This window comes from Xiphophorus maculatus, chromosome 19, assembly GCF_002775205.1.
Source record: "Xiphophorus maculatus strain JP 163 A chromosome 19, X_maculatus-5.0-male, whole genome shotgun sequence".
Taxonomy (NCBI): Eukaryota; Metazoa; Chordata; class Actinopteri; order Cyprinodontiformes; family Poeciliidae; genus Xiphophorus; species Xiphophorus maculatus.
In genome coordinates, this window is record NC_036461.1 from 22,413,192 (window position 1) to 22,554,785 (window position 141,594).

General features: G+C 40.1%; 9 protein-coding genes across 25 annotated transcripts in view; 4 read left to right on the forward strand and 5 right to left on the reverse strand.

The window, feature by feature from the left end:
• Positions 1-1,512: 1,512 nt before the first annotated feature.
• LOC102228755 (protein Jade-1-like) lies at positions 1,513-18,272 on the reverse strand. Of its 3 annotated transcripts, none has more exons than XM_023352983.1 (11): positions 18,151-18,272; positions 15,095-15,177; positions 13,328-13,395; positions 10,386-10,543; positions 9,199-9,383; positions 7,695-7,906; positions 6,863-7,030; positions 6,592-6,708; positions 5,176-5,655; positions 3,580-3,697; positions 1,513-3,413 (listed from the first exon to the last, which is right to left on the reverse strand). In XM_023352983.1, the coding sequence occupies exons 1-11, from the start codon at positions 18,237-18,239 to the stop codon at positions 2,362-2,364; spliced, it is 2,730 nt and encodes a 909-aa protein (XP_023208751.1). In that variant the 5' UTR covers positions 18,240-18,272; the 3' UTR covers positions 1,513-2,361. The 3 variants fall into 3 exon arrangements, with proteins under 3 accessions (XP_023208751.1, XP_023208752.1, XP_023208753.1); XM_023352984.1 differs by lacking the exon at positions 18,151-18,272 and adding an exon at positions 16,110-16,128; XM_023352985.1 differs by lacking the exon at positions 18,151-18,272 and adding an exon at positions 15,634-15,815.
• Positions 18,273-19,386: 1,114 nt separating this feature from the next.
• Positions 19,387-26,597, reverse strand: LOC102236297 (acetylserotonin O-methyltransferase-like). 2 transcript variants are annotated; one of them, XM_023352190.1, is made up of 9 exons: positions 26,311-26,597; positions 26,096-26,183; positions 23,935-24,109; positions 22,954-23,083; positions 21,947-22,015; positions 21,750-21,868; positions 21,522-21,659; positions 20,475-20,597; positions 19,387-20,118 (listed from the first exon to the last, which is right to left on the reverse strand). In XM_023352190.1, the coding sequence occupies exons 2-9, from the start codon at positions 26,174-26,176 to the stop codon at positions 19,907-19,909; spliced, it is 1,047 nt and encodes a 348-aa protein (XP_023207958.1). In that variant the 5' UTR covers positions 26,177-26,183; positions 26,311-26,597; the 3' UTR covers positions 19,387-19,906. The 2 variants fall into 2 exon arrangements, with proteins under 2 accessions (XP_023207958.1, XP_023207957.1); XM_023352189.1 differs by having other exon boundaries at positions 21,522-21,868.
• Positions 26,598-28,443: 1,846 nt separating this feature from the next.
• On the reverse strand, positions 28,444-35,585 carry pgrmc2 (progesterone receptor membrane component 2). Its single transcript, XM_023353145.1, has 3 exons — positions 35,218-35,585; positions 30,961-31,116; positions 28,444-30,215 (listed from the first exon to the last, which is right to left on the reverse strand). The coding sequence occupies exons 1-3, from the start codon at positions 35,558-35,560 to the stop codon at positions 30,118-30,120; spliced, it is 597 nt and encodes a 198-aa protein (XP_023208913.1). The 5' UTR covers positions 35,561-35,585; the 3' UTR covers positions 28,444-30,117.
• A 4,526-nt stretch (positions 35,586-40,111) lies between these two features.
• LOC102229540 (la-related protein 1B-like) lies at positions 40,112-74,434 on the reverse strand. 7 transcript variants are annotated; one of them, XM_023352946.1, is made up of 19 exons: positions 73,624-74,434; positions 67,810-67,871; positions 65,331-65,387; positions 64,089-64,317; positions 61,391-61,564; positions 58,601-58,726; positions 57,709-57,877; positions 55,189-55,333; positions 54,905-55,082; positions 52,733-52,914; positions 50,756-51,118; positions 47,782-47,893; positions 47,454-47,623; positions 46,383-46,489; positions 45,337-45,497; positions 45,079-45,223; positions 43,357-43,466; positions 40,903-41,030; positions 40,112-40,806 (listed from the first exon to the last, which is right to left on the reverse strand). In XM_023352946.1, the coding sequence occupies exons 1-19, from the start codon at positions 73,997-73,999 to the stop codon at positions 40,531-40,533; spliced, it is 3,270 nt and encodes a 1,089-aa protein (XP_023208714.1). In that variant the 5' UTR covers positions 74,000-74,434; the 3' UTR covers positions 40,112-40,530. The 7 variants fall into 7 exon arrangements, with proteins under 7 accessions (XP_023208714.1, XP_023208715.1, XP_023208713.1 ...); XM_023352947.1 differs by having other exon boundaries at positions 45,337-45,494; positions 47,782-47,896; XM_023352945.1 differs by having other exon boundaries at positions 47,782-47,896; positions 64,089-64,314; positions 73,624-74,433.
• Positions 74,435-77,627: 3,193 nt separating this feature from the next.
• On the forward strand, positions 77,628-84,379 carry LOC102227724 (dr1-associated corepressor-like). 3 transcript variants are annotated; one of them, XM_023353340.1, is made up of 7 exons: positions 77,628-77,643; positions 78,585-78,704; positions 79,161-79,233; positions 79,950-80,043; positions 80,514-80,633; positions 81,559-81,658; positions 83,029-84,379. In XM_023353340.1, the coding sequence occupies exons 2-7, from the start codon at positions 78,663-78,665 to the stop codon at positions 83,053-83,055; spliced, it is 456 nt and encodes a 151-aa protein (XP_023209108.1). In that variant the 5' UTR covers positions 77,628-77,643; positions 78,585-78,662; the 3' UTR covers positions 83,056-84,379. The 3 variants fall into 3 exon arrangements, with proteins under 3 accessions (XP_023209108.1, XP_023209110.1, XP_023209107.1); XM_023353342.1 differs by lacking the exon at positions 77,628-77,643 and having other exon boundaries at positions 78,492-78,689; XM_023353339.1 differs by lacking the exon at positions 77,628-77,643 and having other exon boundaries at positions 78,495-78,704.
• LOC102227985 (activator of 90 kDa heat shock protein ATPase homolog 1-like) lies at positions 83,836-90,299 on the reverse strand. Its single transcript, XM_005812417.3, has 9 exons — positions 90,069-90,299; positions 88,782-88,972; positions 87,362-87,444; positions 87,149-87,266; positions 86,900-86,991; positions 86,651-86,779; positions 85,201-85,302; positions 85,024-85,075; positions 83,836-84,622 (listed from the first exon to the last, which is right to left on the reverse strand). The coding sequence occupies exons 1-9, from the start codon at positions 90,146-90,148 to the stop codon at positions 84,450-84,452; spliced, it is 1,020 nt and encodes a 339-aa protein (XP_005812474.1). The 5' UTR covers positions 90,149-90,299; the 3' UTR covers positions 83,836-84,449.
• Positions 90,300-92,757: 2,458 nt separating this feature from the next.
• On the forward strand, positions 92,758-103,309 carry cdca4 (cell division cycle associated 4). Of its 4 annotated transcripts, none has more exons than XM_023352971.1 (3): positions 92,758-92,928; positions 97,866-98,003; positions 100,555-103,309. In XM_023352971.1, exon 3 carries the CDS (start codon positions 100,567-100,569, stop codon positions 101,518-101,520), a length of 954 nt encoding a protein of 317 aa, XP_023208739.1. In that variant the 5' UTR covers positions 92,758-92,928; positions 97,866-98,003; positions 100,555-100,566; the 3' UTR covers positions 101,521-103,309. The 4 variants fall into 4 exon arrangements, with proteins under 4 accessions (XP_023208739.1, XP_023208741.1, XP_023208740.1 ...); XM_023352973.1 differs by having other exon boundaries at positions 100,558-103,309; XM_023352972.1 differs by lacking the exon at positions 97,866-98,003 and having other exon boundaries at positions 100,558-103,309.
• Positions 103,310-107,871: 4,562 nt separating this feature from the next.
• On the forward strand, positions 107,872-114,523 carry LOC102230061 (cell division cycle-associated protein 4-like). Of its 2 annotated transcripts, none has more exons than XM_023353197.1 (2): positions 107,872-108,117; positions 111,292-114,523. In XM_023353197.1, the coding sequence occupies exons 1-2, from the start codon at positions 108,002-108,004 to the stop codon at positions 112,052-112,054; spliced, it is 879 nt and encodes a 292-aa protein (XP_023208965.1). In that variant the 5' UTR covers positions 107,872-108,001; the 3' UTR covers positions 112,055-114,523. The 2 variants fall into 2 exon arrangements, with proteins under 2 accessions (XP_023208965.1, XP_023208966.1); XM_023353198.1 differs by having other exon boundaries at positions 108,029-108,122.
• A 14,228-nt stretch (positions 114,524-128,751) lies between these two features.
• The window catches only part of LOC102230325 (protein AHNAK2-like), a 27,479-nt gene continuing 14,636 nt past the window's right edge, over positions 128,752-141,594 (forward strand). For both annotated transcript variants that reach the window (XM_023352953.1, XM_023352954.1), the window contains exons 1-3: positions 128,752-129,667; positions 140,874-140,920; positions 141,071-141,175. In XM_023352953.1, the coding sequence (XP_023208721.1) occupies positions 129,610-129,667; positions 140,874-140,920; positions 141,071-141,175 (210 nt within the window). In that variant the 5' untranslated portion in view covers positions 128,752-129,609. The remainder of the gene's footprint in view (positions 129,668-140,873; positions 140,921-141,070; positions 141,176-141,594) is intronic.

Here is a 141,594-nt window from a genome sequence, read left to right on the forward strand (position 1 = left end):
GCTGCACCTATTTTGTCTTTAATTTATTTTTCACCCAATGAGGCGAACGGGGATTCATCCACTGGGGCAGCGCGTCCGTTTCTTCTCGGTTCCATCATGCATCCTAACCTTGTGTTGACTGAATGTAGTCCAGCCAGTTGTTTTTCTAATTTTTTCCCCCCTCTATTATTATTATTTTAATATTTTTTTTTGTAAGCACTGTAATTCCCTGTAGAGCTGAAGTGTCATGTGTGTAGACGTTTCATACTATAACTACTGTCATAGCAAACCAGAGACTAATATGTACATAATGTATAAGTGGTAATAGTGATTCATCTATTGTAAATATCATGCAATTTCTTGACCCTTTTTTTTTAATGCAGTGCTGAAACACTTGTGCAGGATCTGTTAGTGAGTCATGCAATAAAGTGATGGAACTATTCATCTTCTGCCTGGTTTATTTGATGCCTTTGGTTTTAGTCAAACAGCTCAGATGTTTAAATTAAGATGTAATTATATTATATGTACTTGAGCAGTTTGGTAAAAATTGAATAGTCATGGTGGCTTAAATACACTTTTACTGTGAAAATCTTATTTGACAAAAACATTTTCAAGCCTAAAAATGCTAAATTATTCAATAGAATAATAGCAAAGATATTGCTTTTAATCTGTTGTTGAGGTTATTGATTCTGCTCCGACATGTTAAGCACTGAAATGCTGTTTTAGCCTTGAATAGCTTTGGTGATAGGCTAACTGCTTTTAGCACAACGGATACAATCAGATGGTTTTTGGAGCTAAAACAAACACTGTTAAAAATTTTAATTTACATGAATATATTTACATATTACAATTAAACAAATACATATTTGTGTGTGTCCCAGGGAGCCACCAGAAGCAGCTTGGTCCATCGCTGCTGTTTGCAGATGTTGCTTGTGCGTCAGATTTACTGGTTCCAGCTTGTGACTTTTGTAACAACAAAAAAATTGAATGGCGTTAAAATCGTATGTAATTATTTAATCTTAACACACTGAAGTCCCAGCCCTCAAATAAATAGTTATGGGTGCACCGATTGCACATTACTGATCTTTTAAAAAGCCTAACCTTCCGATTCCCATTTTGGCCAATACCCATTTAATTTTTTTTTTTTTTTGGTAGGATAAAGTAATTTTATTTATATAGCACATTTTCAGCAACAAGGCATTTCAAAGGTCCTTACATGAATTAGAATTTTTTTTAAAGTCCTCCACAATTATAAACTAATAGGAGTTTCTCCAGATTTTCAGAGCTGTATAAAAATAAATGACCTGGTGGGTCAGTCTGTCAGTCCAACTCTCGCCAGAGAGCAAACGAGGACAGGGGTTGATTTTCAGACCTTAGATAAGATTGGTTAAACTCAGCTTCGCATGTAAAAATAAACCGATCATCGAACTCCCAAAATTAAGGAAGTCTGCACCAAAAAATCAGTGCACCACCACATGAGGTTGTCTCAAAGTTCTGATTACCATCTCAATCTTTAGTCATCACACACATGTGTTTTTTAAGAGTATTTTTTATTTTCTCTTCAAAACAAGCCCCCTCACAAGAACTCCTTTTGCATAACAGTAGTACAGCAGCGGCCGAGGGTACAAAATGCTTCTGTCATTATTTTTCAGTGTAAAAATATCTCTTCTCGTGCCTCCCCCCTCCCCCCCCCCCACCTGTGCCATCCTCTCGTAGTGCAAACGCTTCAAAATAAAAGTTAGGCACATGATGGATACGATCGCAGTTCAATTACACTTAAGTGCTGATGACGTGTAAAACATCATTCTTTGATTTCCTCTGTAGGTTCCCAGTTCATGCGGCGTGACGCCTGCAGTCTGGCGAGACTAAGTATTAAGAAAAAGGGGCGACTGGACTTCCTGGTTTTGGCTGTGAAGATTTGATGATTCCTGGTTAAAAGAAGGAAAAAAACTGAAGACCTACAGAGTTCTACTGGCTGACAGGATCAGGATTATATGTTGGAGCTGGACCGACAAGCGACTCAGTGGACTTCAATAATACTATGTTAAACACAAATGACATTGCAAGCTTATGGTCCCAAGCAACAATCACAACATCTTCCTAGTCGATGCGTTTGCTTGTATATATCTGAGCAAGCGATTTAAGTGGCAACTTGACAAGGTTCTACCTAAAAAAACAAAATAAAAATAAAAAATAAACTAACTAGCTCAAAATAAAGTCAAATATTTCCCAGTTTTACATTATGGTACAAATAAAAAATAAATATCAGCTCTGTCTATTTTTTTTCTTTTCCTCCCTCCATCTAGCCATTTTATGATTTCTAGACAAAATAAAGATACAAAAAGTGACTGTCATTCGTTTCTGATTAGCTCATGCGCTCCATCAGGATGCCAGCACGCCGCGGCGGATAATGTCAGAGCCGTAGCGACGCCCCAGCGACGAGTCGCCCCTCAGCTCGTGGGAGTGGCACCGCTTGAGGCAGGGCTCCAGCTCGCTGTCGGCCGCCTTGGAGTCGGAGCTGTAGCCGTCGGCCTCTGGGCCCGACCGGAGCCGTGTTCTGGGGTACGGTGACTCCGGCGCGTTGGCGAGCGGTCTGAGCAGCGGGTTGCTCGGCTCCAGCTCTTCCCGCTCCCTCAGCGTGGCGCTCGGAGGCTTGTCGGCCCGCTTCGGGATCCGGAACTTCCCCCAGCCTTTCAGGTGTCCGGATGCGGAGCCGTTAGGGGCGTGGGAGCTGCCGTTGGCGGGTTTTCTGAGCCAGCTGTTGGCTTTGGAGGCGTCTGAAACCGAGCTGGGTTTGAACTTAGTGTTGGGGGCCGCGTCCGGCGAAGCGCCGCTCCTTCTGGTCGTGGCGTCGTCAAATAAATACTCGTCGGAGTCAGAGTTCCTGATGTCGACCAGCCGGATGGAGACGGTTTTATCCAGATGCTTGGAGCTGAACTTGTTCTTCAGCTGGCAGGGGACGCTCTCGGAAACGTCGCTCCTCCTCTTCCTCCCTCGTTCCTCCGGCTCTGGATCTTGCTTGTGGCTCCCCGGTACTTCATACTCTGGTCCCGGGGTTTCTCTTCTGGGGCCCTTCCTGCTCTCGGGCTTGTGCAACTTGACTGAGACGTCTTCCTGAAGTACTTTCTGGAGCTTTAGGAAAGGCTTCTCCTTGCTCACTTCAAGCTGGTGAACTTTGGCATCGCCTTTGGACTCTGTGGCCGCAGCCCCTTGGATTTGGGAGTTTTTGCCATCTTTAATGTCCAGCAGGCTGCACGCATTGTCCTTCCTGTGAACGCTTGGCGAGTCCGACAGGCTTTTCCTCCTTTCCTGCTTTAGTGAACTTCGCTTGCTCTTCAGACCAGAGTTACTCCAGGAGGAGCCGGACTGGCTGCCGTCAGAGGAGAAGGAACCCAGAGAGAAGAGCCTCTCCAGGTCCTTAGCAGAGGGCTCACCTGGAATACAGAACCATGCCCAGCTTCAGTGTGACTGCCAGCTTTTATTAGTTAAATATTGTTTGTTTTAGCTCAGTGGGAAGCACACAAACTGAATTCCACACATGTCCAGCTGACCAGCAGTCCTCTGTGCAGACTCTTGTGGATTGGGTTGGAGAGGACTCACCGTTGAGCAGCTCGTGGTCCAGCAGGCGGACCTGCTGCTGGAATATCTGCTCCTGGACTTTACACAGCGAGCGCTTCATCTTCTCCCTCCGGGTCACCATGTAGGTCAGGTTACGCACCTGCAGGGGGAGCAGCAACAGTCAGCGTTTCCACAGCACACACTTCCTCTTCTGAACGGACAGTACGGTCAGGTTAACACACTGTTAAAGCTGCAGGACTTGGCTTTTATTAAAAAAAAAAAAAATTGCTTAAAAAAATGTCTAGCCAGTCCCAGTGCTACTATTGCCATCTGTAGAAATGAATGGCCCTGGACAAAAAAAAAAAAAAACAACCAATCAGAGCAAGGAGGAAGGTCTTAGCGCTGTCAATCAAGATTATGTACAAGCTTTTCACACAAAAATGCTAAGGTGAATTAGCATGGCCACAGATGGTAGCAGATAAACAGTTTTCCTGGAACGGTTAGTTGCTTTTCTCACATCAGAACATTTAGCAAAGCGTACACAGGCATGATTGACAGCGTTAAGACCTGCCTTTAATCATCCTTTGAGATCCCTGACTCGTTTTCTTTCAGAAATTATGTCCTTGGTTGAATCAAAATAATGTTAAACCCAACATGAGCGTTTAGAGTTTATAGACCCTGGTCCGTGTGGACCAAGATGGATTTGGCAATTTCCAAGTTAATAAAGATACTAATGCTAACCAAACTGATATAAGATGTTAGAGACTCCAACTCACACTGCGTAACGTCGCCCCTGTTCCCACTATAAATTACACTGGTCAACAGCCAAAACATTGTCAGCGATTTTTCATCTGTTTTAGGGTCGTGTTGATGAGCGGAATCCAAAAATCTCATTGGTTTTGCTCAATCAGGTCAACTTTCTGAACTATGGAGCAACATGAGCATCAAAATGCAAGACTTGTTCTGACATCTGGATCAATGGGTGATGAGCAGGAGGAGAGATTCCATCAGGACAGAAAAGAGACGGAGAATTTTACACAACGGTGACATAATGTTCAATTTACAGGTACTTACCCTTAGTGTTTATTATTCAATTTATAGAAATCCAAGTTTGTAGCATTTAATTAATGCACTCTGTTAGAAAACAATTTATTTTTTTTGTCCTAAAACCGTTTTTTGGATGAGAAATATTAACGGAAACGAACTGATAATGTCACAAACATTTTATTTAGTCAGAAGATCGGATTGCTCTAAATGCATTTAGAATAAAAACCTGACCTGATTGAGAAAAATGGATGTCATTTTTGGATCCTGCAGTGCAAAAAAAAGTAATTCAGTTGAAAAAACAGACAAATTCCAAAAGAAACATTGTGAATGCTGAAATCTGACTGCTTCCTGTCTGGTGTAAATATTCTGCCAAGCAGAAAAGCAAAGCAGTTTTTCTTCTCTCTCTTCCCGCTCTGGTGCTGCTGTCCCTCTTCAATCTAGTTTAGAACTCACAAGGAACACGTTGTGCTGAAAAGCTTGATTTATTCTGATTTATTTTCAGATGTTTCTGTGATACTTCCTCCTGTTCATAACCCCGCCCCTGCTCCCGGCCGCCCTGTGAGTCTTCGTCAGGGGCAAGCGGAGACCTACCCTCTCCAGGTCCTGCCTGAGGTGTGTGAAGAGCTGCAGGCGCCGCAGCAGCACCTCCTGCTCCCGCCGGGCCAGGCTCTCCTCCTCGTCCTTCTTGGGGGTGAGCAGCTGCTGGTTGAAGTTGGCTTTGCGTTTCAGCTTCCAGTACTGGTAGACAAAGTCCACCACCTCCGGCGCCACCTTCAGGCTGTTGGCCACCTCCTCCACGTCCACGAACTGGTAGAACTCCTCCTCCATCTCCTGCAGCTTCAGCTTGCGGAGGTTGACCCTCTTCTCCTGGTCGCTGTTCGCCCGGCCCTTGCGGTCCCGCGCGCCCTCCCTCCCCTCGTCCTCCGCCGGGTCGCCCTGGAAACCGGAGTGCTTGGGGCAGTACGACTTGAACTTCACCTCGTCGTCCTCCGTGAGGATGGTGTTCATTTCCAGGTTGGCGTGGAGGCCGCAGGTCACGTGGAAGGCGGTCCTGCAGTTTTTTGCCGAGCACTGGAGAGCAAATGACAACGAAACGGATTGATGCCGGAAAACTGCATTCATTCTGCATTAAAACATTTGCTCACTAGATAGACTGAATATCAAACAGATTCAAAACAGTAAAGCATTTCAAGGTAGGGCTGAAACGATTAATCGGATGAATCGTGATTAATCGTTATTGAAATAATTGTCAACTAATTTAGGAATTGATAGTTAACTGGAGCACACAGACTCAAAAGAAAGGCTGAAAGAACAACACAGTCAGAGCAGTAACTAATCTAAAACTCTACAATAAATAAATAAATGTACATATATATATATATATATATATATATATATATATATACACACTTTGCACTTAAAATAAAAACATTTGTCTGTATATATTTTCTACACAGAACTCCTTTTAGCTTCATCTGGTTCAAATTCTGTAAAATACAAAATCTCGCACTAAGACTCTTTTGCTATTCAGTTATTAATCGGTTAATCCAAAAAAAATAATTCATAGATCAGCTACACACTGGACTGATTTTATGTCAAGCAGAAAGGGCAGAGGTGTTTTATGTAGCTGCAGATGATCAAGAGTTTGCTAAAAAAAAAAAAAAAAAAAGAAGCAATTTTAGACAACAGAATGTGTTTATTTTCTTACTTAAAAACCTAATTTGTTTATTCCGATCCTTAAAGTATTTCTAATATTGTATAAAAAAATGCTTAACTGAAAAATCTGCAGAACGGCGCAATGTTTTTGTTCGATTAATCGTCAGAATAATCGACAAAGTAGTCGATTACTAAAATAATCGTCCCTTTAGTTCTTGTCATTTTGATGATTACTGTTCACACATAACGAGTACGCAATATTCAGTTTATGAGAAAATAAGAATATTGCATAGTATGAATAAAAACGGCGGTCAGGCTGGCTGGGTCCGTGTTGGGGGAGGAGAGGCCTACCTGGATGCAGGCTCCGGTCTTCTCCTTACACAGGCAGCAGATCAGAGCCCATCTGTTGCTGGGAATGTGGGACACATTGGTGATTGGCTCCATCTTCTCTGGATTCCCAATGCTCACCTGGAACACACAGATACACACAACCACACGCGAGCGCAAGTGTATGTGAATTAAACAAAAAAAGGTACTAATTACAAAAAAAAAAAAAAAAAAAAAAAAAAAAAAAGACGGCCCAAAAGATGAACAGAATGAGTTGAACTGGCGGAGCTTTCACCTCTGGGATCCACAAAGCACAGCTGACATGAACCCACTTGGTTCCGCTGCGGGTCGGCTTCATGGCTCCGCCCTTCTTAGGACACACCTGGCACTTTGGGAGGATGCCGAGCGCACAGATCCGACACAGCCAGCTGCCTTTTGGGACTTTCTGGATGCCGTAGCACGCCTGGTCAGAAACACCAACCGGAAAACAGGGAGGAACTCAGAACATGAACATGATTAAATCAAAATAAGAGGCAGAAGATTTTACTTTATTGTAATGTTCACCAAAACTGAAATAAAAGCTCCTCTGTGTGATTAAATAACTTCTCTAATGCTGCTAAAAATGTGAAGCTTTGACCACGAATTCCTTTAGTACTGAGGTCGTATTTCAGATTCTGCTTTCTTTTCTAAACATATCAAACATGTCCAGATTTCTTGGGAACATAAAAAGCCTGTTAACAAATAAATGTACCAACATTTAAATACATCCAAAATAAAGCCAAACTTTATTTGACGTTTCCTGTTTCATCCACGCCGTTGTTTTTTATTTTTAACCAGTTATGAGGAATGATGGTAGGTTGTTGCTAGGTAACCACAGAGTGAGGTAGCTGGCCTAGAGATCGAGAGGCTAACGCCTTTCCTCTGCCTACGTGTCCCAGAATGCTGTGCGATACTGGATCCAGAGTTCAGTGACTATTCTATATATTGATTATTCTATCAGTTGTATTATCTATTGATATTGATCATGTGTCTATTACAATATATATTATTAATAATCTATTGTCCAGCCCCAATATAAACCTTGAGGTTGGACTCTGCTTTCAGTGGTTCCAGTGTTGACCTCTGACCTGGTGAACGCAGATGTTACACTTGTCGCAGAACACCATCTCGTTGTTGTCCTCTCCGTCCGGCGACTGACAAACGTCACACACCACGTCCTCGTCGTACTCGATGCCCAGCCCCTCCTCCGTCTCCATGGCGTGGGTCATGTTCTCGTGGCAGCAGTGCTCAAACTCCTCCATGACTCTCTCCATGGTGTTCTCGTCCAGCGGCGGCATGGCTGCAAACAGCGCCACACGCTGGTGATAATCGGCTACTCCTCGTCGTGTGTGCATCTTGGTTTGTATTGGATGTCACGAGAGAAACGGAAACCCATCTAACAGATGGTGAGTTTCCAGCTGACGGACGGGAACAAGGTTCACCATCCATTATTGGAAAGCCTGGACTATAAACAAACCATTATCAGCCGTTCTGCGATAACCTAAGATATGTATATTCACAAATCCCCATAAAAGTGCTGCGTGTGCATACGTTCACGTTTGTTTCTCGGTCATTTATCGACTTTGCCAAAAGGTCTGTAGCCGAAGAAAACTACATTTAAATCGCAGCATAAAATGGATCCTTTCTGTGGAAACGTTCAGATGTTCTTACAGCAGAAAAACAAAATGCAAATATAACAAGTTATTTTAGAATGCAAAAAAAAAAAGAAAAGTGAGCAGCTGGAGAGCAGGATCCACACGATACTGAAATTTGCTACCAATACCGAAACTAATAACACCCAACGCCGTTTCTGATGCGGTGGAGACATTTTGTTGAAGGAACAGGATTCTTTATATTTTGAGCAAAAATATGATTAATTATGTAATATGACAACATTTTCAGTTGGTTATTTAGAGCAAAACCAATAAGTAGGGATCAAGTCAACCCTTGTTTGGAAAAATATGTTTTAAAGATATGTTGAAAAACGGTCAACAAGACAACACTTAATAAAAATATTAATATCATTTATGGAAGTGTGTGTTTTTGATCCATGCCTGCAGTGATTTTTATTATAACTACTTATCTCCAGCATGTTTTTCCATTAGTTAATTTACTATTTTTACTTGTAATTTTACTCATAAGGGACAAATAAAAACTCAATGCAGGCTAAAATGAATTGTTTTCAATCAGACACGGATGTAGCGCAGTGAAAACCAGGGTTATTTTTGCAGCTGCATCAGCCTTCAGTATCTTTACAAACAGACGGAGACGTAATGGAGGTTTATTTTGCTGTTGATTGACATTTTCCTGTGATAATCAGCAGAGCGCAGCGCTGCGTGGTTCAGGACTTCACCGAGGAGAAGCGCATCTCGACAGGGGAGCTCAGACTGTCTCTGAAGCTAATGTTTAACTAGATGGCGATTACTGACGTCATGTGGGAGGTTTTGCTCTGCTACAGCTACTTTACTGTTTGCTCAAATGTGAATCGGTCAGCTGGATCGGTTTTGGGCATCTTTGAGTAACTTTTTTTTTGGTTTTTCATATTATCGATCATACAGATTTCTGGACTGTTCTGTGGCGTCCGCAGCTCACCCATCTGTGCAAACTCCTCGTTGGTGATTTGCAGCCAGGCCACGTCTTCTTCGTTCAGGTCGTAGCGGCACATCCCCTCCGCCAGCGTCCGGATGTCCACGTAGCCCAGCGCCTCCGTGCCCGACGTTCGGATCAGCTTCTTGGGCCTGATGAACATCACCTCCTTCCCCTTCTCCGCCAGAACTCTGAGCAACAAACAACAAGTTATCTACCAAAACGGAAAAGTGTGGAAAAACTACGTGCACGCATGACATAGTAAATGTTAAACAACAACAAAAAAAAACAGTTGAACTAGTTTTCTAATTCAAATTTGCTGAAAACACAATGGGATGAAAGTAGAGTGAGCTTAAAACTAAAATCTGTTATTTTTTTATGCCAACTGATGTTTTTGTTTTTTTTTGCTTGTTTTCTTGTCTAAAAACAAGAAATCATAAATGACAGTAAATATTATCCAATAATTGCTTCCATTTCAGTTATCCCTTCAGTGAGTTGTGTGGCGGAGTATTAGCGCCAAGCTACGAGAAACTTTGCTCAATTTCAAGAATATAGTGATTTAAAAAAAAAAACTTTTCAAAATTTCAAGAGAAAGTTTTTTTAATGAGAAGCGCTTGGACAGTTATCAGGATCTGATGCTGCCAACTCAGTTTGTGCTTCTTTGAAATAAACTCAGTTGTTGGCAAAATTGTTTTTAAAGTTCTGCTACTCATAATAATTGAATGCTGATGTGTTAAAAGATGAAGTATTTCTGTTGATTATTATCTGTAAAACTTATACAAAAGTATAAGATGCTCAACATTCCTCATTTTAGTTGTTTGTTACTTTTCTCGTTGTAGTTCTCAGAAAATTACTGCTCCGTTCTCCTAATGTTATGACTTTATTCTCGTAATTAAAAAAATAAAACTCTTCACCTGGCCCAACACTGCGTTACAGAGCTGGCCTGAACTCAAAGTCCAAATAACCAGAAGCTGTAAAACACGCTTGTCAAACAAGATGGCCGCCCTGGCTGTGCTGACATCACTTTTAAATATAGAAACCCAAGGAGAGCATAAGAGGGAAAAAAATCTAGATTTTCCTAAAATGAAATCTTCAAAAAAGAAAACTTTGGTAAACTGCTAAAATCGATTGATCGCCCAGCCATAGATGGAAGATGACAGATAGACAGAGACTCCCATCAGCAGTTTGCCTACCTGGTCACAGGCTGGGGAATGGACTGGGGGCTCACCGGGACCTGGACACCCTTCTCCCACTCCTGCCTCCACGGATCAGCCAAGACATAGTAATCCTCTGGATTCAGCTGGTACGAGTCGTGTAATTTCATGGCTGTGATGAAGTCTGTCCTAAAAACCTGCCAGACAGAAGGAGAGTTATCTCCTTGCATTTTAAAAAACAGTTTCATCCAGCCCTGGTTTCCTCCTATAGACACATTACAACATGACTTCACGCCTGCCAGATCTCAAAAAGCAGATCGCCGTCAATGATTACCGTTGGTTATGTTGTCAACATTACGCGGTGAATCTTAAATGTATGCGTGATGGATAAAAAAAAAAAGTTCTCTGGAGGCATCACAGTTCATCGGTCCGGAAAAAGTTTTAATAAAATTAAAAGTAGGTCAGTTATGCTAGCTTGACTTTGACAATCTTAACATGAAGATGAGCTGCAGAATTCAGTGTGTTTTGGTACAGTTAAAGAGGGGGAAAAAAAGACATACTCTCTGACAGATCATCGATAGAGCAGATGTTTAAATTAGCTAATTAACCGCCACTGTATTCAGACAATTACTTATTAATATTTGCAAAATAAACATCAAGCCTGAAAACATGAAACCGAAACACACTGAGTGTTATTTATGTGGGAAATGCTTGCATGATTTTTTTGTGTTGAATCCTGATGGAACTTAATCTCTGATCTGTCAGCCAACTGAGCTGTTGGCAGTCAGTTTCTATGGAAATGCATCTGTGTGTAGAATACAAGTTGTTCAGTTGTTCTTCTCTGGTTTTTCGGAGTTATTTTCTATTTGTGGTGGCGCACTGCACTAAATGAATAACACCTAAATGTCCAGGTTTCATTTTGTTAATAGAATTGTTCTACCGCAGCCGGAAAATAAATGAATAGTCTTTTTGCCCTCCAGCATTGTGCGCATGCATAAAATTTCCAGATGGAAACAATAACATGCAACGTGTCTATAGTCCTCTGAGGTGTGACTAGGTGAGCTGATTATAGTATTTAAAACTTGTTTATGTCTCCCAGTGCCACTCTGAGCAAACCTAAAGCCTCAAAACGGTTCAAAACTAAAGCCAAAGTGTTTGAATCCTGCGCTTTGTGGATTAACCAACCAGAACGCTGCAATGGGAGGAGCTATTGCTGTGCTTTAATCCAATTGGCTGTGGCTTGCAGGGAACTAACACTACAGACTGTAGAGCAGATAACAGGAGAAATGTTTCCATGAGTGGGACTCTTCATCTGCAGTGAGTCCTGGTGGATGGCCAATAAAACCAGTGGAGCACAACAGTGTCTCATTTTACTGATGTTTCAATAAATGGCATTATCAAACGCTCCCATTTTGTTGAGTTACAACCACATATGTGTGGATTATTTTGGACTTTATGATAGAATTACAGTAATAAGTTATTCAAGTGGGGTTTTTTTTACTAGTATAGGTCAGCAGATCAGCCAGGTTATAAAATGTATATTGGTGCCTTTCACTGCATTGGGTCTGTCTACAGCAGCTCTGTCTGGTGGCTATTTGTTCATTCTGCTTGCTAAATACTTTGAAGCTCAGTCACATTGGCTTTAGAGAATCTAGAGTGAATTTTTTAAAACGTTAACAATGACTCAATAGGATACAAGTCATATGATTATGTGTCATTCTAACAGTGTATTGCAGGGGTTCCCAAACTTTTTCATGCTATCCATGCTAACAGCATTAGCTTTTGGGTGGAGCATTTATTGTATTGTTTATCAATTATTGTGATAGATTTCTCATGTTAAGAATTTTCATTTATTGTTGTCTTGATAAATTCCAATTAATGATTAAAAAAAACGAGTGTAACCAGAAGTGCTACTTTTCGCTATTTTCTCTGTTTGTTCTATGAAACCTTTAAAAAAAACTTTATTCAATTTAATAACATGATTTTTTTAAAAGTTTACTGTGATACAAATGACACTGTTTTTAAGTAAAAGGCGTCCTAAAGAAGCCTGATTTAAATGGGAAAGTTTTCCAAGAGCAGTATTTATGTTTGCAAAGCTATGCAGTCACAGGCATACAGTTACCTAAAAAAAAAGAAGTAAGAAATAGTTTATCATTAATTTTATTGTTATCATTATCATTTATCACAAAAGGCACTGTGATAAGTCCATGTCGCCCACCTCTTTGAAAACAGACAATGCTAGACAATATGTAAAGAAACATCAACTTTTTAGAATGGTTTTTCCTCACTTTTATTCAGCATTCAGTAATTATTAATGAATAGTGTATGTTCTGATTTTAGCTGGCTATGAGTTTGTAGGTATTTTTGCAGCAGAGTCCTCCGCAGCAGTCTGTTTGTCAGAAACTTGTTCATTTTGTGGTTGAAAAGCGAAGCAGCTTGATGAATCTGACTGATCAGAAAGATGAGCATGTCAAATAACATTTATAATCAGGATTTAAAAATAGATTATATTTTATCATAACAAATGACCTTTTAAAAAATATATTATTATTTCTGACATTTCTTTCTCATCTTTCCTCCAGCTTTCTGAATCCTCCCTGCTGGAACTTTGAAAAGCCCTGCTCTATTTTAAACCACGCTCCAGATGCATCTTCTCATCGACTCCTAGCAGCTTCCTGTGTAGCATGATGCTGTCACTACCATTTGTCACTCTGTGGGTGGTGCGTTCAGGGGGGATAAGCAGTCCAAGTGTTGGTGCATTTAATTTCTATTTTGCTTTCGTCTGAGGAAAACAACTTCTTCCACGTTTGTTGTGCAAACACGACTTCAACAATGGTTTCTTTGGAAAGATTTTTCCACTTTCTCTGTAGATTTCAAGCGCTTATGCATTACTTTTGTTGGTTTATTCCATAAAATACAATGAAATGTATTTGTGTGAAAAGGCCCTATTGGTTTGCTGTAATATGACCAAGCCGTCTTACCTCTGAGGGTTTCTGCCCGGTTCCCCTCCGGTGCTGCGATGAGTGCTGAGACCAGCAGGTAGAATTACCTGAAACATAACAAGGGTTTATGGGTTGGAGGTTTTTCTGCTTGGAAAGCATCTGGATTTCCTTCAGGACAGATCGAAGATGAGCCTTAGCGTCTGTTTGAGCAGCCAAAACACTTCAACTGATATCTCTGTTGTCAATTTGATCTTAACACTGTCTGAACTTAAAAGACGCGAGAGCAAAGAAAGCACTCTGATCGGTGGCAAACTGTTTCAAATTATTCTGTATTCTCTGATAACAGAGGCAAATTGGATGCCCTAACACAGCTAACAATAGAATACTAATAGAAAAAAGAAATCACAAGTTGTTGTTGAACTAATTCACTGAGGTCCTACTGGAGCCTGCCTGCCTGCCTGACCTGCAAGGATGTCTTTAAAGGTCCAAACACGTGTCCTGTTCCTAGTCTGTCTCCTGCGTCTCACGCGGACGTTGTCCCTTCGCTTTGTTTTTACCCGTGTCCGTTTCTTGCCCCTCTTTCTCTTTCTTTTCCTACATCCTGAATACGGAGTACAGACTTACTCTGACAGAAACATGCAAACCAGTAAAGTGGGTCCAAGAGCAACATTGTAAAGGATACTTACGCCATTTCTGAAAGCTTAAGGAGAGGAAAACATGCACCAGCTGACAAATTCTGAATTACTGCAGTTCGTATGTGACTGTGGGTTCAGTAGAAATGTGTGTGTTCATGTGATGAGGCATGAGAGCAATACGGCATAATGGATTTTTTTTTGTGTGTGTAAATGCCAGTTTCACATCGTTTACACAGAACACCCACAGGTGCTAAAATTATATAATCAATTATTTTATGGTTGTAACATTACATAGAAACGCATATGGAAGATGAGAGAACATGCATTAATCAATTCATTTCATGATGAATTAAAATGAGCTACATAATTTCCATCCTGATGATGAATATTTTTCGTAGGGCGATTATCTTTAATAGCCTATTTTATTTAAGGTTTCGGTTGTGTGTGGTTTTTAGTTCCTTTTTATTATTGTGCTTTATTTTTGTATGTTTAAAATGTCTTCTAGTTCTTTAATAAATTAAAGTTTATCAATCTTTGAGAGAGCAAACGTACATCATTATATCACTATGTTACTCAAAACAACAATATTATTGCTAGTCGGAATAATTTCTGGAACAATTTATCGTCCAGCTAAATTTTTTTTATTGTCACCAGCCTGGATAATAGTCACAGTTTCGTGGATTAATATTTCAGCTAAAGAAAACTGAAAACCAAAGATGAAGCTGCACTTTAAATAGTGAGGCAAATTTAAACAAATTTAAACTCTAAACAAATAAGTTAGAGAACGTAAGATCATTTTCATTGTGATAGCAGAAATGTATTTCATGCAAAAGAAAAGCTAATTAAACCAGGAATAAATTAGCAAACATTCTGATTGAGCACATAATTAAATGTAACGCAACGCCTAATATTCTAATGCCTTAAACTGAGATTGATAAGAGGTAAAGTTTTAAAGATTTTTAAGACTCCAATTCTTGCTATGTAAGTGCTTTACTGTTGTAAACATGCTATTTTCACTTACAGGAGAAGGAATAACTGCAAAGTACTAAATAAAATATATATATATTTGCACAAAGGTACTTTTGAGTGAACAGCTGACACTGATGTGCAAGAGACAGCAGAAGTGTTAGCAGCTCTGTTCAGGTGATTCAGAGGAGGCAGGTTTGCTTACTTCCATTATCCGAGTCATCGCTGCTGCTGGGGTGTCTGCTTCTCTTCATGGTCTTCTGTCTGTGGAGCTCCGGCATCAGGACTCTGCACACAAAACCCACCACGTCAAGCTACAACCACACAGAGGACACCAAACAACACTTTCAAAATCTGAAAAGACAAAAACCTGAAAAATAAAATATTTACAAACGCAACAAATATTTAAATTAAACACTCAAGGAACAAATATTAGCAATGCAAAAGGGACCTGCGGACTGTTAGTACGCAATCGGTCAACTAGGCTCCACGTCTACGTTGGTTTTCAATGGATAGTAAGTGAGATTACGCAACATTGCAAGGCATCAAAATGTCAACAACAGGATGCTTCCAGAAGCCTGGCAGATGAGTCCCAGCAGCGCTAACGCCACCCCTCGGTACACAATCACACTTCTACTTACTGAAGGTAGACATGTTAACATAGGAACGTAAAGTGGGGCGACACTGAAAACAAGCATCACATGTTTCCTTGGAGATTACACGGCGTCACGAATGTTTACACACCAAGGTAACTTTCCACACGTTTCCCCGCGCGACATAAACAGCGCAGCGCCGCACTGGCTTATGAACCCAACGTAACGTCACATAGTCGGTAAAAAATAATAATAATAAAAAAATCAGCATTGACTCATATGCCCCGAAAGGTGGAAAAATACCAGGGGGGGTTGCCCAGCGAGGAAAGGTGCTAACCCTAAATTAGCATGCTAGGCTAGGACACCGAAGCTAGCTCCGGTTTGTGTTACGCCCCTTCGTCCTGCACGCAGGCAGCACAACCGACGCTGAAGTTGGCCTCCGATTCGGAGACTCTGGTCTTCCCTGACGGGTCTAAACCGCTTCATTTAAAACCTCTAGATTAAAATCTGATTCGATACAGTTCAGAGTCTAAAACACCTAGGATGATCAAACGTGGACCATCATTACATGATCTAAAAATACAATTTGTGAAATCTGAAAACAGAGAGTCCATCTCAGATACGAACCGCCTGAGGAGATTCTCCCTGCCCACAGCCATCACCATCTGTATCTCTTTGAAGAACCTTGAATTAATTTGAGTTACAACAACAATTAGTTTTGGGATCAATGAAATATTTTTGAATTCGCAGTGAAAAACTACACTACTTACAAACACCAAACCGGAGCAGAATTATTCTAAATTCTGCCACTCTCCATAAAATACAGCTTGTCATCTTTCAAACCTTCATTTAATGTGCAAAATTTAAAAAAGGCTCTTGTCGTTTGTTTGTTTGCTTGCCTGAGAACACATCGAGACGGCTTCATCTGAATTACACTGTTTACATTATAGACATGCTAACATATAATCTGCAACAAACTCGGATTAGAAATAAATAATCCACAAAATGTACAGATTCAATGAAATGTTTTGGGAAATTTATGAAGTCACATTTTAATTTGTCAAAATGTAAAACATTTTAATAGGCGTTTTTCTGTGGTTTCGCAGGCTCATCAGTAACACTATGCTATTAATTACTCTATAAAAATTAAGGAAAAGATCACATCCAATTTTTGAGCAACCTTTACTTACAAAATGGAACCCTAACAAAGGTTTTTAAATATTTTAACCACCTTAAATTGGGTCCTGCTTAAAATTCAATTAATAATAATTAATTCTATAAAGTAGTGGCTGTGATTTGTGTTTTTATTATTCAGTTTGGGTAAACAGAAAAGGTGTGATTTTAAGACATCTCAGCTCAGCCATTGACGAACATTGAAACCAAAAATGTTTTATAGCATCTGTCATTACCAACATTGGGATAGAATAACTATCCAATACATTTTTAATCTTTGCAAGGACTGCTCTTAAGTTGCTTTTATATTAACAGCATTTCATATTTTTACAATTTATAGCATTTTATATTTTATTTTATCTACAACTGCTACTCAGTGCTAGTTGTTATCGTGTCTTGTCTCTATGCTGTAACTGCGAAGTAATTTCCCTGCTGGGATGAATAAAGTACTTCTATTCTATTCTAAGAGAAAATAGAAACAAACAGCACTCCAACATGACTAATTCCTTGTTTTCACAAATTGAATAAAGGTTATACGAGTTTGAACATTAACTATTCTGAGTATTCCAGGATAAACCCATCAGAATAATCCTTTAGTAAAGTGCGGCGTATGAAGATGCCAGTCGGAAGCTAGCTTCAGCACTGTGATGGTGCCAACGTAACTGGCAGCTACATGTAGTAAACATCTGCGTCCTACTCGGTATAACTTCATCTGGCTTGAACATTTGTGAACATTAATACTATTATTGGGGTTACTTTTACGCCATCCACATTTGTTAGTTCTAAACGGAAAATAAATACTGTCGAATACCAGCTTGGTTGCTTTTTCCTACACCGTTATGCAACCTAAGGGCCCACCCACACCCGGTGCATCAAGTGGAAATATCTTTAGGCTTACTGTGTTGTTCTAATTAAGTGCATACACAGCGAGTTAAACCGTGTCACTATCTACATACGACATACAACAAACCACTTCTAATTACGAACGTTTTCGAGAGTGAAAACAAAATTCATTTGGTGCTGCGTGTTAGCAACCGAAGCTAGCTAGCTAGCTAGCTAGCTAGCAGGAGGCTAACAAACGTCAGTTCCAACGCTGTTAGCAGCAAGCCACTGCCACTAGCATAGCTTCCACGGTGCCCCTCATTAAAAAACAGAAACAGCCTCCTATCCGTCAAAGGTTAGGGGTCAAACTTGCACTCAAACATGTTTCTCTGAAGTTAAAATGTGCATATGAATTATGGGTATTCGTTAAAGTAAAGCCAGGGTTTCGTTATTTGTGTGGTTATAAAAGCGGGTTACAGTAAGGTGTGTTTATCGAAGATGAACTGGCTGAGGTTAATCTTTGGCGCCATTTTAAATGACGACGTCGCGTTTTCCTAGCGGACTGCTCATGCGACCATAACAGAAATACAAACTCTGCTAAATGCCCCGATATAAACATGTTTAACAAATGCACGCAGGTTGATATAGTTTACCAAAATAGCACGGTACGTACAGAACACGTCCGAGGGATGCAAGCCGGCGTTTGAGTTTGATGTGAAGCGCAGTTTTTGCCTTGAGTTCCGCTTGACCCGCATTCCACATACACAAACACAGAGAAGCGGCGCCCGGGGAGGAGGTTACCCGGCACGGGCTGCAGGAGCGCATGTTCACCGCAAGATGGCAGCAGAATCCCTTGAACCACTCAGTTATCCATCAGATTTGAGGATTAACTCTGGTACTCAACTCCTTCAATTTTAACCCCCGATTCGCTACGTGCCACAATTAAGTGTGGTTACACTTAATTTGAGCATTATTCTTTTATATGTGTGTATGACACTTATTTTTGCTGTCCTTATATGGCTAGGATCTCAATTAAAGGGAGAGACCACAAATCAAAAACACAACCACCTCTCACACCGCCCTATGTACAGCCAGAATAACAGAACAGATGTTATTTTTAGTTCACACGATTGAAGATTTTCAGCACATTTCCAGAACTAGAAGTAATTCATGTTCATTTCAAATGCTTTCATGGTGAACTATGAACATGGACTGGTTCATTTCAAGCTGGTTGAACTGAACTAATAAGTTATGGTTAAAGATGAACTGGCAAAACAGGGAAGAATTTACTAATTTCACTACAGAAACGTCATAGGACAGCTATAAGCTGTGAGATGACATCCATTACTGATTCAAATAATTAGACAAAATTATAAGCACATAAATTACTAAACTAAGAAGAAATTGAAAATAAAACAATGTTTTTGAGTACCATAATATGGAAAACTAAGAGAATACATAGAGTCGGTCACCACAAAAAAAGTGTTAATGCTTTTGTTTTTTTTAATTAAACCAAAATTATAAAGGGAAATTTACAATGTTTATCACAGCTTTCTTTCATTTCTAGAGGAGCATCTGGAGGACACAGAAACAGTCTTGGAGTACAATATGCTGATGTAGGAAGGACGATATTTGTGACCCATCTGTTGATTTTTCTAATACAGACTCGAACCATTGATGCACAAACAGAATTCACCTCCACTCCTGAAATGTTTTATAACCTTCTTTTCAACATGAACTATTTTGAAGCCGAGACGCTGTAAACCACATGTGTCAAACTCCAGTCCTCAAGGGCCGCTGTCCTGCAACTTTTAGATGTGCCTCTGCTGCACCACCTGAATAGAATAACTAGGTCATTAGCAAGGCTGTGGAGAACTGATCTACACAAGGAGGAGGTAATTAAGCCATTTCCTTCCAGCATTTCGTACCTGTGGCACATCTAAAAACTGCAGGACAGTGGCCCTCGAGGACTGGAGTTTGATACCCCTGCTGTAAACAGTCTTTAAATGTAGGTAAGTTTGTTCGGTTATATAAGGATTTGCACCAAGTTTTACAAAGTAGCACCAGGATGAAGGGACCAAACAGCTGAGCAGAACCATAAAAGCACCTCCAAGAGGCTGGTAAACAGTGTCACAGTGATGAATAATCGGAAATTATTTTCTGAACAAACAATCGACTATATGAGGAACTTGATTAATGTGCAAGTTAAGAAGGAGCCAGGCAGCATCACAGTGAACAGGAAGTGGATCACAGAATGTGAGAAGGTTGAACTATGACCCAAATCCAAGAGCTGGGTAAACAAGATTTCTTTTGACAAAGGTTCAAGTTTTACGTTTATGTCTCCTAATCCCCAACACAACAACTCATTATTTTAAATCAAGATTTTAAATCAGTGCTCTCATCATTTCCCTGTCAGAGTGTTTCCGTGCTCATCTGACGGCCAAGATGGCATCATAGGACTTCCCGGTCCGGCAGACCTGGACGTTGCGGAAGCCCGACTTGTTGAGCATGTGAGTGTATTCGGACGGGGTGCGCTCCCTGCCCTGCGTCTGCACCAGCATGTTGAGGGAGAAGATCTGCGCCATGATGGGTCCTCGTCTGTTTTCAAACAGCAGCGCCTCCACCAGCAGGACGCCCCCACCTGGCGGGAGGACGACAAAACGCACTGAGCTGACCACAGCTCCATTCAGTTCCATTGAATTGACAACAGATTCATATAACTCGTGTTACTGTTATGGTGAACCGATTGCAGTTTTCTGGCCGATCATCGATCTTTAAAAGCCCTGATCTGCCGACTCCGATTCAAGCAGATATCAATCTTTTTTTATCTGAAAAGTTGCTAAATATAGCACTAAAGTTTCTAAATTGGCAACATTGTTACCCACACATGTGCAACAGTGTCAAATATCAACCGATCTCCTAAAATTAAAAAAAAATCAGAGACGACTTATCGGCCAGCCAAAGTATCGGGATGCCCTTGGTTACGGAGAAACTCACCCGGCTTACAAGTCTCGTAGATCTTCTTCAGCAGCGCCAGGCACTTCTCTTCAGGCCAGTCATGAATGACTCTGGCCAACACATACAAGTCTGCACTGGGAATTTCACCGCTGAAGAAATCTCCTGCATGCAGAGGAGGGAACAGATCAAAGCAGAAGGAATTTATTAGTTCTTATTTTCTCTTCTCTTTCTTCTTTACTATTTCTTGTACAGTTACACAAAATGTATTCTGTCACCAAATTACTTCATATTTCTGACTGAACATACTATAAAAAAAAAAACATCCAAAATAATGTGAATATTGTAACACATTGAATGTGTTGCACATTTTTCCACAGATTTTCTGCCGGTTTGTGTTGCTCAGGTGTTTTTCCAGCCTTAACAAAAGAGAAAAAGACGACAAAGATGGAGGCCGCATCTTCTAGAATATCCTCAGCTTCACCGGGTAACAGTAATAAGTTCAGTTGCTGTAATACAATTATTAAAGTTTATTTAGTCTTGAGTTAAAAACTGTGACTGTTTTCTTGTGCTGTGACACAGCAGTGCAGTGAAGCATATCTTTGCCATTAAAGTAAGCAGAAGTTAGCTAGCTAGTGAAGCTGTGTTTAGCTTAGGATAGAAAATCCATCCTAGCTAGCTAGCTAACGTTTAACTAGCTAGCTAGGATGGATCTAGAATTTTCCAAACTGGTGTTTGGATTGGTGTGGCGTTTACTTTAGCTGTCTTTCTCAATTTCAATCTATTTTATAAAGTGCTATTTTAAATATTATTTAGCTTCCAAGATGTTTTTGTCTACCACAAATTCCTATTCATGTCTTGGCAAACTTTTATTTAAATTTATTGCTTATGTTGAGATATTATATGTTTTGTTAAAAAAAAAAAAAATATATATATATATATATATATATATATATATATATATATATATATATATATATATATATATATATATATATAGTAAATAAAAAAGAAAAAGAAAACTGAACACTTCAAACCAGAGAGTGTTAAAGTAGGAGGAGTTCAATAATGATCAATATTCTGGTTTACCTGATTGAAATGTAACGCCACTGTCCTCCTGTTTGAAATGTTTCTGAGCCGCTTCCACCACCTCCGGCAGGTCAAACACGGTGACGGACGAGGCGGGGTACGCTCTCGCCATTTCATTGGCCAGAGCACCAGTGCAACCTGGGAGTTTTTGAACACACAGCACAGATTTTTTACAGCCACCGACAACGCAGCAGCGGGCGGCGAGAGTGGACGGGCGCGAGTCCTCACCTCCCAGATCGACGACCTTCTGGAAGCGGGAGAGGTCGAACGCCGTCACAACGTCGTGTCCGTCCAGAACCCAGTGACAGCTCATGATCCCCATGAATTTCAGCATCTCCTCCTCGGACCTGGGGAGGGGGTCATTCTACCGTTACCAACAAACTGGAGATGAACCAGTGAGGCACGTTAATCAGATGAGCACCAACCTGTAAATAGCTTGGAAAAAGTGGGCAGATGGAAGACCGAAGGTCTTTTCGTACTGGTTCCTCCCCTCCCTGCAGGACATGAAGCTTGACTGAGTTTCGTTCTCCCTGACTTGCAAAAGTATTCACACCCCATGAACTTTTTCACATTTTGTCACACCACAAGCACATGCTTCAATTTAAACCCAATGCTTCCCAAAATAAAGGTTGGGAACCCAGTGGGGGTCAAAACTCAACAAGTGTGGGCTCTTCTTCGATTTGCTTTTTGCAACTAAATAAAATATATCGTCAAGTAGATCTAGCATTAAACATTGGATACAAATATATAAAATAATAGATTACACATGAGTTTTTTTGATCTTGTTTTATCCTGTTATCTGTGAAATCAGTTGCCCTAGATTTTTGTTTTATTAAATAACCAATTTGTCATGATAACAAATTTTACTGGACAATATATTTTCCTTTCAATTATTGCGATAGGCAATAATATTATTTTGACACCACTTTCAAGTAATATTTCGACAATGCCATATTATTGTAAGTTTGCCCTTTGAAAGAGCAATACATTTAATTTTTTTATTTTTAAATTAAAAAAACAGCATTTGAGCTGGAACATATTTTAAACATCCAAAAATAATGAACAGCAAAAAAAAAAAGAAAAACAATAAATAAAACAGAAATATAAAACATACATACACAAATGAAACTATAAATACAATGGATTATGATGTCCCTGTAAACAAAATTGCTCTTAAAAAAAAAATCATCAGAATGGAAATGATCAAGGTCATTTTAATGTATCGTGTGCAACACTTTTCAGATTTTTATTTGTGGGTTTCCTTCCATTTCATTCATCTAACATCCATTTAAACCAGAATAAAGTTTGTGGCTGAGCCGAGACAAAATGCATGAAACTGCATGCGACAGGAATGCTTCTGCAAGGACCTGCCTGGTTTTCCCTTCTCCTGCTCTCACAGATAGTTGATGTGACGTAGCAGCGGCCCACTGACCTGATGGCGTCCGCCAGGTTGTTCCACAGCGGGTAGACGGTTTGGGAGCGGTAGATGATCATGTCGTGAAGAGATTTGGCGCTGCCTTTGGCCAGGTAAAGGTTAGCCACGTCTGTGCTGCTGTACAGAGCTGGGTTAACACACAAAGTCACACGGAAAGGTCCGGGCCTGCTGCCGAACAGAACCGAACTCAGACGGAGAATGAAGCTAAAGCTCGCCATTTAGCTTCAGGCTAAATTTAAATCAGGCTAAATTTTCGTTTTTCACTTGGAGAATGAAACCATAATATTAGGAGAAATAAGAATCATTGTATAAACTAGAATAAAGTTATAATAAGATGAAAATGAGGACATAATATTACCAGAATAAAGTTATAATATTACTTATTAGGAGCATGAAGTAATAATTTTATGAGAATTTCTCCAGAAAAACAAATTAAATGAGGAATGTTGAGCATCTTGTGAAGTTTTACTTTGGTTTGGGTTTTACAAATAAGGAAATATGTCATCTTTTAACATATCGGCATCAAATTATCATCAGTGGCAGGACTTTGAAACGATTACGCAAACGACTGTCTATTTTAGAGGAAGAATTATCCAAGCCTTCCTTCATTAAAGCAACTCTTTTTTTCTCTCAATTGCGCGACTTTCTTCCCGTAATATTGCATCTTTATTCTGCTAATGTTGTGATTTATTGTCAGAATATTTTAAGTTTATTCTCATCATTTCAAAGAAAAGCAAAAACATCTCTTAGTCTGACCCTAAAACTCCGACGTAGATCAGGCATCCATTAGGACCTGATATCTGCCTGCTTTTAAGTCTCATCTTACGCACTTTTGTTGACTAAGGCAACAGAGTTATGATCATCTTCAAAACAGATGAAGAAACTGTTCAGTAAGAAACAGCAACAACAGCTCTAACAATAACAACAGGGACATTAAAGTAAAAGCTATCGGTTATCAGAGGTCTTCCCGTTCCTCACCCGTCCCGTCGGCCCTCTCCACCTCCAGGATCTCGATGCCCACCAGGGCATCCAGCAGCCGCTCCATCCCGTCCACGCTGGTGCCCAGTTCCTGCGCCACGTGTTGAGCACTCAGGGCGTCCTGGGACTTCAGCAGGAGGTCGAAGACGCCGAGCTCGCAGGCCGAGAATATCATCTGAGGACACGGACGTAGAGTTCACATCACCTTTTCGTTTCTTCATCGTACAGAGCTGCTTTGTGTTCAGGAACACAGCCAAGTATTTACCTTTCCTCTCAGCCAGCTACGCTTACCGAAAACACTCGATCCCGAAAAAGTAATGAGGGATTTAATCTTAGAGTTCTATTTATGGCGTCCTTCAGGTTCAGTCTTTGCTCGTTCGTAGAAGTGTTTGTTTTTTTTTAACAGTAGTTTTCAGACCTGGTGGAACTGAGTCACACAGCAAAGTGGATCAAAAACATCAGATAAAAAAAAAAAAAAAAAAAGTCATCTAATAGAAGTAAAACTCCTAAGCAGTGCCACAGATGGGACATTATGGCTTAAAGACATCAGCAATATCACTGCTAAAATGGGTAGAGGTTTAGCAACGTTGTGGGGGAAAATAACTGATGACTTTCCATTAAAGATGGATTAAAAATATTCACTACTTGTGTTTTTCTGAAATATTGTTTATAAAAGAACACCTGCGATATTATTTCTAAATATAAATCAGGGATTCTGTTTGTGTGTTATAAGCCTGGAGGGAAACCAGGCTTTACTTGCCCCCACCAGGCTAAGTGTCGTTTGTTTATTTTAAATAGAGTTTTTTTTATACACCAATAGCAGTGACAGTAAGGACGAATTAAGCTAGGTTTGTAGCTGAAGCAGTGAACTGGGTGCTAAGGGCAGGGGGTGAACCAATAGCACCGTTCCTGGGCCTGCCCGTTAGCCTCACATGCTGTCATTTCAACATAATATTTCCTCCAAATTTTTGTCACTTTTTCCATTTTTTTTTTTAACACAAAAACATGGTGGGCTGCTGCGTAGCAAGTTTTGGGGGAAAACTTGCTACGTCTGGAGGTGGGGGGGCGGGGGGGGGGTGTTGGGCAGTCAGCCAGCAGCCCACCATGTTTTTGTGTAAAAAAAAAAAACAAAAAGTTATTTGACAACTACTCGCTACAGAGCAAATTCAGGTAATCCTTCCTCATTGGCAATGAATGCAAATGATTCGGTCCAAGAATCGTAGAATCTCTCCTCGGCTATTTTTCTCTTTTGCTATCCATGGCCCACCAAACACCCGTCGGTTCGTTTACAGCAGCCACCTGCCTCGCGCCCCGCCCAGCTGAAAGAAACGTGTCACAGGCTTTGACTCAAATCTTCGTTGACAGAAATGTTGAAATTTAATATTTATTCTACACATTTTTATAGCACTGGAAAACGTTAAGAATGATTGTGTCATGTTTGTCCTCCTACAGAAACCATATTAAAATAAAACATATATTTCCCACCGCTACCTTTTTCCAGTTTTAAACATTTTTGAAAAACCTCCAGAGAGCCACTAGGGCAGCGCTGAAGAGCCACGGGTTGCTGACCCCCGGGTTAGGGTCATTGACCAGTCAGTAGACCCGCTTGCGCACAAACTTTAACATCCTGGCCAGAGGAAGTTACAGCATCCCTACAATCAGGATGCATCCCCCCGCCCCCCCCAAAGATGCTGCCCTGGGCAGTTGCCCATGTCACCCATATCAGAAACTGCCACTGATCCTGGCTAACGTTTCCCTTTTTTTTTCTCTCCAAATGTAGCAATGAGATCACCCCACAGCACATGACTCCAAAATTAACATGTTTGCCCCTAAAAGGAGTTTGGAAACTGCAATGTGACTTTTTTTTTTTCTTTAAAAAAAAAAACAAAACAAACTTTTTATGGCTTCTTCCTCACTGAGTGGCTGTTTAGTCCAATCATGCAGAGCGTTTCTCTGAAGATACTGGAACCTTTACCAGCGTCAGGCGCCATATGCCTGGTCTTTATTAATGTAACTTTCAGGTTCTTTATGTTAATAGTTCCCCAGTGGAATAAAAACGTCAAACATCATGCACTGTAAATAGAGTGTCTGAAAATGTCTGAGTGCTCCGATTGCAGCACATCGAACGGTAATAAGTTTACCCATCACGCTGTGATTTCACCTTTGACACTCTGAAGCCGTTGAAATACTCCAGAAGTTTAAATGGGTAGTCCAGTTCACTCTGGGAGAGATGTTCTGCCATTGCTGCCCTGATGAAGGAGACACACAAAGACTGTCTGTCTACCCGGAGGAAAACAGGAGAGACAAAAACAAAACACACACACACACATATACACACAAAACAAACCACCCCAATCATTATTGTTCAGAACTTACCAAGAAAATGTCCCAGGCTGTCGTTATTTCGAGGGGGGAAAATTGTAGCCGCTGTTATCCTAGAATAATATCAAGTCGCGTAGTTTGGCTGAAAGCGGGCAAGATGCCGGAGCTGGTGCAGCAGCCGGGAGGAAACAGGTGGCGAGTAAATGATTAGAGGTGGAGGAGAGTCACTCCTGCTCCGGAGCCTCCTGAAAGTTACCCAGAAAGCCCCGTTGGCTTCATATGGCGGTGATGGTCGACGTGCTTTGGTCCGAAGTCGAACACAGACTCCCATAGTCAGTGCAGTGCCGTGTTTAACCGCAGCAGAGGGGAGGGCGCTGTGGAGCTGTGGTTGGTGATTAAGCTACGACCTCTCAGGACGACTTCTTTTCGTCAAGTACTGAGAAAGTGTATGGAATTCCCAACGAGCCAAATAAATAAGTAACTAAATTAATAATATTTACATACAAAATAAAGGTTAAATTTAAACTGCAAACAGATTAAATATATATATATATATATATATAAAAAAATTAAAAAAAATTCCCTTCTCACCCACCGCGGGTGGTTCTTATCCTCTGAGCTCGGGTCCTCTACCAGAGGCCTGGGAGCTTGAGGGTTCTGCGCAGTATCTTGGCTGTGCCAAGGACTGCACATTTCTGGACTGAGATGTCTGATGTTGTTCCTGGGATCTGTTGTAGCCATTGGTCCAGTTTGGGGGTGACTGCCCCGAGGGCCCCGATGACCACAGGCACCACTGTGGTCTTCACCTTCCAGGTCCTCTCCAGTTCCTCCCTGAGGCCCTGGTATTTCTCTAGTTTCTCGTGCTCCTTTTTCCTGATGTTGCAGTCGCTTGGTATTGCTACATCTATCACAACGGCTTTCCTCTGTTGTTTATCCACTACGACAATGTCTGGTTGGTTCGCCATTACCATTTTGTCTGTCTGGATCTGGAAGTCCCACAGGATCTTAGCTCTGGCGTTCTCCGCCACCTTTGGGGGTGTTTCCCACTTTGATCCCGGGGTTTCCAGTCCATATTCTGCACAGATGTTTCTGTACACTATGCCTGCAACTTGGTTATTTCGTTCCATGTACGCTTTCCCTGCCAGTATCTTGCACCCTGCTGTTATGTGCTGGACTGTCTCAGGGGCCTCCTTGCACAACCTACACCTTGGGTCTTGTCTGGTGTGGTATATCTGGGCCTCTATTGCTCTGGTGTTTAGGGCCTGTTCCTGGGCGGCCAGGATGAGTGGATTTTTTTCCCCTTGGCCATATTCTGTGCATGCATCTTCAAACACGTTAACATCCCATAACAGAAAATATTTCCGTCCTCTTATTGCAAAGGTTTTACCTTTTACTTTATTTTAAAACCTACAAATATAAATAAAACAGTGGTGCTTTAAAGAAAACATTAACTCGAGCCCTGCCCCTGTTCATTCTTCAAGATTACTGGACAAGTAATTTAATATTGTCATTTTAACCAAGGTAATTTAAACCATCTCGATTTCCCTTTGCGTTTTTATTTTAAATATATATTTTTAAATTTCTCCTAAAACATAGACTATATTGTCTACAAGGTTTTAAAAAGTTTATCAACTGAGTGTACAACTGATGGTAAGGCTGCTAAAATATTTTCATCCCTAAAAGGGTTTCTGTAGGTTTCACCAACGTAAGTGTATAATGGTTTATAAATCAAATTTCAGACCTGCATCATGACAGAGAAGTACAAAGGAAAATGCTATATTTTATAAAATAGCAATACCAGTTTTTTTTTTTTTACATAGGCTATAATGAATGTAGCATCGTATGGGTTGGCAGCAGAAATGAACGAATAGCAGCGTTGTCCAGACAACAGGCAATAAAATTACTTACCCAGCGGTAGCCGCCTCAACCACCTCAACTCACAACGCAATGAAGAAGCACGTGACTCAAACCTTCACCTGGCAGAAATGTCCCGCGAGAAAAATTAACTACATAGAATATGAGACAAAAATAGTCCCGTCACCATAAAAAATAAGACCGTGATTAACGCATTTAAGGCTAACTTACTTTCTTCCCCCCTACTGAATTTAAAACCTTTTAAGGACGCGGCGACATCCTCCCCATGTAACATGTAACCCGCTTAAAAAGCAAATAAGGAGCAGAAATTTTCCATTATTAACCAAATTGATTTATTATGCATGAACAAATCGCCTCCCGCTTCTTTCACACGGACACAAACACACACACACACACACACACACACACTCTCTCACGCGCGCCTGACATTTTAATACATGTGGTGAAACCTCGGCATAGCTGACTTTGATGTTGCACATGCTTTTAATAAACGATACGATATATTTACAGGATAAGCAATGTCTACGAACAAAACTGCAAGAACAGCTCCCGGTCCAATCCTGCAGCATTTTTGCAACACCTTTAGAATCACTTGATTTATTTTTGGGGGGAAAAAAATTCACCCACATTCAAAATGAACTATAGGAGAGAAAAAAAAAAAAAAGAAAATGGGGGGGTTTTGGCCAATACGACATAGCATTATATGTATATGGAGTTCATCCACTACATAAATATGGCAGTAACACTGAGTAATTTATTGGGTCTATGTACAAAGTTCGTGAAGTGGGGAAATATTACAGTCTCTGCACGGACGACTGATGCAACAAATGCCTTTAATGTCTGAGGGGAGGTTGGACTGAGTCTAGGGGGGGGGGAACGGACACCTCCATCCTTCCGCTTACCTTCTGTTAGACCCGTCGGCGCTGACGCAACAAACAAAATAAGGCACGATTAATTCTTGGACCATTTTCAGGGGAAATCTACAGACTTGCAGCTGGCTTGTGAGGCATGTAAACAATTTGTCAATTGATTAGGACTGCCTTATCACCTTCCCTTTAGCCCCCTCCCCTCCCCGAAATCTGTGATTTAGTCCATCTGATGAGATTTAAAACAAGCTTCGTGTAGCAAAGACCTTTGACCCCACGCCCCGGCAATGAAATATGAAAAGAAAAACAAAACAGTAATGCTGCTGGAACACTGTCCCCTCTATATGCTACTTAACAAATACAATCACATGGTGACAAACGAAGAAAACTAGTAGTGCATACACTACAAACACAACAGATAAACACAAAGCCTGCCAGACTGCCCTCGGTTAGGCCACAGATCTGCCCTCTCATCCAGGCAGGAAGATGGTCTGAACAGAAATTGAGTTGTGTGATTGATTGATGAACTTCTCCCAAAGCTGAAGCGGTTTCGTTTGCTATGTGGCTGAATCAAAGATTAAAAGAGAGAGAGAGAAAGAGAGAGAGAGAGAGAGAGAGAGAGAGAGAGAGAGAGAGAGAGAGAGAGAGAGAGAGAGAAGTGTTTCCTCCCCCCGCCCTGCCCCGCTGATTATCCCAGACCAGACAATTCCCGACTAACCTCCAAGCGAGCTGGTTTCGGACTAACGTCTAACGGCCCCCCAGAGACGTCTTAGCTGTCTAATTAAAATAATAATAATAAAAAAAAGAATAAAGCAAAAGCTCCTCAAAGGCTTTCTGTTGCCGCTCATCTTCGTAGGATGACACGGGTGAGAGAGAGAGTGAGGGAGAGAAAGAGAGAGAGAGAGGGGGTCTGGTTGTCGAGACTTTACTCCTTCCCCTTCCATAACAGCTGCAGCACCAGACGGATTCAGAGTTTCGGTACACAGACAGGGACAAGAAAGAGGAGTGACCGGTGGAGGGACGGGGGCCGGGACGATGCGTGGAGGGGCTCTGGTGCTCCGGGGCGGTCAGATACAGCTGTTTGGGGGCTTCTGGCTTTGGTACGTGGGATGGGGACTGCTCAGTCGTGCTTCAGGTGGTCCTTGATGTCCTCCTCGTCCGTGTACTCTGACGGCTCCTCTCCGGGCTTCAGCAACCTCCCGACGTAGTCGTATTTTTCTGAAAGCACCCACAGAGACGATTACCGACTGCACGCCACTGGAGCTTTTTCAAGGCAAATGTTCAGGAAGTCCAACGATTGGGTTGAATATTTTCAACCAAAGGAGCCTTTGCAGTTTTCACTTCTTCCTAAATAAATAAAAGCTCGCTCGACTCTCAACGGGATGTCGAAGCAGCTAGTGTGGTTTAAAAAGTTCAAATGTCTCTCTGCTCAATATTATTCTGTGATCACCAACCTTCATCGCAATAGTTTTTAAAAAAAAAACAACAAAAAAAAACTTGGAAATCTTACAGAAAAACATTTCTCCGTTTGAAAAGTCGAACAGTTTAGACTTTTGGAAATGTTCTGTGTTTCAAAAGTTTTCCACTTTTCAAATTGAAAATTTCTGAGTTTTTTTCTAGCAAATTTTGAACTTTTTCAAACTCAGAAATTTGCACGTCTTTTCCTGCAGATTTCTGAGATTTTTTTTTTTTTTTTGCCACAAATGTACTTTATTTTTTTCTATCCACAACAGATAGGAAATGTATTATTTATTACAATAAATAAATGGCAATTTATGCATCACAATAAAGAAATGTCAACACAGAAATAAGGATTTCTGTTTGAAACCCGTTTGGACTTATGCAGTGGAAATCAGGAGACGTTTGGACTCGGAACAAAAATGGACGTTGTTGAGAACGAGGGATTTCTACCCATTGCTCGAGTCGCCAATCTAATATTTCCACAACGTCCGCGTGAACGTACCCCGGAACTGCATCTCCCACTCCCTCACGCTCTCCATCTGTACGGCGGTGAGGTCTGACAGGTCGTCGTACTCATCCCTCAGGGCGTCCTTCTCTGAGCAGAAGGTGGCCAGGCCCCTCGAAGCGTCTCGGCCGGCGAAGATGCCGTAAGGGCCGTCTGTGGGGAACCGAAACACAACGGCCACTGTGAAGAACACGTCATGCCTGCCATTTAATAACTGCTTAAATTGACAGGAAGGTTTTAGCCTCTGATACCCTAATAAGGACAACTGAGCTGTTAGAGCTAATGCTGTCGCAAGAAATGAGCTCGATTTCCATTCTGACGATTCATATTTTTTAAAGGGCAATTTCGCTCACAAAGACTAACATAGTTTATGCATGGTTTTGTTTCCAAGTAGTTTTTATTTCTGTTTAGTTTTATTTTGGACATTTGTCTTCCAGTTCCAGAGTACAGTGTTCTTCACTAAATTAAATCAGTTTTTGAGAAGTCAAACTTGCGTTATTATTATTATTAATATATTACTTGAAAATGGCCTCATATACCATTTATTACAATAATTACTGAATTATTATAGAATCAAATGTATTATTGCGACAGACCTAATCAGATTTTTCAAAAGAAGAACAAAATAATTAGAATTTTCCACAATTCTGCCACAACAGACTTATTTATTATTATACCACCTGTGGTTTAATTTCTTATAAAATCACTTGTATCTATTCAAACCTTTTTTGTAAATATGTTTTACCCAGAATTCCTCAAATGGCAGTTTTAACTTCACCTGGTTCAAATTCTGATTAAACAAAAATAATAAATCAAGCACTTTTTCCATTACTTAGATAATCTTTAGTTGCAGCCCTACACAAATATTAACTTTAAACCTGCTTCAGTAAAACTTGGGTCCAACCTGTGACTTTTATAATAATGCAACTTTGCTGTTGCAGGGGCATTTCACTGCTGGGTAAAAAAAAAAAAAAAGGAAGTTAATATTCTAGACCAAATAATAGTTTTTCAAAGCTGTATTCATTTCATTTGTGAATATCTATAGTGTTTTTAGTGATCACTTTGTCATTTTAGACCCAATTAAACATTAATAGATTCAATTAAAACCAAATTTAAAGCCATCTATAGAAAACAAACACAGGAGGAAATACCCCTGGTGTGTTAAGCATTCGTTCACTTCCCTCACCTGTGTGTGTGTGTGTGTGTGTGTGTGTGTGTGTGTGTGTGTGTGTGTGTGTGTGTGTGTGTGTGTGTGTGTGTGTGTGTGTGCTGCATCACCTGTCACTCTTACACATGTTTCTTGCTTAAAGCTGCTTGGGACATTGTGGTGTGGAAACTAAAGGAGTAAAAACCACAAAGTGACACTGACCAGCTTTCAGTGCTATTCAATGCTGAATAGCACTGAAAGCTGGTCACCTTTTCAGATGCCAAAAGGTGACGTTATCTTAGAAAAAGAGGCAGAACCATGACTGAACTGATCTTTATACATCCCTGGTCATGTTATCATATCTGTCTCTTTAAGAAGCCCCTGTTCTTTCTGGAACTCCCGTCTTCAGGAAGTCATCACAACATGGCTCCTCTAAAAAACCTTTAACGTTTTTACCAGCATTGCTCTGATAAGTAGCTCCTATAATGACCTGAACAGATGTGTAGTTCCACCGGCTGTTTGCCAATTGCTGCTGGCTAGTCTGAAGGAGCTGAGCGGGGGGTGGAGGGTTGCTCTGTGAGGTGGAAGCTCTGAAGCATGGAAACTGCAGCTCTGAGGAGGAGCTGTGCCTTGAAGGCGGAGCTAGGTCCAACCAGGCGTTTTGCACAGCTGAATGGTAGCCATGGAGATGAAAAGTTTTCTCAAACATAGATAAAAGAATCAAAGCAACACTCTAGGTAGATTTTTGATGAGGGTATAATATCATAACATAATCTAAAACATTTTATTTTACACAATACTGCCCCTTTAAAACGACAGTTGTATGTCCATAGAGCAGCATGCTAACTACTAGCTAATATTAGCACTTTTTACTCCCGTTGTTCTATAAAAATAAAATTGAGGGGTGGGGGAAACGTATATTAATAAAAACAATGTAATAAGAATATTCACTTCTATTAAAGTGAATGCTTATTCCAGAATTGTTAAATATGTCAGAATATGACACGTATGTCATATTCATACTAACAGCAAACTCACAAAAAAACTGCTGGAATCATATCTGTACAGTTCAATACAGACCCGACAAGATGACATCGTAGTCGGTATTTATTTTGCCACTTGCCTAAACGCTTACGCTACTGAATTTAAAGATTTTGAACTATGTTTGATCTGATGTAGATCAAAATCTAAATCACATTGAATGGTTAAACTTGAACTAATTACTGTAAACCCATCAAATTCAGCCGGGTTTCCACAAACTGAATGAAGCTTTCAGAAATCAATAAGTCCATTTTACAGACTGCCAATACTGTAGAATAATTATGTCAGAATATGACAGGTATGACATATTCTGACATAAACATACAGAATCTGCCCTGTGGTGCTTTAGTCCATGTTAGTTATACACAGATAATCAAGAAAACGCAAAACCTTCATAACAGGACATCACTTAAAAAAATGAATCCGATGTACACCTTTAAGGGTTAATCCTGTCAGTGTGACATGCGCTGCTGCGGAGAGCTCTGTGAATATGCATCATAGTTTTTAGTTTTTTGCATACTGCAATGACTACCGAAAAGAATTTGAGGTCTGCTTTAAATTTCGGACTGTTTCAAAGCTGCAGGGCAGGTCTCCAACCAGTCCTGCACCACAGCCAGATGGGTGGAGGTGGGAGTGGCTCACCACACCCCCTGGAAAAGCCCATCTGTAAACACAGCTCTGGAAGGAGAGCTGTGATAAACACGCACAGGCTGCAGCAGCAAACATTCAAACCAGGACTTTTGTATGCAAGTAAACTGAGAAATCTTGCCATCTGAAAAAATAGCAAATACATATTGCTTGTGATTAGATGTTTTTCTTGTAAGTCATTGCTGAAACTTTTATCGTCTTCCACAATCATCACCTGACTGTCACAGAAAGACGCTCTGGCCCTTTAGGTTTTTCTGTGCTTTAGTGATGCAGGTCTGCTGGACTAACAAACAAACTAACATGAGAAACTGCTGGAATCGTATCTGGACGGTTCAATACAAGATGACATTGTAGTCGGTATTCATTTTGCCACTTGCCTAAACGGTTACTGAATTTAAAGACTTTGGACAACCTTTGATCTGATGTAGATCAAAATCTAAATCACAGTGAATGGTTAAACTTGAACTGTAAACTCATCAAATTCAGCCCTGTTTCCGCAAACTGAATAAAGCTTTCAGAAATCAAAACGTTCATTTTACAGTCTGCCAATACTGTAGAATAATTATGTCCAGCTTTGACTTGTATTAGTTTTCAAACTAAACTTCATTTAAAGTTATTTCAACACACTTCAACCCTTTTCTTTCACTCCTTTGAGTTTTCACAACATTAAAAAAAAGAAAAATCAAAAACTGTTTTCTATAGCCTGTCATTCTTGGAAGGTTGAGCACTTTTCAAAAATCAAAACTAGTCTGTCGTTTCATATGGAATGAATATGAATATTTCGGAGCAGCCTACAGGTAAACTGAGATTTTAAACCTGCAAGTCTGGTGCTGACTTCAGGGTAGTCCTGATAAATAGTTCTTCTGAGTTACGACCTGATGTGTAGCACAACAAACTGGCCTTTTTAGCAGCAACAACCAACCAAATCACATTTTTACTTCATTTTGTACAGAGGAGCTAAATTCAACATTTCCTACATAAATCTACCCCTCACCCGGTCTGATAAAGAAACATTAATGTTCACTATTTGTAGTTTTAGTCACTACACCAAGCGGGGAGACCGACTACACAGCCTAGCTGCTCCGTATCTACAAGCATGTCAACAGGCTAGCTGGCTAACATTAGCATAATAAATTATTACTACCAACATTCAGGTCCTAACATATAACTGCCACTGTAAAATATCACTGCGCAACTGACAGTACGTGCAAACTTGGGGGGAGTTGCTATTGTTACAAGTCACGAACTCAAAAGCTACGCTAACAAGCTAACGGCTGTGATCCCATTCAAAACACACAAAGCCAAGGAGCTAAGCTAGAGCGGTTTGCGCCCAATTTTTGGTCCAGAAAGCCTCACTACAGGCGGCAACGTGTCAACCAACTCCGCTGTTTTAGAGCCAACGTCCGCAACCCCGTCACCTTTTCCGTAAAACTTTCTGCCGCTGGTCACGTCAAAAACTTTCATGTTGACGGCCATGAGGATGCGGGGGTTCTGGACACCGTCGTACTCCTGCAGCTGCTCCAAAGTGAAGTCCCGTCTCCTCATCTTGGTAAGCATCGGGGCCTCGCCGTCCTCGGCCCCGTCGGATACGAGCCGCCTGCCCCACCGCCGGTATACTACTACACAAACCGCCACTACCAAAACCAAAATGCTGATATTCAGCAACATTCCGCCCAAGCCGAGCGTGTCTAACCAGCCCGCCGCCCCCTGCCCGCCGTTTGTGCCACCTAGTCCGCTCCAACTGAGTCCATCATCCGCCATGCTGCCCAGTTTGCGCCTACCCGCCCCTGGCAAGATGAGGCGTTCAGGTGCCGTGGGGAATTCCAGAACCACTAGTTGAGCAAGTGTTCAGTGTCGAAAACTGATGACCCGGGACAAGAGACCACCAGGGACAATTAAGCGCGCGGTATTCTTTCTAGACCAGAGACGGCGGGAATCTTCTCCTAGAAACATAGCAAAAGGAAATAAACGATGCGAATGGCGACACAAAACAAAAAGAACGAGTAGACATTGAAGGGGACAGAGTGGTAACAGAAATTCTAAAATTCCAACTAAAACACAAAAATAACACAGTCGATAAAAAAAAACATACCTACTGAAACACATAAGATTTGAAAGTATACAGCGGACCATTCCATACAAGTGACCATAACAATGAGAACAGTGAATTAGTGACGAATTTGCCTAAGAAAGTAGTGTGAGACTTTTTTTTTTTTCTAATTGAACGTCCTTATTTAAATGTAGCCCAATTTTACAGTTTAATCAGTTTTTACCTGGATGTTTTTTTCTCACTGAAAGCAACATTACTGTTTTGGGATGTCCCAGCAAGAGTATAGATTATTTTCTGATAGAGGCTTTTCAATCTCAAAAGACTTGAAGATCGTCAGAAACTATTCTCAAAAATACAAGTGAAAACATGCTTATAGCTTGCCAGTAATGGCATAAACAAATCACCAAAAGAAGACCTTACCTACAGTGAAACATGGCGGTGGCAGTATCATCATGTGAGGATTTGTTTTTTCAGTTAGAACTAGGGTTCCACATAAAACTTTGAACTGATCCACTTACCAGTGAGTTTTAAACCAAGACCATGAGGTGTGAATCCTGAAAATGATTTTGGTCTCACTTTCAGCATTAAAGTGAGTCAAAGCTTTTATGCAAATGTTACAGAAAAACTAACTGATTGAGGACTTTTTCAGGGTAACGTTGGTGAACACTGCCAAGTCAAAATGTGTTGTGTGGAGGGTTTGTGAAATTCACAAAAACTGACCTTAAACATGTTTATTCACCCGCAGATGTAAACACTCTGTTATTCTGATCAAGACTGGTGAAAAATGCCCTCTGGTGATATTTAATTGAACTAAATCCTCTTCTGCATTCACCAAACGTGCGTTTGATATAAATGTACCGACTGCAGAGATGTGCTGATCGATTTTTGAAAACATTTTGTGATATCTTTGTTACAAAAACAACAGTTTTCTGGCTTGGCCGTGATAACATATCTATGTAAGCATTTCAAATATCTTCTCTGACTTGTTTGTGTGGGTTGAGATCCTACGTCAACAAGGGAAAAGCGATGAAGAGGAGATTAGAGGTAGACGGACAAAAGACTAGAGGGAGATCTACCTGATGACTATCGATCCACTCTGGCTCTGCGCATGAATTTTGGATGAGAGTATGAATACGTATCAGTACAGTCTGCCCGTCACTCTGCCTGCTTGGTGACACCACAAATGTTTATATGGAAATAAATAAATTCCACATGGCCTCTTGCAATTGTAAAAGAAAGCGTATAAACAAAAGGAGTAGATTTTTGCCAAAAAATCTCAGAACTTTTCTGGATAAAGCAAGTACATTTCTGAACTCCAGAAGTCAAAAATTTGCTTGGAAAAGAAAAAAAAATCTGAAACTTTTAAATTGATCTCAGAAAATTTCTAGAACAAAATTGTTTAAGTCGTTGCATTTTACCACTGTTACTTATACTGGCGTGGCGTGATAACTAATAGTTTGAGTCTTTTAGCAATAAGATTCTTCCATTTCTAACTGAATGGTTAATGGAAAAAAAATATGCAATTTAGGCTCCCTCAAGTGGATAAATTCCCATTCAGAAAGAATTGAGTTGATAAAAACTTGTTTTGATTCTGCTGTCTTGAGTGTCTGCAAGCTGTCCGACCGTGACATCTGCCGCGCAGCTGGTGTCGCTTCCTATGGCGCGGCAGGGTTAAATTGTTACTGTCTCGCCATTTGATGCTACCCACCATAAATAGGAATACAGTCTACCAGTTAGCTTGCTAAAAACGAGCTGCTGCGTTTTCTCCTTGTATACAAAAACAAATACACTACCTAAAGACACCACAATCATGCTAAGTTAGCTTACTAGTATGTTTTTAAAAAAAATATTAGCCCAAATACAATCATGCATTAACTGACACGCTATCTGGAGATCACGTATTCACTGACGCAGTTACATGCAACATCTCATTTAGTCATTTTGTTTGCAATTATTTCTCCATTTAGTTATTTGGAACGTGTTCAAATGTAATAGTTTGAGTGACGACACGTAAAAGGACAGTTTTATAAACCGAGAACCAGAAAGCTAGAATCCCCCCCCATTTCTCAGTAAAAAACCCCCAAAACTAATCCAAATGAAGATATTTTGCTGTTTTCATGTATGCATTGGAAGGAAATGTGAATCTCTCTTTCATTCAAACATTGAGGTTTGTCTGCATATTTAAATGTCTAAAAGTTTCAGTAGTCTCTTTTTTTTTATGTTTGCCTATCATCCACTTACATGGTATAACATCACACCTCGGTTCATGTGTTCTTTTAAAGAATAAACAGTAAGTCCAGACAATCAGACTCAACCGACTTCACTGAGGTGTTGCTGGGAAGAAAAAGTTGGTGATCAGGCTCAACGACCTAGAAAAAAGCAACGCAGGACAGACCACACAGAACAAGTTCGTACAATCAAGACTTATTTTATATTTTTTTTGCATTTTACAAGTCAAGAACATGCAACACTTTATTCTGAAACACTCAAAACACACTACTGGTAACAAATCACTTCTTTGAATCAAATGAATAATGGAATAGTAAATGATTTTTTATAGTATTTACATTTTTTTTTTTAATTCAACTCAAACCTTTTATGTCCAATGAAGTAAAGAGAAATTAACATTTAAAGTGCTCTAGAGCACCAAGCCTCAAACATAATATGAAGTAAACTTTAAGCTAAAAAGACACTGTAGTTTTATGACACTAGCTCACACCCATAATTCCAGCAGAAACATTTCTTTTTATTGTTTGTATTATATTCAATGCACAAGCAAGTAAAAACTGCAATGATTGCCTAAGACTATTAATTCAATCAAGTTAATGGAAAAAAAAAAAAAATGAAACAATAAATTAAGCTACCTCTGGGTGTAAAATGGGACTTAAATGTTCCCAGAAAAATAATCGGATGATTTCTGCAGCTTTTTAATAAAAAAACAAAAAAAACAAAAAACAAAAAAACACAGTTTAGATTAGTTGTGATATGTAGCAGTCAGGCTGAGAAACATCTGTTAGCCTCAGGGTCAGTAATTCTCAAATTCATGACTGCACCCGTCAACCTGATTGTCACCATGGAAACTGTAGACGTCGGGGCTGGTGAACTTGTAAAGTAGCGTTGCTTTTAGAGTCCTTCCAACCCCGAACAATAAGAAAGACCTTTAAGAAAAAAGAAAGGATCTAATACACTCTTGACATCATGATGGATCAGATTTAAGGCACACAAGACTATCCGCGGTATCTCTTATCTTGGCAACCTACAATCACAGTTGAACAGCTCTTTAAAGCAGTGGTCCCCAACCTTTTTAGTCGCACGGACCGGTCAGCCCTTCGCAATTTCACTGCGGACCGGGGGGAGAGGAGGGGGAAGGGGATTGTAGGGGGAAGTAGGGGGCGGGGGGGTCGTAAGTATCGAGTAGGGGGCGGGGGGGTTAGGGCTAACCCCCTCGTTTTTTCCGGGGGTTACGTTCCAAAAAGAACCCGCGATAGGCGAAATCCGCAAAGTAGGAACCTTTATTTTTTTTACAATTATTATACAATAAAATACTCCATAATACATTGAAACCAAAGAAAAAAACCTTTTTGCAGGGCCAAACATTTGGTTAACAAATAAAAAGTACTGTATAAACTTTTTTTTTTTTCTTTACAAATAACTACTGTACTGTAAAATAATAATTTTCATATGAACTGAAGGCGGATTCCCGTGCCCGAATTGCGGAGATCAGCACCGCCCCACCGCAACCTGAGTCATTGGATTAGAACGGGGGAAAATAAAAAATGATTATGAAAAAAAAAACAAAAACAAAGTACAGTAGGACAAATAGTGACTCACGTGTATTTCACTGCTCTTCTGACTGAGCCGCTGCAGCCTGACTCCGCTCTGTAGCGTTTTTTTTCTTTTCTTCTAAAGCCCGCGGTGCAGGTGTGTTTTATCGAGAGAAGAACATAGTTATCTGTAGTTGTTGTCGCTCTTTTTTCTTCTGGGCAAAAAGATTCTTATAAACCGACATGCCACCATCGATTATGTTAAATGTGGCAAGCTGTTTTACTATGTGTACATATTATACCGCAACGTTGTTGACACACAGGTAGAGAAGAAGCGGAGAGACTGTTTAGCCAATCAGAATGCAGAACACAATGCACGATGCAAATCCGTGAAGCAGTGAGACCGTGAAAGGTGAACCGCGGTGAATAGCGAGGGTTCACTGCACTCCGATGTTGTTTTGTTACTCATTCTGCTGCAAGTTGGCTTAATTTTGACGCGCAAGATGTAACCGGTAAAATCCGGTTCAGGATTTTCAAAATAAAAGATCCGGAAGTAGTTCATTATTTCTTGCGCGGACCTGTACCGGTCCGCAGCCCGGTGGTTGGGAACCACTGCTTTAAAAGATCCGAGCAGTTTACAGCGATCAATGCACTCGAAGGAGTTTGGCATCTGAGAGAAAGAGAGAAAAAAGGCAAAATGCGGGGAATGCATTTTTTTTTTGTTTGTTTTGTAAACGTTATGAGCTGTCGCCGGGCAAACAAATTCAAGCTTACTGCCTACGTTTGCTTCCTTTTAAAAACTGAAATGCGCCGATAAAAACAATCAAATTAAAGTCGAGCTCGCTCGTTCGCTTCACGTCCATGCGGTTCGCTGTGACCTGAGAGCGGCTGCCGCTTCTCTCCGCTGGCCAGGAGCTTCATTTGTTGGGGGAAACTCCGTCTTTCTTCGCCGCTCTGCTGTCGGGCTTTTTGCCGTGGTTGGACGGCGCCGTCGATTTCTGGGTGCTGTCTTTGGCTGAGCTCTGTGTGGAGGCGGAGGACGAGGCGGCGGTTGACTGGGGGGGCACGTTGGAGGATTTGGAGGCCTGCGCGGGTTTTGAGGTAGAGTTGGAAGGGTGTCTCCGACGCCTTCCTTCATCCCCGGCCGAGGATGACGGATATCTCCTCCTGCCGCCCTCTTCTCCCATCGGAGGCTGCGGGTGAGGATCACAGCTTAAAATCTGTGACGGCTGTGTATTACTGACAGGAAATGAAACTCCAATCAGAAGGAAGAGGACTCAAACACTCACCACCACCCTGAAGTCCTCCAGGTTCCGGAACTTTGAGAGGTGCTCCTGCAGCTTCGGGTCAATGGGCTGGTTCTTTATCCTGGAATACTTCAGGAAGGCCCAGAACTTCTCCAGTCCGTACAGCTGACCTGCAGGGAAAAGACCATTTAGCTTTAAAGGGCCAGTATTATGTATTTTTCAGGGACATGGTGCCATTTTGAAGCACAATCAAGTGACTATGTTAACCTGAGTTGTTATAAAATGCTATAAGTGTGACTTAAGAGATTTTACTCCTTCGTTTAAATTGGGCCTCTGTCTCTTTAAGAAGCTCTCGCTCTTTCTGAAACTCTGCCTTCAGGAAGTGATCACAACATGGCTCCTCTATTAACTTTTTAACAACGTTTTTAACAGTCTATAATGAGCTCAGCAGACAGGCAGGTCCACCAGGTGTTTGCTAATTGCTGCTGGCTAGTCTGAAGGAGCCGAGTGGTCAAAGCTGCTCTGTGAGGCGGGAGCTCTGAAGCTTCAAGGCGGCGATAGGTCTAAGCAGGCGTTTTGCACAGCTGAATGGTTGCCATGGAGATTAAAGGATTTCTCAAACATGCATGAAAGAATCAAAGCGACACTCCAGGCATGTTTTTGATGAGGGAATAACATTCTAACATAATGTAAAGCTCAATAAAGTTGATTTTACATAACACCGACCCTTTAAAGATATGGACAGTTCTGATGCACAACCGCAGCAACAAGATGTAGTTTTAATCAGAGATGCACCGATCTCATATTAGTATAAGGAGCGGCCCTGATATTGAAAACAATTCTAGATCGGGTATCGGTGACAATGATCCCGGTCCATAAGGGCAGATCTATTCAGTCTCTATGCTTTGTGCTCTGAGTGACATCATCCTTGATTAATTTTACATTATATTTAGAATTCCTAATTGTACTTTCTGAACCATTGGAAAGAAGGTTTGTTACAGTTTAGTTTTTACATATTTGACCAAAGTAGTCAACCTACTGTTTTTTATTAGTTTATTATTCATTTTCCATTAGCTGTTCTACTCCTAATTGATTGGAGAAATAAAAGTTGTTCATACATGTTTGACCAAGCCAGTGGAGCTGTTGGTGTATTTCAGTGAGCTGTTCTGGTGCATGTATACATTTGTAATTCAGTACATTTATGTTAAAAAAAATGTTTTAAGTCAATTCAGCTGTTTTGCTGCATCACATTAAAGTCTTTGCCTGTAATGGAACAAAAATGTGGGTAAGCTTTAGTAGAAGGAATATACAGTATGTTTGTAGTCAATGTATTGATGATGTCCTTCACATGTGAAGGACAGCTGTCTGATGAAAGGACGACCCACAGGACAGGACTGGTGACAGATTAAATGTGTAATCAGCTAAATATCCACTATGAGAACGAGAAACAAAGCAGCAGATGAACTTTGATAAGCATATTTCACCTCACTTAATTGAAAGTGAGCTTAAAATATCAATTTCATTCAAATACGTAAATTATTTGGTTAAGATACTGCAATTTATTGCAACACAGACTAGTGAAAAACATTTAAAAAAAACTAGGATGATTTTTTTGGAGATCACTGATCTGACTACATGAAGCCTTTATAATATGCAGCTACAAGTACTTACATGCAGAGGGAAGACTGTCAACAGCATTTTTATCAGCTTTGTCGCACAGCGCTGTTGGATATTTAATGGCAGATCCCTGTACATTTTCAAGATGCATCCGACTGACAGATTTGTACACACCCCATGAGAAACATCCTCATCTTCAGTAAGGAATGCAGTATATTTCCTTTTCAAAATAATAAAAAAACTGAGGCAGAAACTCTAACGGGAAACTTATAAAGAGAACAATAAGCCATCGCGAACAGGAAATAAACAGTTAAAGCCTTTCCTGTTCAATCCCCCGTTCAGTTTCACTCAGCTGAAACGGGTTCAGAGGGAACGTCTGAAACCAGCTTTCACTTCGTTTAAACAGCCACACTTACACAGGGAGGGGAAGATGCTCTTTTCTAAACCGATTCCACATTAACTTCTCTACTGCTTCTGTGTACCAAACCAGGCTGAATCCTCCCCCTCTCTCTCTCTATCAGTCCCCTTTAGGGCACTAACAGCATATAAGCAGAGCCTTTCATTTCCTGGAAAACAAATGAAAATGTTCATGACTTATCCTGCAGTGAAGGGCGTATGCCAGCGGAGAAATCCAAAGAATTCTTCTTTTTTTCCCCAGTACTTCAAGTTGCAAAGACAAAGCGTTCAGTGTTGGGTAAAACCACAGCGTCTAATAAATCCCAACAGCACTCTTTGTCTTTAAAGCAGTTAAAAGTTTATGCAAAACACGTCTTTCTTTTCTTTTAGTGTTGCTATGTGGCTGAGTGCATCTAACAGATTTGTGCAACCAATCAGATTCTGGCGAAACTCGGTTAGCGTTCTTTAGCCGAAGCTAGTTACCTTTCTCAAAGTCTTTCAAGGTCTCCTCTTGGAAGTCTTTGAAGAGATCTAACCTGAATCTCTTCTCCAAACCGTAGCTGTAGTATCTGAAGAGGCATTCCAATCCATACCTGGAGGAGGAGAACCGATATTAGCAAGGCTGGAAGGATTCATCCATTTATTGAAATAATCGTCAACTAATTTGGTAATCGATTAATTGTTAACTGGAGTATAAGGACAAAAAAAAAAAAAAAAAGAGGCAATTTTATGAGTAGTAATGAAACCAAAACTGTACAAAAATATCAAAATTTTGTATTTAAGATTTAAATAAAAAAGTGTTTGTGAATATGTTCTACACAGAAATCAAGTGGCAGTGTAATGTTGCATTATGTGATAAAAATTGTGTTTTAAAATGTCATAACGCATCATTAAAACCGCATTATGTCACAGTCGAAGCAAAATGTAAGAAAATCCTTGAAGGCATTTTGAATCGTTTGGCCTTGAACGACATGAAAGTTGATACTGAGCGTTCTGGATGTTTCTGAAAATGACCAAAAGTTCAGTATTTATGTTCCGGTAGCCAAGCAAAGACATTTTGTTATCAAATTCACCCTTGTGTCTTTGTGTAGTAATAAAGCAATTCCAAGTCTAATTCTACTTTAGAGCTAAACACTTTAGGGACTCTGGGTTGCATTTTATCATTTTTATTTCAAAATCTAAAATGCTAAAGACGGATCAGACCTGTATGGAGTATTTCTACACCAAATAAAGACTCTTTAAAACAATGTTTGGGAGCTTTAAAGCATCTCTGAGAACAAAAAGGGAGCACTTTGAATTGGATGCAGCGAATCCTGTGTACTTTCTGGTGATGAGCCTTAAAACGAAGAGCCAGGAGAAGCGGACGAATGAGTCCGCTGATATCTGTGTGATGAAGGAGATGCGAGCCGTCTCTACTACTAGATGGGTTTGCTATTCCCTCAGACTGCGCGGAGCTGAGCCAGTCACTCAGTCAGCCAAGAATGTGGGTTTGGCAAGTGTGAGGAGGCGCCTCTGTCAGATCCAGCAGAAAGCAGCTTAACCCTGTGCTGTCGAAGGTTGGAGGTCACGCAACGACACAAGCTCAACCAATACAGATCAATCAATGGGAGTTCTGTGGCCAATTTACAAAGACTCGATCTGATCTTTCTATTGTTGATGCAAGGAGCGGCCATATTGAAACGCAAAGTCGGAATTGGAGATGTCAGACCTTTCAAGCATTTCATTTGACTGTTTTTTCTGACTGAGAAGTCAGAATTTCCGAGTTTCGACTACAAATGGAATGCACCATCAACCGTGGGGTTTCCAAAAAGCTGCAGAGGTTCCCAAACGTTTTATGGCAGTGGCTGAAAGCTCAAACTGATAAAACAGAGCCGTGTTGCTTCACTTTTACCTGCTGAATGTCCTGAATAAACAGGAAACACCTCAAAATACGATGACTTCTCACATCTCTGTGCTTCCCCTGACCTCAGTTTTGAATGCAGCACTAATACTGAAAACAGCTTCAGTAATATTCAGCGTTTTGAGAGAAAGCTGATGGCACTCTGCTATGGTGCGTTAGCTGATTGGAAAAAGATCTGAATTTTGATACTCTTTCTGGACATTTTTGCATTTCTGTTTATTCTGTCTGCTTGGTCTCATTTCCACCTCAGAATGTGTTGTGAGAAACAGAACACGGCGGATTTAACCGTTTCATGTCCATCTCACCTGTAATTTTCTTTGGCATCTTCAAGTGCAAACTGTTTGAACTCCTCGTACATCTTTCTGTTGAAGTTGTCCCTGAGAAAGAAGGACCAAAACCTGAACAGAGTGTTCATCTCCTGAGACTGGCCGACCCCCAACCGTTTCCTCTCTAGGGAGAAGAAAAACAAAAACACAACAACAGGCAGTGGTTAGCATGCGATGCTAAAAGCAGAGTGCTGGCTGCTGGCTGCTGCCTGAAACAGGACGCGCGTGTCTCTTTACCGTTAAGGCACCTTCGGCGGTACTTGTGGTATCCCTGCTGGGTGAAGCCGTTGTCTCTCAGCAGCTCGTGGGATGGATGCCAGAACTTGGGCAGAGACTGGGGAGTGCAGCCGTAGCTTCCCGACAGCGGAGCGCCTTCTGATGGAGAAGCGTTGGAGCTGCTGTGGACCCGCCGGCAGAAAAGATTCATGTAACCATAGGCAACGACAACAAGACGTGCCTTTAATGCTACTTTTATATTACGGTTGCCTCAAAAATATTTGTACAGAGCTATTTTTATTGGAACATGTTGCTTTCTGTGATTGTAATAACTGCTGATTGTGTAAATTTTAAAGAGAACCTCAAAAATCTTGAATTGGATAATGACATAAAATTTAAGATTATTTTTCTGTTTTCAACCTCTTTTTGAAAATACAACAGAAAGTTGTTGAATATTCACTGAACTTCCATCCAGAACCGCACAGCATTCTGGTGGATGTAGGCAGAGTCATGGCTAGCTAAGAAAGGTCGGTGGCCTCAATTAACCCCCTAACTATTTGGTTACCTAGCAACAACCTGTTGAGTAACTTGCGCAGCAGCAGTTTCAAGTTTCGTTACCGTGCCTCAAAACTGCTTAAAAATAAAAAACACAATGACAGAGTGAAAACTGTGGACAAACCTGGAAAGGCCACTAGTTGGGTAGAATTTCACATATTCAAAACAAAAAAACTAATCAATAATTACTATTAATTGATATGAAATGCTTATATCATGACACGTTTTTCAGCCATATCGTACAGCCCTAGTGAAACGTCAGCTTTAAGTGTTCTCTGATCCGAGTACAACTCGTGTTATCAGACGGTACAGAAATCACTCCAGTTTTAAGAATATCATATAAGGCAAAAAATAAATAAATACAAGAACAAAAGTTTAATGAATGTGAAAGCTGGTTTTGTGAAAGGAAGAAATGTTCCTTGTTTGTTCTTCTATTGGTTGGAGCTGATAACAAGCCCCTTAAAGGCGTCGTTCTCGTCATTATTACTGCTAGTGAAGCAGCGCGGTCTGACCTGATGGATGCAGAGCGCGGCCGGTGCTCACGGGAGTCCATCACCCAACCGATGTGGGCCTCCTGCGGGGGGTTTGAGCTGTGGCGGGTCTTCTTCTTTCTTGGCATCTGGAACAGAAACCAGACGTTCACATTTATCAGAGTGTTTTTGTTTTTTAGCACTTTGAAGATAAACCCATTCCCTACTGTAGTTTTTTTTTTTTTTTTTAAAGATTGGTTTTCATTTTCTTAACAGGTGATGTGACATTTGCAACTCTAAAGCTTTATTTCACTGGACTGAGGGCAAAATGGCCCTTTGTATTGCAAAGGTAGCAAATCCCCTGTTTTAGATGAAAGCAGAATCTTCTGGTAAAGTCCAGAGAGAAATCCAACAGAATCTGTAGCAAAACTTGGAAATTGATCTTGAGACAGTTTGAACAATGAGATTTACTTTGACCTACACCTGAAACCAAATATTTACATACACTGAACATAAAGACAATCACATTTTTTCTCTGTCTGAAGTTGAATCAGACCAAACCCTTACATGTCAAAATGCAGTTATCCCCGACGCTGACCAAATCTGTGTAATGCCTTGAATTCTAGGAAAGTCACAGAAAAAAAATGTTTTCTGGTATTTATCAAATATATATGTATATATATGTATGTATATATATATAAATATGAAATAATAATTCTAATTGAACTAAGATAAAAGAAGTTTGGTCAGATTTAACTTCAGACAGTGAGAAAAAAATGTGTGTGTCTTTTTATTCAGTATATGTAGGTATCTGATTTCAACTGTATTTGGGGGGGAAAAGGAAGAGAATGAGCAACATATTTGCAACTGTAACTGCAGTAAAAGGTCATTCATTGTGTGTGTGTGGGGGGGTGTGGTTGTTATTTGGTCATGCTTTCTTCCTATAACCAGTATCTCTTCTTTCCTGGAAACTTTTATCTTAACAAACTTCATTCTCTAAAAACAAGTCAGCCCAGCCGCCTATAGTCTCCTGCTGCTAAACAACAACAATTTCTCCTGATATTAAGGAGACTCTGCAAAGTTTAGGAATCAGAATCAGTGAATGCTGCTGACCTGTCCATCAATGGCGCCGCTCTCCTTCATAACGGGGTAGAATCGTGGGGTTTTGTTGGGATCCTGGCGTCCAGGCGTGCGAGGCGTTCTGGGGGTCCGGGGTTGAGAAGTGCTGGGGGATTCTGGGACCGTTGTAGGGAGAGAGCGAGCCAGATCCGATCCGGTCTCCACTGTTAACACACACGCACATGCACCCCCACACACACTTTCACTAGATTAAGTAGTTACAACAGAAGGGAAAAATCTTTCACCCGATTAATCGTCAGAGTAATCGACATGATAATAGATTAGTGCAATAATGGTTTACAGTGCAGCTCCACAAACTCACCTGTCATGGGAGGAGGAGGGACTTCCTGGTTCGGGTCGATGGGAACTTTGGGAGTGAGGGTGTCAAACTCGTCTTTACTGATGACGTTTAACTTCTTGAAGTTCTCCACATCCTGCTGGAGAGGACAAATCGAGTTCAACTCGCATCTTTAAGTGCACAATGGCTGACTCCTCTGTGAGGATAAACAATATGTCAAAAATACTGCATTAAATGTCGGCTAATTATTTAGGTAGCATGCATTCAGGACGCATATGCCTGTATTAAAGGTGGTGACACTGGTTTAAAGGGGCAGTATTGTTTATTATTCAGGCACATAGAGCCATTTTATACTGTAATCAAGTAACTACTGTATGTTACCTTCAGTTGTTAAAAAATGATATATATATATATATAAATTTGACTTTGTAATTTAATGCCTTGAAATTGGGTCTCTGTCTCTTTAAGAAACTGTAGCTGTAAGGAGGAGCTGCGTCATGGAAGGCGGAGCTAGGTCCACCCAGGCGTTTTGCAAAGCTGAATGGCTGCCATGGAGATTAAAGGATTTCTGAAACATGAATGAAAGGATCAAGGCAACACTCCAGGTTTGTTTTTGATGAGGGAGTAACATTATAACATGACGACAAGCTTAAGAGTCGACTTTACATGACACTGCCCCTTGAAAATTAGAGTAAAAAAATAGACCGTAAGGGTAAGAAAGTAGATTTCTTAGGAAAAACTACAGCAACTCTAGTTTACTCCTTCCCCTAGTTGTAACTGAGCTCTCAGTTTGGGCTGACAACAGAACAACATGCGGGTCCAAACAGCTGATAATGCCAGCGGCTGCTGCCATGTGGGCCGGTGTGACACACAACAGATGTGGAGTGGACTATGACCTTTACACGCCTGCATCAGATGTACGATAGTGGAAAAAAAAAAAAACTGCAGCCGGCCTTGGTGTGTGTGTGTGTGTGTGTTCAGGTGGAGGATTTCCCACTTTACTGACAACCTCAGAGCCCAAAACAAGCTGACGTTGCTAAAAAAAAAAAAAAAAACTCCCGACAAGCATGAGGACGACGATTTCAAACCTACTTTAGAAGACATGTCGTGTTTCTACAAACATGACACGTTTTGTTTATTATTACAGAGATGAGCGTTTTGTTTCTTGTGGTTAAAATCTGCAGAACAAAGAAAAATAACGGCTCCAACATACAATCAACTAAAAATTCAAGTGATGAAACAGTCCAAAGTCTGATCAGAAAAAGGCTGGGGACAGTTTTCTGATTATCCATCTGGGTAATCTTGCGATTACAATCTGAGCCAGCACGTCGGACCTACGAGAAAATAGTGCATCTGTAGCTTTAAGAACTTACTGTCCAATGTTTTAAACTTGCAACTGCTTTTAAAAAATTGTGATAGCAGTTCCAGATCATTTTATGCATCAATTTGTTATTTTACAAAATTATGTTTTGAAGTTTTGAAGATGACTTCAGTAACTGCTGCCTATCACAGATCAGCCAATGGCTCTCGCTCTTATTTCCCTTCTGCTTATCTTTTTCTCAACACTTCCCCTCCTCATACAACTCATCATGCTTCTCGAAGAGCTGCAGAAGATCTGCATATTATTTTCAGCTAAATACATAAGCAGGAGGCGGGGGGGGGGGGAAAGAATACAGCTGATCCATTTCAGTAAGGTAATGACTGCATGTTATTCTGGCTGCACAAGAGCAAAGCAGCCAGAATAAAGGGGACCAATCAGGTTTTGTCCCCTTTAAAAAAATGAATTGTTTTATTCAAATGCTTGAAATCAGGAGGTTTTATGGTGCTAACTTAGTTTAAGTAATAATTTTTCAAGTAATTATAGTTTTTCAATAGATAATACTTTCCTACGACTGTTGTGAACGGCTGCCTGCTGGTTTTATCCCATAAATTTACTGCTCCTGCCCATAAATTACGTTGCATCACACTGTGTAACGTAGATCTAATGATCTTAAGTGCACGCTTTCTGCAGACGCAGCAGCTTTTCTAAAAGCCGGTCACTCTGCTCTGGAAGCAGCTGCCTGATACGTGAAAGGCTTGTGCAGAAGGAAAGGTTATTTTAGTCCCTCTGCACACATCATGAAGCAACGGCACTGCCAAAGAAAAACTTTACAGTATGTAAAGTCACCGTGCTCAGGGTGTCAGAGAAACTGGGCTCTGCTTACAACTGTATGATCCCATAAAGAATGTTATTATTTATTTCTACAAAGTTGTTACATTGCTTATTGTGAGTATTATTGAGTTTAACTTATTGGAAAGAAGGGGAAAAGATGGATGTTTAAGATGATGTGTGATACACTCAGAGACAAAGAAATGCTATTTAGCACTAGCTATCAATAATAGCCAAAAAAATGACTGTACCTAAATGTTTCGTGCAGGATTCCAAATCTAAGCGCAACTATCAATAAATTTATTTGCACAATTTTCAGCTCTCAAAAATAATTCTTAGGAGTTATAGATTTAAGTTACAAATGAAATTATTTTCTACCACATTTAAGTTTCTGATGGCTGCGAGAAAGCCAGACTTTCTTCTGATAATCTGGGTCAGACTTTAGAAAGGGCTTACAGGGGCAGTAGCCCAGGGTGCCAATCTTTGGGGCGTCAAAGACTTTTTTTTTTCTTTATGAATGCAGACTTGTGTCATCCAGATTTCGGTAGAAAAAGAAAAACAATAAAATCATGCAAATGGAAACTATTAAGCTTGTTTTAATTTATCATGCCATTAATTGATTCATTGCGACAGCCCTAGCACTAATAAGACTGCAGGGAGCTGTAAGTGGAAGATGATGACTGGCTCAAACATAGAGATGTTGTTTTTATATGGAGTACCGCCTCTAAGTGTACATGTCCAACTTGCCTATGTCTACATTTATGTTATGATGCATTGTCTGCACATGAGAAGTATAAAAAAAATTTCACACAAGACTTAAATAAAGCGGTTAGGCTACCGCTGTCTCACCTTGCTGCACTCGATCTGCTCCTCTCCCTTCCACAGGTCCTGTTCGTAGTAGTACAGCCCGTCGTTGATGGCCTTGGCCAGATCGGCTGTGATCTTGGCCCGGGACTCGTGGTTTCCTGTGCGGTCGCCGCCGGGGTGTTTGCGGAGGTACGGCGGGGTCTGGGTGACGATGAGGATCTTGTTGACGTCTTGGTCGTCAAGCTCGTAGTCCGAGTCGTCCTCGTCCGACCAGTCGGTGAATTTGTTCTTCCTGGGCGCCATCTGCTCCATCTCCTCGTCGAACATGAAGTCCAGCTCCTCCTGGTCCGGTTCGGCCTGGGGAGGCGGCTGGCTGCTTGGAGCAGGAGGGATCTTGGGTTCCCCCTGGAGGGCAGGAGAAGGTTTGGGGAAACATCCGGTTAAGGTGGTAAAACCAAAATCTGAGTAGAGTATCCTGCCAAAGTATCAAAGCTCTGAGCCAGACTTTAGAAAGGGTTTACAGGGGCAGTAGCCCAGGTTTTTGGGGACCCCACAGATATTTGATTTTTTTAATGAATTTATGTTTTGTAGACATTGTACTTAATATAAGAATCATAGAATCATAATATTTTGGTATTTTTATGAATATAAACAGGTTTTTGAAAACTATGAAGTTATAGTAACTTTTTGAGGAGGGGCGATGGGGGCAACATGGAGTTACTGGCCAAGGAACTTAATAAACCTACCATCATCGGTTCATATCTAACTATGTATAAAACTACAGATTAATGTACTTAGGAATAGAATTTTTATTTAGTGGATAGGGCACCAAAATGATTTCCAGCCCAGGGGCCCAAATCCTTGTAGATTCGGCCCTGTTCATACTCTTCAAGCTTTACATTTTATCTAGTTCCAACAATAAACTATTGGGATTTTTCAAACTCTTCCACAAATAAAATCTGAAAAATGTGGCATGCATTTGCTTTTTCCAACCCAATACAGAAAATATCCAAAACTGTATGAATACTTTTCAAGCTTTTTCTGGTTTTTGAACTAAAAATTACATTCAGGCAAAACTAAGTGAAGCAGTGGAATGAATGAATGTCTGAGTGAATGAAAACAAGACATGCAATGAACGAGATGTTAAAGGAAGGAGGACAAACTGGGATGAGTGAAAGTCTGGAGGAAGGAGGAACTCAACTGCAGAGGAGAAGAGGTCGGGTTCGGGCTCTAAGGGAGGAGATGGGCCAGCAGCACACACATCATCGCTGTCATGCTGCTGGCCCAAAACAAACAAAAAATAATAATAAAAAGGAGAATGCAGGTGATCACAGGAGAAAGAAAGAAAAACATGGAAAAACGAGATGAGAGGCAGAAAAGGGAAGATAGATTAATGTTGGAGATGGAAGTTAGTCTTGGTCAAGTACTGAAAAATCTGATTATTCGGTCCTGTTCGTCCAGCAAAACCACGAAACTGAAACATTGGCCTGTAGTGATAAATTTTGAAAGATGATAAATTGTCCCATAAATTATTGATAATATTGTTGTTTTGAGACCATTGTCAAGTATTATACTGATAATGGCATAATAATGCAGCTTTGCTCTACCAAAGAACAATGAAAGTTACATTTTTGAACACTCCGCCCTGCAACTGGAAGACATTTTAAATATTCAAAAACAAAAACAAGAAAAATAAATAAAATGGAAATAAAAAACTATTCACAACTGAAACCATAAATAATATGGATTATTAAATCTCTAAACAAATGTCCCTTTAAAAAAATATCAATCAGAATGGAAATGATCAGGCACATTATAATTCATCATGTGATTAACTGATACATTTTTCTCTCACTTAGGTTAAAAAATAAAATACTATTGACCAGAAAAAGATTGGTCTCCATTTTCTTCTGCTCTGAGCCAGAGCAGAAGTTCTGTTATTGATTTTGTCAATAACAAAATCCAGCTGTTATTGACCTACAGCTGGATTTTTCTGACTTTGTCCCTGCCGTCACCTGCCTTTGATTTTCCAGAGGTCTGACGGTGGCGTTTCTCCACCTGGATCCAGGCGTCCGGGTTGGGGTCGGGCTTGGCCTCGGATGCAGGGCCGTCTTTAGAGTCGTCTGCGGCCGGGAGAGAGTCCTGATTGGACGAGCTGGGATCAGCCGGGCCAATCAGAGGCTCCTTCACGGGCAACGTAGCTGAAAGTCACACAACAATCGGCTTTATAACATCCACTTATACACTGGAAACACCGGAAATGTTTTTAGTTCAAAAAGTGAAACACATTAATACTAAATTGTGGATCGAAATAAAAAAAACATAACTTATCAACTCTCCCCTAACAAAAACTTGAAATCCAGAGATGCGAACAGGGAGCAATACAGGAAATATTTACCGCTTTACAAATTCGAATGACATGAGGACCGGATGAGTTAATTCTGGGGTTTATTTAGTGGGGAACTTGATGAAGAGTTCAAGAAATGTATTTAAATTGCTTTATATGTGTGAAGAGCTTCTTTAATAATCTTACAAGTGTCTGCTTTGTTCTTTAAATTACGTTTCATTTGAGGAAAGCTCAGATGTGGCTGCTGTAAAAGGTTCATCAGATGGAGACGATTCCCAGCTTCAATTAATCCACATTTTCTGCTCCAGTGGATATTCAGGGCAGCAGCATATGGCAGAGAAAGTCAGAATAAACTGAGGTGTGTGTTTCGCTGCTTCAAGAGAATTATGTGTAAAACTAAAGAGAAGCAAATATTCATTTAGGAATTTTTGTGTTTGATTACAGTACTTAAGAGATTTGGGGGGAAAACAGATTTGTCCACAGAACCTTTAGATTGCACACTTTGCCGGTCAGAAACTAAATCATTACTGAATGTATAAAAACCTAGCAGGTGATGCTAACATCAACAGTCTTCGATGTGGAAGTTGTTACTGCAGGAAAAAAAAATCTCAGCTATCAGTCAGATGTTCAACAAATGAGTCAGATGAAGCATAAAAGTCGTTTCAATAACAGGAACCAGTATTTTCTATGGAAGAATGTCAGCAGTTCATTCAGTCTGATGTTAGCAGATTATAAAAAGTTGAAGTTATTACATAAATTGTTTTCTTTTAGTTCAATTCTGTCCATCATGGGATATGTTAAATGAAAAATAAACCTCTCTGCAGACTGTAGACAGATGATCGCTGTTAGCAATGGTAACCGCTAATCATGCTAAATGCCAGTTTGAGATGCTAAAGATTTGTAAGGTTAACCAGGAATCATTCTGACTTTGTTCTGAAATCTAAATGGATTTTATGAATGTTTCACTTCAGAGTCATTTAATAAACTGATTTTCTCATATCGTGTGACATCGCCTCTGGTTCTATTAGAAATAATGAGTACGGCTGAAACAATATGATTCATTGTGAAGAATCTATTATGAAAATCCTCAATTTAATAACTGATTAATCCTAATCCTCAGAAAAATTATATTCACTGAAAAAAACAACACATTCAGAGCAGTAATTAAGATGAAACTGCACAAAGCATGTGTGCATTTTGCATTTAAGATAAAAACATATGTATGTATGTAAATATGTTTTATCCAAAACTCCTCAAGTTGCAAAGTTTTAGCTTCACCTGGTTTAAATTAACAAAAGGAATGCTGTTACTGCATTTTATGCAATAAAATGTTTATTTTCTTAATATAAATAGAAATTGAATTGCTTTTTTGCACTTTTAATGGCTTATGTGGGTTAACGAAAAATCTTATTGTCAGAATAATCAGTAGAATAATAAATTACTAAAATAATCATTAGCTGCAGACCTACTAATGAATGATCATGTTGATAAAGTTGTTTAAATCTATGGTGTAGTTATAGAAAAGAAATGATGCAACAATCCCCTCATATTTTAAGAAGTGCCTGTCTTCTAAAAATGCATATATCCTGAATACAGGAGATATGCAGTAATTCTTTATAGTTGAGGATTTTACTCTACTTCTAAATTTGCTGACAGAAACAGCTCAGTAACTTGGGGTCTTTTTTCTGAATCCGTTTTATTTTAATATGTGGTAGTCCAGTTTTAACAAATGGCTAGAAATTAGTGTTAGAAGTTCATACTTTTGCCAACTTTCCTTAGGTAAATTTCAGACGGGTGCGTCTCTGAACATGCATTTGGACGTAAAAAGGTAACTGAATACTGACCAGCACTGACGGCGTTCAGGTTCTGTCGAGGAACAAACTCGGGGCAGTTGATGAGCTGGGAGAAGTCGGTGCGGGGAGAACCCACGACGGGTGGCGTGGGGATGGGCCAGCGCTCCGGCTCCGTTTTACAGCGTATCCTCTCATCCACCAGCTCCACTTCAGTGCTGCTTTTTAGAGCCTGCAAGGGGAAGAGCGGGGGGAGGGGAATGCATGCGGAGGTTTCAGAAAATCCAGGCGTTGAAGCGATTTCTGAAATATCTCGTGTTTGACCCGTGGCGCATTACCTCCATGATGAGGTTGACGTCAGTGGTAAGAGCCTGCACTCTGTGGAAGCTCGCAATGAGTGAAATGGGGAGGAAGCCCTGCGTGTCCATTTTTCTCCTCAGGAAGAAATCCCGCTCCAGGTTGTGGTTGCTGAAGTAGTATTCACTGGAGGAGGAAGTAGAGGACGACGCATGACCACCATTCGTTTTTGACATTTTCCTTTGATTAGATCAATTGTATCTTCTTCAGGTCCGACTCTTTGTTCCAAATAATAGGAGAATTCAAACTGTTGAAACGTGTCATGATGTTTCAAAATGTCAACGCCCAAACAGAAATCACCAGATTGTTTTACTTTTTAAATGAAAGTTAATTAGAGATCGCATTAAGTTCAATGGTTTGAGTATTACAGAAATAAGTTGTTCGTACTTTTTTAAAATAGAAAAACATTCCTGTAAAGTATCTTTGAGTTTTTACAAAAGCACTACGCAAATAAAATGTATAATAATAATTATTACATCGTCCACCCCATTGGTTAATCTGGATTTTATTTAGGTGTACCAGAGTAAAGGAAGCTGAATACAAATGCATGGCACACTTTTCAGATTAATATTGTAAAAAAAAACTATCCTTTACTTCCAACTTAAGAACTAGTGCGCATTATATCTTAATATCGATATAACTTTGGGTTCATGTTCTTTTAACGTCTGAATATGAAAGTCTTGCGTCGGAAGAAGAAAAAAAATATTGCTTCTAATTTGTAACAGTTTCATTGAAGTGTTTTATTTTTGGGATTAACCAAGAACTGGTTAAAGATGACACTACATAAGATTCAAAACACAAGAAGAAACATTTCTAGGACTTCAAAATGATTTTGTAGTGATGAATATTGTGACTTCAGCACCAAATGCAGACCTCTCTCTCCCTCTCTTGCTCGTCACACCACTTCATGTCTCACCCTCTGACACACAGATATTTGTGTGGAGCTCAGCCTGAGGCAGTAAGTAAGCATGAAGAAAAACGGCTGAACTGCAGGGAGATGAGGAGAGCGGACAGGAACGTCCCCTCTCACTATTGTCTATTGTCACCCCCTCCCTCCCTCATTCTGTCACTCCCTGGCTTTCTCTCCCTCTCTCCTCCTTATCCTTACAGTTCAGCTCTCAGGCCTGCATGTAATTCCTCGCCTGTCCCTTTAGAAGCACTCTGTCTATTTTTAGGAGCTCGGCTCACCCTCAACCTCCATTTCCACTGGCCAGAGTCTGGTCTTTAAAGAGGCCAGGGCTGTCAAGCAGACACCAGGAGCACAGTGCCCCCTGCAGGACAAACTCAAATAAGAGCAGATCATCTCATTCTAAGAGGCATTTCGTAGTTATTCAGTTTCAGTTCTACAGAGCCTGGCCTCGGATGTAATGACTGCAAGTTGAACTCTTGCATGTCTGAAGGCCCTTTAACAGTATGCTCAATATAATATAAAGTCATATGCAATAAATTATTAGATGTTGTTTGTCAGATTAAATGTACCTTTTGAAAATGATCTTTCAACATAATTTCTGTATTAAAAATATTTTTTATTGGTCTGATGTTATATTCTATTAAATGTTGTGCTTTCACAACATTTAATAACAAAATCATCAACGAAATCATTATAATTAACAAGATGTAGGCTATGAAACAGCCTGTGTGTAATAATCTATGTTCTGTGATTCACTTGAATTTAGAACTGCATTACTGACGTAAATAAATTCCTCAGTAATATTCAAATTTATTGAATATGACACACAAGTTATGACATCTTTCAACAAAACAACCTTTGAGGATTTTTTATTTATGCCCTACAGCAACACAAAGAACGTAAATGAAAGATTGTGGATTATTTTCCTTTTTTAATTAAACTCTGAAACATTTGCTGTGGGTTTGTACGTATAAATTGCTGAAGCTCCTTTTTATTGAAATTCCAGCTGCAAGTCCTTTGGTGTCTACAAGTTCTACCAAGCATTGTTGACCCCGTTGTTTTTCCTAAAACAGCTCAAACTCAGTCAGATCAGAACTTCTTTGAACCTCCGATTTTAAGCCTTGGCACCGTTTCACAATTGACTTTAGGTCTGGACTTGAACTGGGACATTTTGACACATGGGTATGAGCTGGTCTAAACCAGCCCCGGTCTTCAGGAATCACTGTCCTCCGTGTTTTAGCCGTCTACCTTATTGACACTCTTTCTTGGCTTTCTTCCGCACAAAGCGTCGACAACTTTTGTTCTCATGTGACCAGACGACGTTCCACAACCACATGTTTGCGGTGTTCCCTCCATGGTTTTCTTAGAGCTTTCTATTAATAATGCCTTTCTTTTTTCCCCCCACTCTTCCATAAAGGTCATCTTTGTCCAGCATATGACTAACACTGGTCCTCTCAAAGGATTCTGCTGCATATCTGCAGGATTGATGTTGGTGCCTTTTTCCTTCCACTTTACAATAATGCATAACTTTGTGTTATTCATTATTATACAACCTAAATTTTCAGGTCTCAGAAAGCTGTAAAACACTTACATTTGCCGCTTGATGTATTCTTTGAGAAGCTTTTCGTCCACTGTATACATTTGGACCTTGTTGCCGTCGTCGTAGTAGTAAACCATGTTGGTACCAAACTCTGTGGGCACCTGACCGGAGCCGTCAGATGAGCGAGCGTCTCTGTAGTTCAGAGAGTATTCGTACCGACCTGAGGAAGAAAGGAAAGTGCAAATAAGCCACTCAGAACCATGTTCACAACGGAAAGACGAGACGTTTGAAAAGAGAAACTTAAGCAAGTGATTTCCTACATTTCAAACTGAAAATAATGAGGTCAACTAAACCAGGATTTTTTGGTATGAAGGAGAGGTGGACCGATAAATTAGCAATTAGCAATAAATCAATTAATCGCATGATAAATTAAAACGAGCTCAATAATTTCCATTTGTGTAATTCTTTGTTTTTCTCTTTTCTTTCTCTCTTTCTACCCAGAACAGAATGTTTAAAGTGTTTTCGAGTTCCAGTGTTAAATTTATAATACAATTGAAAGTTTATTGATCTTTGAGAGTGTTTCCTTGTATTATTATGCCTTTAACATTATATTGCTTGATAATTATCTCAAAATCACAATATTGTCATTTGTCGCAATACGTTCTGGGACAATTTATCGTCCAGCAAAATTTGTTATCATGACAGGCCTTGTGGATGGGTAAATCAGCCTCAATTTCCTTATTTTTGGGAGTTTGGAAATCTTGATTAACGCCTAAACTTGCACAGTTAACAGTCGCAACGCTATCATCACCTTATCAACTTTTCAGACAGAATTTTTTATTTTTTAAATCGGCAGTCTCTTGGATAGATCAACTTTTTAAAGATCGGTGATCGGCCAGAAAACTGTAATCAGTGCACAAATAGCGTGAAGAGTAATGCCCACCTCGTCCGCGACCTCTGCCACGCCCGCGACCTTTCCCCCTGCCTCGTATTCCTCCGCGCCCAGTCCCTCCGTCGCTCCGAATGCTGCCGGTGTCGTCTCCGTGGTCCCGCGGCTCGGCTCTCCAACCTGTTTAAGAGGACGCACATTCTCCTGACTTCGTTTCATACAAGTTCCTCAGCCAACTGAATAAACTTCATAGATCAACACCGAGATAAAAACGTAGGGCTGCACAATATTAGGACATCTTGAAATGATAGCGGTTTTAATTGGCTTTAATAAATCCACATTCTGCCTCATTTATTGCTTCCAACACTCCCTGGACACCAGCATCTGCTGAAGACGTTGGCAGTATTAATATAGTAGTGTTGTGATATGTTGTGCAGCCCTAATAAAAAGTCAGAAATAAACATCTTGTGAAAGTCTTCATACTCCTACAATTATTGCAACTAGAAATGTATTTGTAACTAGTGTATTTGACTGGGATTTTATGGGACAGACCGACACAAACCGGAGTGTGCTTCTAACGTTGAAAGGATTCATGTAATTAGGACTGTTCATACATAAACAGGGCAAAATGATGCACGGTTTTCAAAATTCTTTACAAGTAATGTGAAAAGTGCGATGTGCATTTGTAGCTGCTGGGCTTTGAGGATACAGTGAGGATGGAAAGTATTCAGACCGTTTCAAACTTTTCACTCTTTGTTTCATTGCAGCCATTTACTAAAATTTAAAAAAGTTCATATTATTTCTCATGAATGTACACTCAGCATCCCATCTTGACAGAAAAAAAACTGAGATGTAAATGTTTTTTTGTTTGCTAATTTATAAAAAAACAACAAAAAAAAACTGGAATATCAAACATTTAAAGGGGTCTGAATACTTTCCATGCCCACTTCATGTCTCTATGGCAACGTTCACACAGCAGGTCTTGATGAATTCAGATGTTTGGTTGAAGTCAGATTTTTTTTTCATGGTTGTCCATGCTACTAATTAAATGTAATCGCAAATAGACTTCTGTGTCGACTCCAAAGCGACGTGCACGCGCAGAAGAAAAACGTAGAGGTCGCACAGCAGCGCTCCGTTTTTGGAATAATGAATGGCGCCGTCAATGGATCAGTTTTACAGTTTATTCGGTTGCGGGAGCTGACAGTATCGCCACAAGATTATGACAACACGAAGGAAAACGCAGCTAATAGCAACAGCCTTCAGTGGAGCAGAGACTGAGCTTCTGTTTGGATGAGTAGTCAGAGCTTAGAGTGGTGGGACTGTGATGGGATGTGATGTGATGCACTGACAGACTTTTTCCATGAGTTCAGAATTATTATAATTTTCAGCCATTATTTACTTCCTGATTTACAATAAATCTGGTGCAGAATTATGATGCACGTCTCACATCAATGATGTAAAAGTTGTCTAAAATGTATCATGATCGGGGGAGCTGTGGTGGCGAAGCGGCAAAACACGACCCACGTATTGAGGTCTTAGTCCCCGTGCCGGTGGTCGCAGGTTCGACTCCCGGCCTGGCGACATTTGCCGCATGTCTTCCCCCTCTCTCCTGTCTAACTACTTTAAAATAAAGGCCAGTATAGCCAACAAAACCTTTATTAAAAAAAAATGTATCATGACCGTTCAGACTTTAAAAACTATCGGCTGTGATTTAGTGCCTCATGTGGAAAGGGCACAAATTGGAGTTTTAAGGGGTGAAAAGATTGGAATTGGGCCGTTCAGACTGCCGTGAACGGATATGGACACATTTTTTTTTATAAAAATTGGCTTTGGATTGTGAACGTAGCCTAACAGCTTTGGACATCTATAGACTTTTGCCCATTCTTCTTTATTTCAAGGTCTGCCAGATAAGATGGAGGGTGTCTACAAACATCAGTTTTGAAATCCTGCCAAGATTCACCAAAGGATTTAGGTCTGGACTTTGACTGGGCCACTGTGAAGATGGTATGTTCAGTGTGTGGTGTTTTTCCACCACACAAAATTTTGTAAAATGGGCCAGAAAGTCCAAAAACTACCTGACCAGATCACCTTCATCCAGATGTTAGATCTGTTCCTTACAAGCTTGAAATTTAGTACATCTTTATATTTATTTACATAAGTTTAGTTTGTTGTATTTATTTTGTTACTTGCCATGTTTTTATTTACTTTGGGATTTTTGGAGGTCATTTGTTGTTGAAATGTGTCGTGTTGGATAAAGAAAAATACAAAATAAAATTGCTCCAAGAAAGAAACTGTTAAATAAAGCTGCATTTGCATTTGTATTGCTTCTAATAGTTGTCGATGATTTAGTTGTGCTGTACTTTGTGTTGGTCTGACACATAAAACCCTAATTAAACACACTGTAATCTGTCGTCTTAACATAAAAAAATATAAAAACAAAAACAAGGGGTGTGAATACTTTCACGAGGCACTGTTAAACTACTGCAGCTTGTCAAAGATGTATCCTCTCATGATAAAATCTTTTGTTCACAACCAACTGCATGTTTAATTTAAAACTTTAAAAATCATCCTACAAATTTTTCCACTCTCACAAATTACATTTTTACTTTATTGAAAGAAAAAATAAAAACACATGCAAAAATGAAATAACTCTGAGGTCATGCTGTCATTCAGCCATGCGTAATGGAAAAGAGATCGGTGTAAAAACATGCAGCGGTTGGGAAAAAGGTGGTGAGTAAACACACAGCTGTGTCAGGGGGTAAAGAGCAGAAAGCTGCACAGTGAAGAAGCAAACAGAGGCAGGGGAAAGGGGAAAAAAATAGAAATGAGTTCCTGGCCACTTACTCCGGCTGTCATAATGCGCTCTGTTATCATGAACCCTTTGATTGGGCGACATGGGGTCGGACGAGTCGCTGATGGGCGAAGTGTCCGGCTGGGCTGGGAACCCGCCGGATGTCTTGTCGGCATCGTCCCGGGAAACTTCCTCCAGCGGCAGAGAAACCCACTTACGTTTGTTACCTAGCCGTGATTGCATACCGGAAACAAGAGCTTCAAGAGTTGTGGCCGAACGGAATAGAAAGAAAAATACGTAGCTTGAAGAGAAAAAACTTCTACTGAGTTCTAAGTGTCAGATGTCCACACTTTCTTTATAGAAAGGGTGGAATATAAACATTCATATAAACATTCATGAAATTAGGGAAATTAAAGCTGCAGTGTGTAACTTTTTAACTTTTTTTTAATCTGTTTTTTTTATATTTGTTACAACTGTCACCATGTTGTGACAGTTTAATATAAGACCGATAATCTGTGTCAAAAAAAGAAAAAAGAAAAAGAAAATCTACCTTCTCCCTGACCTACTATTGCTGAAGAAATGCACCTCTCCCAGTCAAAAACAACCAATCAGAGCCTGGAGGACAGTCTTGGTGCTGTGAATCAACCTAGTGTATGCTACTAAATATTCCAAACGTGGAAAAACAACTCACCTTTCCAGGAAAATTGTCAACGGTGGTCATGCCAACTAGCTTTAGCATTTGTGGGAGGCTATGTTGTGGTGAAGTAGCTGTAGCATAGCAGCGTGGACGAGGAGAAGGCAGAGGAGCTACATTTTTTTTCACGGATTATCCGTCTTATGTAATATTGTCATGACATAATGATAATTTGAACAAATATGTTAAAAAAAAAAAAACATGTTTTTTTTTTTAAATAAAAGTTACATACTGCAGATTTTATGGGTCATGGGGGGGAAAAAACCTGTTCAAGCAACTTCCCTAACAAATGTATTTTTAAAAAAAACACTCCATGAAAAATTTTTTGTTCCTGCACAGAGAAATATGAATCTACGTCGTGACATCATTTTGATGCAACAGCAGCGCGGCCTAACAGAGAATGATATCCTGATATATTTCATGAGTCTTAGATTACAGTTGTGATACAAAGCAAAGACAGCAGCAGGAGTCACAGATCCTCGTCTGCAGACATCCTCCACAACGCTGCTCGCCTCTAAGCCACGCCCCTTTGGTTCAACATCACGCTGTGAAAGCGCACTGGGTTTTCACGACAGATCAACTTGCATAATATGAAAGTGACAGTTATTCATAATGGGGGATTTGGTTGTGTGTTTATTGCTGTACTATTAGGGCTAAAACAAATAATTGTGATGAATCAATTAATGTAATAATTGTAGACTAACTTAGTTATCAATTAATTTCAGCAAAAACAGCCTATTTGCTAAAAGAACAACACACTCAGAAGTAATTAACCCAAAGAAATGTACAAAAGTATACACATTTGGAATTTAAGATTATATGTATATATATATATATATATATTAACTTTTGTCTGTAAATATCTTTTACTAAATCAAGTTTTAGTTTCACTTGGTTCAAATTGTGGAAAAGAAACAAATCTATTAAGCTAATTTTGCTATCCAATTATTACATGTCGATATTAGGAGGATTTCTTTAAACTTTTCCTACAAACAATCAAACATTCACAAAAAAATGCCGTTATTGAATTTTAGACAATGAATGAAATTAGTCGATTCTTTCATCTTTTTATGTATTTCTAATATTGTAAAAAAGCACAAGTGGCTAAATGAAAGATCCGCAGTATGTGGTAATTTTTTATCCGATTAATTGGTTAATAACTCAATAACTCAAAATAACTGGAGTCCATCAAATGCTAAATAAATGTAAATACTCTCAATTGATGTTTTTTTTCATTGTTGAAATGGATTAATATTGGGGCCCTTTAGATAGAAAAAAAGAGTTCGGCCAAAAAGCTCTGAAATTTTTGTTTAAAATAAATAAATAAATAAAATTTCTTTGCTCCAAAAAGTGGCAGCTCAGAAAATTTTCAGTTTTTTTTCCTAGACATTTTCTTAGATGAATCTCAAAGTTTGAGTATTTTTGTCAGAAATGTACTCCTTTATTCTCTCTTTATCTACAATGATCATAATATGTTGTTGTAGAAGGTTTCTTTAAATTAACTACACAATTTTGTAAACGTAATAATCTTTCATAGTAAAAGATCCTTAAGTGACTTCCTATATGTATAGACATTCACAAATTGAATGCACTTCCATCAACAGAGATCATGTTATGTTCTCGTTTTAGACACATTTAAAGCATTGCAGTCAAAAGGCGAGCGCCTTTAATTAACTCTGCTTTGACGTCTAAAGATGAGAGACGAGTAAAAAGAAATGAAAGAAGGTATGATTATTAAAGCAGAGCATGCACCAATCTGCACCAATCAGTAATTACAAACAGAGATCATTACGGTTATTAACATGCCTTTTTATACAGGAAAAAACCCCATGGTCACAAATTAAACCAAACGTGCATCTTTAAATCTTAAAGGCTCTTGACAGCATCTACAATATAATAAAGCTTTTCCTCAGTTTGGAAATAGAATGTCAATGTAAACAAATTCATACATTTAATGTAAAACTTGTACATTTACAGCTGTCAGCAGCCTTATTTAGCTCAACGTTTCGGCAGCATTTGCATGCGTCACAAAGATAAAGAAAGAAAGAAAAACTCACCCTCACCTCCTCTCTTCTTCAGGCTGGAGCTCTTTGAGTCCTGTCCTGGTTTTGGTTCTTCTTCTTTACACGGTTCCTCCATTGGATCCACATGAGCTTCCTGGTTCTCCTTGCTCTCCCCTCCATCATGGCTGCTCTCTGATTTCCTGTCCGGTCGCTCTCTTCTCTTGTCCCTTTCTCTGCGGGAGGAAGGCTTCTTCCCGTTGTTGTCGAGGACAGTTTGCTGCTGCTGAATCAGAGACGCCTGCGTTTATTTACGCTTTCACATATTGTCTATTCTCACTCGCTTTTGATACAATAATCAGATAAAAACTAAATACATTTCCAGAAAGAGGAGGTTCTTCCTTCCTACCAATAATTAGGGATAATAATCACAGTAGGATTATTTCACTGTAGGAAGCTATTTAAAATAAAACCATTTCAAAACACGTTGGCGGTTTTTTTAATCTTGCGAAAAGGCGAGAGAGAGCTAAACTTTACAGCAGGTAACAGGAAGGTTATAAGCATTGTTATGTTTTATCCTTTTAAGCTCTCAAGCTCAGCCATGGAATATGCCAGCGTTTTAAATCTTTGGAAATCTAAAGTTATGCTATGCTACGTTATGTAACATTTTCTGGTGAACACAACAATAACTGCGGTTTGAAATTACACAATTCGCAATTAACACAATCGCTAATGACTGACTAAAGTGATAACTGTGCCACGTTTTAACTTATTAAAACCTCAATTTAGAGCAGCTGTTCCCCCAAACAGATGGCATGACATCACATTTGCCCCCTAATCTAAATATTAAATGACCAGTCATTTGAGGACAGCCAGAAAAAACAAACAATTTGAATGGATTTTTACATTTTCTTATATTTCTTAAAGAAAAAGCAAAATTGGCTAATATTTTCATTGGTTACTGACCATAAAGCTTGGATCTTTGACTCCTTACTGAAAACTCTTTGTAAATCTCAAATCAGGAACCCAATCATGATTCAAGAGGCTAACGGGGTCAAACATTTGCACTTGTCTCTGTACCTCAAAAACTAAAACAATTAACGTAATTAAATATAAATTAATGTAAAACACTTCCTTTTTTTAAAGTAATTGGACAAGAAGTAAAGTCTGGAACATCCCTGTTTTTTAACACTTATCCAAACCTGTAGAAGCAACTAAACCAAACTTGCTACTTTTGAAGAATGTGTAGGAACAATTAAAAACACACTTTCACACACATATACACACAATATGCCATACCTCTTTAGCGAGTTCTCCAGGTGTGGGCCAGTTTGTGATATCACTGAAGTCACTGGACTGTGAAAACAAAAACAACATAATATGAGTGTTTAGATGAGGCATTTATTCTAACATGTAACACTGCGTGTTGGGACAGGTAGAGTCCAGCTGGGAGGCTGGACTTTGTGCTTCCTTTGCTCTTTCTGCAGAGGAAGCACAAACAACAACAAACAGACAGAGGCTCATCCAGTCACTGTGGGTCCTGTCAATTTGGGCAAGCTGATAGTAGATCAAGGTTAAACGAACACAGAGTGCAGCTGGACTTTACTGTGTGTGGAAAGAGGGGGGAAAAAATCCTTCAGTCTCATGGCATCTGAAAAGACAGTCGGCGTTTACAGTGGATCTGGATAGAGAGGAAACAAAGATGAAGAAAAGATTTCCTCAAGGTTTCTGTGACTTTAAACCAATAGTTATTGATCCAGCTCAATATTCTAGGCCTAATCCAAAGATTCGCAGAATAGAGATTTTAGTGATATCTGGGTTTGAAACAATACCAACTGCAGTGTATAACAAATTAATCGTGATTAATCGGTTATTAAAGATAATCGTCAACAATTTAGTCATCTATAAATCGTTTCCCGGGGTATACAGGCACCAAAACAAAGGACATTTACTGAAAGAACAACTTACTCAGCAGTAATAATTAAGGCAAACCTGTACAAAATTATACACGTTTTGCATTTTGATTTAAAAAAAAAAAACACAAAACGACTTGTCTGTGATAATGTTCTGCAGATGCTACAAATGATCAAGTAAACACTAAAGTAATGTTTTAATTATTGCATTTTGGGGCGTGCTGTGGTGGCACAGGGTGTTAGCACGCCCCACGTTTGGAGGCCTTAGTCTTCGACGCGGACGTCGCGGGTTCGACTCCCGGTCCCGACGACCTTTGCCGCATGTCTTCCCCCCTCTTCTCACCCTCCTTCCTGTCTGCCTACTGTAGAAAAAAATACGAGCCACTAGCGCCGCAAAAAAACTCTTCGGAGAAAAAAATGGGAAAAAAAAATAAATAAAATTATTGCATTTTAGGCAATAAAATATCTATTTTGTTATTGAAAAAAAAATAATTCAATTCTTAATTTATTTGTATTTTCCTGGTGTATTCTAATGCATAAAATAAGCTTATGTGGTTACATGAAAAATCTGCAGAAGACACAATTATTTTTAAATCTGATTAATCGATTAATCCTCAGTATAATCTATACAATAATCGATTGTTAAAATAGTGGTTACTTGCAGCCCTAATTGCAATAATAATAATAATAATAATAATAATAATAATAACATTTATAAAGTGCTTTCAAACAAAGTGCTGAACAATTACAAAGAGATGAAAACCAAAATAATAGTTAGAAACAGATAAAATACAAAGCTAAGCAATAAATACAAAAGGTAAAACATATACATGTAAAATACTTATTTTTAAAATAATCATGTCATTTTAATTTTGTTGCTGTGGATTAATACAGCTGGATAAATCCATTTCCATTTGGTTGCTGCAGTTGAATAAAGCTAGTGTCCTTTTAAAGCCGCCATCTTGTTGTGCTCATGTTGTTTTAAAGATTAACAGAGTCCAGTTATGTGACTAAAATGCACTAATGATCACTGCAAGGTGATTATTTGGGCTTTCAACTGGAAAACACACAATTATACTTTTTAGCATGTTTAATTTTTAATTAATAAAACCGTCTGAATCAGTCTTCCAATGAGAAATCGGCTGCTGACGGGATTCGCGAGGCGCGTTGTCGTAGGAAACAAAACATCCAGGCCGCAATACAAACCCTCTTCTATGTAGTAGTTGAAACTGAGGGCTGAAGACTTAAAAATAACACAATATAAACATTTCACTGATTGACAACTAACATGTGTTGCATTCCCTGTCAACAATTTTCTTCGAGAAGCCCCTACAACCATGCTTAAAGATTTCTAACATGCCTAAATAAACAAAAGATTAAATTAAAGGTCCAACATTGACTCCAAAATTACCCTAAAAGGTTAGTAAAATATATTCAGACAATTTGAGAGCTACTTAATATCTATATTTAGGTATTATGCTATGGTGATTATCCTTAAAGCTCTGTAGTGGAAAAACAGGTTGGAGAAGCAAACAAAACCAGAGGATAGCAGCTCGAACCGGTTAATGTTTGGCAGCAGATGGTAATTTCTCACTCTCTGTGTGTTTTAACACCTTAAGTCAGAATTATGGAAATGTAGATATGAGGACTTAGAAGAATCAAAATGTTAATTTATTTGCAAGTTAAAACAGGTGTTCATCCAATACTAACGTAGAAAAAAAGAGGCATGATGTGATAATTACTGAATATTTCTGGAACAATATTTATCTAGAAAACATGGTCAAGTTGATCCTATGTGAAAGTATTTGCACGTGTATTGCAGAAAATGTGAAAACTTAAAACCAAATTTAAAAACAGAGCGTTACCTTGCTGGGTTTTCTCACTCTGGGCTTGCTGGCTCGGACCACTTTCAGGGTGTTTTGTTGATCTGTGCACAGATGATGGATAATAGAAACAGACATCATTAAATGTGGCAGGCAGGAGCAGACCAAAGCAGACAGAAGCTACAGCTCCTCGAGAAATGCGAGTAGAAATCGGTTGCTCAACACCGCGGTTAAAATGTCAACTCATCCACTCTTGCACAGTCTTTCTGTGCCGTTTGGGGAGCATAGAGAAGAAGAACTAAGTATTTAACCCCCGCAGGGAGTGAAGGAGTGTAAGTTGGGGGTGATTAGAGTGCAGACTGCGGTGGCACGCCGTGCGGCTGCATCTCTGCAGGCTGGGAGTGGCTCCTATCGCTCAGCAGAGGATGGCTGGATTGATAAGACACACTTAGCACACACACACAGGCTTTCGTGTGAATGGGTGTATGCCTGACTGGGTCTGTCTGTGTGTGTGTGCGTGTCCACCCACAGAGCTAGATGTACAGTAACCCTGTAAACTGATGCCTAGGCCAGAGAAGGCTGCTTCAAATTTAGCTCCCCCCCCCCCCCCCCCGGTTGCTCTCCTCTCCGCTCTGACACACATTCACAACTTTAGCTGAAGGGGGTTCGAGACCACCGCTTTCACCAAGAGCCTGCTACAGAAGAAACAACACACACATATGCAAAGGCAAATGTTAACTATCAGAATGAAAAGTATTGTTGAGCTCACTGATGAAGCAAACAGGAGAAAGTAGCCAATTTAAAGTTGAAATTCCAAGAAACTCGGCTTCAGATTTGATACATTTTTAGGTCAGGAGATTGAAAATCTGGATACTGACTTTCTCAGACTGGCTCTTTAAAGCTGCAGTGTGTAACTTTTATGTAATTGATTTTTTTTTTTTTTACATATTTGTTGAAACTGTCACTATGGCATGGGACAGATAATGTGTGGGGGAAAAAACAAAACAAAAAAAACAAGCTCCTATGCCTAGTTAGCCAGAGCTAACTAGGAACAACCAATCATAGCCAGGAAGCGCGTCTTAACGCCTTAATCACCACATCCATTCCCTTTGACAATTGCTACACTGGAACTTAGTGAATGCCATGGCTAGTTAGCATGGCCACTGATGATGACAGATAAACGGTAAGTTGTTTCTCCACCATTAGTACATTTAGCAGCATGTTCATAAGAATAATTGACAGCTCTAAACCCCTTCTTCAGGCTCTGATTGGTTGTTTTTGAGGGAGGAGGTGGAGGAGATGGATCTTTTCACAGATTATCTGTCTCATATTCCACTGTCACAAAATGGTGACAGTGGAATATGGAATATATAGTATATATATCAAGATAAGAATATTAAATAAAATATATTAAAAGATAATATAAAAAACCAACATGATTTTTAAAAAGATGAAAGTTACATTCTGCAGCTTTAAGATACTCTTCCACCATGGTGTTTTCAGCAGTCCACCTTATTAACCCCATGCAAATAAAAACCTCTGGATCCAGTCTTAGGAAAATCTTGGGACACAAACAGAACCATTGTACAGAGACGCTTCTTTAACAGAATGTGTTGATTAATTATATGTTGAACTTTGACATAATAATCCCTCTTGCAGTCATATGTGCAAAAAGGCTTCTTTATGTAGCACTTTTACCTTCTTGAATCATCTCTGGCCTCATTTATGCTGACCTGGTGAAGGCTACAGCGCTCTAAGCTACACTGGTGAAAGGACAAGTCCCTGCAAAATGTCTACTTTTAACTTTTTGTCGATTATTTTCTTGTTCTTGTGAGACTGTGAACATTTGTGTACCTAGTTTCAATAATGCTATAGCTTATTTATGTCCATCATTAAAAACACACCTTATGCAATAGTAATCAGTCAAATACATGACAGATTTAGAATACACATCAATAAAAATTCATTACAGTTCATGCAAAATATTGATAAATATATAAAATATACAATAACAAACCATTCCAGTTAGGGCTGAAACGATTCCTCGAGTGATTCGAGTACCTCGATTATTAAAATTCATCCAGAAAAATGTATCTGCTTCGTTAAGTTATATTTTATTATTTAATCCACCGTGTTCCAGCCAGGTTATAACCTGCGTGGCACAGCGCTCTCACTTCCGCCTGAGTTGTTGACGAAAGCTAACTGTTAGCAGCATAACGTCCAGTTTTCAAGTTCAGTCTGGGGGGATTTTATTGATTCATGATAATGTCCGGGTCTTTGTCGTTTTTCGGGGGACCAATAAACGTCCTTAAAATGACTGGCGCGATGCCTGGAGTACGGCAGCTTTTCTCCTCCCGGAGCTGCTGCCTGGTGGCGGTTCAGAGCGAACGGCGGGGAAAGAGCGCTGCCGATAGACTGTACACTGCGGGCGGCTGTGCATTAGATAATTAACGTAAGTGTAGCTTTACGGACAAACCGGAAAATTTACTTCATAACATCCCGGTCTCAACAAATGGGTGACAGCTGGTAGATGTGTTTCTGTGTGTGACGAACAAAGGTGTCAAATCCCGTCGCTAACATGAACACAAAAGCTATAAATGTCTGGGCAAGGTGAGAGTTCATCTATGAAATTCACTGAAGATGAATGCATAAACGAAAACACATTACGAGAGAAAGTGAGACATTCTCACACAAGAGACATTTTTTATAAGCGCATTTGTGAGCTTTCCTCTTTATTATTGAATTGAACATCAGATTTTTGTGTAACTTTTCTTCAGGTTAACTTGAAAAGTGAGCTATTATTGTTACGACTTAATTTTCTAAACTACAGAAAAGTTCTTGTTCGGGAAGCTCAACTGTGAAAAATTGGACTGATGTTGATATGCGATAGTAATACTGCTGTTATGTTAGATTTACCAATGTTTTACTTTCTTTTTTTAACCGATTACTCGTAAGAATAATCGACATTTACTCGATTCCTAAAATATTTGTTTACAACAGCACTAATTCCAGTTATACGTACAGTGCTCCTATAAAGCTTTTCAGCTTCTTTTAAAGAACTTAATTTTGTTCAGCTCCAGAGAGGTAATGGAGCTCCACTCTTTCATTCAGAAATAATTCATTATTTTTAGAAGGGTTGGGGGGATTAGCATCAATTCAACTTCATCATACTTGGAAAAATATTATTGTCCCTCATTGTAGAATTAAAAGAATCTAGAGGAGAAATAAAAGCAGTCAAATGACTTCTTTGATTTTTAAGCTACCACAGTAAAAAAATGTTAAGAATTGATATGAACAAAATTACAAGTTGTGAGGAACTAACTAGAGCCTTCATCTAAAAATAAATCCTTGAAAAAAAAGACCTTTCAGAAGAAGCATCATTTCTGGAAACCTTTTTTTTTTTTTTACATATTTATTAAACATAGAAAATTGCTCTAGGATAAATTGTCCTAGTAATTATTGCGATAAACATAAATATTGTTGATCTGCGACCGTTTTGATGTAACATATTGATAATAGCATAATAATGCAATTCTGCCCTCTCAAAAGTCAATAAACTTAAATTTTGAAAAGAACACTTTAAGGCTAGAATTGGAATAGATTTTAAATACGCAAAAAAAAGCAGAAATAATAAAACAATAAATAAAATGGAAACAAAAATCATGCGCAACAGAAACCAAAAATAAACAGGCTTTAGACAAAATTACCTTTAAAAAAAAATACCACGAGGAAGGAACTTATTGAGCTCATTTTACTGTATCATGTGATCAACTGATTAATTTCTTATTGCGACAGGCTTAAACAAACTAAAGGACTCATGTTTACTTGTGTATTCAGAGTCTTTGCTCTGAAGCTTTAACGTGAGCTCAGGTGGATCCTGTCTCTGCTGCTCTCAATGTCACAGTGAGCATGAACCAGCAGGACTCAGAATCTCAGTCAGAACCTGAAGGTCCATCTATCTGAACTCCACCGTTCCTCTGTGGAGAGGGGAGAACCTTCAGAAGAACCTCCAGCTCCACCTGTATGGTGAAGAGTCCACTCTTTAGAAAAGCAACATGGCGGCCCGTCTGGAAGGGCCCTGAAGGACTCAGACTGTGAGGAACAAGACTCTCTGGTCTGGTGAGACAAAGACTGGACTCTCCGGCATGAAGACCAGATAACCTGTTAGGAGGAAAACCAGGCGTGGCTCATCCCCATGGGGAAGCACGGGAGTGGCAGCATCAAGCTGGGTAAAGCAGTAAGTTCAGAACCTCTCTGTGAACGTCGTGGGGCGGCCAGGCCAGAGTCCAGGCTGGGGTTTGACTGTACATCTCAGGAGAGATCAGAAAATGGCTGATAGACGTTTGATGGAGATGGAGACGTTTGGCAAACAGGAAACTGACCAAGAAAAGTTCTGTCAGCTGGTCATGCCATATGCAAGAAGTTTCTGGCAAAGCTGCATTAAAATAATGAGAAAAGGCTGGGAAGACTTATGTACATGTCATTTCACAGTTTATCGTTAATATATTTGCAAAAAACAAACTTTTGAAGTTATTGTAGGAGTTTTTTTTTTATTTTTATGAATTTAGTCCATTTTTAAATGTGGAAAAAGTGATGTAACGTGAATATTTGCTGGATGCAAGTTAAACCCAGATTAGCTAGGATGAAACTAAAAGCTACTCTAAAAGATGCTGAGACCAAAGTCAACTTCTACTGAGTAGATTCGATCAATATACAGACAGATTGATGTTTATTTAAAAACCCTATTTCATCTTATCATCTCAACAAGCTCCTTGTTCACAGTTATTTTACAAAGTTTATTTTTGTTTAACATTACAAAAGTCACATTTTTTACAACAATACCGAAAGCTACATTTCCTAGGTTATCCAAAAGTCGTTTTGTGGACATTAAAGGTAAACTGTGTATGTGTTTACCTTGTGTGGTAAACCTGAATCTGTTTTACCAGCTGATCAGGCATATTTTTAACATATGTTTTAAGTGCAGCTGATTGTTTTAGATATTTCTTGCAAAAAAAAAAAAAAAAAACGTTTAAAAAAAAAACAACAACCCAACAACAAATGGAGATCCTCTCATGGAATTACTATTAAAAAGATCCAAACACAACTAAAAGTATTACTCAACCTTAAGCCCTAATTTGTCTTTCTACCTGTTCATCTATTTTAAACCTTGATCATTTTCTCCGATTTCAGAAAATTAAAAGCAGAAATTCAATAAATGTCAATATTTTTTAACCATACACAGATATTCTACTTCCAGCAAATCCATCTGTTAAAGCACCTTGTTCACATACGTGTTACTCTCACTAGTGACAGCGACCCGGTGGGAGGAACGGCAGGCTGCCAGGCCATTGGACATGCGAAACGTGCCTTTACAGCAGCAGGAGCTGCTAGCCTGCTGGCTTTAGCCTCAGCCAGCGAGACGAGCTAGCTGCTCGAAGCTGAAGCGTCGATTTTAGCTCAAATCGAGTAGGTTTTGAGCTACTACCTCCCCCCAAAAAGCAACAAAACACTCCCATCCCACTGCCACCGACATCCCTTTGGGGATCGGAGCAACATAACAGCTAGCTGCTGGTAGCTAACAGAAGTAGCAGTTGTCAGCAATCAACACGTGGTGCTCATGAGCAACCCGAGCACGGGGGGGGGGAGGGGGTGAATGTGATGCTAACATTTAGCTGACATCCTAATTGTTTAATTACATCTGACTAAAGCCACCGTGAGATGAGCTGGCAGGTCATCTCACGGTGGGTTTCTCCGCAGTGAAGCGTTCAGAAATGCCTCGACAACGTGACACATTTGCTGCGGACCGCATTATTCACTTTCGCCCCCCATCGTCTGTAAAACATGGGAGCAGCTCACCTGTCTCCTGGGAGCCGGAGTTGATGTTGTTGACCGGCACTCTGCCCGTGGTTCTTTTAGTCCACGGGTTGACTTTCGGCGGAGGGGCTTCTACAACTTTCTTCTTCGCCGCCTCGACAGCCGAGTCAGCGTTGCCGCTCTGTTCGTTCTCTTTATCGTTTTCTTTGCTTTTCTTATGCGTGTCCGCTTGGCTCTTGGTCGACTCTTGCTTGTGGTCGTCCGCTTGCTGCTTCTCCGTGCCCCTCTGCCCCGGCTCCTCTTGTTCTTTGTGCAGGTGAGCCCCCTCTGACTTGTTTTGGTTTTTGTCCTGCACCCCGCTGGAGCCGCTCGCTGTCAAACCCGAGTCAACCTGGCTACACTCAACCTCGGTGGACATCCTGCTGGTTTCCTGACAGCGCGCGGTGTCAAAGCCAGTGTGGAGTCTTGGTTCTTGTTTTCCTTGCAAAGAGAAAAGTCGTGAACAGCTCGGGGGGTGACCACATCCACTCGAGGCAAACAAAATTTGGGCTGGACCTCGCTAGCCCGCTAGCCGAGAAGCTGCAGCAGCTAACTGTTAGCTAGCCTGGGACCATGCAGAAGCCAGCGAGCCCGAGTCAGAAGCTTTTTCCCGCGATATTTAACAGTTTCATATCATTTAACAGTTTCCTCCGACTGTGTAGTTAGCTTCCATAAACGCGACAAGCCCTTGTTTGGTTCTTTGGGACTTTTAATAACTTTAGAGAGGGGAAAAAAAAAACCCTACTACAGCGACCTCCTCTCAGTGTCTAATTTCACCTCCACGCTACCAGCAGCCAGCTCGTGCAGCAAACTCTCCTAATTCTGTAAACACTGACTCTGCTGCCCCCATCGGCCGTCACCGGCAACTACAGACAAACGTTTACAACTATTTTTGAACACGGAATACGTTTACCGAGCTGTGTCTTTATTTCGTCTATTTATGGTCATGTATCAATTTTACTAACGTGCATAGTTTGAGTTAAAACTGCGACATAAGTGAGTATTAAAAAAAAACAAAAAACAATTGGCGTAAAAGTAGGCTATTGCATATTCACCATTATGAACTGCAGCGAATTCAAATTCCTTTTGGGAAAAATTGAACGGCAAAACTAATTTATTTTATTTTATTTATTTTCACGTACTAGTACTTGTGCCTTTGTTGTAATTACTTTCTGAAACCAATTTAAATATAATCTAATTAAATATTTCCATCTAAATACAATATAGCTATAACATTATCTATAAATGTTATATAATGTTAATAGATAATAGTATCTATTTAAAATATCTAATAGTTGAATGTATTATTATATAATATATATTATAATATGTGATATAGCTGTATTATAATATAGATATTACTATATTACACATATACATGATATTGCCTATTATATCTAAATATAATAGATATATATTACATATCTATCATGTTAAAATATTTGATGACAAAAACAAAGAGATCTGTAATTGGTAGTTGTATGTTGAGTAGAATATTGACTGTCTAAGCTCATTTCTTTATAAAGAAATGGCAACAGATAAAACACTATCACTATGTGCAGAATAAAACTACCGCTGCACCTCACACTGCCCATGTCTTTGTCTAGATGAAACACGGTGGTGGTATTATTATGCTGTGGGGATGCTTTCTTCAGCAAAGAAAGTGTCATTAGTAAGAGTTAATGGGAAAATGGATAAAGCTGCAAAACATACAACCAGAGATACCTACACTGGTTTAGATTAAAACAAATTCACTTTAGAACGTTCGGCCCTGAACACAATCGAGGACCTTTGGGAACATTTGAAAATTGCTCTTCTAGATGATGTCAATCCAGTTTGAAATTTTTTTTTTTTTTTTGCAAAGGAAATCTTCAACACTTTCCATTTCCCAATGAGCAAAGTTTCTAGAAGCGCATCCTAAAAGTGCCACAGCTGAGTAATGACCGGAGGGGCCGAAGAAAAACGCACGCAGCTGCCATTGATCCGGGGCTTTTACAATGAAGGTTTCCAGTTTTTATTCGCGCACCATTTTGAAAGCGACAAATCATTTTCACTCAAATTTAGAACAATGCACAACTTTACATTTATAAATCAATTGACAATAAAATACATTAAAGTTAGTAGTTGTAACATGACGATGTGAATGAGTTCAAGACACTTCTGATTTGTATTTAAAAAAAAGAAGTTTTTCTTATTGAGCGATGAGTTCTTTTTCATCTTTTCTTAAGTGCTTTTCAGCTATAGATATGAAGGGAATCAGACACGCGGGCCAGTTCGACTGCTTGTGCTTCACTCTGCTTGTCAAATTACACACTTTAAAAATCTGAAAGCAGAGTCATCACTATCGGATCAGATGACATGTTTCTAAGTGTGGGACAGATGCAAACTGCTGGAGAGATGGAAAAAGATATGTCCAGTCACAATGTGTGGGAGCATTTATCTCCAGTATATTGTAAGCGTATGTGAGCAGTAGAATTACACCTCAACCTTCCACAAAATATCAGAACGGAATCATAGAAAAATGGGCAAAGTTGTATTTTCTTCAGATCCCATTGGAAGGACAAAGCAGTGTCAAAAGATATTTGCCAAACTCATGTCGCTGTTGTTTTCTTGTGACGCTTAAATGTTTTCAGATCTTCAGTCAAAGAGTAATTGCAAGTTTGCTTTCAACTGATGATCTTAATTATTAGAGGGTCAGTGTTATGCAAAATCACATTTTTTTCATCTTTCCATCATGTTACCATGTTATTCCCTCATCCAAAAAAAAAAAATATATATATAGTTTTGATTCCCTCATCAAAAACATACCTGGAGAGATTCCTTGATTCTTTTATGCATGTTTAAGAAATGCCTTAATTTCTATGGCAACCACTCAGCTGTACAAAACCCCTGGGTGGACCTAGCTCTGCCTTCGATGACCAAGCTCCTCCTCAGGGCTGCAGGTTCCAAGCCTTCATGCTTTGAACCCCCCCCCCCCCCCCCCCCCCCCCCCCCCCCCCCCCGTGCTCCCTGCTCCTCTTGCCTCTTCAGCTCCTTCAGACTAGCCAGCAGCAATTAGCAAACACCTGACGGAACTGCTCATCCGTTGAGCTCGTTATAAAAACTACTTCTCAGTGCAATGCTGGTAGAAATGATGTTAAAGGGTTAATACATAAGCCATGTTGTGATGACTTCCTGAAGGCGGAGTTTCAGGAAGAGTTGGGAGTTTTTTAAAGAGACAGAGGTCAAAAAAGCCGTTAAAGAGACGTTAAAGCATGTAGTCAAACTTAAGTCGTATTAGATGTATACAGCACTTTTATAACAGCTGAAAGTAACAGTTTCTTGATTGAGCTATAAAATGATATTATATGGCTAGAAAACACATGATACTGTGCCTTTAAGGCAAAGCAAGACACATTTGTCTTAGCATTCCACAGAATATTTTCCACAAAGTCTTAGAGATCATCAGGATGGTTTTTCTTTCTTTGGTAAACGTGAGCTTGGCCTGTGTGTATGTTTTGGTCAGCAGTTGTATTGGCTTTGGATTTTCATATGGAAGGCATTTTAGCCGGTCTCCTTTTTACTGTCAGATCATGGACACTGAAGTGAATGGAGGAATCATAGACCTGGAGTGGTGGCGCAGGGTGAGATCGATAAGCTTTTGGAGTCATTTGGTAGTTTGGCCACCCCTGGGAAAGTTCACCATGTTTTTTTTTTCCTCAACGAGATACCAGTTCTCACTGAGGTTAACTAGCTTTTTTTTACCCCTTTCTAGACTGATGCATGCCAATCACTGTTTCTCACCCGTTTCTGAATTTCTGAGGCTAATGGCTTCCTACTCAGTGAGCGGCCTTTCAGTCCAATTTGATACAGTAAGTGTTTCACTGTGGGTAATAATACTGCCTAACCCTTCAGCAGCATCTTCACAAAGTTTTTGGCTTTTGTTCTGGGGTCAATCTGCACATTTTTGACCGAAACCCGTTTATCTCTGGGACACAGGGTCCGTATTCTTCCTGCTATGATGGTTCCCATGACTCCCATCAGGTCTGTACTCGAAAATAATTGTTTGAACAGATTAACGCTGCACCTTCCAAGCATCTGGAAGCATTTATTTTGACATTTTGTTTGACTTTCCCATGATGCCAAACAAGAAAGCCGTGTGTTGGAGGTGTGGCCTTAAAATACATCCACAGGTGAACCTCCAGTTAACTCACATGTGCCGGTCAACCTATCAGAAGTTTCCAAAGCCATGACATCATCACCTGGGCTTTCCCTTGTTGTTTAATGAGATAGTAATCATTCTTTATTTAAACCTCTGATTCTGAAAGCAATAATAAACAAATCTCTGGCATATCCTTTCTCTTACTATTGTGGCATTTAGCAAACAGAAACAATTTTGGTGATTCTAAATAACCCAAAACATGAAAAGTTTGGTTTGGTTCAACTTCTGACAGTGAGAAAAAGGTTGCATACTTCTGCTTTCTACTGTAAGTGTTATTAATTACAAAGGAAATAATACATGGCTTTCAATATTGTTTATAAATAAAAATATCAAAAGTGTGGTGCATTTGTTTTCTGTCCTCTTTACTCTGGTACTAATAAAAATAAACCAATCTGGCTTTTATATTATTAGTTAAAAAAAAAACACAAATAAAACTTCCATCTTCAAGCTCAATTGTGTTTTAAATAATTCACAATTAAATACATTATGACTTCAACAAGAAAATGAACAAGCAATCTAAGCATATTGTTTACTTCATACTGCTGCAACAACCACAACAGTAATAATCTGAATAATAATAACTATTATGATTATAATAACTATAAAAATGATTATTATTTTGTTTTGTTTCCACCTCATGTGTTTTTCATTGTCACCGGGTAGATGTCGTGGTGTTGCCATGGAGCCTCTGGGGGTCAAATGTTGACATCACTTTTTTTTTTTTCCTTCTTCTTCCTCTCATCACTTTTCTTCCTACTAAAAGTAAACAAATGGATGCTGCAGCACTCTGCTGTAAAAACATGAAAAATGTGACTAAGCAGCGGGAATTACAGCGACGAAAATGCCCGGACAGAAGAAAAAATACAAGGTGCGGTTCCCTCCGGTGAGTACTGCTCTCTGTGTTAAATATCAGTCGTTTAAAGTCAAACAAAACCAGCTAACAGCTAGCTCGCGCAGCATGGAGCAGAGGGGCACGGGTTGTGTTTGAGGACTACCGGATATGTCGGAAATCTTGCTACTATATAGAATCAGACCATGATAAGGCAAAAAACAAAATAAAATAAAAAAACAACTGTTTGGACTTAGACTTAGTTTCGACCGCTATTTATGTGCATTTGTTGTGTATTTTACACAGACGAAATCAACTAGAAATTTGATCCGTGATAAAGTTAGAGTCCAGTGTCGGTCAGTAAACCGGTGGCAGTTGCTATGTAACTTCACATTCACATTCATTTGAACAATTTGACCATAAAATTGCTTTTAGCAGAGCTCCAGCAAACTAACGGTTTGTATGAAAATTGTTCTTTTTTTTTTCTTAAATCTTTGTTATTGTTTATAGGGTCGCATCAAAAAAATCATGCAGAAGGACACAGAAGTTGGGAGGATAGCGACGTCAGTTCCGGTGATCATCGGTATCCTTCAAGTTGTGGCAAAAATGAAGCAGAAAAGAAAACTCACTCAGTTGTCAGTTTTACTGGTCTTTCAGGTGTCCTTTAACTGAGCATCGGCTTTCATCCCTTCTAAGCGATGGGAGTTGTAGTCCAAATACGTAAAAAGCTTCCTCACCCGGGTTAGACGTGATACTTTCTCCCTACAGCTTACAAGTTATTGGTTTAACTGGTAAAAAAAATAATAATAAATGACAGACTCAACACAACAAACTGATGCACTGTGTGATAAAAACCCATATTTAAAATCAACCAAGCTCACTTTAGACATAGTTCCTCACCTATAAAAATAAATTTCATGTTCATTTTAAGTATTTATTTGAATTTATTTAGTATGTGGTTAATCAATCAAAATTAAACCTACCCTTAAACAAACTTACGCTGCCGTATTTTGCTGACATCACAGCAAAGACATTGGCCAGGCTTTCTTTTGTGCACATCTATTTGCATATTCTTTACTCTCATGTTTTTTTTTTTTTTTATAAACCTAATTCTTCCTTCACTTTCTGTGGCATCTATTCAGAATGACTTTAAACTTGATTTGTTCCAGTTTTATTTCAAATTCGCCTGAACACAAATGAATGAGTAACATCTCAGATATCTTGAGTTGGGTTAGAAAAAGAAAGAAAGAGAAAAGATCTCTCCTGTAGAGCTGCGGATTCCTCAGCTGGAACAAACAGCCCGGGCTTTGGAGATGTTCCTGAAGTCTTTGCTGACCAAAACCTGTTTGATTACTCAGGCGAAGTTCAACAACATCGTGTCTGTGGCTCACATGTGAGTATCTCTACATGTTAGGAGTCTATTTCTGTTCATCTTGACGCAACATGGCTAACAGCGAGTGAAAACTCGACGACTAGAATACTACAGACAATCAAAGTAAAAATGACCTTTAATACATAAATATTGCGTTTTGGGCATTTTGTGACCTACACAGTCACGGGGAAACTGTTTACTCAACGCCCTCCAACAGGAGGGTGAGCCACACAAAACTGTGACTGAAGAAGATGATTGTTCACAGAGCGTTGTCTCCGAAAAAAATCAGGGGAAAGTTGGGTGGAAGGAAAATGGATGGTGGGAACAGGTGGATGGGGATAAACGTAGGTTTTGGAGGACTGTGAAGCTCAGCTCTTTCAAGAGTTTGGGGAATTTTGGTTTAGATCTGAATTTGTGTGCAGTTGGACAAAAGTGGGCAAAACCCCCCCCCCCCAAACATTTATGTTTCTTTTCTTTTCTTTTAAATTTAGGAAGCAGTGCATAGAGTCAGAAAAATTGTTTCATTTTCTCAAAGACCTGGCAGAGGGAGCCACGTCTACAGCAACCCAGAAGGACAAACGAGGCATGAGTATTTGGCCTCCCTTACACGGGTAGGTCAGTTACACTTCTCATGTCTGAAATGGCCGTTTAATTATATACACCCTTTGACCCTTTGTTGACCAACACCAGCTGGTTTGCTGGATCTCACTTGGTGTTGAGGAAGATACAGACTTTTAATGAGCAAGTGAACAAGTGACCACATGTTACTGTGTCCTGACCTAAACAAAAACATCATCGATGAAGGATGTGTGGGAACGTTATCACCATGTCATTTCTTTTCCAATTGTAAATCTTTTAAAGGGGCAGCATTGTGTGAAATTGACTTTTTTGAGCTTTACATCATGTTATAATGTTATCCCTTCATCAAAAGCATACCTGGAGTGTTTCCTTGATTCTTTCATACATGTTTGAGAAATCCTTTCATCTCCACGGCAACCATTCAGCTGTGTAAAATGCCTGGGTCGACCTAGCACCGCCTTCGAGGCGCCGCTGCTCCTCAGAGCTGCAGCTTCCAAGCTTCAGCTTCACAGAGTACCCCTCTCCTGCACGGCTCCTTCAGACTAGTCAGCAGCAATTAGCAGCCCAGTCCCTTGTGGGACTGCGCATCTGCTGAGCTCATAAAAGGTACTTCTTCATAATAAAAACGTTATTAAAGGCGGAGCCATGTTGTGGTGACTTGCTGAATGCGGCGCTTCAGAAAGAGCAGGAGTTTTTAAAGAGACAGTGGCTCAATCTCAAGGCATTAAATTACAAAGACAAATTTCTTTTAAGTCATATTCGACACATATAGCATTATGACAACAACTGAAGTTAATATAGTTACTTGATTATGATGTAAAATAGCACCATGTGCCTGGAAAACACATAATACTGCCCCTTTAATAGTGTTTCGTGGTCAATGTGGATTTGTAAACAAAGTAACCGATATCTGTTTTCACCATAAATGTAACATTATGCAGTTTATTGTCTTTCAAGGAACAAAAAGAGCAACATCGCCGCTAAAAACCCATCTGGAGCAGGAGAGGCTGTTCCCCAATGGAGCCACGGCCCACACGAAACCGACTCAGGCTCAAGTGTACGTATCCGGTTACTGAACACACAACGCTCACACACTCAACCAACAGCTTAGGAGGTGGAATTGGTGTTTGGGGGACACACGGGACCAGTGAAACGTTTAGATGCGCTCATCACGGGTGTGACTGTCATGTTTAATTTTGGACTTTTAATGCCTCATTTGAACAGTTCTTCCTCCCGGGTGGAATTCACACGACTTCGGTGAATTTCAAAAGCAAAACTGAGGGGCAGAATTTTAACTTCATAGTGGATTTATTTATTTTTTTCTGTGCTCCACCTGGGAGAGCAAATTATAAATCCTCAGATATATTTATAGGTGGGTAGGAAGAACTAGTTATGACCTTGTTGTTTTAACATGATGTTTTATCAGCCGAGACATTTGAAGGTCAAGTGAATTTGAGGTAAACGCCAAATATAGTCTGGAAGTACTTTACCCTATTCTAGCATATATATTACATAATATAAGTATTGGTTTCATAAAATTTCTATTAGAAACAGATTGATTTGGGAAAGCATTTCTGCTGCTCAAAATCTGTTGTTTTCTAATTGTATTTGTGTAAATGTTTTAATGTTAGTCGTTCAATTTCCCAAACTTGCACAAAGCTGTCTTGTATTGTCTGGCTGGTGACATCATTGTAAGATATTAAATCAGATTAGTTACTTAAGTAGCCTTTTTTTATGGAATACCTTTTTACTCTTGAGTAAATTCCTGGACTTCTACTTGAGTGAAAATATGCTGAAGCAGAGCTGCTCTACCCACCTCTGACACCAACTACTGCTAAATGGACAAAAATGTCCCTTTGCATGTTGTATCACATGCTTTTTTGTATCCATCAACAAGCGTCTGGACAAATTCTGCTTGTTTTTTTTTTTCACCTCCGCTCTCATCGCAAACAGAAGAGGACAGTTAATACGTTTTTCTCCAGCATGGCTTTTTAAGCGTAGCTCACCAATAACTGACAGGGTTGAGGTCATTCCAGAGGCTTAGGCCTAGGTTATTTATTCCTAAACCGGTTTGGATGTGCATCTGCCCGGTCCAGTTGGAACAGAGTGGCTGCGTCCTCGCCAGGAAACAATAAACTGAAATACATTTTACCATTTCTGACAAGCGGCCCGGTCTCTGCTTGCCAGAAATATCTCTGCGACTTTTCTCCGCGACCTCTGAGAGCTAAGACATACTTACATCAAATATGCTTCGTTAAAAGGCCAAAATTAATGATATTCATGCCCATTTTAAGTATTTAACCTTCTTATAGGCACTCTGAATTCATATCCGAGAGTAAATGCACCCTCTGTAGTTATGCTAGGGTATTGCACGTTGGTGGAATTAGTAACTACTCTATCTTTTTTTTCTTTTTTTCTCCCCCCCAGGAGTCGGAGCTCTACATTTGCTTGTAACGTGGACTTCCCAGCAGCACATCATTCCTGTTCACATGTCATTAGGCTTTGCAGTGACTCCGCAAAAACCCCCCCAACAACCTAGACAAAAACACTCTGTTCACTACTGGGACACTATAGCCTATATAAATATGACTGTTTTTGGACAGTAAGAGGGAAGAAAAGGGATTTACGCAGCAGTTTGAATCTGTACCAACATGCGAAGCTTTGGTAAAGAACAGAACGTCCATGCAGGACGGATTTCTGCTGCAGGAGTTTTTCTTTTTTTTGTTCTTGTCCATAGATTTGAATACTTAACAGCCTGCAGTTTTCTGTTAGGTTTTTCTTTCATTTTTAGCTTGTCTGCAGATTTGAGGTTAGCGTCATGAACTGTTTAACCCCTGTAGCCCTCAAATGATTGATTTTTCATTTTGTTTTGCCGTCTTTGTTGATTACAAGTGCTTATTTTTTAATAGCAGCCATCGTGGTTTCTATTTTTAAAGCACTTGTAAATATATCTATATATATATATATGTTGGTTTTTTTTAATGAAATGTGTAAATAACTCAAGGCAGGAGGTAAATAAAACTAAGCAAGAGCTTACAGCAGTTTGTTTATTCCAAGAAACTATTTCTTTAAACACGGTACTGGGCTGAAGTGATGAATAAATAGAGGAATTCTGTTCTTAGAGCATTTTTTACTGCATATTTACATTTTTGAAGCCATATATGGTCCAACATACGCAGCTGTCACCGGCTTTTTTTTTTTTTGGAAAAAAAAACAACAAAAAAAACAAAAAGCTGACGCTGACAAACATTAGTTTTAATGTTCCAGCTTCAAGTCTCACTGATGCTGGTCCTGTAATGTACATGAACACAATCTCACCGGATGAGGCTGTAATACACACCGTCTGAGCTCACACCCCGCGCCCCCCACAACATTTTTTAAATGAGACATGCATCTTAGTTCAAATCAACTTTACTACAATGACTCAAGATAAAATACATACAAAATAATTTTTTGTTTTGAAGTGTCCTGGCTTCTTCGCGAACCGAAGCCAACGCCAATTGGAAGTGGTTCACCGGATTCCTCTTTTGTCCGACACGTTTTCTATTCGGCCCCGGAAGGGCGCGGTCCGCCTACGCTCTTTTTCGAGAACCGAGCCGAACACCGGCGCGGAAAAAAAAACTCGAGAATGAAATATTTCCAGCGATTAAAACTTTTACACGCACGGCGACAGAGTCGTTTATTTCATTAACTCGTCCTACGAGTGTAAAGCTGTTCTGTGCCAAAAAAACAGGGAGAGGGCTGGGGGGGTGAGGGGACAAATACAAAAAAAAAAAAATAACAACCATAAAAAAACCCCCAACAAAACCCAAAAACAAAAAAAAACAAGTTATTACAGTACAGCTTCTTCAGAAAAGTCGCGCTCCATAGCCAAAAGTCTGTTTGATAGCTTCAAAGTAGTATCTCTTCCAGCCGCCTTTCGTCTGTTCCTCTTCGCTGTCGGGGACGCCTCTGCACTCCACCTTCAGCTCCGTCTCGCTGCTCCGGTCCAGGAACATCAGGGTGATGGTGGCGTAATGCTCTGTGGTGCAGAGAGGCAATCAGTTTCCAAAATTCAAATAGAAAAACAAAAACAAAAAACAATTATTTGACAGAAAAACCTGGAATGTGATTAAAATCTTCACAGTGTGGGAAAATTTGCATCTTTCAAACCCCCACAAAAAAAAAAGATTGAATAGACCTTCTGCAAAGGGAGTACATTTTTATATACAATGTTTTTTTTTTTCAAATATTTGTGGAAACAATATGTAAAACTGTTGCTGTCTTGACAGTGGAATGTGACGGAATCTGTTAAAAATAATAATTTAACTCTAAAATAACCAATCAGAGTCAAGGGGAGGACCTTAGCTCTGTCAATCATCCTTGTGTATGAGCTGTTCTTCTCCATAACATAAAAAATAATCTAGAATATAAAGAACCTACCACAGGGCCAGTTGTTAAACCTCCACTTCATTACTATTTTCTCATCAGGTACCTGATGGCAAGAGGATTTGTTGTTAGTCGTCCACCATTTTCTACACGTGTTGTACATTATACCTCAAATAAAACATGAGTTTTCAGTGACGTTTTCATTATCGTTGATGGAAACGTCAGCCTCACCAGCTCCGTGAATTCCCCAAAGACGTTTCCTTCGAGCAGGCGAAACTTTCCACCCCTCTCTCCGTCCACTGTCGCGGGACTGCGTGTGAACGCCTGGACCATCTGCACACCCAAAGATACCACACTGTGACATCCTGGCCTCCAGCTAGATGGAGTAAGAAAAAAATTTATTGTCCACCAAGGTGGACGTTTGTCCACTAACGCACACAGGAATGTTTTTTTTTTTTTTTCTTTCTTCTTCTTCCCTAAAACGGATTGGCGTTTTCAAAAACTCTCGCGTTCACACAGGACCGTTTTCAGAAATGTTTTTTTTCACACAGAAACACCCAAAATGGCGTGAAAAAATGGCTATTTTTTCTTCTTAACTCCCCCACACCTGTAAGTGGCGCTAAACAAGAAGAATGGAACATGTGCATAAATCCTTCGCACAAGATTACCAGTAGACTCAGGGGAAAGGAAGAAAAAACACAGATGGTGAACAATAACCGAGTGTGGAGTCTTTTGGAGAACTACTTGCAACTGCTGAAGGCACTACGTGTAATCCACCATTGTTGTTGAGTGTGACATGTTTGCAGTTATAAGTCACTTCATTTCTTTATTTTATTTGAGCAAAAATAAAGACAAAAATTTGACAAAAGAAAAACAAAAGATCAGAATGAAGTAAAACTCGTGTCCCTTCCCTCTCTTAGAAATACAGCTCGTGGAAAATACAGTAATTTAGGCTATATACAACTTTTTATTTATTTGTTTTTATTATTTTATGCCTTTATGTGACACATGTAGGTATGAATGTTGCAAGATGGCTTTTTCTTTCTTTCCATATACTGAATTTTGCATTTCTTTTAAATTGATGTTCTTTTCCCTACAAGCTTTAATTTCCTCCCTTTAAGCTATTCCATATATCTACTCCACAACTTCAACTTGTAATGCACATTTGTTTGACTGTAACATCAGCTCATTGTTTTGTTTTGTTCAATATTCCTCTTAAGGCAGGTTAGAGGTCGGGCTAATACGTCAGTGTTTCCAGAAACTAAGCATTTCTGCTGTCCAAAAATACCGGAAGGTCTTTTTCTCTCAAAAATTTAACAAGACATTTTGTTTAGGGATGTGCCGATTCCCTTTTTTCAATTCCGATACAGATATCTGAGGTTTAGTATCGGCCGATACCAATCCAATACAGAAGAATGGTGCTGAATTGACTTAAAACTTTTTTTTGTTTGTTTGTTTGATTTTTAACAGACATAAATGTGCTGAATTACAAATTTATTTGCCAACTATCTCACACTTAAATACATATTGTTACAGATACTAGGCAACTCTTTAAAATAGTCCTACTTTACAAAGAGGAGAAAAGAAAAAAGTGCCTAAAACTTAGTCAGATAAGAGAATAAGCAGGTGAGCAAACGGACGCGGAACCTGATTTGGTTCAGCAGCAGCAGGACGGACTCACCTCCTGGTTGAGAAAGACTCTGTAGAGTTCAGCTGGCGAGGTGAGAAACGTGTCTCTTATGGTGAATTTACAGGTGGGGATTTTGACACCAGTGTTGACGGGAGCTGCCGTGCTGCTTCCTGAGGAAACCTGGAAAAAAAAAAACAAAAAAAAACAACACGGCATTCTCATCAGTCTAGCTCTACGTCGCGTCTCGACTCGTGCGCCGGGTTTTAATCCAGAAGCATTCTGCCGTCTTTAAACACAGACCTGAGTTTTGTCCTGCTTGGCTTTGGACTGAGAAGCTGACTGAGGCTTGGCCACGCCGTTAGCGGTAGGCAGGATCATCCCTTGCGTGAATTCTGCAAATTTTAAAAACAATAGATGAATAATAAGAAGATAAGACAGTTTTTTTTTTTCATTATTATTATTGAAAGAGCCAAAACATTGGTGATTATTAAATCGCTGGTTTTAATTTCTACTCGGGTCGGGAATGGTTTTTCCCTGATCTTTACAGACCTGTTTTCAAAAAGCCCACGTAACTCCCCAGAGCCTCCCGGATTTTCTCCGCTCCTTTAGTTTTCATCAGGTGGACCAGGGGCGTGTCGGGCTCATCCTTGTTCAACGAAATGGAAATCTGAGGAACCGGGTCACAGGGACATGATTCAGTGCGCCGCTCCACCACCACCACCGCCACGCAGTCGGGATCATTAAATCATCCGTTCGACTTACATCGAGATCCTCCATGTCATTCTCATCAGACAAGTTTGGAACTTCGATTGAACCTTTGTATTTCACTCCGGTTTTTGACTTTCCTGTAAAAACACAAACCCCCCCCCATCAAATTCAAGTCAGTTTTTGAGTGAAAAGTCACTGGATGTTTGTGGGACTGCTTCAAATAAAATAAAAAAAACCCAAAACATGACTAATAAATATGTTTTCCTTGTAAGAAGACAAGGGGTGAAACAACTTATCATGATTCATCGCAATTAACTATGTTAATCATGATGATCACAACTGCTTGATCAATCATGATCAATCACGATTACCTGAATTAATCATAATTAATTGATTACTGAAATAATCGAAAACTACTTTAGGAAGTGATAAATCATTAAATGGAGTATACAAACTTAAAAAAACGTCATTTGTTGAAAGAAAGAGTAGTGATTACACCAAAACTGTGCAAAATATGCATTTTGCATTTAAGATAAAAAAAAAAAAAATCCCTTTGTCTGTAAATCTTTTCTGCCCAGAACTTTAGCTTCACCCGGTTCAGATTAACTGCCATGTTATTGCATTGTAGGCATTAAAATGTGTATTTTCTTGTTTTAAAGAAAAAAAGAGAAAAGAATTGAATTATTTTGCTGCTCTCATATTTTAATGTATTTTTGATCAAAAGTAGGCTTTAGTGGTTAAAAGAAAAAGCTATAGAATGATCCTTTTTAAAATTCAAATTAATCAAATAATCATCAGAATAATCGATTACTAAAATAATTGTAAGATGTCGATTTTTTATCGTAAACTCCTCCACCCCCTATAAAAAAAAAGTCTAACTCTGCATCTGAACTATTTGCTGAGGGGGAAAGTTAATTGTTAACCATTCTTCAGCTGTGGTCAGGGCCACACAAAATGAGTCCAAAGCCCTGTCGTCGCCACAGACACTGCCACCTACTGGTCAGCCGGTGCAAGTCTCTAAAAGGTTCTTCAGTCTCCGTGTTTGACCGGCTCGTGTGTTTCGTGTTTCTCTGTGTTACCAACAGTCGGTCAGAATTAGGTTTGTAAATCACAGAGTTCATCGACGAGTTGTTCGCTTTGTAAAAGTTTCCCCATGCGAAACCGTTAAGATACGGTTTCACAGAAGAAAAAGAGCTGAATGAGAATGATTAAACATGTGGAAAACTAGGGGTGGGTAGAAAATAAAATCTATTTTGTGATCCATCAAGAGGCAAAATGTTACCTTTTTTTTTTTTTTTTTTAAATACGTGCAACAAAAAAAAAAAAATCATCTCTTCTTATTCCTAAAGAACACTGAAATGTTTTATTTTCGACAGAATAGCAAAGGACAAAGGACGATTCATGTCACTTTAAGTCGACAAACGGAGCAGCCGCTGCGTGTCGCGCTCGGTCCAAACCCGGCTTTTCCACTCACCAGTCCAGGTCGCTTTTAGGTTCCATTCATAGAAGAAAATAAGTTTCCCTTTGCGGTTGTTAATCGAGGCCTCTCCGTCCAACTTGCTGACTTCCGTCACCTCACACGCTCCCTCGTCATCCTCCACGCTCAGCCCGAGCAGCAGAGACTTCAGCTTATCTGAAGACCAGTTTGTTGCATCTCTTTCAGTCCTGAAGATTTAAAAAAAAAAAAAGAGACGACCATGTTGAGCAGACTGCAGTCCTGTAGTCATGATTAGAGGGTAAAAATCTTTTCTCTTGACCTCTGAACATTTTCGCACATTTTGGAAGTCGCATCGGTGTGACTGGCTTTGATGGTAAAAGTATCATATTCCACAGTAACAACTATGATGAATAAAGTGACTATTACGATTATAAAGTGACTATTACGAGTCTGTTAGCTGGGATTTATTTTAGCCGTAAAAGGGGAGATCGTGCCAAGAGCACCTGTTGAACATTTTAGGGGAATATTTTAAACAATTTTAGGAGATTTTGGAGTCGCAGTTTGTCACATTTTAGTGTAGATTGGGGCAAAGGAAATTAAAAATGTAACTTTTAAATCTAAAACTACAAGCATGATCTTGGCATCATGTAAAAAGTCATTTTATGATTTTTTGTTGTTGTTGGTTTAGATAAAATAGTCTGAACTTCAGACATTTTTGCTAACACAAAATTTATGAGCCACTTGCTAGGAAAATCTAAGAGCACTCGTTGATGTATTGATTTCAAACGCAACAAAAAATGAACTGGTTCATAAAAACAACAATGTGGTTCTCCATAGCGATAAATCACTGCAAGGGACTTCACTAACAGATGAAAGGCGATTATCTATTCGGAGATCAGAAGTGAGGGTAAGCAGTGGGATTCATCGGATTTTTCTTCGAAGTAATAAAAGTAATAAGTAACAACAGCTTGTTTTCCACAAGCTGTGCAGGATTTGCGGTCACGTTGCAGTCTGGAGTTACATTATGAGCACAACCAACATGGTCAAACTGCGATACTGAATGTAACGGCAGCAGACACAGCTTTAGCTTCGGTGAACCGCTAACGGGTAGCTACATGTGACGCTAACTTGAACAACGTTAGCAAAAGCTTTACTGCTAAACTAAGACGTTTTGCTGTAGTTCATTACGGGACTGATAATCTCTCCTGACCGCAAGAACGTGACACGAAAAGCGGTTTGGGAGGAAAAAGCCCCGCCGCGAAGCGTGCGGTTAGCATCGGCTTCAAGCTAACTGGCAGCAAGTGCCCTTTCCTGTCGTCTCACCAGTGCCAATTGTTGACATTCGTCGCGTCGGCTCTCTCCTCAACGATCCAGCGAGGGTCTCCTTCGCCCCACTTCGCCATGTGTGCAGATAAATAATAATCACAGTAGGATTTTTGAAAGCGGAGCGGAACGCAGGAGGTCTCGCTGTCTGTCTGTCAGTCAGCCGGTGGATGTCCGCTGCACGCTGCTGCTTCTAGAAACCTCTGGCGGTGCTCCTGCGTTTATTCTCCGAACATAGAAAATGCTCGAAACGGAACTTTGTAGAAAGAGGTAAAAAAAAAAGGTTCCCCCCCCTTCCTCCACACACACACACTACCGGAAGTTGTGTTTATGAGCGGTAGTTTTGCTTCGGGAATGTCAGACTTTGGATATTAGCACTCTTGTTTCTTATATCCAGTTTTATACTTCTTCTGTATGTGGGGGGAATTTATTTTCTGCTATCACGTGATTTTAATTGCCAGAAGCTGCCCATAAATATTTCTTCAGTATCTTCCTCTTTACTGGAAGATGATTTACAAACATAATTTCGACCCTCACTGTCCTCCAATGTGGAATAATCAATTCATCCTTTCTAATAGAACATGTGTTTTCATGGATGAAAGGTGTCTTTGTCTGTTCACGTGTTATAAATGACAGAGAACATTTTTTAACTCATAAAAACGTATGTTAAAAAGGTGATATTATATATTTTCCAGGAAGATGATACCGTTTTATTCCACAATCAAGTAACTACGTCACCTTTACTTGCCTATAAAAATGCAGTACATGTCAAGCATAACTTAAAATAAACTGGACTTTGCATTTTAACACCTTGAAATTGACCTCTGTCTCTTTAAGAAGCTCCGGCTCTTTCCGACACTCTGCCGTCAGCAAGTAATCCCAACAACCGGAGTCCCCCGCCCACCCTCTGAGATTTGATTGATAGACCGCCCACATGATTGACATGTAACAGCACTGGGTCACTCCTATAGTTGGAATCATTGCAAAATAGGGAACGAAGAAAAACAATGATGAATCTAAAAAGAACGTGGGGGAAACTACAGAAAGTGAGAAAATGGAGAAATATAGAAATTGTCCAAAGGGCATCCACACCAGCAACAATCACCTGCAAAAATAAAAAGAACAAGGAATAGTAATAACCAAAGTCATGTTTCAAGGGGGGGGATGGACCCAGTGTTTTGTTTTTGTTGTTGTTTGTTTTTTAAAAAAATTCGTCAAGAAAGGTCAAATATTGTTGCTATTCCAATAAAGCAGCACAGGCTGAAATGGAGAGTTGGGCATCAGAAAAGCAGAAGTGATGTTTGATCTGCAGGCCATAGGTTTGCAGGGTTGAATTAACATGTTTTTAGTCATTTAACAATGCTGTGTTCTGACTTGTTAGAGACACATGTCTGCATGTTTAATCATTCAAAGATCCTTCTTTGAAGTTTATTCTATACCTCAAGTGTGCAGCACAATGTACATAGTTAATAACTGTATAGATTTGTATAATTTTTGTATTGAAGTATTTCTTGCAAAACTGTAGTTTTAAGGGTTACATTTTAATAAAGATAATGAGCTGAACCTAGACTATTTTAACAGATGTGGGGGATTTTTTGTTTGTTTTTTTAAGCCGTAGTATTATGTGAAATTCACTTTTTGGAGCTTTTCATCATGTTATAATGAAATTTCCTCATCAAGACAACTGGAGTGTTGCCTTGATTTTTTTTTTTCAAGCATTTTTGAGATATCCTTGAATCTCCATTCAGCTGGTTGGACCTGGCAACATCTTCGAGGTAGCACAGAGCAGCCCTCCTCTGCACTTCATTCAGCTCCTTCAGACTAGCCAGAAGCGATTAGCAAACACCTAGTTCTAGCTACTTCTCAATGGTAAAAAAAAAAAACAACAACTGTTAAAGGACTAATAGAGAGAGAGAGAGAGATGCTGTGATGACTTCCTGAAGGCAGAGCTTCAGAAAGAGCAGGAGTTTTTAAAGAAACAGAGACCCAATTTCAAGGCATTAATTTCTTTGAAGTCATATTTGATAGGCATAGCATTTTTATACCGACTGAAGGAAATATTTCCACTTGATTGTGTTATAATATTTTCCTAGATGTGTACTTTTCTTCCAATTGAGGTTGATGAGGTGAACAGGGCCAAAGTGGTGGATTGCTCCTGAAAGCAACTGAATAAACTGGATTCATTTAGTGGTATCAGAATATAGGGGTATGAAAATAAATGCGCGACATCTTTTCATGTTTTCAGTGGTAACAAAAGGGATAATCTCGTGCTTTCCTTTTTCATTTAAAAATTACTTAATTTATAAACACAAACTATAAATACACAATGTATTTATAGTTATAATGAAACGTAGGAAACATCGGGGGTGTGAATACTTTTACCGGGAACAATACTTTGTAACTTACCACTACATGACATACAGTATGTCCGCACGGTTCTTCACTAATGTTTCCTAAATGTGAAGTGGTTTCAATCGCGGTGGAAACGGATTCACATGAGCAAAAGGACCGCTAAAATGACTCAGTGCACGGCTTTAAATACTTCACAAAACAACAACAACAAAAAGTAACAGTAGGTTTTCGATTGTTTGTTAAAAGCGTCAATCGAGGAGAAAAGCAGGGAGAAATGATCAGAGAGGAATCCCAGGCATATGGCTGGCTTTTGTCGGCTCCCCTCCCCCTCCTTTCTCTCCCCTCCTGCCGTCCGCTCCGCAGCAGCAGCAGCAGCAGCAGCAGCAGCAGGACGGAGGTACTTCAGTTTTTGAAGCCGTGGCATGAATGATCTCATCTGAACCTGATCTCCGCTTTCTCTGCCGTCGATCCTATGACCGAGACGGGAATAAAATAACACAAACACGAGGTGAGTACGGCTACCCAACCACCGGCAGCGGCGTTTTTAAGCAGGCACTGGGGTGAGCGGCTGTTATTTTTTAGGAACTTTACAGCCCAGTCGCGGCGAAAACTCTTGTTTTCGGCCAGAAAGGAGGAAGGACCGAGGAGGATGGCTGGGTAGGTGGGTGGGCGCTTTTAGCTCATTAGCTTTCCGTTTCCTAGCCTTCTTGCGTTGGAGCGTTTATTTGCGAAATGGATCTAGGCGTAAGCCAGGAATTTCGCAGCGCCGTGTAGAGAACTTGTTTACAATGTGAGCGAACAGTTAGCTTGGAAGCACTCCGTGAGCCCCGGTCCAGAACCGCGGGCTAGCTAGCCGGCTGTTAGCTCCCAGCGCAAAATGGCCTCGTTGTCGCTCGGTGGCTCTGATGCTGGAAAGACAAAGCATGCGGCAGTCACGGCCAGCAGCGCTCAAACGTTCCTGCATTAGCCTCTACCGGCTCTTATTGGGTTATCCGTTAAGAAAACAACGGGTAGTTGGCAGGGAAATGAGAAAGCACTTTAGCTGCCGTATTCAAAATCTCGTTTATTGATGCGATACGGCGGTATATGAAAGTGGTGGTTTTTCAGAGGGAGGTGGGGGATGGGCCGCGCGAGGAGCCATTGACGTAAAGCGAGGCTGTATTTTGTTTGGCCCCAAAGCGGGACACGACTAAACACTTTCATGTTTACTTTCTAAGCCGTATAATGCTGTTAGTCACAAATCCAGGCATCGCCGAGCTGCTATTGTCAAAATCAAGCGCTATAGGTCTTGTTTAAAGAAGTTCCTGGTGCAGCGAGAGTGCTGTACAAGTCTCCATTTTAGGGTTAAACAGTTAAAATCTTGCGTGAAGTAACCGCAGTTGTATATAAATCACTTGTATGAAGGTGGTACTCAAATAAATGTTAATGAAACTGTCATGTAAATTACCTTGATCTTAGCCACCCAAATTAGGCATTTGTAGTGGAGCCTATTCAATGTAACAGAGGTAAAGAATAATATGTGCAATTGCTTTGTGGTTTTTCTTTGTACGTGAAATATGTTTAACATAATAAGTTGTCTGGAAGTGTCTTTACCAGTTTTGCTTTCAGTATCGTCAGTGGTGAAATCCTTTTAAAGAAGTGCAAATTTAAATACCATGAAACAGTTTGGACACCATAAATGTTGCTGCCAAGACAGGCAGCGCCCAAACTTTTTTCATTTGAGCCAAAATCATCAAGTCGGTGTTTTAAAAAACAAAATGATTTGCTAAAATTGGCCATCAGTATTTAATTAAGAAATTAAAGTAGTCCTGAATGGGAGGTGCAAATCATCATAGCTCCAAAACTTAAAGGGTTTTTTGCGTTTAATGTAATGAAGGCTCCGAGATTTAAGTCTTTTGTTTTGGACCGAAATGAAATACTGTAAAATTTAGTCCATTCTGAGTTGTACTAAAAGTAGTACAAACTTAGTTAATTTGTTTGACTAAGTCTAACAAATGAGTTAAAACTGCTTTCAGTGTGCCAAAGTCCGATTTGAATAAAAGTTACAATTTAAATTAACAAAACAATTAAAAAACAAATACTTTGTGTTCAATTTAATATTTTACATTGAAAAAACAATTTAATATCTCTGTAACAATTTAACTCTATTTAAAAAATAAAGAAAATCTCCATTAAAACACCTGTGTTGGCTGGTCACGTTTGAGTCGTTTTTGACTTGCAGTCGGGGGCGCGGAAAACAAAATTTAATGAGTGTTTGATGGTTTTTCTAAATGTATTGTATTAGAACAAAAACAAAATCGGACTGTATGTTTGTCTTCTACTATGTCATCTTGTGATATTAAAATGCAGTGTAGCGCAAAGCGCAATCTAGTTGCTGTTTTTATCCAAACTATTATCAAAAAACCACCAGTTTCAAGATCAGTGCCTTAAACTTCACCTCCTGAGAGTTAGGACTCTTATTTTGAAGTAAGACAGGAAGTAGCTCTGATTATGGTGGTTGTGTGAAAGACATGAATAATAAAGATGTCATCCATCTTGCTGACATCACCCTCTTACTGACTATGCATGGGTAAAGACTCCATAGGTACTGTGCCTAGCTAACAGTTAGCCTGTGCTAGCACTAAGTTAGCATCTGCTTCAATTTGCTTTCGTTGCTAAACTAAAGTTTTTGATATTAAGAATCTAGACTTTTTTAAACGGGTTTCTTTACAACACAATTTAATATTTGTGGAACCTTTATGAAATGAGAGAGCAATTTTTATTGAGTTGCTTAGGACCATTTTAGAATTATACAGACAAAAATCCAAAATATATCCAAAAGTCAAACTTAGCTGGTCGGAGGGATTTAATTGTTAGTTACCGTGGTAGTGTTAGCAATACAAACTGATAACTGAGCGAGTTTTAACAGTAATACATGTGGGGCTGATTTCATGTGGTACAAACCATCGGAAGTGCATTTTAAGAGTCACGGCGACTTTAGCAACGGGGCTTCCTGGTTGTCTTTGATTTCTGTTTACATTTCTCACACATTGTTGACCTATTTTGCTAACACATCCATGATTATTTTCTCAGTGTTTGGGTTTTAGCTCTCTGGTTATCTTTCTAAATGACTTTTATCCTAATCTTGTCTATTGCCAGGAAATGTCATTTTTTTAGGCAAGGATGGACTCAAAAGGCCTTTCTTTGTACGTTGGAGCCATTGATGTAAATAGATTATAACTAGAGATGCACCAATCACAGAGCTGAATTCTGATTGTTTTTTTAAAGCTTAATGTAGTTCTCTTTAAGAGCTGTACCTTCTTGCCATGTGCCAGCATTAATTATTTATATTGGCAGCAGCAGTGACATCCCACTGTGTGACTGAGAGAGAGAGAGAGAGAGAGCTGTTGCAGTAAATATGGGATTTTATTAGATTTTAAAACAAAGATTTTGAGTCAATACTTCAGGCATACTTTAGCATTGTATGTTGCCGTATTGTGGTTAGCATTACTAAATGTAAAAAGCAGGTGACAGACAAAAATAATTGTTTCTGAATCCTTTTAAATCTGTACTCCTTCTTATTTAGTGTTTGAACGCGTCACTAATATTAAAAAGAACTCATTTTGGCATTCTTTTCCCAGAGTAAGCTTGCCCATTCCACAGTTCGGTAGACTTAGTTTGACTGGGATCCAAAACTGCAGCATTTGTTACATTTTCAGCTGCTGCTGTTCACTGCGTCAAACGAACCAAATCTTTGAAAAAAAAAATCTGTTCAGCTCCTCACCTGTGGTGGCGCTGCACCAGGAACCACAGAAGGAAACAAATATGAAAACCTCTAAAGAAGACGCGGAGTGCAACTTCCTTCTTCGCGAAATGTAAACAGAAATGGAGTGGTGTCAAATTTTGGAGGTTGTAAGCCCTTTCTCCTGTCAGCGCTAGACTCACACGTCTGCTTCAGTTGTATTTACCCAGAAGGCCCTATGCTATGGCGCGCTTCCTGTTTTGGAGTGTTTTCCGGTCCACTTGGCGTTCAAACAGAGTTCACTTCAACCAGACCGAGACCTAAGCTTTTAGGCGGACCAAAGTTTGCAATTTTTTTAGTCTGCATCAGAGGTCGGTTACGCATTCACACCTCCCCAAACGAACCAGACTTTCTAGGCACACAGACTGGAGTTTGATTAAAGCGGACTAAATGGGTCTGGTTGTTCGTGCAGACTGGTTGTGCTTAGGTATGTGCTGGGAAATATTGATTTCAGAAAAACTAATTAAAAAAGAAGCCTAATAGTAACCAGTTGATTTCTGGGTGCATCTCTAATTATAACTTGAAATATTGCTGATTCGGCTCACTCACTCCGATCAGTGTCACGCAGTGATATTGTTTTTTTTTTATTTTAATGCTGTGTGTATCCATTTTATTGGTGTAATTAGAGTGAAAGTTTGTGGTTTGTGAGTAGAAATTAGGCTCTAATTCCATGTTTTCTTGTATATTGTCGTTTTAATTTGAGGTGTTTGCTTAATAGCAGAATCGTGGCATCCCATAATTAAAATTTAAAGGTAGAAAGAGCATGCTGCTTGACACACAGAGTTGTGACCGTTACCATGAGAGCAGCAGTTTGTAGAGAGTTTTAGTTTCACTTTGCTTTCCGAAGAAAGTCCAACTGCTGTGCTTTTTCTATATCAATACATGCGATTTTACTGAGAAATATGTTGGTTTTTTTTTTTTTTATGGTTATTTTTTAAAAAGTATCATGAATGGAACATTAGCACAAGTGGCTTCATTGACATAAATGCCCTACCCACAGGTTTTTACAGAGGAGACACAGCTGGACGCTGTTTTTCAGTCTGGAAAACTAAAACGCAGCTCAGAGCTCAGCCTTCTGTTTGAGTCCGTCGTGTTCATTTAGGAGTTCAGATGGCGTTTTTAAAAAAATATATTATTATTATTTCTGGACAGTGTTGATTTCTTCCTGTAAAGAAATGTGTTGAAGTGGTATTTCAACAAGGAAGTTGATTTTTTTCCTGTCTCTGTCTCTCTCTCCCTTTCCCTTTCCACCCCCCCATCCCCTCCGTGAAGAGAAAGTGAAAATCTTGCTCTGCTAGTTTTAAAGCCTTGGCGTGTGTAGGCCTGGAAACCCGATTCCCCTTGTAAATATCACTGAGTCATGGTGGTGTGTTGTACAATAAATTACTAATGTCTTTATTTTTCATGTTCTGTCTTTTTACTCATTTGACGCACCGTATTGGACCAGCAGATAAATACCTTTATTTTGTTTCTTCCTGATCGCAGGTTGCCATGTGAACCAGTATCACTTCACGGATACTTGTAACCTGAGTGCTGTTTGTGTTTACTGACAAAGCTCTCTGTAGTCTGTGCTTATTTTGATGCAGCGTCCGCATTTAGTCGGTAACCATGCTATTTTCGGTGGCTCAGCGGTCTGTTAAAAGTGTGGTTGTTCCGCCCAGCAGGAGTCTTGCTTCAGACTGGCCTAAAATGGGCAGAAATGGTGCTGAACAAAAGCTGCTTGTCGCGCGTACAAAAGTACTTGAAGCGCTGCAGCCGGGACCGAGCTGCATTGCTATTGCCTGTGCCTCTCAACAGGAAAGGTATAGCAAACTTTTAAGGAAATCCCAAACCCAACCATTTACTTGTCACTGTAGTTCAGAGTTGCAGCTTCTTCTTTTTTTTTTTTTTGCAGGTTATTTGTAATGTTACAACTGCCTTAAGCAGATTTCTTCCTGTCCACACAGCTATTACTACACCACGCTAACCTCATCACATCTGTCACTAATTTGAGTAATTACATGACACTTACAGTACCTCATGAAAGTAATCACACCCCTTGAACTTTACAGGTTTTTCTCCTTTTAAAGTATTTTATTGGGATTTAATGTGAAAGAGCAAGGCAAAGTAGGGCAAAATTGCATAATATTGTTTTCCAAATGAAAATTTACTCCAGTTTCAAGATTTTTGCAGTCTTTAAAGGGTTGGTGTTATGTAACATTGACAGTTTTTGAGCTTTACATCATGTTTTATTATTATTCCCTCATCAAAACATACCTAATATGTTGCTTTGATTCTTTCATGCATCTTTGAGCAATTCTTGAGTCTCCCACTGCAACCGTTTGAGGGAGCCTGAATACTTGTTCTCACAAAGCTCCGCCTTTTTACCCATAGCTCCGCCTTGGCGCATCCACAGAGTTTATTAGATGAACCACTTCTCTCCCTAAGAAATGGTTGTAAGCAGCATAATAGAGGAGCCATGTTGTAATGACTTCCTCAAGGCGGAGTGTCAGAACGATTTAGAGCTTCTTAAAGGGACAGAGGCCCAATTTCAAGGCGTCTAGTTACAAAGTCATATTTCTTTTAAGTCATGTTTTATTCAGAGTTATATTTTATTGATATATATAGCATTTTCATAACAATTGAAAGCCACTATATGTCACTATATGCCTGGAAAATGCATAACACCGCCCCTTTAACAAGGTTTTCTTTCTGACCAGTTTCCCTCGTTACGCTAAGGAAAATCGTCCCCGCTTCATTACTCTGCCACCACTATGTTTCACAGCAGAAGCGATGTGTTCAGGTTGGGATGTAGTGTTAGATTTTCAACTTTTATCACAACATTTTTAGCTATTTATTGCAAGAATAATACAAGTGATGTTCCCCCCCCCCACCCCACAATTATTGCTGCAAGCTGTCAAACACAAAAACTGGCCCCATTACCAAATTGGACACTTCAGTTCACCAGTGACATTTAGTAAACCAGTTGCAGTTGTACTATAGTGACGCCCTTTAATGCTCTCATGGAACGTGAAGTAGTTAAAATAGCTTCACTTGTATCTAACAATCCCAGCCATAGTTCTGGTTAGCAAACATCATCAGCTTAATTATCACAGATGTTTGCAATTTTTTTATCAAATAAACATAACTATAACTACCCGTCTCTAATTCAGCCTTCATGCGGAATGGTTCACATGCAGAATGAACTCTGCATCCCCCTTGAAGCCGTCTTTACTGGGAAACACGGTGGCAGCGCGGTGAAGCTTCTGCAGCCGGGACAGGGAGGATGGGTGGAGCTATAGGGGAGGATGGGTGGAGCTATAGGGGAGGATGGGTGGAGCTACATGTAGGGTAATCCTGGAGGAAAGTCTAATGCGAAAAGCTTGAGACTGGACAACCGTTAACATGGCGAGCTACAGTGGAACAGTTTAGATCGAAGCATATGCATGTTTTAGAATGGCCTAGTCAAAGTCCACACCAAACTCTAAAGAAAGAAAGGTTTGAAAATTTGAGTTCAAACGTTCCTGAACCAGTCTGACGGAGGTCGGACTATTTTGTGAAGAAGGAATGAGGAAAACTTCGTTCTCTAGATCAGGGATGGAATGATGTGCAATCTGGGCCGATATCAATATCCGATGTCAATACTGCCGTTAGGCCCGATAACTGATATTTACACTTTAGATTTAGACGTCACTACCATTTTGACAGCTTGAAAAAAACAAAACAACCACAGTGCTGACTTCACCAGTTAAGTTAAACTCCCCACAATCCTTTGCTGCATCACTCTCACTTTCACACGACCAAGCAAACGCGACATCACCAACCTCCAGACACAGACGGCAACAAATGGAATTAAATATCGGTGGTTAATATCGGCCCTGATTTATTTATTAGTCCAACACAAATATTTTAAGTGGTTAATATCGACAGATAAAGATACCGTAGAATAAATTACCACAATCCCCAGACGCGATGAATCTGGGGTTGATATCGTGCAACCGTCGTCTCGATGTTCAAAGTTGTTGGAGACGAACCACAGAAGAGTTGCAGCTCTGTTTGGAGGGAGAGTATTGACTGGTAATGCTGAAAACAAATGCACAGTCTTTAAACGTTTCTACATTGTTCTCAGATCGGTTCTGTTCTGCTCCCAGTAAATCCCACTAAAACTCTGAGGTTGATGACAGTAACGTGATGAAGCGTGAAAAAGTTCAAGAGGTGTGACTACTTTTTTCATTTTTTTTTCTTTTCAAAGCAGTTTTCTCCTCACTTGTATTAGCTAGTGCAACTCTGAAACACTTTGTGGTTGTGAATTTGTCCCTAATGAGTTCCTGTCAGTAGTTCTCACTCTGCGCTTTCTTCCCTCCCTTCCCGCAGCAGAGAGACATCATGTTCCCGAAGGGCACCAAGCGCAAGTTCTCCGACTCCGGAGAGGAGGCGGCGTGTGGCGGCGGTGATCAGGGCCCCTCGGCCGCACCGGCCCCATTCGCCGCCGCGGCGCGGACACTGTCGTCGTCCTACAGCCTGCAGCGGCAGTCGCTGCTCGACATGTCGCTGATCAAGCTGCAGCTCTGCCACATGCTGGTGGAGCCCAACCTGTGCCGCTCGGTGCTCATCGCCAACACGGTGCGGCAGATCCAGGAGGAGATGACGCAGGACGGCACCTGGCAGATCATGACCCAGGCCCTGGCGGCCGCCCAGTGCCCCGCCGACCGCCTGGTGGCCACCGAGGTGCTGTGCAGACAGACTGAGGCGGCGGCGGCGGCGGCGGCGGCGGTGCAGGCCGGCCAGAGCCCCAAACCCTTCTCCGTGTCCGGGCTGGAGGAGGGCTACCACTCGGAGGAGGTGGTGATTGACGGGGACGCGGAGGCGGAGGTCGCCATGTCGTCTCTGTCGCCCGTCTCACCTCAGCTGTCCTCGGCGTCCTACCTGGCGGGGCCGTTCGGGATGGGGCCCTGTTGGGAGGACGACGAGGAGGACGCCGACTGCGACGAGGATGAGGAGGAGGACAGCGAGGAGTGCGCGTCGGAAGGCGAGGACGGCGAGCGGCACCACCTGAGAGCGGACTCCAGGACAGGGGAGCAGGTCTTCGGGACTTTTGAGATCAAGCACCCGGCGCCGCCGCCCGACCCGGCGCTGGAGGAGCTGTTCTCTGACGTGGACCCGTCCTACTACGACCTGGACACGGTGCTGACGGGCATGCAGAGCACCCCCAAAATGGGGCCTTACGACCTGCTGGAGAGCCTGTCCTCTCACGGGCCGACGGCGCTGAGCTCCAGCGCCACCTGCAGGTCCGACCTCAACGAACTGGACCACATCATGGAGATCATCGTGGGCTCCTGAAAGCGATCCCAGACTATGCACAGCACAACGTGCATGTTGGTGGTGATGTTACAGATCCTTCCAGGTTTTGGGAACAAGGTGGAGAGCAAGGAGGATGGGAGGGGGCTCACGGAGAAGATCCGCTTTCAGACTGTAGAGGAGTGAATGACTTTTGGGTTTTTATTAACCCACATGACCAGGGAGCAAAGTTAGTGTCCCGCTTTGTCAAACCCTCCTGCGGTCTTAGGAGACGGGTTCATTTGGATGCCACAAGCTTTTTGTACCTTGTGCGCGGTCACACTGACCCCGTGTGCGCTTTTGAGGTTTTTTTTTTCTTTCTTTCTTTCCCCTTTCCTTCCCCTCTCTCCAACCGCCAACATCCTCTTGTGCGTCGTGCTAAGACCGCGGGAGGGTTCATAAAAGTCCAAAACCTGCGACTGTCTGTGAGAAGGCAAAGATAATTACCTACACCGCGATGCATTCTGACTTCCTGTCGTTTCCGTCTCGTTCTAGCTCCTTCTGGTCCGACTCTTGCCTTTTTCTTTTTTTTTTTACGTCCAGCTCTATTTATTGTTACATGGACCAAGGAACAACTCGCCACACTACATGCACCGAAACAGAACAAATTGTAAATCCAAATCTATGAATCAATGCATATTTTCCTAGAGATTTGAGCAGTTATGAATGGATTATATGTAAATGTACGTATGTGTATATAGAAATATATTTTTTTGCATTATACGGCTTGCTGGGGGAGGGGTCACGGGGTGGAGGAGGGAATTTTGCGAGCATCACTTGATATCCTTATTTTCTGTCCCAAGCGGTTTTTAAAGGTTTTAATGTAGCCGGACTGGAGACGGCGTCTTCCCGTGGACTGTCGACGCGCCGCTTTTCATTGCTGCCGAAGCTTCACCGCAGAGCAGGAACTCACTTCCAGCCACCGAACCAGACGTGGCTCAGGAGCTTTTTTGTTTGTGTTTTTTTTCCCCTTTACTTTTTTTCAGTTTACAGTATCCAGAAGTGACAAATGAAGTAGTTTGGCTGCTGCGCTTTTAATACAGACCCAATAATGGTAAGAAGCAGCTTTTCTCTCTCTGTCTCTTTTTCCTAAAGCATCTGGGGGGAGAACTGCATCGAGAAGCCATATTTCTTTTTTTTTTTAATTTCTTTTTATTTCTCATTTGTTACTACAAATGACGAATCCTCTGTGTTAACCCATCTAATTTATTGTTTATTTATTGTATTTATTTTATCTAGGTACAGACATGGCATATTGACGTATCAATTCAACCACCAGGCCCGGTGAAATTGTATTTATCGGGCAAAAAACCCCCATCTTTTCCCGGTTTTAAATGCAGTACCTATTTATTCCTAAAAGCAAAACAATAATAACCGGGTTAATAATAAAGTTACTATGCAGCTCTGTCATGTGTTTCATAATGACCGTATAACTACTCAAATGTCCTTAAATTCCATTATGCAAACAGTTCTTTCTCCAAATCTGTAGAAAAACAAAAACCGTTTCTTTCTTCTTTTTTTCTTTTTTTCTTTTTTTTTTTTCCCCAAATTGCTTCTTATGGTGAATAAAACATGAACTCAGGCAAATGAAATGTATTGATTGAAATACAGTATTACAACACGCTGAATACCTTACCACAACACTCCTGAAGGATGTCACTCTAGTCTGAATAGGAGCTAGAACTTCAAAGACGTAACTATCTTTGTAAAATGTATGCATTTTTATATCGGAAAAAAAAACATTGTAGCATCTTTGTACATATTTTTTATAATAAAAGGTGCAACTATTGAAGTGCGTCGTTTGCTTTCTGACTTTTTTCCTTTGCAGCTCCACGGCAGGTGCTTGTGCTGGATGTTAAAAGTCCCGCTTGAACGCTGTGAGGTGTGGGAAACGGTACGACGGCACATTGAGGCCGTCAAGAATGAAAGGAGCAACTTTCCACCGAAAAACGCCTCAAATTTTTCAAATCAATCTCAGAAATTTTCTAGTTAAAAACTCTGAAATTTCAGAGTTTGAAAAGTTGGACATCTGGAACCCCTCCTTCCCTCCTCAAATTTTGAGATTCATTTCAGAAATTCCCTAGAAAAAAACTTCTGAAATTTGAGGTTTGACATTTTCTGAGGTTCAAAATGAAATGGGAGCATTTTCAACTTTTCAAACTCAGAACTTTGTCCTTGGTGTTTTAGTTTTATAAACTAGTCCTGCTGTAAACGTCTAAAGAACTTCTCCTTAGTAATATTCCAGTGGTTTGACTGGATCTTATTTAGAGTTAGCGGAGTAAAAGTAGCACACCACATAGCATCACCTTCCTATAATGACTGCCTAAATCATATTTTTTGCCAAAAATTATTTTGGCAGAAAAAAAAAGTAACCACCTGTTTTTCTCCCAGATTTTTTTGAAGGATATTTTAGGAAGGTGATGATATGCAAATTTTATTCATTAAAAACACAAAACTTCACAATCATACACTGCTTTACAGATCCATTCAATGAACTCAGATATTGGAAAATCCATTTATTTCAGGAACTTTATCACTAAGTGAAACAGAAATTATACAAAGATGGATGTTTGAAACAATGTACTTCGGTTTATTGTGATTATTTCCCACTTATGGCTAAAGAAAACATCACTTTTAAAATGAAAATATCACATCAGACCATTAATTTAAAAAAAACCCCCATTCAATGCAGAAACGTGGGCTTAACGAAAACAATGTTTTCAGGAGGCTATCATCTGCCTCGTCAGCATGCGTGTTCTAGTTATGAACTTGAGGTTTTGATGTCGCAAAATGTGGAGAAAAGATCAAGTGCCAATACTTTATCCGAGCCGCTGAACGTGTAACCTCTCGACTAGGACAATTACAGAACTTGCTCTACAATAAATCACAGACAAATGATTTGATTGCAGCCACTTAAAGGGAACTTGATCCTGAACACCGCTCCAAAGGTCTGAACGCTCTCCTGAAGTCAGGACGAGTTGGAGCAGGAAGCTCCAGACCTTTGCCCTCACGTGCCGTCGCGCGATGTCGGACTACGACATGCTGCACGAGATATGCAGAGGATCAACAGAGCAGACGGCTGACCTGCTCACTCAGCGCTCCACACGTTCACGGTACAGGTGAGGCCCGAGACCTCGCCGCTCTGAAACCGGGAAGGAAGTGGCATCAGCGTCCCTCGGCACTGAAAAGGCACATTTGTTCATGAAATTACATGATGCCTTCGTTCGCTTGGATTTGCTGCCTGGGTGCAGAAACAGATAAAAGGCCTCTTGATGAGTCAGCAAAAAAAAAAAAAAAAAAAAATGACAGCGTGAGGAAAAACCCCATATTGGAGCAGAACAAAAGCGCTGGGATATCTGGAAGCGCTTGGTCTTATCCCTAAATTTACGCAAGGTATGCAGTCACATCCAGTTGTGCTCAAAATGACAGAACAAATAAGCATAAAAATCTTTATGGCGGTCAGCTCCACGCACACGTTGGGAGCAGAGCTCGAAGAACGGAGGAATTTGATCCCACGCCTCAGAAAGTGGAGGGAAGGGGTCACCAGGCTCTTCAGTAGACGGCTGTGTCTGCATTCTTTGAAGAACGAAACCCCAAATTGCCCTTTCTTCCTTTACTATATCTAAAAGACGAGTTTGAAAGTTGGGCTTTTTGTGTGTTCATGAGGAGGAGCCGCTCCTGAGAGCCGGGCAGAGGTTTTCCAGCTCAGGGTGGAAAAAAAACAAACAAAAAACAACCCAAAGTCCGCTTCTGGCTCGGGCCGAACAAGCGCACTGAATACACCCCGAGACGATACACACCAAGGTTTGTGCAACCACATACCAAACAGTAGGTCTTGCACCAAGACGCAATTAATAACTCCTCACAGACAGCTAACAAATTTCCTAATCAGGAATGTTGAAACAAAAGGGCTAATTATAAAAGCACTCATTAAGTAAAGCTTGGTTCTTACTGATGTGCAGAGCAAAACTAAAGTACTTTTAATAAATGTTAAATTGCAATCTTTTGCACATTTTTCAAAGGTGGGAATTTTTTTGAAGTTATCTTGCTTATAGCTCGGTGTCATAAACGCGACATGTTATTATTACAGTAGTCACTAAGTATAAACCTGCTCTGATAACCAATTCAGTCTGTGGCAATCCTTCCATCAAGTATTTTATATTGGAGTATTTGACATTTCCCCCCAAATCTTTCAGGTCTTTTCTTGTGGTGCCATTTTGAAGCGTTTGAGGTCATTTTCTGCTCTCATTTTGTTTCCTTTATCTGCTATAAGATATATATATATATATATATATATATATATATATATATATATATATATATATATATATATATATATATATATATATATATATATATATAAAACATATTCTGAACTGTTCTGGTCCGGCGTGAGGGAAAACGGCAGCTAACATCTCTGCAGACCCCACATATTCTGGACACATGCTGTTCACATACGCTTACCTTTCGGGTCGGCGCAGTTTGCTGAAACCGGCCGCCACAGACTCTGAACACAACGAACACCTCGCAGCCTGAGCAGCCAGCTACTCCACTGGCAAACAAAATAAGCGCGTTTGCAAAGTCACACTACTTTTTTGCTTGAGTGATGTTATGACAACGTGTCTCTGCTCTTGCTTGAGTCAAATTTCTGGATTCCCTAAACCTCGAATGAAAAACAAACCATGTTTTAACCAACACAGAGGCACACCCGCAGTTTTTGTTAAAGTTTCATAAGTTTCATAGGGGAAGAAACTGATTTTGAAAAAAAAAAGAAAAAAAAAGATTGTGCCTGATTTGGTCATTTTATATTGCGTATATGAATTATTGTCTTTCTGGTCTTTGGAAACTTTCCACTAAACTTTATATTTTGGTCCACCTGATGATGTAATTTTTAAACATGAAATGATTGATAATTGGATCAGTTACTCATTACTTGAGTAGACTTTTTTTTTTTTTTTAACCAAATATCTTTTTACTCGTACTTGAATAAACATTATGTTGAAGTAGTGTTACTTTTACTTGAGTTAAAGTTTTTTTTTGCGTACTCTGGTCACACATTTGGGTAAAATGTAGAAATTTGAATAAGCAGAGATCGAAAAGTGTTTTTTTTATTTTTTATGTTATTTTTATTTTTGCAACAAAATCCAACCGATATTTAACGACTTGAATGACCCTGACATAAATAAAAGTGAGATATATTTGTATTGTTCTTTTTAGGTTTTCATTTCTGTCATACGATTAAACCGGAAAGAAAGGCAAAATACCAGAGCTGCTGTGATGTTCAGGCTTTCAAATGTCTGTATTTCCTTACAAAAGTAAAATAGGCAACAGCTTATAGTCAACAGATAGATCAGAGAACCTAACGAGGAGGGAATAGCAGAGGTGATAATGTGATGAACCAGAATTGCCTTATTTGGTGAGTGCCTTTTCCTGTTATTCCGGTCACGTCCTTCCTCTTCCATTCTGAGTCATCTGTCTCTTTAAAATGCTGCGTTCAGGTGCTCACTGCAGCATTCTAAGGTCTTTTTCCAACGCGGTCATTTCTTAGTGAACCGATTTTGGACGCAAATGTTTGAGTGTGTTTCTTAAATTAAATTTATAATTTTAATTGCTCACTCGGTAAAACGAGTTTCTGACCGGAAGAGCCGTTATTGGACTCTGAATAAGTCTGCGGGTTCATGAAATGGACGGATGTTTAAACTGGTGTAATGCGCCTGTACTTTTTCTCCGTCACTGCAACTCTTCGGGTTTTCAAGTTCTCTTCTTGCACAAATGAATGATTTGTTTCCATGTTTGTGCCTATTGTAATTTTCCCGTAAAAATCCCGTATTTCGCCGCCCTCTCATGATAGTTTCTCTCCCTTCCCGCTCTCACGTTAGTATATAGCCTATCTTACATTAGTCTCACCTCTTCTGATTCTTTAGCCCTGATAGATGCCGAACTTATTCGCTTAAGGGGCTTTGCAGTATTTTATCCAAAGGTGGTCATGGACCCCCTTTAGGGACGCCCCTGTAGGCAACCGAGAGGGAGTTTGATTGACTTTACTTAACACTTCTAGCGCGTAGCAGTACTAGAATAAAACGTCGGTAGGAATAAAACGAAATAAATACTAAACAGCTCATAATAATAATAATAATAATAATAATAATAATAATAATAATAACAATAACAATAATAATATGGTTTTATAGATTGTTGTCTAGAGATCTAAAAAAACGTATTTAACAATGTAAAGATGAAAAAAAAAAAAACAGTTTGACGAGACCGCACACGTGTGGCCCGACATGAATTATATTATTTCCGAGCGGACGCTGAAGGCATCAGCAGTCCTCCCCGCCTCACGCGCCGCCGCACATTCTCTGCCCCGTGAGTGGCGGAGGCGGAGGCTTGTCAGCCGTATGAGCGAGTCGACCTCCTCCGCCCGTGAGTCCCGGCGTCCCGCGGCCCACTCCCCGAAGCTCCGCCCCCTCCCCCGCTACTGGGGATGGACCGCACATTCCTCACACTCCGGATCTCGGTAGTACCGAATAGCCGCGGCGGAACGAAAAGGAGCCGAGGACACGACGGATTTGTACGGCACATGAAGAGTGTCAAGGGCACGTAAGGTTGTTATATTTAAAGATTCATTTTGCTACAGTTATTAGCAAATTTTGCTGCTTTTTAAATTTTTTTTAAATTTTTTTTAACTTGAATTTCAAGGGGAACCAGTGTGTTCTCACTAAAGTGGGGAAGGGGTCAGCTGTGTTCTCACTGCGTTCTGGGCAGAAAGAAACGGGCTGCAGACCAAACTGGACTCACTTACAGCTGATACGTGTAAATAGTGTTTTAAATATCAGGCTTCCCTTTATTTCGATGTCGTTTTTTACATTTTTTTTTTTACTTTTATTACTATTATTATCCAAAATCAGCCCACAGAAACGTGAATCTTTGGGGCTTGGGGCGCCAAAGTATCACTTACAGCGGGAGCTTCGTGTAATTTGTAAAAGCAAATGAACGGAGGGAGAACGGCGGATGACTGAGGGATGAGTAAAGTCTGTCAGCCTGCAGGGTGTCTGACAGTGAGTCACAACCTTTCAAACGTTCTCAGCAACACGTCCAGCCTGGAGGAGACGCACACGTCCAGCCCGGCCACCGGGACAGTTTGTTCACCGGTGGCTCGTGTGCAGCAGCAGAAGCAGCAGCAGCAGGTCAGATGTTTGCACATTAGCAAGAGCGCCTCCGATTTAAAAGACAAACTGTAACGTGCCTGGCTGGGACTCTTACGTAAGCTGGATGCAGAGCTCAAAGTTTGTGCACCACTGAATCTCATCCGTGGAGCCTCCACATCCACGTCACATGTATTCACACCATTGGAACTGGTTTTTGTTGTCGTTTTCTTCTCACATGACAACTACTTCTGTTGGGATTTTATGTGACAGACCGACAGGAAGTGATGCGTAATGAAAGCAAAAAGGATGACCTGTTTTTTTCCCCCTCCCCTCTTTTTTGTGTGTGTAAATAATAACAAAAAAAATATAAAATAAAATAAAATCCAGCTCCTCCCTCAAAGCCTTCTGCAGAAATGCACAGTGAGAAAAAAAGCCAATCAGAGGCAGGAGGAGGGTCTTAGCGCTGTCAATCAACGTCACACACAGGCTGCTCAATGAGCTAATGGTGAAGAAACAACTTAAAGACCAAGGAAAACCGTTTATCCGCCGTCATCGGTGGCCATGCTAACTAGTCTGAGCATTCAGGTCAGGCTCTGCTATCGGGAAGACACAGTAGAGTAGCAGAGAGCAAGGGGGAAGGTGTGGGTAGCGCATACACAAGTGATTGTCAGAGCTAACACCCTCCTCCTGGCTCTGATTGGTTATTTCTGTAGTTAGCACTGGGAGAAGGCAGAGCAGCGCGATTATGTGTCTTATATTGTACTGTCAAAACATAGTGACACTTTTAAAAATATGTAGAAAACATATTTTTTTTATAAAGTTACATACTGCAGCTTTAACAACAGTCACCCCACTGTTGCCAACTTAGTGACTCTGTTGCTATATTTTGCGACTTTTCAGGCAAAAAAAAAAAAAAAGAAAGAAAAATCACTATGGGTTAAATCTATTCTACTGTAACTTTGGTGGAATGTTTTTAAAGTAGGGAGGATAAACTTCACTTCAGTCTCAGTTACTATGTTAAAAGGAAATTTGAATTAGGTGTGCTTCTACCAGTTTGGAACAAATCAACCAGGCTGCGCAAAGCGTCATTTTGTTAGACGTTGACGCTACGTGTGGCTGTAATAAATAAGATGTAGAGGTTGCAAGTTACACGATTGAACCACACAGCTCAGAAAAATGGAGAGAGAGTTCTCCCCTCTGAGCTGGAGGTTTGGAAATGTTTCCGAGCCGTTCCGCCACCACCAGTGGATGGGAGCGTTCCACCACTCCCAACCCAGCCTGGAGTGCCTCCAGCCAGCCACGCCAGCCTCACCTTCCCCTCCTCCAAGCTGGAGGTTTGGAGTTTCATGCCTCTGGTAAGGCACAAGCCCGGCAGCGGATGGGACAGTTTGCTACATCGGAACATCGTGTTTCCCTCTCCCCTTTGGCGCACTAACTCTTTATGGCAAGAGCCGTAAGCAACCTCTTACGAGCGCAAAACCCATTTTGGATGATTTCGAGGAAGTTATTTCGCAGCACTTCAAAATGGGCATAAAAACATTGATGGAAAACGTGGCGAATGTTTGGCAGTTTCCATCGTGTTTCCGGGTGAAGTGGGTGCATGTTTGGGGCAGTTGGTTAAATTACACAGGGGTGAATTGTTTACTTCAGGTAAATGTTCATGTTTTTCTACTTTGTCAAGGAAAAACGTGATGGAAATCGTGATTTGTTGTTACAATGCTAATCTCTGAGTATGTTAGTATTGACAAGATTTTAGCTTTTGCTGCTGAGTACTCAATCAACTGTAGCTAATTTGCTACATTTGCCTCTTGGATTCTAGGCAAGTTTTGTTTTTATATATTACGCCCGTTTATGAATTTAGTGCATCATAAACAGACATAATGTTTGAAAGGTATGGTGATCAAAATTCGAGGTCCATTTCACAAATTTTAGCAGAACACTGACGAATGGAACTGCTTAATGAAGCACGTTTTTTGACAGGATGTTTTAAACTACTGAATGTATCACATAGGAAAACCTCAGAAACCACAGCAGCCTGTCGCAGCAGAAAAACTAAACTTGTGCCACTTTATCTACAATAACTCTTTGAAGAAATTTTGAATTAATACGAGTGATGACAATATTTACTTACCCTTTGGGACCAATGAAGTATTTTTTAATTTGAAATGAATTTGAATTTTGGCCTTGAGAAGATAGACACATTAATGTTTAGCTGTCTGGCTGCACATATGGTGATGTGTTAGCATTAGAGGTGCACCGATTGGATTTTTCTAGCCGATCGCTGATCCTTAAAATGCCTGATCTGTCAATTCCCATTTTGGCAGTTCCTGACTTTTGTGTCTGAAACGATGGTAAATATTGAAATAAAGTTGCTGAGTTGTCAACAGTGGGGTGACTAACTGCAAACATGCAGACCTGGTGGGTTGATCTGCCAGTCTCTCTCACAGCAAAAGAGGACAGTGGTTGATTTTCAGACCTTTATCGAGGTAGATAGGATCGGTTTCACATGGAAGTACCGGCCGATCCCCCAAAGTTAAGGGAATCGAGGCTGATTTATCGGCGGACCCCCAGTCAGCAAGTTGTTCAAATGCTTTGTCCCTGATGATGTCTCTATAAATCGCTGCAGGTCAATGTTGGGTCGAGGTGTGAAGCGGAAGTGGAGCAGCCTGGAGGGTTCAGAGGCCGAGCAGCTCCCCGACGCCGCAGCGACGGAGGACAAGAGGCTGGACGCGGCGTTGGAGGACTCAGAGGAGGAGGACAGAGGGGACCGACGGTCCAGGACCGACGCCGGCCACCTGCAGCAGCGGCAGCTGGTGCTCAGCCTCTGCCTGAAGAAGCTGCAGCACTACCAGGCCGGCGTGGAGCTCAGCCTGCGGCGCTCCGTGCTCCTCATCAACACGCTCAGGCAGATCCAGGAGGAGATGCAGAGCGACGGGACGGATGTGCAGCTCGGCGGCGTGAGCCGCGACGCGCGCCTCCTCAGGGACGACTTCAGGGAGGACGAGTCGGTCACGTGCCCCGGCTGCACGGAGGGAGACGCGGAAAGCCCGTCTCCCCCGCCGTCCCCTGAACCGACAAACACCACACCCACTGACCTACATAAACCCCTGCCCAACGTTGTCGGTCACACCTTTAGCGATGCGGGAAGCGCCATGGGCTACCTAAGTGACCTCGCCCTGGACGATATCTTCGAGGACATCGACACGTCCATGTACGAGTCTTCGGAGCTGCCGTCCGCCTGGGCGGCCGGCTCCCTGTGGCCGGTCAGCGTGTCCTTCTGGCCCAACGACGACGACGTGAAGCTGTGTTCCTCGGCGGGAAGCCTCCAGTCGTGTCTGCTGGACCTGAACGAACTGGACCACATCATGGAGATTCTGGTGAAGTCCTGATCTCCATGACATCGTCAGGTGCAGCCGGTTGGTCAGGGGTGTGATGGTTCTGGATTCTGGACATTTCACACTCTGAACATGTGCAGACATGAAGCTGAATGACGCTCATCCCTCGTTAACGAGGAACCACATATGCACTTATTGCTTGTGCCTCAAAGTAGACAAGAAATATTTATCACAACTTTAGTATAATTTGCATATGAATGGTAGATGCACTGATCCACTTTTTTCACAACCGATGACAATGCCGATATCGATACTGATATCTAAGGTTCAGATCCGATCCGATGCAGAAAAACAGCTGAATTGACTTAAAATGTTTTGTTTTTTTAAACACAGAGATAAAATGTGCGGAATTACAAATGTATTTGCTAACTCTGCACCGGTACAGCTCACTGAATTACACCAATAGCTTGACTAGCTTGGTCAAATATGGAAAAACATTTGTTCAGTCAGTGTAATTAGGCGTGGAACAGCTGATAAAACTGATAAAAACAACAGGTTGACTATTTTAGTCGAACATGTAAAAACCAACTGCAGCAGACCTTCTTTAAAATGGTTCAGAAAGAGAAATTGGGAATTCTAAATATAATGTAAAATAAATAATAAAGCAGCAAACATAGAATTTGACTGAGTAGATCTGCCTTTATTGATTGGGCACATTGTCCCTGATAGCCGATCTAGAATTTTTCTTTCAATATTTGAACCGATATGGATATTAATGTGGGATCAGTGCATCTCTAGTATGAACATTTATGTACATGCAGGCGTTGGCTTATATGGGAGTCTCACAGTATGTTAACCTTGAACAGAACAGTTGAACAGTTTTATGCGGTTGTGACGCTCCTTTATGTTTCCACATGCTGATTGTTCAAGTTTTACGTGACTGGAATTATTTTCGAAAATCTGAAAATGTTTTGTTTTTTTGTTTGTCTTTTTTAAGCGGTGGAAAATGCAGTAGCCTTCTGTTAGCCAACAGTAGGGCTGTGTTCAGAAACAAGTGGGGGAGGGCTGCAGGCTCTGTTTCGCTCTGCAGTACAGTTTTGACCGGAAACATTTGAACATTTTGGACTCGGTGTCAGGTTTTCGATTTGAGATCAGCAGATTTGTAGGCGACACTATCCGTGAAGTCGAACTTCTTGTAGCAAAGCTCCTGTTCCGCCTTTACAAGCGGACCAGGAGCTTCTTCACCTTGACAACAGATTGTTTTAGCAGTGAGGCGCACCAAAGACTATGCCATGTTTGTGTTCCTCCACTCAGACAAAGCGTAACTTTTCGGAGATCTGCTGTAGTGAAGCTCTGTGGGTCAAACGACAGCTGTGGACGAAGGAACCCGAGTGGCCATGGAAGCTGCGTCACTCAGTCTGTCAGATCAGATCTGGGTTGATAATTAATTAAAGTTCCTTCAGTTACTCAAGAGGCTGTGCTTCAGCCAGCCAGGAGGGCAAAGGCCTGACTTTCCTGTTAGTTATGGGACTGAAAGCTTTCTTTTTATGGAATGCCAAAAGCGCCACAATTAAAAAAAAAAAAAAAAACCTTCATTATTGTTTATCTGTCATGTTAAAAATCTAATTGAAAATAGAAACATCATCTGAAAGATTATTTAAATATACAACAAACTTGAATAATTATATTCACATGTATTTTTTATTTATTTATGTTAACGCTCCCAGGGCATCAAGTGCATAATTTAATCTGTGATGCTAATCAAATAAACCTTTGCATCTGATTGGTCAAACCTGCACACCAGCTAAACACACCAATAGTACTAGAGTTTTTAAATTGCTGTTGTGTAAAATAACAAAAACAGAAACTATGAAAACAAATGAACTTTTTACATTTTTAAAATTATATTTCACAAATAATATGTTTGTGTCTGAATTCATTACACTTGTCATTTAACAATTTATTTATTATTTTAGTTGTGGTACTTTCGGACTTCCATATACTACACCAACTTGAGCCTTTTTGGAAGAAAAAAAAAAGAGTTGCAGCTGTGTTGTTGAGTATTTTACTACAATCATGTGGTTGAAACAAAATCCAGATGTAATTTTTAAAAAATGTTTATTTTTTTGCATCAAAAATAATAAGAGTTTTTCTTCTTTGGTATGTAAAAGGTGAAAAATTGGGTTTGTTGGAATGTTTTAATCTAATGTTATTTTTTTTATTTATGACTGATAAACCGGCCTCAAACTGCAGTAGATGTGCGAGTTTATTGTGTGAGTGTAAGTTTAGCTTATAATGTTAGTTTGTTTTGGTCTCTTGGTGCAATGGCTGCTGTTGACACAAACCTAGCAGTTATTGTTATGGCAGCTTGTGTTTTGGGAAAATCCAGCATTACATACAAGCAGCAAAATCATGAACTGTTAATTTTTTTTTTTTTTTTAGAGAAAAATGTAATCCCAGCTGTGATTGACAATAGGAAACTTAGCCATGTCCTAAAATTGTAAATTACAACATTTAAGCCTATGTACTCTTAAGGCCTTGTGCTTTTTGTATTCCAGCGGTGGGAGTTTTTTTTTTTTTTTTTTTAACAGTTTTGTACTCGTTTCTACCTGAAACTGCAATCTTGTGTCCAGGAAAGGGGGGGATGGGGGCCCAGGGAGCGAATCACGACCTCGGTCTTCACTATTTGCAGTTTGCTACCACCGCATATTAGCGCCTTTGCAAATATAGGGGAGAAAAAGTCGGAGTGGATTTCTGAGACAAAAACTCAGAAATTCTGAGATTACTCTCAGAAATATCCGTGCTTGAAATGTCGAAAATTTCAGAAAAGAGATTTCTAAAATTAATTTAGAAAAAAAAAAACCAAACCCCTCATAAATCTCTTCAGTTTGAAAAATCAAAAATGTCTGAGAAAAAACTCAGAAATTTGGGCTTCATGTCAATTTCTGAGGCCGCGTTTTTTCCGGAAATTTACTCTTTTTTTTCTATCTAAATTGGCCCTAATACGCCGCCGTAGTTTGCTCTTCTACCTCGCGTTCGTTGCTAGTTTACCTGGACACTCCTGCTTGACCTGCGCTTCGCTCCTCAGAACCATAAGCCGTTTGGCACAGACTTTTTTTCTTTCTTTCTTTATTATTTAAATTGTTTTCTAACTCAGCTCTATGCTCTCCGACCAAAGTAACACCCTCCCTCCTCGTCTCTTGTGGGAAATGTGCCTTACTGCTGAACCGAACATGTTTATTTGTGCGGAGCTTTTTTTTGAGCTCTCTAAGCTTCTGCCTCAGCGTAAAGAAACCGGAGACGATGTTATGTAAAGCACTCAAAAGCAGGGACTGTTTTTCCCCCCACCCTCATTCTCCTTGGCCATTCTCTGCGCTCGCTGAATACTACAAGGCATATGAGCTTAATGGATCCTGACAGCGAACTAGCTGACGGAGGAGGAGGTGCGGAGGGATAAACAAGAGGAGGAGGAGTGAGGAGGAAGCAGTTTTTACGTCAGCGGCTCATTAGGGGGCGGGGGGTTTGGAACTTGTTTTTTTGCCCAGACTCAGACCAGCGACCAATCACATGAGATGGGCGAGGAGCTCCAGCAACTTGTTGTTTTTTGCTCCCAATGTTCAGCGTAATACAGCTCGATTGTAGCTTATGAAAAATAATAATAATAATTTAAAAAAAAAACTGCTTTCCGTCTACCTAATCTGAACGCAATAAACCCTGAAGTTATTTTTTATAGCATCAAAGTACATGACGTCACATTAATCTGTAAAGAAAAAGCTGTATTTTGATGCTGATCATGGTATAAATGTCACAGAAGGAAGTGTTTTCGCTTAATAATATTACAATTCTTTTATGTATTTTTGTAGAATGTTTTATAAACCCCCCCCCCCCCCTCCTCCAGTAATACAATAAAAATCCCCACAAACTGCTTTTGTGTGTGTGAACAAACGTGATTTATTAGTTCATTGTTAATCGAAAAGCAAAGTTAAGTTTTTATTTTCTGAATTCCAGAATAATAATAAAGCACATTTTTTAACATAAAAAAAAACAAAACAAACCCCCCTCACCCCCCTCAAATTAAGAGGTGCCTTCAAACAATTTGCTCAGAAGATGACGTCACGACGTCACGTAAGGATTGGATAGGTTAATTCACAATGCTTGACCTGCATGCAGGGACAACTGTGGATGATTGTAAGGCAACACTATTTTTGGCTGCAATATACATGAAGGTGCTGTTCATGCAAATATATGGAAGAATATGAAAATCATTAAACTGACCAGGAAGGAGATCAGTTTTGTTAAAGAGAGATAAATGGGTTTTGGTGCATATTTAACATGCATTGTGAAAATGCTAGCAGCGTTATCCTCAGTAAAACGAGATCTGTGCCTCCATTGGCCACTGGGGGGCGCCTGTGAGCCTTAGCGCTCCATCTCAACTGTAGAAGTAGAGGTGGCAGGAGGTTTTTGGTATTTTGCTGAAAGAGGGACTGGTGCACTGCACAATATGGATGGCATCATAAATAAAGAACATTACATGGACTTATTGAAGCAATGTCTCAAGATATTGGCTAAATAGTTCAAGTTATAGGGAATGAATTCTTAGCATGTAGCCACATCAGTTTAATGTCTTGCATAAAGCGTAGGCTTCAATCATAAGCACAAGTGTTTGGTTGGTAAATTATACAGTATGTGGGGGAGTAATAGAGCACATGTGCATCTTAGCTGCCTCTATTCAGATTCGAGATTTAAAATTAAGTTCATTACTCAAATCGGTAAAAAAAGAAAGAAAAGGTTTTTATCTACGCAAACCCAGCAGATTGCATTAAGTCACCGATTCGCAGCTTTCACTCCTCCTGGACAATCACATAGCGACAGTCGCTAGCGCTGTGAATCACAACACCGCTCAGCTGATACAGCTCTCCAGCCTTTGGTGGAAACTTTTAACTGCAGTTTTTGATTTTCCTGGCTGTAAAGAATTGCAATAATCCATCTTGCACGGTTTTATTTTCTGTGTGTTGCAGGTACAGCACGCAAAAGACAGATCCTTGATATCACATCGATCATAAACCAAGAATAGATCCTTGTGGAACTCCTGTAGACAGAGAGCATGATTATCTTCCTTCAATTCTGCTGACTGCTGATATAAAGTGTTGTACTGTGTAACCAGCCACGCATTAACAAGGAGTTTATCCTAAAATTATGTGTACTTATAGACATGCTTCTCTTTCCCACCCACAGAGTTTTATTTGGTCAGACAGGCAGATGTTCCTCATCATTATCAGCCCCCACACCGGCTAATGCTTCTACATTAATCTGAAGTATTTATAGGTTACATAACGAAGAATCCCAAGCAAAAAAAAATAAAAATAAATAAAATAAATAAAAATCACAATACATGTATTTGATCACATGTAACTATAGTTCGAAAGGTCACAGGTGGGGCTAGAATATTTCTTCTTTCTTTTTACCTAATGTCGGGTATGAAATAGAAGCCAAGTGTGCCCTCTGGTGGTCACTTCACAACACGACACGTTTCCATTTAGAGTCAGGATGACAGTGCACGTTGAAAAAAGGAAAAAAAAGATGTTGTTTTCCAGTGTTTGTTGTTGCAGTGTCTTTGCGGCTGTGTGTTTCCAAGCAATCTGATCCTTGTGCAAAAAGAGTGTGTTCCAGTGAGGAACGACGGTTTCTGGAAACAGACAGGAACACGTCTCAGTTACAAGATTGATAGCGTAGCTTATATTTCATGTATGCTGTCGGAGCGCGCAGGTCTGCAGCATCACACTCCAACCTCCTGTACTGGGTTGGCCCAGTTCAGCTTCATCTACAGGGGAGCAACGGACTGGCACCACTAAGGACTGTGAAAGGCCTTTCCACAGGCCAGGATGGAAAACTGAAGGCCATAATAAACAGAATATAAGCTCCTAGTTTGCATTTCAGCAACAAGGCAGTTCAAAATGCCTTATTTCATAGAAACATCACACAGTCACCAACTGTGAAACAAGCAACGCCACCGTCAGAATCATCAAATTACATCACAGAAGCATCATACAGTCACCAGTTGGGAAACTGGGGAACATAAATAGGTTTCAGAAATGTGAGCTTAGCTTCATTTTTTTTTTTTTTATTATCAAGTTTTGTTTCTTTCTCAGGTTCAACGCTTTGGGTTCCTCTGGATTCCAGCAAGCAGGGTTTGTGTGGATGAGAGGCCGCCGCCGCCGCCGCTGCAGGAATTAAGGGAGTGGCAACAGCCGCCGCTGACACGAAGCCACACCTATCCTTCCATCTATCGATGCAGCGCCTCAGTCTGGGTTTACATTCTTTTTTTTTCTTTTTTTTATCCCAGCACACATCAGCCTAGTGTGGTGCAGTGAAGTACTCAGGCTTTGGGCCCAGTAAGCCTCAGTGTGTCAGGCTGACTCAGCACACTCAAAGAGTAAACAAGCCGAGCTGCTGCTGCTGCTGCTGCTGCTGCTGCTGCTGCTGCTGCCGCAAAACAATGGGATGGATCGGATGGACTGATGTTCATACGGACCCAGCAGCACTTAGACAGAGATGTTAGATGTATTTATTTTTATAGACGCAGCCAACAGGATGAAACATCTCAGCGGAGCATACGATGTGCCGCGTCGACAGAAATGTACGGCAGTTTGTCGTTTTAAAGTGCTTTATATCTTACTAATAAATACCCAAAACACTATGTAGCAAATGTTCAGTATAAACACAATAAAAAGTGTGAGACTTTTTACTTTTTCTTTAAGAAAAAGTACTTCATAGTCAAACATTAAATTAATTGATCATATTTACACTGACCGGACAAAACATTATGATTTAAAACTGTGTAACCAGCTATAGCCAAGCACAGACTGACTCCCTAAAGCTGATTTGATAGAGCAGACGTGGTGTAACCCATTACATTCAGATGTCACCAACTTAGTTTACTTCTGTTTAACTTAATCTCAGACTTTTTAAATACACAGGGTCCCTGCAGGTTTCAGCAAGTCAAATGTAAAACTTTTTAAGACATTTTTAATGCCTTTTTTGTTGGTTTTTTTTTTACCCCTCCAGGGTTTTTTTGTGGGCTCTAGTGTCCCTTATATGACAGTAGCTGACAGGAAACGGGGAAGGAGAGGGGGGAAGACATGTGGCAAATATCGTCGGGTCCGGGAGTCGAACCCACAACGGCCGTGTCGAGGACTCAAGGCCTCCAAATATGGGTCGCGCTAACCGCTACGCCACCACGGCACGCCCTTTAATGGCATTTTGAATGAAATTTAAGACAAAAAAAGCTATAAACATAGGAGATTGTTGGGGAAATTGTTGAAGATTAAACATTTCAATCAATCGTAGGAAAAACTGAAACTCCAGCGGTCTGTGTGGCTCTTGGCAGCAGCTTTGTGCTTGTCACTCAGCATATGGCTCTCTACAGCCTCAGCAACGGCAGCGCCAAGCTTAAAAGTTTTTTTTGCACTTCACCTCGTGTTGATTGGCAAAAGAAGAGTGTGTTCCTCGCTAGCTAGCAAAAAAGCTAGCTAGCGGGGGTATGTTAGCAGCTAACAATGGCCTCAACAGACATTGACGTCTCAACGTCTTCACAAAACGACGTGAAGACGTTTGATGTGACTCAAACTTTTACCTGACAGAAAAGTCCCACGATAAAAGAAACTACATTCACATAAAACCTCATTAAGATACTTGTCAGTATAATGAAACGGTTGCAAACAATGTGACAAAATGTGAAAAAGCTGAAGTGGGATTGATACGTGGTGCGTGTTGACGTAGAACGTCCCCACAGAAGAATGTGGAGGCCAAGTCAACACCTTGAACATGTGTTACCGGAGCGACGTGGCAGGACCGATTACCCTGCTGGAGAAGGCCACAGTCAGGGAATAATGGGGCTGTGCTCTGTTAGCAACGCCATTTAGCTGGAACGACTCAAAGTAACATCCACATGACTGTCAGGACTCAAGGTTTCCAAGGAAAACATGACCCAAAGTATTTCACTGCCTCTGCCAGCCTTCTGTCTCCTCTGAAGCTACAGGAAGAGAGAAAGAGAGAGAGAGAAATAAGTAAAAGAAAAGGGCAGAAGAAAAAGAGACCTAAAAGTTGGAGACTTTCCACAAACATTTCCTGTTTAGTTTCTGATCGTCTAAACAAATATCCAGCCTTCTAAATCTGACCTGTGCTACATTGCTCAATGATCATGTATTTTCTAGCATAAAGTGCCATTGATTGTACAGCACAATCAAGTAACCATGTTAACTTCCGTTGTTATGAAAATGCTATTTATGTCAAATATGACTTAATAGAAACTTGGTTTTGCATCATAGCTCTATCTGAAATTGGCCTCTGTCTCTTTAAGAAGCTCCTCCTGTTTTGGACACGCCCCCTTCATGCGTTTCTCAGGACTGTTGGACTGAGAAGAATAGACACATTCAACAAATTAGAAAGTTATTGATATATCAATTTATCTCAGGAACTTTATCAAAAAGTGAAACACATGATTTATAGTAATAACACATACTGTACATACGTAGATGTTTTATAGCTTTTATTTCTGTTACTTATGATGATTTTCTATTTAGAGTTAATGAAAACATGACATTTAATTTTGGAATATTACATCAGACTAATAATAATAAAAAAACTATCTTTAAAAACAAAAGTGTGCACTCAATGAAAAGTATGTTTAATACCTGCATAATGGTTATTTTTTAAAGGTACCTTTAGTCTGACAAACATATTCTTCACATATTCTAATGTGATGAATATGACTGTAGTTTGTATTTTGAGATCAGCAGACTGCAGTAACACCAGGCGTTTGCTAATTGCTGCTGCCGCTAGTCTGGAGGAGCTGAATGGTTGCCAAGGGAGATAAAAGGATTTCTCAAACGTGCATGAAATAATCAAAGCAACAATCCAGGTATGATTTTAATGAGGGAATAACATGATGTAAAGCTTTTAAAAGATTGATCTAGCATAAAAGAATGACTGAAGTCTTGCGGCTAATCATGTTTTGACTTCTTTCCGATTACAAAAAGATGTGGGGAAGTTTCTGAAAGGTCCATGACGCTCAGGATCAAATTTCTGTCTGGAAGGGACACATGAGGTTCACTGCAAAGCGTGATAATTTAAATACAGGCTGTGAATCCTGACCTGAACTCCCGAGTTCGCGGGGAAATGGATTTAAACCCGAATCTTCTGACCAAAGAGGGCCCTGTTCAGACTTCATGACAGAACAAATTAGCTGCTGGTATGTTGTTTTTCTCCACAACGTCCAATGACCGTCTGTTAGAGCGAGACAGACCCCGGTCAGTGGAGGATGTATGTCTAATTGAAACAGGAAATAAGGGGAAGTCACTGACCAGGTCAACTGCAGACAACCACAGGAAAGCAAGTAGTACAGTAGAGCTGGACCACTCTTCTGCTCTTTCTGATTTTTGTTTGTTTGTTTCAGAGAAGCAAAAATATCAAATCATCCTGAGAATAATTTTTGAGAGAGGTTTGTCAGAGGTTATGGCTGACAACATGTTGTCAAAAAGTGGACAAGTTTAAATTTACTGTGTGTTTTCCCAAACATACAGAATTAAAGATACAAATACAGACTCAATGCACAGCTACACCCAATAAAACCAGCCCAAAAGAACTGTGCAAGTTCAACGGCTGCTTAGGGGCCCCACACCACCGGGGGCACCCAAGAGCACCAAGCCAGCATACAAACTAAATGCTATTACACATGGAAAAACAATTTCTATATTATTTTTGTTATAGTTGTTACACAAATAATAGATTGATTTCTTCCTACTGTTGTTGTGGAAATATAAGATATCAAACTTGTTAACTTATTTACTGTAAATGTGGTGTTTATCTGCTTGTTTCACTTTCAAATAGTTAAAATAATATGGCACACTTAAATAACACTCTCTGTTTCAAATCCAAATATTGTTTTTAGTTTGCTACTCCTATGAGGTTAAGATCAGCAGCCGTAATAACTGTATGATGAAAGCTGAGGATAATGAAGTAGGCATTTTACATACATAAAGTAGCTCATGATAAATCATCCGGTGTTGACATGATAGTATGGGGGGGCCCAAATGAAAATCTGCATTGGGCCTCAAAAAAGCTTGGGCTGGCCCTGGGTATGCCCCAAAATAGCTGGAAAATAAAATAAAACGTCCCGTAGCAAGTTGGAGAGAAATATTTTTTGCAGCTACTCGCATAACTGAATGATAAAGCACTCTGAAAAAGAAGAGAAGAAAACGATATCTGATTAAAATTGGTTTAATAGGTTGATTTCCTACCTTTGCAACACAGTGCTCAATCTTAAAAAAAGGTCGATAGCAGAACCGTTCCATTGAATTTTAATGTTCTGGAAATTATTGTCCTGCTAGAACATGTGATTGTCCACAAGTTTAAACACGCTAGCTGTTGCCCTGAGATGAAGTCGAATAATTTGAACGTAGCTCTCTGTCTCTATAATCATACCCACTTCAGGCCGTTTAGCAGTAGCTGCGTTTCCACTCCAAATGTGCGCACAACTTTGTTGATATTTCGCAAATGTTGAAAAAAACCCACCTTTTGGACTTTTACTGATACGTTACTGTTTTTTGTTGTCTGCTTCAAAAACCTCCAGAATGTGACCTCAAATCAGCAGCACATTTGCTCAGTTGGTTTCCCCGCTGTACAAAAAGCTTTGTGGTTAATTTACCGTCCAGAAACCACTTGCTGCTTTCCTGTTGGTTGTGCAGGAAGCTCCACTTCTGCCTTTCACTTAATCAACCCATTATTCTAAGACGTGAGACATACAGAACAGAGAAAAATTATTTTAAATTATTTTTAAAGGCTGACACTGCTGACGAGACCAATAAAAATAATGATGAAGGTGACGGAACCGGCTAAAATACCGAAAGACGTGAGGAACTTGCTGTACGGCATGGCCTCCGTGGCTCCACAGGTCAGTCTGATTTTCACAAATGCAGTACAAATGTCACTAATTAAAGGTGCAGTACACGCTGTTAGTCGTGTGGGTGAGTTCACGCATGCAGCAGATGTGCTTTCGTGGCGACCGCCTGAATCGGTGGGGTGGTTCAATGGACACGTACACGACCTGAGAGCCTCCCATGACCACCGCTAACCATCTGTTGCCGTGGCAACCATAAACAAATGAATCCATGAAATGTGAAATTTCTTGCTGGTTGGAGTGTTTGTTAGGGTCCTTTTCCTACACATTCCGACGATTTCACTGATAAGGACTATAGAACTGCGGCTCCCCCCACAATTATTTGATTGCATATTTTTGGATAAGAGTGGAACCGGCCTTAACGTGACATTATTTGGGGATTAGTGCTTTATAAATAAACAGAACTGAGCTGAATAAATTTTAAATTTTCACCTACCTTTCCTGGATACTAAACTAAAAATGATTTGATTTTCACTTTGGTAAATTTTGTATTTACAAGAATACAGTGGTTACCAAGGAAAGTCTTCAGTTTCATAGTCATGTTAGCGGGCTACAGACAGATCTTGAGCTAGCTAAGGTTTGAATTATTGTTCTTACTGTACGATTGAGCAGGTTTACACAATAAACAGTTTCATTCAATAAATTAGAATATTATTGAAAAGTTCATTTATTTGAAACATATTACGAGGATTAATTACACAGACTGATGTTTTCAAGCCTTTATTTTTGTTTAAATGATGATTTTTCACATACTGTGAATGAAAAGAATTACGTTTAAGAATAAAATATGACATCACACTAATAAAAAAACATTTATAAATGTGTCGATTAAAAGGTATGTTTAATACCTACTAAAAGGTTGTAATTTTCAAAAAGTACCTTTGTTCAGACAAACGAGGCTCATCGAAACAAATATTCAAATTGACTATGAACGTATTTTGTTGTTTTTTGTGGCTGTTGTCTTGTCCAGGACCAATGAAGATCGACACAACTGCTTTACTCAAATGTTCTGTTGTCTTTCCCATTTTTTAAGGTTGGAGGAGAGAAATGTATATCCCCGGACAAAAAGATATGACGTATAACAAAATAAAACTTTCAAAAATACTGTGATTAACCTGACAAAAGGGAAACAAAGTTTTATTATGTCACTAACATTCAACTTTGGTAAAACTGCAACCCTGAGCAAGTCGTCAGGCACTGACTCCTCACGACTTTATGTCTTGGTTTTAACTATAAAATACAAATTCAACTATATCAAACTGTATGAATGTACACAAGGAATCATCACTGGGATTTTTAAAAATAATTTCTTTCAATTATTTGACAAAAGGAACATTTTTCAAAACTGTTGCTTCAGTTCCTTAGGTAACAACAGGTACAACACTGAAAATAAGAAAATAAGCTAATAAAATATAAATGTTTTCCTTTTGTAAGTTATGGTGCTGATTTTCAACAGTAAAGGTTAAATGACAAAAAGAAGGAGTTTCCAGTCAGGGAGTTCTTTGTCCCAACTGGCTTTGAGTTTATGCAAATGGTCCACAGTGATGAAGTCTATTAAAAAAATTTACATTATTATTTTTTATACATATACAATCATCACTAAAGTCAAAGTGGAGCAGAGGCTGATGAAGTGAAAAGTGAAATCCCTGTATGAAGCAGAACGGGAATCCTGCTCCCATCCTGGAGCGAACTGGTTTGGTTCCGATCTGCTGAACGTTCAGCGTGGCGCGTCTCTCAGTCAGGTTCAAATCAATGTGACGCCAGAGAATGAATCCTTCACAGTTTTCAGTCTTACACATGAACATGAAGGAAAAAGCTGTGGACCAGAATCTGCTGCATGAAATCTGTGGGCCGTGTCAGTATGCGCGCTATGTGCACGGACACGGCCGCTGTCCCGTGTGACGCTTGCTGTGGAGTCATCAGATTTGTGTTTCACACTGCGTGGTGTGGAACTGAAACACTCACCGGGTCGCATTTCTGGACTCACATGATGTCACGCTTTCACAAATTTAACTCAGAGTAAAAACAGGTCTAAAGTCTTGACTTTACTTCAATCAATCAATCAATCAATCAATCAATCAATCAATCAATCAATCAATCAATCAATCAATCAATCAATCAATCAATCAATCAATCAATCAATCAATCAATCAATCAATCAATCAATCAATCAATCAATCAATCAATCAATCACAAAAAGATTATGAATTACAGAGCTTTGACTCAAGTTGTCTTAGGAAACGCAACACTTTCACTAAGGCTACATCTACGTACTTAAAGGGGCAGTTATATATATTTTCAAGGCACATAACACCATTTTATTGTACAATCAAGTATCTATGTTACTTTCAGTGTTTTTTAAAAATGCTATATGTATCAAATATGAATTACAAGAAATTTGACTTTGTAATTTAAAAAAAGTCAGTCCTTGAAATTGGGCCTCTGTCTCTTTAAGAAGCTCCTGCTTCTTTCTGAAACTCCGCTTTCAGGAAGTCATCACAACACGGCTCCCCTATAATACCTTCAACAACGTTTTTACCAGTGTTGCTCTGAGAAGCAGCTCCGATAATGAGTTCAGCCGATGCGCAGGTCCTCCAGGTGTCTGCTAGTTGCTGCTGGCTAGTCTGAAGGAGATGAGTGGAGAAGCTGGGAAGGAGGGCTGCCCAGTGAGACGGAGGCCCGGCAGCTTAGAAACTGCGTCTTGAAGGCTCAGTGCCACCAAGCATTTTGCACAGCGTAACGGTTGCCATGGGAGATTAAACAATTTCTCAAACATTCACGAATTCACTGCAGGATGGTTTTTGATGAGGGAATGACATTATAACCTGATGTAAAGCTCAAAAAGTTGATTTTACGTAACACTGCCCCTCTAATTCCAGTAGTGGGTGACTGTGTGCCGACAGGAAGAGCAATATTTATTGACGGCTCCAACTTAAAAGTGGTTTGAAATGTCATAAAGTTTATGAAGCTGGAACATCCATTTAAGAAGCTGTGTCATCAGTTCTAGTTGTGAAGTGTCAGGATAAAGAAACATGTTGAACACATTTATGTTCAACGCCCTTTAATGTGATGCCCTTAAATAAAAACCACTCAACAGGCGTCGCTGAACTTTTAAACATGCTGGCATTATAATCTCCACCCTCATTCCTGTACAACGCTCTAAAACGATTCTGAACTTGTGGCAAATCTTTAACAATCAATCAATCAATCAATGCTTGTGTAACTACAGTAAACAGAGGGTTTAGGAACAGATGCAGATGTTCGTGGTGCCGTTTGCAGAGTTACACAGTAAAAGAAATAAAACCAATATTTCGGTTTATTTAGCCCGTATTAGCTAAAAGCATGTTCACCGTGTTATTCATACATTTAGAAACTTCAGAGTTCCAAACTACACATTTAACTTGAAAACTAAATATTTAGCTTCAAAATTCAAAATTTAGTTTTCAAATTAAATACTTAGTTAGGAAGCTAAATATTTAGTTTGCACACTAAACATTTAGTTCCAAACCAGATGTTTAAGTCTGAGCTAAATCTTTAAAGTTCAAACTAAATAGTTTACAAACTAAATATCTAGACCCAAATTAAATATTCATTTTTGCTGAAGTTATATTGAAAGCAGCATAAGTAGTGATGCAGTTTTTCACACTTTTTGACTTCAGCCTCTCTGCAGCCAGCTTTACATTCAGAGTGATTTTAACTGGAGCCAACACTAAATGCTGTGTCATTTTATATCCTCGTAATATTTTATATCCTTTCCCATCCGAGAGGATGGAGAAAAACCAACAGAGGACTGGTCTGGCCCCGTCCAGATTGCAGATCCATAAATAACTGTAATAAAAATCATAATATACATGCCTGCCACTGGCAAAAAGAAAAAAAAAAAAACAAAAAAAACAGACAGCTGAGTCAGAAATGATCAAATTAGTTCAGCGGATCAGTGGCTGAAAGGACAGTGGACATGTACTTTTCTCCTAATCAGGTTAAAAGGTGGTCAACTTGAAAATGATTTCCACTGGGGAAAGCCTGATGCTGCACCTAAATATATATCAGCACACACCAGTAGATTTGCACGGCTGCATTTGAAGCGCTGCCAGATAAATGGGAAACGTGGGAGCAGTCACGTTTCCTCTCACTTCTGGAAGGTTAGACCCACAAAACATGAAGCAGCTTCATTTGCTTTGTCCCACAATAATGCTGCCTTGCATTTCTCCTGTATTGATCCGAGTGCCGGTTCCTCCAGCACTAACTCCACCGCCGGCGCAGCCTCGGCGACTGATCAAAGCATTAGAGCGCCCAGACAAGAAGGAAGTGCAGCCATTATTTTTTTTTCCCTGTTTTGTGAGGTAATCTGTCGCAAGCAGACGAATGACCCCAGCAGGTCTGGGAACAGAGCTAGCTGCTGATGGCAGACGTTAGCCTGTGAGCCACCATAGGAGGGAAAATACGGGCAGAAAGTGACCTCTCCCTACTAAAGACAGAGAGAGCGTTTGGTCAGCGGCCACGCCCTCGTTGTCCTGAATGCAGTTATTATTTGTTCCTTTAGTTGATTCAGGAGAAAGCACATCCTTTGTTTTCGCCTGGACTCAAATGTTAGAACAGCTCTGGCTTTTAAATCGTAGCTTAGTTTTGTTTCGTTGTGACTTTTTGTTAGTGTTTTTGCTAGTTTGTAATAGCTATTGTTAGTCAGATGCCGTACAGCCTCGGTTTAGCTTTTATTAGTTATGGTAGCAGTTTTAGTATTTTTAGAGTTTGGTAAAAAAAAAATTTAGGTGAAGAATTCAAAATATTCAACGGAAGATGCTATTTAAAAAAAAAAAAAAAAGATTTCACTCATTGTTGAAAATGACTCTGGTGTTTTCTCCCAACTTTTGTAGTCTCCATTTTGCGGACCAGCATTAGCACTGCCAGCTGGAGTATGGAGCTGACGTAAACAAAATCTGTTTCACATCAGTTTGAGAGGCTGGAAAATAGATTCATAAACACAAAAATGAAGGATATTATATTGATCATTTCTGTATGTTTTTGTTGGCTTTATAAATGCACAATATGGTCACAGTTTGTTATAATTAGATTTTCTCCATTAACTGCAATTTTTATTTATTTCAAAAAATTTGTTCTCAATTTCAATTTTCTTTATTTCGTGACTTTTAGTTGACAATAACAACCCTGGTTCTGACCGTCTAGAATTGAATGATTTGGATGAGTTAGCAAATCCTTTTGGCAATATAAAATCTGTTGTGAATGCTAAGGCTAGTTAGCATGGATAAACAGTTTTCCAGTAAACATAATTTGTTTCTGTGCCATTAAAACATTTAGCAGGTACATGAGGTTGATTGACAGCGCTAAGGCCCGCCTCCTGGCTCTGACTGGTTGTTTTTGACTGGCAGCGGTGCGTTTCTTCAGATGGTAGTAGCAGCTCTGGATGGAGGAGTTTGATCTTTTCATACAGTTTTAATAAATATGTAAAAAAAAAAACATATACTAAAAAAAAAAATGAATAAAAGTTCCGTACTGTAGCTTTAAGAGGAAAGTGGAGCAAACAGATGTGAGAAACCAACGAGTTCATCTGCGTCAGGTTTGAACTACGAGGCTCACACACTTTCTCTTATCTGGGTTTCAGCCTCATTTATTTAAATGTAAACAACGACACAAGGTCACATGTGTCACCTGTTGTTGATCCTGACAGGTTTCAATTACTCAATTTGAGAAACCAAAAAAAAAAAAATCTAATAATCCTTATGCTATTGTCATTTGAAAAATTGGAAGCGAAACAAAAACATTTTTAAAACGAGGAATGCCAAACAAAAATGCAACAAATTCAAATCAGAACTTTCAGCCCCTCAAAACCAACAATTATGACCCTTTTTTTTCTCTCTGCATATTTACCTCACCTTCCCCACTTTTCAACATTTGTCAGCTTTCCCATCAGCGTCAGAAGCCATAAATTATTTCAAAGAGCCCAAATTAAACCTGCTATCACTGTTTAAAACCTGTGTCCTCCATGCATTTGTGCGGGACTTTCTGTTGGACTTGTTGTGGGTAACGAAATAAAACCTCCCTGCCCTGAACTCCGAATGATCTTGTCATGCAAATAAATCTCCTGATTGCTTAAGACAGTGTATAAACAGATGTTCATTTCCACAGCTCCCAGTCCACAATGAGGGGCTTCAGACCGAGTGTACTCAGCAGCAGATTGAGTTAAAGTCTCCACGTGAGAGACGTTGGATCGTCCCCAGACTCTGACATCGTGATCGTCCTTGTCGGATTAAGCAACTCAATCGGACTGAGTGGGAAAGAAGAGGGAGACCGAGTGGACGAGAAGAAAGAGAACTCTGTTGGGGGGAGGCGGGGGGATGGGAGGCAGCTCCACCCATAATTAAGTTACCCCCGCTGTCCTGAGGGTCCGTGTTTATGGCACAGAGGAGGGAGTTTCCTTCACTCTGTGGACAATCAGAGCAGAGGAGCGAGTTCTGAAACTCTCCTCCGGCTCTGGCTCTTCCTGCGGCTCATCGCCCCTCACTCCGCCGCGACTGACTGACCCGCAGCACTGGCAGCCTGAAGGAGAGGTGGAGGGAAGAAGAAGAAGGAGCAGTTTGTAGTGGCACCTGCCCAAGCCTCCATCCCCGGTTCCTCTGCTGCATCGGCTGCCACCATGTGCGACTGTTTCCACCTGGCGTTCCCCAACTGGCACGTTGCCCCCTCTGGGACGGGTAGGCTCTTAACCCCTTCCTGTTTCTTTACTTTATTTATTTTGATCCCATATGACATTGTCTCTCCTCTGAGGAGCGAAGTGGCCGAGCAGGGCAGCTGGGAAAGGGAATGTTTGCGATGGCGGCGGATGAGTCGGAGGCAGCTGGTGCTGATGCTGTGTGTTGCTGATGGGTGTGTCTGCAGAGTGCAGCGGACTGTTTGGAGATGTCATCATCAGAGAGAGTGTGTGTGTGTCTGCGTTTCTCCTCTCTGCCTTCCAGCAGAGCATCTGGAGCTCAGACTCAAAAACTCGTCGATTAGATCAGAAACCCGGCGGACGGCAACAGATCCCTGTGTTAGAGACAAAAACGACAGCTGGAGACCGGAAATAGAAAATTGATGCCAAAAATAGAAAACGGCAGTGCAGGGATCAAATGAAATATTAAAATCATCATCATCATCATCATCATCATCATCATCATCATCATCATCATCATCATCATCATCATCATCATCATCATCATCTTCTGGTTTTATAAAGGAAGAGTAGAAGTACTCAACGTCAGCTTCCTAAAATAATTGCAAAAAAAGAGAAAAGAATCAAATAAATAATAATAATCTTCACTTTTAATTAGATGATATAGGTATAAAAAAATCACTTTCGGCCAAAAAAAGAAAAAAAAAAAGAGAAAAAGAAATGACGTAGGCCATTATTTTATAAAGGTGACAATAAGAGTCCATGTTCCTTAAAAAGTAACAAAACTAATCCAACCATGTCTTACTTAAATTCTATTGACTCTGTATCAACTATATTAATGTGCAACATATGTTTTTTTCATTGTTAAATTATGAGTTTAACAAATTCTATATTATTATAAATTATTATTATTATTTTTTTTTACAAAACGTCTGGATAAAACAAAAAAGAACAGTGCAAACTTAATTTATCTGCTGGGCTTTAAAAGCTCTGCAGTTAAACAATAATTATTTCCAAACAAATGAAACCGTCTCGAGCAACGTCCAGCAGAAATCCGTCCCGCATGTTTGTGATGTTTTCCCGGTTAAAAACACCTGGACTGATATGATGGAGAGTTACGTATTTCAGCCATTCGAATGAGAAGGTTTAAGGGCAAGGATGCGTCTAGAACATGGAGGACACAGACCAATCAGGACCAGAGATCGCCATGGTGACTCCGACATTAGAGCTGAGGTTTTTTAAGGTGCACCAACGTTTCCCAATGCAGCATGACGCAAGATAAGCACAGCGGGATTCCACGAAAAGATAAAACTGAGCTGTTTCAGAAAACAGCTGACAGTAACAACTTCCACACCGAAGAGTGGCGTTGTTCCTGCGACCCGTAGCGCTTTAAATTTTTTTTTTTTTTATAATCAGAAATGTATTTATTTATTTCCTCAGCACCAATCAGAGCTGGTCAAGCAAAAAAAAAAAAAAAAAGAAACGAAAAAGGCGTTTGATTCCAGCTTTCAGTTGATTTCTTGGTGCATCTCTGTTCAGGATTATTTCAACGACTTTGAAAGTTTTCTAGGAGTTTTTGATGCTGTTTCCCTTTAATACGTAGATAAACAATGCAACCAGTCAAAATGCTGTCAGGAATAATGTTCATATCACCGGCTGCTGTTTGCAAAGTTATACAGTTAAAAATCAACGGCAAATTATTTTGGTCCACACTAAATATTTAGGTTTGAGCAAAAGTTTAGATCTAAACTATATATTTAGATTGCAAGCTAAAATCTTAGCTTGGACCTAAATGTTTAGTTTGGAGCCAAATATTTTGCTCCAAGCTGCATATTTAGTTTACAAACCAAATTCTTAGTTCCAGCTCCAACCTAAATCGTTAGGTCTACACTAAATATTTAGTTTGGAGCTAAATTTAGCTCTTTTTCAGGAATAAGCTAAGACTTAGCTCCAAGCTACATATTTACTTTGCAAACTAAATTCTTATCTGTAAATACATAATTAGCTCTAAGCTAAATATTTAGGTTCACACTAAATATTAAGGTCCAAGTTAAATTTAACTCCAAATCACACCATTTAGTTTGGAAACTAAAATTTTAGCTAAAAACTAAATATTTAGCAGTTAGCTCAATATTTAGCAGCTAGCTCAATAGTTAGGTCTGGTGTAAATACGACTTTGAATAACAAAGCCTATTTTTGTTTTTCACTTGACATGTTAAATAACCCAAACTATTGTTCTTAAGTTTTGACTGTGTAACTTTTCAAACGCATAAAGAAACTGAAAAGATAAATGTCAAGCAAAATAAAGTAAAATCCAAGGTCAAGTGAAGGGCATGGTTCAGTCAATCATGGAGAGTGGCGATAACAATGTACTTATACGTAAATGTACGTATAAAAAAACAGAAGTAAAACAGTTATTAAAACGAACCCCAGGTCTGTGGTGACAATGTAAAATTATTTGTACCCCATCGTCATAGTTACAGATGAATCTCAGGTCTTTGTTTTGCTCAGGAGGTTCTCCTCTCTCGTTTGGCTTCAGCTTGATTTATTCCTGCTCATGAGCTGCAGAGTGCAGCTTTAAGACTATCCTGAATTATTTATCCAGGCGTTCTGACGGGAATTATGCTTCCATCAGGCGTTCTTCTTTCCTATATAAAATACATGACCTCCAGCTGATATGGTTCTCTGTTCCTAGCAGTCGGCTGTGCCTGTGCAGTGGAGCTGGTCCACCTTCCCGTCACACAGTTCACAGACCAGTTCATGACTTTGAGCCTATTTGAGCTATTTTTGTTTCCATTCAACAAGCTTTATGTGTTTTCCATAAGTCTTACAGTGACCGAAATGAAACAGGCCTAATCTAGCCAGCATAAGTATAGATTCATCTAAGTTAGGTTAGAGTTATTAAGCTTTAAGTCACTAAGACCGTTTCCATGATTAGGAGATTTACCTTTTTATTGTTATTAAGATTTGAGAGTGACTGTATTTTTATGTGAACTATGCCCTCTAGTGTTCAATATCAGAAAAGCATTTATTTTTTAGAGACGAAACGTTTTCTGCAGAAACGGAAAAATAAAAATAATGATAAATAATAAAAAATACTTTCAGCAACTTCCTTGTCCAGTTGTATAAAAGTTCTGAGTGAACCTCCTCTTGTCTGATGAAAGGGAGCGGTTCCTCTCTAGGGTGAGAGAAAACGGTGCGATTTCATTTAACAGGGATTTCTTAGATAACTTAAAAACCTACTGTTGTTTTATTCTAAACTCTAGTTTATTATAATTATTTTTTGCATGCCGGTTGAGGCTATGTTTGGATTGTATATTTGAATGTACTGGGTTCATTTTGAATTGAACTGAGTCTAAACTGAACTAGATTCCATTTTAAGTAATACGCTTTGAATCTGGTTTGTCTCTTTGGAGTTTGGTTCCTCTGAAATAAGCTGATATAAATTAGTGAAACATTCCCAGGTCAGTGAAGTCAGTAGGCAGTTCCTCGTCACTGCAAATACAGAACTGTCTAAAACTAACGAAAGGTATTGCATAAATGTTTTCAACCGGTAGAAACATATTTTAACTGGACAGACAACGTTCTAGTCAGTCTCTTCAATCGAATGCACTTTAATTTATAACAATAATGACAAAATACTGACATAATAAGGTGATTTATTGACAGTGCTGCTTGTATTGTGGCATTATGCTTGTATTGTTGTATTTTGGAGTGCAAGCACAGAAATGTGTCTTTTAATTAGAAAAGTCCTGATCAGGATTTTTTTTGTATTTAGCACTGATTCAAGGCATTTAAAATTAGGCATCGGCTAATACGCGTACCAGTTTGATTAATTAGTCTAAAAAAAAAAAGAAGAATTCTGTGTTTCAACTCAATGATTTAATAGTTTTAAAAAGCTGTAAGATGACATGCTACATTTCATCAGCGCAGTAAATTCACCTATGATTGCAGATTTTGCAGTATCTATTTCCTTTTTTCTGATGGCGATAGATATATCTTAAAGGATAACTGAATAGGACATTCTTTCTTTTCTAAAGACAAGAAGCAGATTAGATAACAGGGTGGAGACAGAGAAGGCTGTACTTCGGTCTGATGCGTTAACTGTTATAAGTCTGAAAATCCAAGGTCAAGTCAAAGTCTGTTCAGTCTTTTCTTCTGGCATCTGCTGGGGTAGCAGCTTCAGAACGATGTTCTCACATGCCTCTTTTTATTTTATTCAGGGGTATCCAAAGTGTGGCCCCAGGGGTCATTTGCAGGCTACAAGTACAGATGCAGATAGACTCTTTTATCCCGTTTTCTATTATTGCTGCTGAGATAACAGGGGAAAAAAAATCTTCTTGCCCAAAAAGTGAACAATTGAACCTCTAAAATTAGAAATTAGAAACTACAGGCATGTCTGATAAATGTGCAGCACCTTTTTCGTCACATAACCATTTTCTTCTTAAAAATGTTATTTTTGTTACTTTCTGCTAAAATGAAAGTATAAAACATCAGCACAGTCAACACTTCATAAGCAATATGTTAATAACCCTAAAATATCTCAATCCAGGATCTTTTTTAACAGACATTTTAAACATACAAGCTCTGTTTGGTCTGTTTGGAGCTTAACTTTAAGTATACAGTTTCATAAGAGTTTCACAGCCAAAGTCTTTGATAAACGCAAATACATTTTTTGTGAATGTCATGACTGTTCCTTTCCTGAAGTTATCTTATTTGTTCTCTACGGTGGCCGACAGGTGCAAATGCGCAGCAAAAGAGAAAACATGCAAACAAAAAAGAAGACACCCCCGAATGAAATGCAGCAAACAAAAAGAGAGACGCAAACACCCCCGAATGAAATGCAGCAAACAAAAAGTGTTGAAAACGGAAGTGCTCCAGACCACTAGGGGGAGTCAAAGAAAATAGTATTCATTTCTATGGGACCAGATGCAAGATTCAGAGAAAGAAATTTGAAAGAAAGTAAAGGTATCTCTCTGAATCTTGCATCTGGAAAGTGTGATTATTGTGAGAAGTCTGAAACAATAGAGCATGTTATTTTAGAGTGTTGTAAGTATGAAGAAGAGAGAAGATGCATGCTGAGAGAGTGTGTAGGTATTAAAGAAAGGTTTAATTTAATAGAATTTTTGAGGAGAGATTTCGGGAGTAGACATATTCAAATAATTATTCGGTATCTTAAAAAAACAAAGCTATTTCATAGGATATGAGTAGAGCAAGTTGGGTGTGAATGTGTAAAGAATATCAAAGAGGGGTATATAAAGCTATAAGCAAGTTGGATAATATAAGCAGGTGTGTATGTGTGGGGGTATGTTTAATCAGGAGTTAATGGAGGGAAAAGGTAGAAAGTGAAAGTTTATAGACCATCTCGAACCACACTCCATACTGGTAAGTGGCGGTAATGCTACTGTAAGTTTGTTGCCAACCGCCAATAAATACCAAGAAGAAGAAGAAGAAGAAGAATCTTGCATCTGGTCCCATAGAAATGAATACTATTTTCTTTGACTCCCCCTAGTGGTCTGGAGCACTTCCGTTTTCAACACTTTTTGTTTGCTGCATTTCATTCAGGGGTGTTTGCGTCTCTCTTTTTGTTTGCTGCATTTCATTCGGGGGTGTTTGCGTCTCTCTTTTTGTTTGCTGCATTTCATTCGGGGGTGTCTTCTTATTTGTTTGCATGTTTTCTCTTTTGCTGCGCATTTGCACCTGTCGGCCACCGTAGTTCTCAATGTTAAAACGAAAAGCAAACAAAAAAGGTTTTTGATTAAGGCATACTAAGATAATATTCCGACACGGTTGCTTGGCAACCCTTTTCCTGACGAACACCGTCATTCCTGGCCAACGGCTGCTTCAGAGTTAAAAAGCTAAACTAGCTAGCAAGTTTGTTTCGGGCGTTAGCACTGAGGCTAACGTTGTTTAAAGCTGGATACAAACTACAATTGTTTCTTCACTACCAGTTACGTGTATTATTAAACTTTTATGAAGTTCATGTATTCTTTATAATACAAACCATATAAATATATCAACCTTACTGTTTGCTGCTGGACACCGAAGACTGCGAATAAAAGGTGAAGACTTGTTGCTGAATTTGTCTTTACTGTCATTAGAATTTAATCATTGCTGAACTTTCTATTTACAAAATAATATGTTTGACTCACATTTCATGTCCTGCAGTATTGAATAATGTAGGCTTTTAAGAAAATTAAAATAAAATAGAAACATCCATCTTCTGTTCACCCTTTGTCCCTAATGGGGTCGGGAGGGTTGCTGGTGCCTATCTCCAGCTACGTTCCAGGCGGGAGGAGGGGTTCACCCTGGACAGGTCGCCAGTCTGTCGCAGGGCAACACAAAGACATACAGGACAAACAACCATTCACACACACACACACCCCCACACACCTAGGGAGAATGTAGATAGACCAAGTAACCTAACAGTATTTTTGGACTGTGGGTGGAAGCCGGAGTACCCGGAGAGAACCCACGCATACACAGGGAGAACATGCAAACTCCATGCAGAAAGACCCCGGCCGGGAATTGAACCCAGGACCTTCTTGCTGCAAGGCAACAGTGCTACCAACTGCGCCACTGTGCAACAATGAGAGATTATTGTGATGGCTAATAAAGAAACATGGGGTCAGAAAGGCTGTAGGATCCACATACATGCTGTTAATGTTTTCCACAGTTCTCTGAAGACATTTTTAAAGCTACCTGAAGATGAAGATATTTTTGGTGCTCTAAGGTAGAGTAGCACTCAAACACACGGAGAAATACAAGGGGAAAAAGTCAGACTGGGAACAGACCCTGAGACTCCCTGAGTCATTGAACAGGCTAAAACAAATGATCTGGATACATTTTTAACCCATCAGTTTTGGGAATAGAAATCCTGCTCTGACATCATCTCTACTTTTTGTAAAATTTCGTAACTGCTTGTTTTTCCTCTATTTGTGAATTATGCTTCCACGAAAAAGAGCAATTAACAGCCATTATGCTTCACAATTAACTAGGAGTGGTGATATGTAAGCCTCCTGTCCACAGGGAGGAGAACGTGTGGTTTTAAGTCCCAGAGCGAAATTCCGTGAATCAGGTGTACGGAGCCTTGTGCCAGAAGCCCATTAAAATGCTGTCTACATCGTTTTAAACTGTGTGATTGTGAGCGTGAGTGGAAATAAAAGTAACAATAGGTATTTTGTTCCATATAACACAGTAGGAGTGTAACAGCTAAAACCTTCTATGGATGCAAACTCCACTAAAAACCCACCTGTTTAGGATTGTATTTGAAACATAATCAATTACAAATTTATTGATGGAACCTGACTTAATGTTGTGTTTTGATTGTTGATTCTATGTTGCATTGTGTTTCTGTGTTTGATATGATGTAAAGCACTTTGAAATGCCTTGCTGCTGAAATGTGCTAAAATTTGATTGATTTGATTGATTGATTTTAAGTGTTTCTCTCACAAATGTGCTACAAGTCTTGTTTTACACTAAGCCTCTTTTATTCTCATAGCAGTTTACCTGTAGGATTTTCTTTTCTGGTTTTATTTTCAAAAACTGTTGTACTTTATAGACGTGGACTGCCGCTCGTCTCTGGTCATTGTGTATCACATGTCACGGTGACCCTGACAAATTCAAACACAAATTCCAGAGCTGTGATGAAACTCACTGTAAGTTTGCAGGAGATTAATAGATTGAAAACATGTGCTCTCGCTGTCTCATGTCCCTGCAATTTAGGCAGAAAATTCTATTTACTTCCCCCCCTCTTCACTTAAATCTCGTTAAACCGTCCTAGACTAAAAGCAGCTTGTGTGTGTCCGTTGTACAAGAAGTGAGCACAAATAATAAACCATGTTGTGTTACATGAGCTTAATCTCCAGGAAAACCTCCCAGTACTTTCACACAAGAGACTCGAAAAAGAAGTGATTTTTTTTTTTTTTGTAAAGAACGAAATTTAGATTTTTGACATTGAGTAAGATTCTAATATTTGAATTAATATCCCAATTCCAGCCATCATGTCCCCGTATTAGCACACAATAAGTGCCTGGAAAAGTGCTTTATCTTTTACCTTTATAAAGCACTAGTAAGATTCAAGATTTTCACCTCATCTGTTCAACAACTTTAAAGGTTGAAGTCTCGGAATGGGTTCCAAATATAAACCTGATCAGACAACATTTTGGCTCACGCTGGCCTGGTGCCACGTTCCACAAGATGCTACACGGTCGTATGGACCGTGTTGTGCTCCAACATGATGCTTGTGATGGACAATCCATACGCAGCACAAAGGTCTGACAACAAAACAGAGCTGTGATTCAGAGCAGGAGGTCCTTTCTCTTGATCACACCTCTTAAAGTCATTAATGACCACCCAGGTGGTCACTGAAGTCCCCAAGAGCACAACTGAATCCCTGAGCAGCGTCCGTCAGTCAATTCTCATGAGTCTGTTTTTTCCTCTGTTGGGCTCAGTTCCATGTTTATTGGGGAGAAACAGTATTTTCATACCGATACATCTATATTGGTCTGCCTTTCAATGTAATAACGGCCTGTTCGGCGTGTAGGCCGCCTCTCACCCAATGACCGCTAGAGACCGGCATCAGAAGAAGAAAGTACATCGTTTTTCAATTCTAGTTTTTTTTTTTTCATTTGAGAATGTCGTAAATATAATCTAGTCTTCACTAACTCCCTAAAATGATTTGAATCTAAAACCGATACTCCATAGTGTATCGTCTCTATAAAGATGACAAATGCACTTAGTTCATCAATAACCGCCCATTGTGGCCACCTTTATACAAGCAGGAGTTTTGCTAATTTGTTGGTCTGAGACAATGCCAAAGACGGAGAGACATAAGCAATGGTCTCAGAGAAGTGGCTATGTGTTGTATTGCTGCACATTCAGAGAAAGATGAACGAATTTTAATGTTACCTCTCCAATAGAGGCTTGTTTTAAAGACAAGACAAATCCAAACGAACCAGATTAGGTCCAAAACTATACATCTATATTTATGCGGCAAAGCCGGTTACGTATACGATTTTCAGCCGATAAATATGACGTTTCAAGCGTTCTGTTACTGGACCAGAATAAAATGGGAAACCCTGACAGGTGACAAATGAATTCAGAATGTGACACACAACTTAGCACAAGGTATGACTGGAAGCCAAACGTGTCCCGCCTCCCAGCATCCCAGGGTGAGCCAAACACTTTAGCCGCTTTGGCAGTCACACACAGTGAAGGACTGCTTGGGGACAGATAGAAACAGCTTCTTGTTAACAGTAGGCTCGCTTCCAGGCGCTCCACAACCAGCAGCCGTGGGTAAGTGGGCTTTGATTTTGATGAAAGGATTCTGCTACTTCAACCTGGCCTAAAATGTAGATGCAATGAATGCATTAACGTTATGGCGTGGGCAGCTGCAGATTCTTTTTTTCCTTTCTTTTCTTTTCTTTTTAAAGAATCTTTTGAACTATTAGGGACTGCGGTGTGCTTACTCTGAATTCACAGTGTTTCAACAATGTCTGAAAAGTTAATTTTTATTAGAAGCCACAAAGAAGAGGAGCTTGTAATATCATTGAACTGCTCTGCTTCAGCTTTCTTGTCTTTCTCAGGACAACAACACAACCTGAGAAAGACGCATAGTTCTGACCTGCTAGCGTTAGCTGTCTTCTGATGCATTTACACAAACTAAAAGACTTTGCCACATGACACACATTACGGTGAGGCGGAGGGCGGGGAGAGGGGCTGGGTGGGAATAGACTGCAAAGGCACATCTGCAAATACTACAGCTTTGGAAGGAGATACTTCAGATAAGTGCACATATCTTTCCATTTACTATCTCTGAAAATTTTTTCTTGAAGCCTGGAGATAAAGCTTGCCCTTTTAGGTCAAACATATTCAAAACTAGTTTTCTCAGCAACCAAACCCATGTCAAAAGTAAGCAAGGCATTAAAAAAAAATGTGGGTGTTACGCTTTGAAAAATACCCTTCTCAAAGCAAGTTAAAATATAGGAAGCAATATATTTTTTTCTATCTTATAAGTGAAAAGCATCAGACATTGGAACTAGTACTTTATTTTTAATCAATGGTCAGAAATGATTGAGCTCTTACATCTTGCTGAAAAGTGACTTCTAAGTTAGTTTTGGCTTATTTCAAACATATTGACATATTATACACTAGAAACTAGACCAAAAATACTTGGTAAGATTTTGTGTGTTTTTCTTTTGTGGAGTGTTCCCTATCATGCTTTGGTTTGTGTTAAATGTTTTTGAGGTTAGTTGTTTTAAGTTAATCAGTCAACTTTTCCAGTCCTTAATGTATCTGAAACCTTGGGAAATTGAAATAAAACGAACGATTGCTTCACGTTAAAGTACCGTCCATTCAGACGAAAAGTAAAGAGTGGTGGTTTTAATCAGAATTTTACTGTGCTCACAAAAATCAATTGTAAGAAAAAAATAATCAATAATAATAAAATAATGATAATAATAATCAGGCAGATCCTTTTCGACAACCAGGAGGAGCCAGCCTACAAGGCTTCAAAGTTTAATGCGAGAATCAATAAGGTGGATCACTTAACAGATGGAGGAGGCAGCAGCTCCCTGAGGAAATCGTTGCCAGGAAGAACTCTAAATAGTTTCACCGTCGGCTCCGGTGTCGGTCTGAACCTCAAGATGAATCCTGGGAGTGAGCCGACTCCATCTTTTTAACTCAACGTTGTTACATCGCAGTTTTCTGCGCATCAAGAGTAAATGTTTGGATTTGTGTCGTTTGTGGAACGATGTCAAATATTCCACATTCCCGTACGTTCCCGTATCTCATGTAGCGGTTTGGAAGCTCTGGTGAACCCTCTGCTTCTGAGTTGGTTCTAAACGCAGGCTGGAGGCAGGACCAAGCAGAGTAAAGCAGTAGGTTATTAAAAAGACGCACTCACAAGAAAGGTATGCGGAGCAGACCAGGAGAATCCGGTGACACATGGGAATGGCAATACGGGGATCTGGCAATGGATGTGAGAGATATGGGAGTGTACATGCACAGTGAGGAGGTGATTACTGGTGCAAGAGCAGGTGGAGCTAATTATCTGAATGTGCAGCAGCTGTGGGAAGGCACGAGCCGAGGCAGTGAGGGAGAAAATTTGAAGAAAATGAAAAAAAAAAGGATTAAATCACATGAATCCACCGAACTAAAACAAAGTGACATTGTGTTGGTTTGTTCATTAAGCATGGACATTAGATTTCTTTCGGTAATATTTTGGCTTGTCTTTTTTTATTTTTAAGCAGGGAGAAGACTGCGAGCGCCAGAACCTGCCACACAGGACAATTCAGTGAGTAACTGGAGCCTACCGGAAAATCCCACTCTATTATTTCCCTAATCTGCACCTTTATCTAAACTTACTCCACAAACATGATGTACGTTCGTAGTACGAATGACAGAAATAACTTTGTTTTCATGTTAACTGACTTTGTTCACACAGATATGTGAGGAGCCGACTCAGTTTGCAGAGGGGGAGAGACCCCGGCCACAAGGATCGTCTCCGGTCCAGGAGTATCCTGAGGCGGCAAAATACGCTGACAAAGAGGTACAGAGAGCAAAGATACAGCTGAGCTACACTGACATGAACCGTCCAGGAAAGGAAAGAGAAATTAGCCTGAGTTGATTTCCTTTCTCAGCCGAGTTCATTTGAAACTACTTTAACATTTTGATTCTGGATTTTATTTCCAGAGTCCAAATTTGTACAATGAGAAATTGTAGAAATTTGAAATTGTAGAAAATTGTAGTAAACATGAGATCTGCCAAAGCTCACAGTGGGGAAGTCAGTGGTTTCTCACTTAGGCCCTGTTTGCATAACAATGTTTCCAAAAGCGTTTTTTGTTGCACATCTGACAGAAATTGTGTTTACACACAAGCGGGGCTGGAAAAGGTGCAGTGTGGATTTCAGGCCAACAGGAGGCGGTGAAACTTTGTGTATTTTCTGATCCAGAGGCGTGTTTATGTAAT

Bases quoted from the DNA above. Each gene is read 5' to 3' on its own strand.
- LOC102229540 (XM_023352944.1), bottom strand. From the start codon at position 73,999: ATGTCCACCGAGGTTGAGTGTAGCCAGGTTGACTCGGGTTTGACAGCG. The intron at 57,878-58,600 runs GTGGGCATTACT...TTTCTTCCTCAG, and splicing joins TGGCAGAGGTCGCGGACGAG to GTCGGTACGAATACTCTCTG. The intron at 55,334-57,708 runs GTAAGTGTTTTA...TTCCTCCTCCAG, and splicing joins GAATACATCAAGCGGCAAAT to TGAATACTACTTCAGCAACC.
- LOC102228755 (XM_023352983.1), bottom strand. From the start codon at position 18,239: ATGTGGAATGCGGGTCAAGCGGAACTCAAGGCAAAAACTGCGCTTCAC. The intron at 7,031-7,694 runs GTCAGAGGTCAA...GTTTCTGACCAG, and splicing joins GTAACATCTGCGTTCACCAG to GCGTGCTACGGCATCCAGAA. The intron at 3,414-3,579 runs GTGAGTCCTCTC...TCTGTATTCCAG, and splicing joins GGACCACGAGCTGCTCAACG to GTGAGCCCTCTGCTAAGGAC.
- LOC102227724 (XM_023353340.1), top strand. From the start codon at position 78,663: ATGCCCGGACAGAAGAAAAAATACAAGGTGCGGTTCCCTCCG. The intron at 78,705-79,160 runs GTGAGTACTGCT...TATTGTTTATAG, and splicing joins ACAAGGTGCGGTTCCCTCCG to GGTCGCATCAAAAAAATCAT. The intron at 81,659-83,028 runs GTACGTATCCGG...TCTCCCCCCCAG, and splicing joins AAACCGACTCAGGCTCAAGT to GAGTCGGAGCTCTACATTTG.
- LOC102236297 (XM_023352189.1), bottom strand. From the start codon at position 26,176: ATGGCAGAACATCTCTCCCAGAGTGAACTGGACTACCCATTTAAACTT. The intron at 24,110-26,095 runs GTGAAATCACAG...CCGTGTCCTCAG, and splicing joins ACGGCTTCAGAGTGTCAAAG to ATGATATTCTCGGCCTGCGA. The intron at 22,016-22,953 runs GTCAGTGGGCCG...CATGTCCTGCAG, and splicing joins AACCTGGCGGACGCCATCAG to GGAGGGGAGGAACCAGTACG.
- pgrmc2 (XM_023353145.1), bottom strand. From the start codon at position 35,560: ATGGCGGATGATGGACTCAGTTGGAGCGGACTAGGTGGCACAAACGGC. The intron at 31,117-35,217 runs GTGACGGGGTTG...GGTTCCCCACAG, and splicing joins CAGAAAGTTTTACGGAAAAG to ACGGCCCTTACGGCATCTTC. The intron at 30,216-30,960 runs GTACGTTCACGC...GGGTGCTTTCAG, and splicing joins GTGGGAGATGCAGTTCCGGG to AAAAATACGACTACGTCGGG.
- LOC102227985 (XM_005812417.3), bottom strand. From the start codon at position 90,148: ATGGCGAAGTGGGGCGAAGGAGACCCTCGCTGGATCGTTGAGGAGAGA. The intron at 87,445-88,781 runs GTGAGTGGAAAA...GTGTTTTTACAG, and splicing joins CCTAAAAGCGACCTGGACTG to GAAAGTCAAAAACCGGAGTG. The intron at 87,267-87,361 runs GTAAGTCGAACG...CCGGTTCCTCAG, and splicing joins ATGACATGGAGGATCTCGAT to ATTTCCATTTCGTTGAACAA.
- LOC102230061 (XM_023353197.1), top strand. From the start codon at position 108,002: ATGGACCGCACATTCCTCACACTCCGGATCTCGGTAGTACCGAATAGC. The intron at 108,118-111,291 runs GTAAGGTTGTTA...AAATCGCTGCAG, and splicing joins ATGAAGAGTGTCAAGGGCAC to GTCAATGTTGGGTCGAGGTG.
- cdca4 (XM_023352971.1), top strand. From the start codon at position 100,567: ATGTTCCCGAAGGGCACCAAGCGCAAGTTCTCCGACTCCGGAGAGGAG.